Here is a 125885-nt window from a genome sequence, read left to right as displayed (position 1 = left end):
GATCTTTAACGTGCGTATTTGATCTTCTGCTTGTGTATACACAAGAAGGGGGTTCAGGCACTAGCAGGTCTGCACATATGTTGACCTGGGAGATCGGAAAAATCTCTGCCCTTTACCCACCAGCCGCCGTCACCGAGATTCGAACCCGGGACCCTCAGATTGACAGTCCAACGCTTTAACCACTTGGCTTTTGCACCCGTCAAGACAGTCTGTTACAACTTCCAGGCTTTATAAGTCATTTCTCAGCTTATATCACAGATTGACACGTGCTTACAGCTGGGCCAACAGCAGAGTGAGAGCTGTAGGCTGTATGGTTTCCCCGTTACAATGGGAAGTCATTTACAGTTTGGTCTTTTGTGAAGGACTCTGAAATTTCGAGGCAAGTTTGCACTGGCTCTTAGTGCTGCAGTCTTGGGGGCTAGTTGGCCTTTGGGAACCATCCCAACGCCGACTGTCCTAAAAACCCTCTTGGTCCAGAGAGAGGGGGTGTAACTTGGGGCAAGACATTCTCCACTACAATCGAATTCTAGCCCAGATACTTGGGACAGCAGTTGCCTCCTCTGCTGTTCTGATGGCCACAGTCAGACACGACTATCATACACAACACCACAGCAGGACGGACTGAGGTCAGGTAACTTTAATACAGCTGTGAACTTGGTTCACTCACAGCATGTCCGACTCAAGACTTCCCTGAATCAGTTTTGCTGTGGAAAGTGGTGAGAAACCACCGAAAGTTCAAACTTTCGATTCAAAGTAAGGAAACTTTTTTTTTCTTCTGCAAAGCAATAATCGTATCTATGGATTCTATAGTTATTTGCCAATGCCAAAAAAAACAAGTGGCGAAGGCAGATACTGACTATCAACACTGCATGCGCTGCAATGTCTAACACACTGAAATCGTCTTCTGACAGCAAAATGTCAGAACAGAAATTTTTCACTAATTGCATATATTTAGGTGTATACGTTAAACAACAACTAGAAAAGGCACTTCAACTGCATATATAGCACATATTGGATTTCTGATAACAAGTGATAATACTTGGAACGTGTTGGGGATCTATATTGTAAAAACGTAGTTTTCAGAAGAAAAAAAAATCTAAAAGAAATAGGTGAAATAGGTATTTTAAAAAGAAAAGAAAAAAAAAGGGGGTCAATTTAGTAATTTGAAGGGAACGTGATGGGAGCAATTGAGAACAGAGACAAAGATAAACAAAGACATAACAACAAAAACTATAATAATAATAATAATAAAATATAAATAAAAAAAAACAAGGAAAAGGAAGAAAAATGGCATCAAACTGGGGCCACTGTATAAAAGAAAAGGACACCCTCTCTCTCTCTCTCTCACACACACACACACACACACATTTTAACTTCATCAAACTTAACTTCTTGATAAATCTCGTAGTACACGTGTAGGATATCTAAAAGATAATCAATAAAATGACCAGTGCAAACTGTTTTACGGGGGATAATGTGTGTATAGTCCTTCAGCACACAGTTAGATTTCTTCGCTGTTAAAAAAAAATCAACAAAAGAAGAAAAAAATCACCTATCTTCATCATTAATGTAAAAAAAAAAAAAATAAAAAAAAATTTAAAGTTCTGTAACACAAGTTTTGTTGTGTTCTTTTGTTTTGTTTGTTTAACAATCCTCCATGCCCACCCCCACCCACTCCTCATAAAAAATGGGATGTGAAAGGGACTTAAAACCTGAATCTTGAGCCTATTTTTTGTTGGAGACAAAACAAAAAAAAAAAAAAAAGGAGACAGAAAAAAATGCTTTTAAAGTAACCCCTATACAGTAAAAAAAAAAAAAAAATAAAAAAATAAAAAATTTTAAAGAAGACAATTTTTTTTTGAAATTAACCACTATACATCAAATACACTATCAGAACCAAAAACAAAAAAAAAGAGACATAAAAAAATGCTTTGAAATGGACCACTACACTTCAAATGAACACACGGGGGGAAGAGAGACAGAAAAAAATGCTTTGAAAATTAATGAACCACTACACAGAAAACTACACATCATACAAACACATAGGAAAATAATACATATGCCTCCACCATCCACCTCTACTCCTCCTCCCACTCACACAGCACTACACTCCCAAGCTCTCTCCCCCGCCCCCCCGCAACCCCCCACCCCCACCCCACCCCACCCCCACCCCCTCCACACACCCCAAATCCCTCAATCCTCCACAAAAACGCTCCACATCCCCCAACAACCTCCCCTCCCACACCGCCCCCTCACCTCCCCCTCCCCATCCCCTCCCTCCGTTGTCAAGCACGCAACCCTGACACGCACTCACCGTGCAGATGGGACCAACAACTTTGTCTGTCACATACGTCATTATGAAAGATCGCAGTGAGCTTTGACTTGTCGCTTTCAGATACCGATAGTTTGTGACAGGTATATATAGAGCCTACGGAGAACAACAACAACGACGACGATGACAACGACAACGACGACGAGAGAGAGAGAAAGACAACAGCAACGGCCACTACTAATAATATCATATGAACAACAGAATTAATCAAATCTCGCTCGTTGCTTTCAGATACCGATAGTTTGTGACAGGTATATAGAGAACAACGACGACGATGACAACGACGACAGGAGAGTGAAACGATAGCAAGCACTACCAATATCATATAACAACAGCATCAATCAAAACTCGCTCGTTGTGCAGTGGAGACGAAAGAATATAGGTTTTCCCTGGTCGACTTTGTTCTGGAAGACACGGAACAAACAACAACGGGGGGGAAAAAAAAAAAAAAAAGAAAACAAGAACCAGACCAACAAACATGAAACAGACACACCTTCTTTCACAATACACGGCAAAGAAGGTAACAGGATAAGAACTGGTGGAATTTTGAGGGCTTAAATTTGAATATTAAAAATCAGACAAGACACATAAATAAACGCAAACAAAACAACAAAACGGACACAACGATCCTGAGCTGGTAAAAAAAAAAAAATCAATTAATTTTTTTTTAATCAAGAATCAAGAAAATTCGTCTGGGATACATAAGATGACAGACCGTTGCAAACATAGAACAGAAAACATCAAATGACAACCGAGAAAACTCAACGAAACAAAACAAGGACAAAAACACACATACACATGCAACACACAAGAACGACGACAACAACAAAAACACTGCGCAATAAACCACACAGCAAACAACAACAACAACAACAACAACAACAGCAACAAATCAGGACAGGACGGTAGACATCACGGCATAGAACAAACGCAAATTAGCCACCCGAGCCATGTTAAGATTCCCTCGTCAATCAAATGTCTTCCCTTTCCCACTCTCTCCCTCCACCCCACCCCTCTCTCCTCTCTCTCTCTCTATGTCTCTATCTCCACACACACACACACACACACACACGCACGCACGCACGCACACACACACACGCACGCACGCGCGCACGCACACACACACACACACACACCGTAACAAGACTTCAGTAACAGCTGCCTCCCACCCAACCCTTACCCTCTCTCTCTCTCTCTCTCTATATATATATATATATATGTGTGTGTGTGTGTGTGTGTGTGTGTGTGTAACTATCTAGTCTGTCTGAGTCTGTCTGTCTGTGTGATTTTGTTAGTTGCCAAGACAGTCGTCTTCAAAGCTTCATTTAATTATGTGAAGTGTGTGACGATTGTGTACGTAAGTGTGGTATGTGTGTGTGTGTGGGGGGGGGTCGGGGGGCGGGGGGTAGTGGGCGTGTGAGTGCAATGCAAGCGTGTGTGGAGTGTTGGTGAGCACACTTTGGTTAACTGTCGACTGTTTTGCTCTTTGAACAGCTTGTTTCAGCTTCAGCCGATCAAATTTGGCCGAGGTTTTATCGGCACTGTGTCAGTATGTACTATGAAACCCCTTGCCAAATGGGGTATATTTGCCAGTGGCAAAAAAAAAAAAAAAAAAAAAAATTGTGTGTGTGTGTATATGTGTGTGTGTGTGTGTGTGTGTGTGTCTCTCTCTCTCTCTCTCTTCCCCCATAAACAACTATAAACAACTTGACCTTAAGGGTGTGGAGCCGTGGCGTAGTGGTAATACACCCGACTAGAAAGCAAATCGCCCGTCTACAGAACCTTGAGTGGTGGCCTGGGTGGTAGTCTTTCGGATGAGGTCCCGCCCGTGTGCAAGCATACACGTAGCGCATGGGTGGGGCGTGGGTGTGTGTGGGGGGGGGGGGATGTTCCTGGCAACATTCTGTCGAGCAGTCGACTCTGATTGTTGTAAAACAAATACACTTACAGACTGAGGATATATATATATATATATATATATATATATATATATATATCGGTGGAGCTGCAATGCATTGTGGCGATTAGCGCTCTCTCTGTGTGGTGAGAAACCTGCTGTGTCCAAAAAAACAAACACAACAACAACAAAACAAAACAAAACAAACAACAAAAAACGATACAATAGAATACAACAAAGTACAACACAACACAACACAACACAACACAATGTAATACAATGCAGTACAACACTATTATAACCAACACGTCGTCAAATTCAAATCTGCACACCTCGTTCTCAAACGTAACACAACACAACATAACACAACACAATGCTAGCAAATTGGTCGTTAAATACGCACGCCTCGCTCTCAAAAGTAATACAATACAGCACAATATAACGTAACACAACACAACACAATACAACACAAGAACAACAACAACACAACACAACACAATCCTAGCCTATAATAAAACAGGTCGCGCTCAAGCCCAAAACTACTACATGTCTCGCTTTCTCGCTCCCGCTCTTTCTCTCTCCACTTCTCCTCACCCGACACAACACAACACAACACAACACAACACAATACAATACAATACAACACAACAACAACACAGCACAATCCCAGCCTATAATAGACAGGTCGCGCTAAACCCCAAGACTTCAACATGCCTCGCTCTCACTCTTTCTCAGCTCCACTTCTCCTCCTCCGCCATTACATCTTCCATTTTACAAGGTGTCGGGGTTGTACGGTTTCTCCCCATCGCCGAACTCCCCCCGGCGTCTCTGGCCCTTCATGAACTCGCTGTAGTCCACGTAGCCGTCGTGGTTGAGGTCGTCATCCCGGAGGACGTCGTCGATCATCTCCTCCAGCTCCTCTTCGTAGATCTGCGGAGTCTTGTAATGCTTCCTCTGTTGCTGAGTCTCCGCCGCATCTGTGGCCGCGTCTCCATGGTCGTCTACATGGGGGGGGAGAAAAAGTCAAAGTCAAAAAATGATTTAATTATCAGGCCTCTGGCCCATAACAACAGCAAAATGTAGCATGCAACATGCGTTCATTTACATATCATTCAGGCATTTCCCCCTCTCAAATTTAGTACTTTATAAATGTACATCGACAAATTTCAATATTGTTTCAGTATTTTCATGTGGCTAAGATAAAAGAAAGTCTGGACAATGATGGGCTTCTTAAGTGTTTCACCGGCAGTAATTCGTGTCTCAATTCCATATACTTCGGAGTGAGAGTGCGAGAGATTGGCATGGGCTTCAAGACTTGTTGTGTTGTGTTACTCTTTTTGTCATAACATATTTCGTCTGAGGAAAAGAGAGAGAGAGAGAGATTGGCGAGGGCTTCAAGACTTGCTGTGTTGTGTTGTGCTGTGTTGTCACAACAGATTTCGTCTTGAGAAAAAAGACAGAAAGATAGGCAAGGGCTTCAAGACATTGTGTTGTGTTGTATTACTCTTTTTGTCACAACATATTTCGTCTGGGGAGAGAGAGAGAGAGAGAGAACAAAACACTGCAAAGCAGATCACCCAACACACACACACACACACACACACACACACACACACACACACACACACACACACACACACGTTGAACTGACCTTCATGTTTGACCTCTAAATCTACAAAGTATTTATGTCCTGGATATAAAAAAAAAAAAAAAAAAAAACAACCAAACCACTACGTCATGCTTAATGAAAATTGGATGGAACAATCCAAGTTCTGTAATACTTCTGCACACACACACCCCCACCCCTGAACGTGGAGATTGTGAGGGCTGGGTGCTGGTGTCGTTATTGTTGTTGCGGTGTTTTTGTGGTGGTGTGTGAAGGGGTGTTGATGCTGTTGTTGTTCTTGTTGTTGCTACTTGACGTTGGTGGTGGTGGTGGTTGATATGTTTTGTCTGGGAGTAGCTGCTAACGTGGCGATAGCCTTGAGATAGCTGGCCTTAGTTGTCGGCGAGGCTCAAAGCACCATAGTTTGATTTGATTTGTGATGTTTTGTGCTGGTGTGTGGAGGAGGGCTGCTGTTGTTTTTGTTGTTGTTGCAGGTGGTGGTGGTGGTGTTTTGGTGCTGGTGTGTGAAGGAGGGTGTTGGCATTGGTGGTGGTGGTGGTGTTTTGGTGCTGGTGTGTGAAGGAGGGTGTTGGCATTGGTGGTGGTGGTGGTGGTGTTTTGGTGCTGGTGTGTGAAGGAGGGTGTTGGCATTGGTGGTGGAGGTGGTGTTTTGGTGCTGGTGTGTGAAGGAGGATGTTGGCATTGGTGGTGGTGGTGGTGTTGTGGTGCTGGTGTGTGAAGGAGGGTGTTGGCATTGGTGGTGGTGGTGGTGGTGGTGTTTTGGTGCTGGTGTGTGAAGGAGGGTGTTGGCATTGGTGGTGGTGGTGGTGGTGGTGTTTTGGTACTGGTGTGTGAAGGAGGGTGTTGGCACTGGTGGTGGTGGTGGTGTTCTGCCATTGTGTGTGAGCAAGGGTGTTGTTTTTGGTGGTGGTGGTGGTGGATGTGGAGCGTGTCCGTACATTAATTTCTCTAACAATTACTTCTTTCCTTCCACTGACGTTGCTCCTTCGAAACTTCAAGGTTTTTTGTTGTTGTTTTTTTTTTCCTTCGGGCAGCTCTTCATGACATCACTGTGACGTCATTTTTGACCTCTACATTGGGTTATCACCAACAAGTCTAGCTATTTCATTTTCTGCCCTATTTATTACGTAACTGATTCTGTGGGATCTATAAATCTATACCTATCAACCTTTCGCCAAATTGTCCTGAAATGGAAAGTATTGAGTATTTGGCTGTCGTGCCCCGAGTGAGCCAGAGCGGAATTTGTGTGTGTGTGTGTGTGTGTGTGTGTCTTTTTTTTTTTCTTTCTTTTCTTTTTTTTTTTAAATGAATAAACCGGAAGTAATTCCGCAGCAGTCTGTCGCGCATGTACATTTATGTACGGTAACTTTCCCAGTTCGATGTTTCGCTTCATTCTCGTCCAAAGATTTGCGGCTTTACAAGAACACACAAACACAGTCCAGAGCTGATCGAGCTTCTAAAATTCTGAAATCTACTAAAACCGGGAGCATTGAGCGATGCCTCTGGCAGAGATAAGCGGGCAAAGCCTTCTTAATCTGAAGACCTACTGAAAGAATAGCGTGTCTAAATGACGGGGTACAGTTTGCAGTGAATATAAAAATAAATAATTAATTAATTAAAAGGCATTTGGAAGGCTCGCCTGCTATCAAAAATAGAAAACGTCATCTAAAAAAATATCAAAACGGTGCATGGTGCAGTGGAATTGGTTATATTCATATGTGTGTGTGTGTGCGTAAGCATACAGATAAATATAAACTCAAAACCACAAACGTATATTTTCAAAGATCTGAAATGGTATAAAATAACTCATCTAAACTAAGAGGAGAGAGAAGAGTGCGAGTGTTGTTTTGAATGCAACTCTGTGTGTGTGTCAAATTTATCTCCGTGTGTGTGTGCGTGCATATTTGTGTACGTGTCCACGTGTGAGAGGCAGAGAGAGACAGACTGTACAAGCGTTTAAACAAAACATAATGCATGCACGTAATATGGATGAATCTTAGGTGCACCGGCAACACATCCCAGACCTAAACAAAACAAAACATATACCATCTGCAGTCATGAAGTGTACTGCTCCGTCATCGGCTGACATATTTTCATCCCATACACACACACACACACACACACACACACACACACGTTGATGACAAATGCTTTGAAACTTTTTGTTGCGTGCGTGTGTGTGTGTGTATGTATGAGTGTGCACATACAAAAACACTACATATATATTTCTCTGTGTGTGTGGCGCATGTACATGTGCATATGTGCATGGCGATTTTGCCAATTTGATATTTCGCTCATTCTCGTCCAAGCATTTGCAGCTTACACACACACACATACACACACATCCATCCATGCATGCACACACACATGCACACAAATATGTACATATAGGTACAGAGACAGAAATACAATTAGACACACAGGCAGTCAGGCAGAAGAAAAGGAAGAAAGAAAAAATATGATAATACTGTCAAACGAGCAAACTAAACGAAACAAAACATACAATACCATATTCCGAATCTTTTTCAACTCACACATGCACTCATTTAAACACAAAGCAGGGACACACACATACAACTACACACACACAGATAAACACACACACGCACACACACGCGCGCGCACACACGCAAACACACACACACACACCACAGAAAGAGAAAGAACTAACAACTTCCACCTCCACAAAATGTACAACAGACTACAGAACAGCTAACTCAAACATTTGGAATGTTTATTCAACGAAAACTTTTTTTTTTAAATGATACCACTGTGTTTACATAACCCTCAACCAAAATGTCAAAGTGACAAATAACATATATATTTTCTTTCCTTTCCAACAACATATGACTTTTTTTTTTTTTTTTTTTTTTTTTTTTTTTTTTTTAATAACACAAGTTCATTCAAAGTTTTGCTTGTTTGGCGTAGTTGAAGGTAGGACATCCACAACTTGGAAATTAACTTTTGATTAATTTTGATGGGGTAAAAAAAAAAAAGATAAAAGAAATTCCCCTTTCTCATAAACATGTAAACGATGTGTAAGCGTGCACACACACACATGTGCACACAGGGTAACAAGACTGATCACATACGGTGGGCACTGCCTGCTCATTAGTGTTAGTGCCAAAGTCAATGGTCAAGTTAAAGTCTTTTTTTTTTATCAGATGGTTGGTAAATTGAATTGGTAACATTACCGTGCAGATAAGTCAGTCAAAATGTCATTTTCCGAATATAACCAATGACAACTGCTTATTTTTGCAATCCTGTCATCAACGATGAAATTATAATGTAGATCTGAAGATATATATATATATATATATATATATATCTGGGTGCAGCTTTTTTATGAGCTTTGTTAACCTATTTGTTTTTGTTTTGCTGGTGTGGGTGTTGCATTTTGACATACCAGTAAACGCCCTTGACGAAGACCAGTGGTCGAAACCGGTGGGGCATCAAAGAAACTGTTTTGTCGTTTTCCTTTTTTTCTATGTTGTGTGTGAGTGTGTGTGTGAGTGTGTATATATACACACACACACACACACACACACACACACATATATATATATATATATATGTATATATACAGAAAAAGATTGTGAAAAAATTGTATGCTGTACAATTGTGTGTAAGGGTTATGGAACATGGATACATATTTACCGCATTTGATTGTAACTTTATCAGATCTGTGTAACTTTATGAACAAATCTCTGAAAAAACAATCACTCTGTCAATGAATCTATGACAAAAATGATTTCCACTGCTGAAGGTACATCATCATAGGCTGAAAAAAAACAACTGTTGAAATCTTTGGAAATTGTCTCTTTGAATGATAAATTTACTAAAGAATAAGAAAATCTATCAAACACAAATTCATAAATAAAAACTGAGCTAAGAGTTGTTGAGAGATCCAGGAATTGTAGGGAAATAACTGGTGAGGAAAAAAAAATTTTTTTTTGAGAAATGTCCAAAAAGAAACAAACAAATAAATCCACAATACTTGCCTATACGTGTGTGTGTGCCTAAGTGTATGTGCATGTGTGTGTGGGGTGGGGGATGTGGGGGGGTCGATGGGGGGGGGATCTTCAGTTTCAGTTTCAGTAGCTCAAGGAGGTGTCACTGCGTTCGGACAAATCCATATACGCTACACCACATCCGCCAAGCAGATGCCTGACCAGCAGCGTAACCCAACGCGCTTAGTCAGGCCTTGAGAAAAAAAAAAAAAAATCTTCAATGGGGATCTTCAATGCAACCACATTTACAAAACAATGTGAACCCAAACAAATCGTTCATGTTATCACAACGCTAACAGTCACCAACACCACAACACTTCACGACAGAACAATATCTAGGACCCCTCCCCCCCAAAAAATAAAACGATAACTTTGGGTAAATTTTGATACTTTGGCCTCTTAATCACAAGGCCAACGCAATCAAAGTCATCATTTAAGCAGTGATCAAAGATGAAAGCATCTGTTTGATAAATCATGATCGCAAAAAGCTTTAATCAATCCAGTGACAGATTGTGCTTGTACAAATATTTCCTCTCTTCTAGCAACCACCGAGTCATCTTCACTGTATAAAATCTCAACCACCATCGAATAACGCCATTGCTAATGACATATAAAGTACACAACCCCCTAATAAACTTCCTTGAAAACTACGAACTTCACCTTTAATGCCATAGACAATTAACAAAGTGTACAATCACTTCATTCGAAAGTTTGAAATGCTGCCAGGTGAAAAATGATATGAGATTTGGGAAAATCCTGTTTGTTTTTCAACTAATGTGTGGTCTTTCATATCAGCAGATAATTTTCTCAATAAAACTTTTGTATATATATATATATAATCATAGGGTCTTGAGAAAACTAGCTGAAAAAAGAAAATTAGCATGAAAAAAAAAAATTAGAAGAAAAATTGTCAGGTATTTTATAGTCTTTTTTTGGCACTGTTGAAGCTTGCTTTCTATCTGATCTTCAAAGGAAAGAGGAAGGGGAGGGGTGGGGTGAGGGGATGGGGGGGGGGTAAGAGAGGCAGGAAAGGAGAGAAAAGAGTGATGATGGAAATGGTGGTTGAGGAGGGAAAGGGGGGGGAGATGCATGGGGAGGGGTTGGGGGGGAAGAGAGAGAGAGAGAGAGAAAGGAGTGATGATGGAAGTGGTGGTTGAGGAGAGAAAGGGGGGGGGGGGGGGGTGAGATGCATGGGGAGGGGTTGGGGGAGAGAGAGAGGAGAGAAAGGAGTGATGATGGAAGTGGTGGTTGAGGAGGGGGAAGGGGGGGGAGATGCATGGGGAGGGGTTGGGGGGAGAGAGAGAGAGAGAGAAAGGGGTCTGCTGCATGAGGGGAAAGATGCAGCATGCGAAGACTGCTGTTCATATGAGTTTTCTCTCAATACACTTGAAATCCCCAATCCTGAATTTGCACAAGATTATAGGTGTTGGGCTGTGATCGTTCTTTCTGTGCTGTGATACCATGACAACTGACAATCATTTACCGTTGTTGTTGTTTTTTTCCACTCAGGTCAGCGTACATGCCACATGTCACATACACATGTATGCAGTCATAGTATCATGGTTAGATATGTACACGAGGACAGACATCTGTCATAAAAACAATACACTTTATTTTGTTTTATCTACGCTGCAAATGACCAGAATTACTAATCAGTCCATAATGCTAATCACTTTGATTTTCTAATGAACAACAATGACAAAAATCACAGGCACTAAATGAATAAAGTTAAAAAAATTTAAAAAAAAAAAAAAAAACCACAAAAAAACACACAGAGAAGTAAATTTAACAAACTATAATTTTACTCTCTTTTTCTAAATTTCAATTTGATCTTATCTTATTTTTTGATTCGTGCCATTAATTAAAAACACTCCAAAATCTACTGCAAAGAACAGTATCTCTTCCAACAGAGCCACAAATATATTCCTGGATTTAACTGCCCACAAAAAAGGAACACTTCTTATCCAATAAAAACATTTCAACAACACACATATATATAAATCAATGTTAACTGATTCAATGTAAATAAAATACACTGAAACCATCGTAAGTTACTCTACCTGATGATACTCCCTTTGTTATGATTTCATCCTCAGTGTTACAAAATGGATTTCAGACCAGACAAGACAAAGATGCATTAAGTTGTATTTGATTTATTTAATAATGGCAACTTATTTTTTTGTTTGTTTGTTTTTGATGAAGCATATCACATATTAAGGATTTTTTTTTTCATGGCAAATGGACATTCATGATGGGGGGGGGGTGTAGGGGGGGGGGGAGAGTACAACACACAAAAAAGGACATCATTTTCAAGGACAAATATACTGACAACTGTTTTCTACAGACTCATCACTGTGATATTCTGACTAGGGCAACGACGACCATTTAACATATGCGAAATACATGCACCAGGACAACGATGAACACACAACATGTGCACACATGAAGAAGGCTAGGATAGTGTAAGAGAGAGAGAGAGAGGGAGGGAGGGTGGGAGGGAGGGGTATAGGGAGGAAGGTAGGGGACAGGAAAGTAACAGATGCAAGATTACAGACATGAGACACAGCAGTACACACGCTGCACAACACGACATAAACCATGTCAACAATTCACACATTTCTTTTTTTTTTTTTGGTTTTTTGTATTATATAAATAAATAAAACAAACAAATAAAAAGCCAAAAACCTCGGCTATGATTTTAAAATGTGAACAAACAACACTATTTATATATATATATATATAACTAAATAAATACACAAATAAAAACAAAGCCAAAAGCCTTGGCTACAAGCTGTGAATCTTTTGGGCCACAGTTCATCATTTCTGTGCCGTGTGTGGTGGAAGAGTGGGGATGGAGGGTGAGGAAGGTGGGAGGTCGACACACAGATTATGATTCTGTTTCTGATTTTTTTTTTTTTTTTTTTTTTTTCCCTAAATGCTTGGTAAGCCAGTGATCATTAAATCAACTTATCTACAAGGACATGGACCTGTCACTTGGAAACAGAAAGTAATTTAGCTGTCTTTTGTCTGGGGGAGGGGTACGTGTAGGGGTGCAGAGCGGAAATCTGACTGCAGAGAACTGATGACTGAATCAACTACCAAAAAAGATTAACAAAACAAAAACTTGCAACAACAATAACGAGAGAGAAAAACAAATACAAAGCAATAACAATAACAATAATCACCACATTAAACAATGGATCTGTAAGTATGACACATACTGTTTCAGTTTATCTTTTAAATTTCTTTTTCTTTTTTTTTTTATAAACCATTGTCATTTGTAAAAAGACCAGTGAGATTTCGTAATTAAACATATGAAGATCATCCTCAATGCTGAGACAGTGAGTGACTATGTGCTTTCCTGGATTAGTCGAAGACTCTATCAAGACTGTTCCCACAGCATGGTGACAAAAAGCAGATGATAAAAATCAATCACAAATCATAGAGGATCTTTAAACATCCAATCGTGAAAAATCAAGAGGGAAAAACAAAACCAAAAAAAACACAAAAACCAAAACCCAGTTATGTTTGGTATGTCACACAACAAAACAGAACTGAACTTGATCAAGCAAGCGGAAAACGGAAAACGCAACGCAAAGAAACTGTGCTGGAAATTTACCACACAAGTAGGGACAGTGCTACTGTATTTCTAAGCTTCAGCCACATAACCGAGTTCAACAGCATCCCCCTCTAAAAAGGATGCTGCCTGCTGAGGACTCTTCAACAGCACCTAAACAACCTGGACTGTCACGATGTAAGGTAAGGAGGAATAATGTTGTCAAAAGCAAGGTTTGGGGGGAAAAAATTCACAATTTTTTTTTTTTTTAATTTCTTTTTGTATTTCACACACAGGTTTAGATACAGACAAGGACACAGCTTCATCCTCTTAAACTGAAAACCACCAGTGAAATTCACCCCATCATATAAACCCACAGTAGTAATGAACTGGTTATAGTGATAGAAAAGGTACCAGTTTTGGGGGGGGGGGGGGGGGGGGGGGAATCCATCCAAACACAATTTTAAACCCGAAATCACAATCACACAGAGGGAGACAAGAGACAAAGACAAAGAAACAGATAAGACAGACAGACTGACAGTCTTGTTTGTTCTTGATTTTATCTTCATTTTTAATCTTAGAATGTTCAGGGCTTTCAGTTCCTTCCCCCCCCCCCCACCCCCCCAGTGTTCTTTTGCCGACTTTCATTTTTGTACATCCATTAGACGCATATTACTTCTGCACAGATATAACATGTACACACACACACACACACACACACCTCCCTCTTAAATCACAAAGTTCTTGTTCTCTCTCCACCCCCCTTACACTCTTATGGATTTCTGCATTTCTAACATTAAGACGAATGAAAAATATTCACATTCTGTTTCTCTGAGTAACAGTAAATAAAACAGTAATGGTAAATAAATGAATGAATCACCAAATGTGAATGTTAATGGGGTTGAAAAGATCCACTCGGACTAAGATGCCACATTTGTTAACCAGTAATTTTCTTCCATACTTTGCAAATACAGATTCAATAAACATCTGGCCTCCTTCAGTTAAACCCATCTCACACCATATCATTGTGTTAAAACCACACAATGGCAACAACAACAAAAACAGGCCCATCCAAAGACCCTGCTCAAATCACTTCACTTCATTAACAACAACAACAACAACAATCTCTCCTACTGCTAGATGACTGGTGTGATGATTCAGCAGCTTCTGCACAAGTTTTTTGTTTTTGTTTTCGTTTTTGGTGTTTGTTTTGTTTTGTTTTGTTTTGTTGTGTGTGTGTGTGTGTGTGCGTGTGCATGTGTGTGTGCGTGTGTGTGTGTGTGATTTTCATTACTATCATATACCATCACACTAGTGACCCAACATGTTCACTGTGCTCCTCAGCTACGTTGTCCCAGCAGATTCACATCCTGCTATTCCGTTATACTGTCCCAACATATTCACATTCTGTTACCATCAGCTATGCTGTCACCCACCGCACTAGTGACCCAACATATTCACAATCCTGCAATTCTGGTTATACAGTCTCCCACCACCCACATACATTCATTCACATCCTGCCCTGCCCCCCTGCCCTCCCCACCTCCCACACCCATCCCACTCAGATCCCAGTTTCTCCCCCCCCCCCCCCCCCCCCATTCCCCCCCACCCCCAAACCCCTGAAGACTGAGCAGTGTGTGTGAGTGAGAGAGCACATTCAGTTCTGCCCAGGCTGGTTCTGCTGCTGCTGCTGCTGCTGCTGCTGCTGCTGATTCTGCTGCTGATTCTGGTACTGCTGCCGCTGCTTCTCCTGGTTGCGCTTGAACTCAAAATACTCCACATAGCCATCGCCGTTCTCGTCGTTGTCCCCAATGACACTATCGACAATGCTGGAGATCTCATCGTCAGTGAAGATCTTGGGAGGGGCCCTGTTGGCCTGCTGCTGCTCCTGATCCTGACCCTGCTCACCTGCTGCGTTCTCGTGCTCTGCAAAGCCGGAGAGAGAGAGGAGCAAGCATGAGGGAATGCAGGTGTGCTAAAAAATTTTGTAATTACAAAAACAAAAACAAAAAAAAAACCACACACCACCACTAGGTGACTTGAGGAGGAAGAGCAGAGGAATTGGAGAGTGTAGGGGGAAAGGTGGAGATCTCAATGTGTGGTGGGGTGGGGGTAGGGTGGAGGGAGTGTCAGGGAGAAGGGTAATGCAGGGGTACTAAAACAAAATTTTTTAATTAAAAAAAAAAACAAAAAAAAAACAAACCCACACATCACTACTAGGTGACTTGAGGAAGAACAGAGGAATTGGAGAGTGTATGGGGAAAGGTGGAGATCTCAAGGTGTGGCGGAGGTGGTGGTGGGATGGGGGGTGGGGGGGAGTGTCAGGGAGAGGGGGTCTCAGGAGTGGGGGTGTGGGGGTGTGAGGGTGGGGGCTGGGGGGGGGGGTTGGGTACAGTGGGAAAGGAAGTGTGTTCAGGGTTATTGCGCTGACAAGCAAGAAGCAAGATTTCCTTTCTGTCACCCTCCTCCTTTCCCCTGTCAGTCCCAACCCTTCCCACTGAAGGCAATGAAAGAGACATGAGCAGAGGAGTACAAAAGGCAACATTTCCTTCTGCACCCTCAACCCCACCCCCCCCCCCAACACCTCCCCCACCCCTTTTTTTTTCTTTTTTTTCCCCCCCTCTCACTCTCTCACTTTGGTTACGCAAGGGAAATGATTATAAATTCACACCCTCAGTCTTCAGAAATGGGCAGTAGTAATCCATGACCAAGGAGGTTTTGGGGGAGCGGGGGTGTGGAGGGGAGAGGGGTGGGGGGTGTTGTGGACGGGGGGGGGGCTGGGGGGGAGGGAGAGGGGGGTAAGAAGGTGGTGAATTTGTGTGCTGTAAGCAGCAGAAGGAAGGAAGCAAAGTGCTTCAGAGAATGACCCCAGTGAGTGAGTGGGGGGGTGGGGGGGGGGGGGCTGTGGCAAGAGTCAGATCAAACAAGTCACTGTGCTGCACACAGAGTTACCTCACTTTATCATCTCACGCTAAAAAAAACTAGCACCCCTAATCCCCACTCAGAATCAAGTGAAGGTGGTGGGTGTTGGGTGTAGGATGGGGAGTGGAGAAAAAAAAAAAAAAAAAAAGCCAGTGCATGTATACCATTATACCCTCACTGATTTGAACTCAATTTCTGTTGACAGCTCTGAACAGGAAACCAAAATATATATGAAATGGTAACAACTTTCCAGAACCATCAAAACCCTTTATCCTCCATTACTTTAACATTTATTTCCTATTTCTTTCTTTCTTTCCTTTTTTTTTTTTTTTCTTTTTTTGATGAGTCCCTCTCCCTCCCGCCATTTCTACCCCCCACCTCCACCCCCACCCCCTCCCCAAAAAAACAAACATACTCCTCCCACTTCACTCTCCCCCCACCCACGCCCAATCAAAAAAGTACATCATGATAACACTAACGTACAGGAATATGTGCCTGGCTTACAATCTTGAATGATGCAATGCAACCCTGTTATCAGGGCGTCAGTGGCAGGCAAGCGAGCAAGTTAGAAATAGCAGAATTTGAGTGCCAGAATATAAGAAATAGCACAGCAGTGCATTGTGAGAATACATATAACCCACCACCATGGAAACGTCAAAAGTAACAGACCAAAACAGGGCAGAAGACTGACAGCAAACAGACAGACAGACAGACACAGTGAGATATTATTATTCTCTCTCTCTCTCTCTCTCTCTCTCTCTCTCTCTCTCTCAGTCTAACCACTGCAGCCATCTTCTTTCTCTTGCAATAGAGATATTGTTCCAGAGATTGCAACAGATCAGTATACACTGATAAGCAATACATAGCCGTGGTAGTTCTGATTCTATGTTAGTATGGTACACAGCTTTGGTCGTTCTTATTGCATGTTAGTATCATACACAGCCTTGGTAGTTCTCACTGCATGCTAGTAAGGAACACTGCGTTAGTATAGTACACAGCATTGTTAGTTCTGATTCTATGTTAGTATGGTACACAGCTTTGGTCGTTCTTATTGCATGTTAGTATCATACACAGCCTTGGTAGTTTTGATTGTATCATAGTATGGTACACAGCCTTGGTAGTTTTCATTCTATGTTTGTATGGTACACAGCTTTGGTAGTTCTGATTGTATGTCAGTATAGTACACAGCACTGGTAGTTCCATTCTATGTTTGTATGGTACAAAACCTTGATAGTTCTGATTGTATGTTAGTATGGTACTCAGCGTTAGTATGGTACACAGCCTTGGTAGTTCCATTCTATGTTTGTATGGTACACAGCCTTGGTAGTTCTCATTCTAAGTTAGTATGGTACACAGCGTTAGTATGATACACAGCCTTGGTAGTTCAGATTGTATGTTAGTATGGTACACAGCCTTGGTAGTTCCATTCTATGTTTGTATGGTACACAACCTTGGTAGTTCTGATTGTATGTTAGTATGGTACACAGCCTTGGTAGTTCTCATTGTATGTTAGTATGGTACACAGCTTTGGTAGTTCAGATTGTATGTTAGTATGGTACACAGCCTTGGTAATTCTGATTGTATGTTAGTATGGTACACAGCCTTGGTAATTCTGATTGTATGTTAGTATGGTACACAGCCTTGGTAATTCTGATTGTATGTTAGTATGGTACACAGCCTTGGTAGTTCTTATTGTAAGTTTACTGTTAGTATGGTTCAAAGCCTTGGTAGTTCTCATTGCATGTTAGTATGGGTCACAGCCTTGGTAATTCTGACTGTATGTTAGTATGGTACACAGCCTTGGTAGTTCAGTACACAGCCTTGGTAGTTCTTATTGTATGTTAGTATGGTTCACAGCCTTGGAAATTCTGACTATGTTAGTATGGTACACAGCCTTGGTAGTACAGTACACAGCCTTGGTAGTTCTTATTGTATGTTAGTATGGTTCACAGCCTTGGTAATTCTGACTGTATGTTAGTATGGTACACAGCTTTGGTAGTATAGTACACAGCCTTGGTAGTTCTCCTTGTATGTTAGTATGGTTCACAGCCTTGGTAGTTCTCCTTGTATGTTAGTATGGTTCACAGCCTTGGTAGTTCTTATTGCATGTTAGTATGGGTCACAGCTTTGGTAGTCCTCATTGTATGTTAGTAATGGTTCACACAGCTTTGGTAGTTCTGTGTGTATCATGGGCAAGTGGATTAATTGCGAGGGTTGTTAAACTTTCCTATGATTGTATGTCAGTTGTAGCATGGCCAAGTGGATTCACTGCAAAGTGTTGTTGAACTCTCCCACATTTTCTCAGAACCCCCTTCTGTCAGTGAAATCTAGACAGACATGTTTCTCAATGCAAAATGATGCAGAAAGAAGTACAGTAAAGCAACTTTGCTGTGACAACATCAATATCCTGTACAAATGATCTGCTCAAATCCCTTCTGCTGTCAAGACAACAAAAACAAAAAAATCTGAGGACTTCCTTCAAACCGAGTGATAAATGATATTAGGCATTTCTGGAAATAACACCAGTATGATCTTAATCATATGTCACAACAACCACAACAATATGCATATCCACACACACACACCACCAGCGATACACATGCATACATTAATCATAAATCAGTTACTAAATGAAATTGAACACTGATTGGGGAAAAAATTCCGGTAAATAGAAGTTGTGAAGAGATTTTATATTCATAAATGTTTCCCTTTATATTGATATGCAAAATGTCCTAATCATAGTTATTATTTCCAATATAATTTACAACACAATAATTTTACTGTGATATGTGACCATTATTACCTTATTTCAAACAATCCTTCATAATTCATTGTTAGCTAACAGAGTGAAGAAGTGAAAACTACAATATTTAAACCACTTCTGAACAATGATGACAGCAACAGACATAACAACAAAGCCTTTGAATGAACTGTTTGACTTATGTGGAAATCTGACCTGGAAATTAGGTCACTGAAAAGGGTATCCCCTCAAAAAGACATCACAACAGTATTTGCTATGTCTCAATTTTGTTGCCAGCAGTATGGTGGTTTCCAAGAAAATGCTAGTGTTGAGTTTACCATGAATGCAGGCATATGTGCACCAGTGTGTGCATGTGCGTGCCCATATGCACACACAAATACATGCACACTCACTCACTCACCTCTACACACACACACACACACACACACACACACACACACACACACACACAAACTAATGGTTATTCCATAAACTCATTTTCTTTACACAAATGAGGCAAAAAGAAGAAGAAGAAAAAAGGCACATTATAAAATGCTTTACCCCGATTTTCCTCATTCCAATTTCCACTCAGGTGTGAAAGGGAACCTGACTTAGGTCAGGGACGGTTAAAACTACAGAAAGGAAAGGATTGGGCCCCGCCTTCCTAAGCCGAAAGCTAGACAGAGTGGTTATGAATCCACTGCCCTGATGGCCATAAATGGCTGCTGGACTTTTAAAACCTTTAACTCAATGGCCAGGACCATTCCTGGATTTATGATCTGAAAGCTCTGAAGCTTGCTGGTTTCATGTCAGGCTGTTGTAATGAAGTTTGTACTTTTGTGTGTGTACATGTTTGATGTATTGTTGTTCTTTCTCTCTGCATTCATGGGTTACAACTCTTATGTTTTCTTTTATTTCATGTTCACTGTTATGATATTCAACTCTGGTTGAACCTGCAATATTGGCAGCCATACTCTGTTTTTGGGAAGGGATGGGGGTGGATGGGGAGGGGGGTGGGTGGGGTTATGTCAGCGTTGTTGCGTTCATGTTTCCATAACCCACCGAACTCTGACATGGATTATGTGATCTTTAACAAGCATTATAGATTGTCTGCATGTGTATGCACATGAATATGATTAAGGCATGAGCAGGTCTGCACAACTGTTGACCAGGAAGACAGGGGGGAAAAAAATCTGCCCTTAAGCCACCAAGCACCAGTGCCGGGATCAAACCCAGGACCCTCAGACTGCGAGTCCAATGCTGTGACTGACGGGTTACTCTGCAAGCGCTTCCATGGAGGCCAAAAGAAGCGCTTCAAAGACACTCTGAAAGCTTCTCTGAAGGCCTTCAACATCAGCCACGACACGTGGGAGCTGAATGCAATGGACAGACCAAAGTGGCGTTCAGCTGTCCAAAAAGGCGCCAAATCCTGTGAGGCCAACAGAATCGCTGCAGCAGAGCAACGCAGAGAGGCCAGGAAAAACAGTGCCAGCAAGTTCCCGACAGCCGCCACCATCCCCTGTCCACACTGCGTCAGAACCTTCCGAGTGCGGATTGGCCTGACCAGTCATCTGCGCACCCACACAGCCCAACCCACCCACCCCCAGGATGACTAGATGGTCCTCGTCGATCCCGACGGACGAACCACACTCTGCCTGTCATATTACTGTTGTTTTGTTGGTGGTGTTTTTCAAAGCCATTTTATCTCTTTTTTTTTTCTCTTTTTTTTGAGGTTGTTGTTGTTGATGGTGGGCTGTTATTAGGACTGGGTATGTCATGATCACACATTCACCAATGCTGGTTTCTCTCTGATACTTGCAGTCTTACCCTTCAAACAATGTGAAGAAAGAGAAAAATCTACACGAAAGCTTGTGATAAGGATACATACATAGCTGTACACTGTCTGATACAAAACATGGTTACTGTTCTCAACCAGATCTCAACAGTTTCGTTTATGCAGAAACTGAAAACAAAAACTAACGCTAATCCTATCCCTCTGTTAGCGGGACACAGCTAGAAAAGGGGACACACACAGTTGACCTTGTAAGGCTGAGTGGGGGAAAGAAAGGGAATCTGGCACTTTGAAAGAGATAAACAGAACCATAAACTGCATCACACACATCTTTGTTTTGTAAAAGCTGGGAGAAGTTTTACTTGCTCATATCTCTGGGGTGGAAATGGGAGACAATATATTTTCCTTCAGTGGGACAAATTTCACATTACTCTCATCTCAAATGTGGAAATGGAAGATAATCTTCTATTTGTTGAACTCATATCCCTAATGTATAATGAAAAAAAAATTAATCTAAAAAAGGGAGACTGGATAAATTTCGCTAACTCAAGCCTCTAATGTGGAAATGGGAGACAATCTATTTTCTAACTCTAGGAGATATTTTACATACTGTATGTTATGAAAACTTACCAAGCTCACAAAATTTTACAAGGCGTTGTCTTAGTTTCACACCTACTGAGACAATGATGAACATGACAACAAACTGCACTCCCATAAAAGTTAATAGCGTTCAGTGTGTTTCCATATTTTCCGGAGCCAATCTCTAGAAATAGAACCCTCTGAAATGTAAATGCCTTGTTCCCATGCAAGCCAAGATTTGCAGGCCATCTTGTCTCCCTCATTCTAACTTCTTGAGATCTTCTATACCATTTCACTACTTTCTTTCATTTCATTTGTCTTCCTTTTGATTTTTTAGATAAAAATTTTAAAAATAAATTAAAAAACAAAAACAAACAAACCACTTGCAAATGAATGAAGAAGCTTGAAATCATGTTGTGATGGTTAAACACACTTTGGAACTTAAAAATGTTCCCAAAAATGTTTTACCGATAGTCACTATTCTACAGTCATGCAAAAGAAGCAGACACAGGCAACATACATCTCTCCATGCACTACAACATCCAAATGGTGCAGGTGCTCACACAATCAGTGCTCAAACATTAAACACAGCTACAACCGTATGATGAACTGAAGCATGCACAAAGCACATGCCTTGAACAGTATCATCATCTTTCAATCTCTGGCATTACATTATCTAGAAACAGCTTTTTTTTTTGCTTTTTTTTTTAGTCTGTCTCTTTTCCATCAACATCATCACAACAGTACAATTTCAGAACTAGTAAAACTGCTAAAAATATCCACCTGGTTCTCAATAACACCATGTCGCTACAGCCAACAATGGTCGCTCTGGCTCCTATGAAACTGATAACCAAAAGGAAGCAAACGGAAGACATGCATGCAATTCCAGGAAAGTCTCTGGGTCTGACTATGACGGAGTTGACAGCCCGCCTGCTCCAGCGCAGTTCTGAAGCAATGCTGCAATGACTGACCAGGTCTGCCTTGTGCGATCAGTCTCAGTTGTGCTATAGTTTGCTGAGCAAGTGACAAACTCTAATGCTCTATGGAACTGATGCAGACTTAGGAAAGTTCTTACTAACAAGCAAGCTGAATGCTGCTAAGACAGCTTGTGCATCTCAGCACAGGAGCTCCCTACCCGCACCCCACCCCACCACACTCAGCCTCACAGGAGCAGTTGTGTGTAACCCAAAGGAATAGGATTAGCATTTCTTTCTCTCTCTCTTTTTTTTTTTTTTTTTTTTTAAATAAATTTTTTACTGCATCAAAGAAACTGTTGAGAACTGGTTGAGATATTTAAACATGTTCTGTACCTGACTGTTTACAGTTATGCATCTATCTAGTATCCATATCACAAACGTTCCTGGTAATTTTTCTCCCTTGGACACATAAGACACTGGGACATCATGGGATGTGCCCTACCACTTCTTCTTCTTCGACTGTGGGCTGCAACTCCCACGTTCACTTGTATGCACATGAGTGGGCTTTAACATGCATGACCATATTCACTCCGCCATGTAGGCAGCCATACTCCGTTTTCAGGAGTGCCCCACCACAATATATGAATACTGGATGGTCTGCTGGGTTGTGAACAGAAAATTGTGAACATGAATGTTATGCCTTAAGAGACCAAAAAAAACCAACAACAACAAAACATGCAACACTTCATGCTTATATTATAGCCACACATACAACACTCATTTTTAGAAACAACATACACAACACTCAGCCTAACAGCCACATGTAAAAACTTTCTTCTGTTTTTTTGTTGTTTGTTTGTTTTGTTTTGTTTGTTTTTTTTCAAAGCTGTGCATGCACAAAAACAACGTTATCAAGAAAACATGTTTGAAAATCTTCACAAACATGACACATGGATTACACAGCAAATACACATGTGCAACAGCATCAAACAAAATAAAAGAAAACTCGCACACAAAGCTGGTTCTAAATATATTTTTTTGTATTTCATGCAATTAAAACAAGCTGTTAAATAAATACAGTCTACATTTTTAAATCTTTTTTTTTTTTTTGTAATGGAGAAGCGATCACAAGTAGTGAAATAGAACAGAACAATTTTCAGTACGGAAAGAAAGCCAGCATCATGTTATTACATTTTTGGTTCTGATACACATAAGCTGATGAGCAAACTAAATAGATGAATGAATAAATGGCCACAGAAAAAAAGCAAAGAAAAGTCATATAACTGCTATGTTAACAAAAAAAAAAAAAAAGCTGCTACACTGAAAGGCAGATGTGCACGCGCATGCACACACACACACACACACACACACACACACACACACACACACACCAATAAAAAAAATTTTAAAAAGCTCATTATAATTTCATACATGCTGAGGGCTAGGATACATAAACAATCTAAGCAATGCTAAGTTTCCTCAGCCTTAAAAATTTCCCTAAGAAAATCAATTCAAGAATAGCTTCTTCCCTTTAGCAGTCAATGCCCGGTCTCTTGAACCGGCCCAAAGTGTATTCAAGAGAACTGTGCAATCAGAAACCGTTTAACCACCACAGATCTAGTCATCAGCCACATCCACAGGTGATGTGCAATGTGGGGTGTAAATTCATGTGAGCACATGTGTTGATAGACAAGACAAGACAAGACAAGACAAATTCTTTATTTCGAGGATAATAGATACGCACTGCTGTGTTTTTTTACATCCAGTCCCCGCCCTGAATAGGGTCTACACTCCACAATATTTAATAAAATGAAAGCATGGTGTTAGTAGAGATACACAACAGAGGAAAAAAAAATATGCATAAATCAAAACAAAACAACAACCACACACACACACGCACGCACGCACGCACGCACTCACTCAAACACACACACGACATACAGGCACTAGCATGGTGTTAGTAAAATGCACAGGTAAAAAAAAATTTTAAAAAAAGGAACAAAATCAAAGAAACATATGCTGACTGTGTGTGTGGTGTGTGGGAGGGGGGTGGAATGTGTGTATGGGTGTAGGTGGGCGTGTGTATAGGCGTATATGTGAGCATGCATGTAAGAGTGAGCGAACGTGCACATGAACAAGTATTTATATATATGCATGTATGTCTATGTCTAAAATCCAACTGCACTGGTGTTTGTATTTGATTCCAAATTCATGTTTGTATCTTTTATGTACCATTCCCCCCACCCCCACCCACCCCAATATTCCTTGTGACCCTGACACACTTGATAGTATTAATAGACATATTCTGTACTGTTTGATTCCATTCCATTCTGCTCTACGTCTACAGAATAAAAGAAGACATAAAAGAAAATTCTTAACACGAAGCAAAGTTGGCACTGCTATTGAGTGCTGAGATCGCTTGTGCCACAACTGATGCTGTTGCTATGTTACAACTGGTCCAGGCTATTTATTATTAATGTCATCTTAAATCATCATGGTTACTACAATCATTAAGATGTAAACACTGATTGATTGAACGACTGGACAAATCTTCCTTTTTTTTTTCTTTTTTTTTTTTGTTGTTGTTGTTGATGTTGTTACAGATTTGTTTTGCCTTGTTTAGTCTGTCTTGTTTTGCTTTGTTTTATCTCGCTCTCTGTAGTGGAAGATGCTACTGTTCATTTTATATTGTTTGTTTCATACTATTCTCTGTATTGTATACATGTTTTTGGAAAAAAAATTTTTAAAAGGTTAAAAAAAATATTAAAAAAAAAGAGATCGCTTGTGCAGTTCAGCTCAGATGTTATTAGTCCATCATCTTAAGAAAAGTGATTTGTGCGCACAAAAAGTCACATGATTAATGCTACAAGAGTCATGTTAGTCCCATCAAAGCCCAAGCCACATGGATGGTTAGTAATTTCTAGGACAGAGATGTTTCAGCACACACCAAGACAGGTTTTGATATTCTCCCACACAGCAGGTCTTCCATTTTCTTTTCTTTTTTTTTTTCAAGCCACAACTTAGCCATTATCAGTTAAAGGCCAGTGTACATCATTATTGGCATCAATAAAAAAAATTTTTTTTTAAAACACAACTAATCATTCAACCCATGATCAGCGACACAGATGCACACACACACACACATATGTACACACATGTGCGCACGCACACACACACACACACACACACACGGATGACACAATTCAAAATGGCGGAGACTACCAGCAGCTGAACCTGACTGTGGCAAAAGTTGGCAAATGTCAACAAAAGAAATGAAAACAAGAAGCTTCAGGGCCCGTGTGGTGACTACATCAACACATGCTGTCGGCGGGCAACTGGAATCGAGTGGCAGCGGGTTGAAAACCCAAACTCCAGTGAGTAAAATGCCCGATACGAGGTTACCCTCAACGGCTGACCTCCCCACGGCAAAAGAAGTCGAAGAGACGCCTTTGATCCAGGCAGTGCCTGACCTAAACATAGAGTCTACTTTATTAGATCTCAGGCAGACGGTGAGAGCTCTCTGCAATCGAATTTCTTCCCTAGAGAAGACTGTGGAAGCCCAAAACAATTTGTTAAAACAATCAACGATGTTTTTTACGAAGACAACTGTTACTATGGTTTCCAGTGAAACACAAACGGAATCCAGCCCCAAACCAAAAATTACATACGCTGAAGCAGCAAAACGTTCAGGATTGAGTCCAGTAAAACAGAAGAAACCAGAAAAAACAACAATGAAATGTGACAAGCCCATCAACACCACTGGGAAAAAAGAAACACCAAAGCAGCAAAAGCTCCAGAACGCTGACGTCAAACCAGTCCCTGACAAGACCTCGTCGAATTACGTCAAAGAAAAGCAGACTTACACGAAACGTTCCAATAAGAACACAGAGGAACATGAGGACCTTCCAAAAGTGCTGATCCTACATGATTCAGTAATGAATGGAGTACACGAAAAAAGACTTGGAAGATCATACTGCTTTCAGGCTTCGAAACAAAGGAACCACACCTTACATGAGACACAGAAATCCCTACAAGAGTTTTCTTCACCCCCAGAAAAAACGGACCTTGTTGTAATTCACTGCGGTATCAACGACCTGAAAGTGAACGAACCTACAGAACTATGCAAAACATTCGCTTCCACAATAAAAGAAACAGCGCAGAAAAACACCCATATAAAATTCGTCATAAGCAAAGTCACACCAGTAAAAGATAAAAAAACAGAAATCAGAAGACAGCTGTTTAACGCTATCGTCAGTTCCGACCTGTACGATGTGGCCAACATTTCATTTGTAGAAAATGATAACATCAAACCGCATCATCTTCGGGACGGCATCCATCTGAATCAGAGGGGGTCCAGTCTACTGGCAGCCAACGTAGGGCGACACGTCCGAGATCTGCTGTGGGAGAGACCAAGACGACCTGCACGCCCCACCAGATACCATCCACACCAGTTCTACCCCGCACGTCCTCGTCATGACTGGTACAACAATTACGCCGTCCTGACAGACTGGTCCATGTATTGACATTTGCATCACCTTAAACGCCACAGCCAGCCTTGACTGTTTTCACCACAGAGACAGAACTGCTGAGTTTTCTACACTTCGCCGTTTCTAACACAATATAATTTCATCTTATTAGACGTTAAGCATTTTATTTTATTTTATGTATTTATTTATTTTTTTCATAACTAGTCCATACAGCTACTGTTAAGTGACTATAATTACTGTTTAATTTTCGATTTACAACTGTGGTAAGTCGAATAAGTAGCTGACTCAATCACAAATTGTATAATTATTATTATTATTATTATTGTTGTTGTTGTTGTTTTATTTTCTAATTTAGAGTTTCTTATTTTCTTTTTCCTTATACCCTCCACACACTATACCCAACATACACATACTCTCCTCCATAATGCCCCCCATTCGCAAACAGGCAATCCAGGTTATGCAGTGGAATGCTAGATCCATCTCCACAAATTTACCATATCTTATCCAACATTTGGCAAATAATAACTACCAAGCACTTATATTACAATCACTTAATGTTAAGAAGAATAAATTACCCAAGCTTCCAGGTTATTATTACCCACCTGTGCACCAGAATGTAGATGCTGCCACAAAAATCAGTGCCGCACTATATATTCAAGAAGGAATAGAGTACACCGTATGCTCTCCACCAGCACCTAACACTACTCCAGATTTTCATTCATGCGCCGCACGTATTAGGTTCAGTGATCATCTTACTCTACGTGTCGTATCTGTGTATTTACCGAGAGGCCCAAACGAAGTAAACACGGAATGGTTACATAATATTCAGGATAATGAAAAATGGTTGATTGGGGGAGATTTTAACGCCCATTCTCCTTTTTGGGACAAAGATTGTGTATCAGTTACTTGTAACCGCTTTGTAGAAAATATTGTTGATTCCTCCTTGAGCCTTTTAAATGATGGCAGCGTTACCAGAATCCCTGATATTGTCACTCACAGGGCATCTGCTATAGATCTGTCTTTCATATCCCCTACGTTGTATCCAGAATGTAAATGGACGACATATAAAGATACATTGGGAAGTGATCACTTACCGATCATCATGACTTTTAATGTAACTCAAAGACCTACAGAATTTCAAAAAGACAAAGTTCCAAGATATAAATATAAAGATGCTAACTGGGAGAAATTCGAAAGTATGCTTGCTAGCTATAACACAGAGTTCATAAACACCGCGGATATAGATACATTGTATTCATTCTTTACTGACACCATTTTACAAGCTGCCGACATATCAATTCCAAAATACAATTCACTTAAATCAAGCAAGCATTCGGGAAATATTTGGTGGACACCAGCCTGCGAAGCAGCAGTAGATAATAAAAAATCTAAATTTATTACTTATCTGAGCAACAAATCACCAGAGAATCTTATTGAAAAGAAAAAGGCAAATCATCATAGCAACATGGTCATTGCACAGGCAAAAAGACAATATTGGTCTTCCTTCTGTAATAGGGAGATTTCTGATCATAAAGATACTAAAAAGGTATGGAAAAAATTTAATGAAATGAAAGAAGGTATAAATTTGCCATCTTGTCCTATTAAGATAAAAGACAAAGATTTCCCGTCCAATGTAGAGAAGGCAGAAACATTTGTAGAAATGTTCTCGGAGTCTATGCGATTGGAAGGTCTCTCACTTAAAAACAGAATACACAGAACCGAAGAAGAGAGCAAAAGTGATTATACAGATCCATGTCCTGATAATAGTCAGTACATCAATGCTCCACTCACGCTCAACGAGGTTAAAGAAGCATTAGTATCCCTCCCTAAAAAGAAAACATCTGTAGGACTTGATGCAGTCTCAAATGAGATGCTGAGACATTTACCAGAAAATTTTGTTGTTTTATTGTTTGATATTTTTCAGAAGTGTTGGATTGATGGTTTAATGCCAGCACAATGGAAACAGTCTATTGTGATACCAGTTCATAAACAAGGAAAATGCAAAACAGATAAGAGCAGCTACAGGCCAATTGCACTAACATCACATACTGGTAAACTAATGGAAAGAATAATTTTGAGAAGGCTGATGTACTATTGTCATAAAAATAAGATTATCCCAATTAACCAAGCGGGCTTTCAGAGAGGTAGATCTGCAATTGATAATTTGGTAAAACTTACAACACATGTAAAACAACAATTCGCTAGAAGGAAAAACGTTCTTGCAACTTTTTTTGATGTGAAGAAAGCCTATGATCAAGTTTGGCATGCAAAGTTACTCTTTAAACTGAAATCTGTTGGCTTTTCAGGACATCTCTATGATTATATCAAAGATTTCCTGAGTGAAAGAAGTATACAGGTACGGGTCGGGAATACATACTCAAATCCTAAAACTCTTCACATGGGATTACCCCAAGGTTCTGTTATTGCCCCTGTTTTATTTAATATCTTGTTGAACGACTTACCCAAACACTTATCAAATGATGTGATCCTAGTGCAATACGCAGATGATATATGTATGTGGATGAATGTAACTATGAAACGGAATACATCCAAAAGGGCTTTAAACTATATCAAGAAAATATACCAACGAGAAATAGATAGATTAAATAGATATATTGCTGATAATGGTCTTACATTATCATCAGAAAAAACACATATTATGCTTTTTAACAATGGTACAAACCCAGAAGAGTTACCAACATTTAAGATTGAAAATGAGACAATTCAGTATAAAGATACTGTTAAGTTTTTAGGATTGATACTTACTTCAAAACTAACTTGGAACAGCCATATTGAATATATATTAACAAAAACAAGAAAATCTCTAAACTTACTCAAAATTGTGAGTAAACAATACTGGGGACAAGATACAACGATTTTGAAACATTTATCATCATCACTTATTCGATCCAAACTATCCTATGGACAAGAAGTCTTTTTCAATGCTCCAAAATATTTGCTAAAGAAACTTCAAAGCATAGACTGCAAAGCATATAGACTTGCCCTTGGTGTACCTTTCCATGCATCGACCCTCGGAACATACAAAGAAATAGGAGTACTACCTTTAGATGAATACCGAAACCTCGCATGTGCTAAATACGTACTGAGAAGCTCAACAACTGAAAATTATACATCAGAGGAAGTAAAAATTACATCCGAAAACAGCTTCCCCAAAAGAGCTAAAAACATATCTTATTTAACACCCATTGGCACGTTTGTGTCAAACCTGTTCGAAAAATCTAAAATTAATTCAGATGACGTAGACACACAGAAGACCGTAAGTCCATACCCCATCTGGGAGATGAATAAAGCACATTTTGATGTTAATCATACTGACATTAAAAAGAATGAAAATCCGAATATCATGGCAACGGAAGTCCGAGTACACCTTCAAAATAGATACCGTGATCATTTACAGATCTACACAGATGGCTCACTATTAGACAATGGCCAAGCAGGTTCAGCTTTTGTTATACCAGAACTGAAAACGGAAAGATCATACTATATTGGTAAAAATCGTTCAATATTCACTGCTGAACTTATTGCTGTTCTTATGGCTCTAAATCATATTCTTGATCTTCCAATTTGCCTTCTACAAGTCTTGTTTTGCGTTGATTCCAAATCTGTATTATGTGCTTTAAACTCACCAAATTGTAAGAACAAATCTAAAATCATACTAGAAATCAGCCACATTTTACATCTTTTAAGCTTGAAAGGAACACATATTACGTTTTTCTGGGTTCCTTCACATCTTGGTATTCTCTACAATGAATGGGCTGACAGGGCTGCAAGAAAAGGTGCAAAGAACGAACAGGGAACCATAGAACTTTATGTGCCTCTATCTGTACAAGAGGGTTATCGAATACTAGAAAAAACATCGTGGAACAAAGTCAGAGAATTATACCAAGAAAACGGCAAAGCTTTAAACCATAGTGTAATTAATGGTCAACAACCGGGAACTATCGATCAGTCAAATACATACAGTAATTCAATAAGATTAAGGCAGATTCATACATTATCAAACAGGATAAAACTGAACGCTTTTGTAACAAAGTTCAGCAAAGATGTCAGATGCATATGTGGAGAACATATTTCTAGCAACCATGTAATATTCGAATGTCAGAATCTAAAATGTTTTTTGCCAGACTTCACCAAAAGTTCTTTTGAATGTGTTATTAACAATTCCAATATGTTATTTGTTATTGCAGACGGTTTGCTGCATAGTCCTATAGGACATTTGTTATAGATGTTATATTTGTTTGATGTTGGCGTTTATAACGTTTCCATTTTTCCTAGCGTTGTCTCTCCCTATTCACCCTCCACACATACACACACTTTTACCCCTCCCCCTCTCACAGCCCCTACCCCCACGGTTTTTTTTTTTTTTTTTTTTTTTTTTTTTTTTTTTTTCCCGTCTAATATCACTTCAAGTGGAAAGACGTTAAACTGAAGACAACACACACACACACACACACACACACACACACACACACTTCTGTCAAACAAGATGCATGCTTACATGTCTCTTTACAATCAGTTACAGAACTTTGTTTTTTTTTTAAGAACTGAAAACCCTTCCCTTTATGATTAATTTCTCACTCACTATCAGGACGCATGAGAAAGATAAATAACTTCAACCTCAACACTAAAGCATCAGATTTTTTTTTTTTTTTTTTTTATGGTTTTCGTAACATTACAAAATAACAAAATTGCAAAAATTACGTTTCCTGTGCCACTATGTTTTCAGTGTAAAAAGGAGAAGAAGAAAAATCTCATAAGTTCATTACTTTATTGTGACAGTCCCTTTTTCTTCACTTCCTGTGACATCTTCATTTGATATCAGAATGTTTTGATTGAATCTGCTTCATGATAATGAAGTATGGTACTTCTGATACATGAGTGAATGGATATACATGTGTGCACCTGAATTTTGTGTATGTCAAAACACAACATCTCTCTCTCTCTCTCTCTCTCTCTCTCTCTCTCTATATATATATATATATATATATATATATATATATATATATATATATATTATATATCAATGGAAAAGAGCAAGGAAATAAAAAAGGAAATCTGGTGAGTAAGGGAAAATGATTCTGTTATTCAATAATAGAGTGATATATCATAACACAGCAAACATTAACAATAATGGTGGTAGTAATACCGGAAAACCAAGATGAAAAAGCTTAACTCATGAATGGTGATTTACACACTGACACACACAACAAAAAGACGTTCAGACTGATTTTTCTTCAGGAAACTCAAGTACATAAAATAATGCATGTATGTGCACTCACTTTGTACACACACACACACCGTTTTACTTAAGTATATGCATGTGTAATGTGTATGTGGTGCATGTATGCATGTGCATGGTCATGTGTGTGTGTGTGTGTGTGTGTGTGTGTGTGTGTGTATGTGTGTGTGTGTGTCTGTGTCTGTGTCTGTGAGTGTGTACAAGTGTGTGTTCACGCATGCACAACTGTTCATCTCTGCACTCACAATCATGTAAGTGCTTGAGTAAATTTTGGTGTGTAGTCGCACACCTCTACCATTTGTTAAAAAAATATATTATTTCTAAATTCTTATCACTCTCTCTATCTCACTGTGCATCACCATTCATAAACTTTTCAGTTTCATCTTGGTTCTCCAATATTTCATCCTCTCACCGGAAGATGCCTGGTCTAATTCTGAAAAAATAATGGCATGCATGTCAGGTACAATAAAAAAAACAAAAAAAAAACAACTAAAACATTCTATATAATATTAATATATATGTATCCACTAGCGGCACTACAGAGGGAACAACCCATGCTCTTCAAAGGTCCACTGCCCAGTAAGAATCCCCATCCTCTCTCTCCCTCTTCTAGTCCTCTGCACAGGTACACCAAAGAGAGAAAGAAAATCCCTTCTTCTTCTATGGTATGTGAAAAGCTTTTCTTTTAAACCTTCAAATCTTCCATCTTTTCTCTCCTTTTTTTTTTTTTTTTACAAAAAAATCTGTCATGGTACATGTTTGCAATCGGCTACCGTTCTCTTTGTATTCAGTGTGCCAGTGTATGAAGTTTTCCTGTCTCCATAATCAGATTGTACCTTTTTTTTTTTTTTAATCTACCAGAGTACCATTTCTTCCACTCACATGTTCATTCTGTTGTTGTTTTTCTAATTCAGTACAACACAGCAGCTTACATGGCATATCTCCCCTGTTCCCACGACCCCACCTTTAAAAAAAAAAAAAATTTCAAAAAAGTGTAACCACACAGTGTTTTGTGTCCATCACATTTCTTTTAAATGTCTCTGTCAAGAAAAAAGAGAAGGTGAAAAAAGGTAATGGAGCATTTTCATTCTTTTTTTTTTAAATATTTAAACAGACTTATGTTACCAAACTTCAATCCTTTCTTTTTTAAGTTCAGCTGTCATTTTTTTGCTGAAAAATAGAACTAAAAGTGACCAAACTGAAATTACAGAACTGGGACAATGGAAAGGAAGAAAATGAAATCCTACAACAGACAGATCTTTTCATTATATAACAGATGATAATGTAATGTGAACAATGAAAATAACACAGATCTTTTCATTATATAACAGAAGATAATGAAGATAATGACACGGAAACAATAACAATAATCACACCACTGATAAAAATCTACCGTTCACTGACATTATAAACAAAAGACTGACTGAGGAGGATGAAAAATGGGACAGACGGTAAAGGAAAGCGTATCACATGATTTTTCTAAATGATACAGATCAAAAACAGCCAACAGCTCAATGCTGGCCACCAGACAGCATAATTAAGTGAAGTATCTGGTAACTATTTCCTCAACGTCTCAGTCAAACAGCCAGCCACTCAGTTGCACAACTGCCCCAAGCGTAATTGAAATATCAGTTTAACGGTTCCTTAGTTACTTTCTCAATTGCTCAGATGCCTCCTTTTCGCTGAACGTCACGTCACCTCTTTTCACTGTCAGTTACTGGCTGGTCCCCCCAAGAGAGTTCCCACCTCCTCTGCCTGCCCTGAACTCCGCGTAATCCACATAGCCATCATCATTTTTATCCATCGACTGCAGAAAGTCATCAACCAGGAATCCAATGGCTTCATCTGTGTAAGCTCTCTCATGTTCGCCCAGTTTTGAGGATCTGAGTGAGTCTTCAGGGTCAGCGTCTTCTGCGTCAGAATCCCTGCTTCCATCATCATGAACTTTCACCTCGCTTCCCTCCTCTGTATGCTGGTCTGTGTTTTTGGAATCTGCGCTTGGCTCTTCTTCATAAATTCCACACACACACACACACACACAGTCATGGACCAAGGACCACATTCTGTGTTGTCTCGCTTTCAATGCACGCACCCAAACTAAAACAGCGGTCCATGCAAACTGTGTTCAGCTTCAGCACAGCGTGTGTTCATGAAGGAAGAAAGAAAGGAGGAGGAGGTGCTAGGTGGCATGGAGGGGGTGGGTGGGGGTGGAAGAGGATCAGCACTCACTTCATTAAAAGGGGTGACTTGCAGGGAAAGCAAAATGAACAAATCAAATAAATAAAACAAAAGTAAAAATAATAAAACATCATCCCAAGTCATTTGTAAAAAAAAAAAAAAAAAATAAAAAAAAGAAAAGAAATAAAACACTGTAGCCTGTGCAGAGATACTGACAGGGTGAGACAGTTGCTGTATAATTTGGCAATGCAAATGTTGCTGCTGATGCTTCTGCAGTAGTCTGGTCATGCAAGTCTTTGACTACAAATACCGGGAAGTCTCTTGTACTGAGTTCGGAGTCTGCAGTATGTGCATGTGTCTGTTCATGAGAATGGACACAAAACCTTATCGAGAGAACATGAACTCAAAACTGAGGTCAAAACAATTCAACTCATAATACAAAGATTGACAAAGTATGTGACTGGCAAATCACAAATGATTCAATGCTTCTAAATCAAATGTCCTAAACGCATACATCGATGACTGAAAAACCAAGACCTGATTACAAAACAAGTGTGTGCAGACATGTGTGTATGTTTTGTTTTGTTTTTGTTTTTTTTTTGTTTGTTTGTTTGTGTGTGTGTGTGTGTGTGTGAGAGAGAGAGAGAGAGAGAGAGAGTGTGTGTATGTGTGTGTGTGTGTGTGTGGGGGAGGGGGGGGGTTTGTGTGTGTGTGTGTGTGTGTGTGTGTGTGTGTGTGTGTGTGCGTGTGTGTGTGAGTGCATGTTGGGGTGGGGTTTTTTTGTGTTCTTTTCCTTTTTTATTTTTGATTTGTTTTTCGGTTGCGCGCGCGCAAGCACAAATGTAAATAATTATGTGTGTGATCACTATACACACCATAATGAATAAATTGACAAAAATTAAAATCCTAGCAAGCTGAACTGCTGTGAAACTTTTCAGATCCAACATCGGTCTCCTGGGTGCGAACCCCAGCGTTATCATACTGGAAGAAAACTGAACGTACATTTTTCTCCTTCTGCTTAATTTTTTTCATCTCCAAGTTCTCCTCTGTCAAAAACACACCACCCTGCACCAAATATTTTAAAAACTCGTGGCTTTCAGTCACACGATTTGGTTCGTGTCAAAAAAGATGAGAAAGATCAGTTTAAAGCAAATTAAGTCCCCTAGCATTAATTACAGAGTAATTTCCCTTTTTTAGTATCTGCACCAAAACGTTTGCAAAATAAATAAAACTTCCATGCTTAGCAAAAGAAGTTCCTGTTTGAACAAAAAATGATAATAATGACTGCTCTTGTTGCTGGGTCAGAATATCAGATCAAAGTGCCAAGTTTTGATAATACAAAAAATATAAATATAACAGTAAATGCAGTTTGCATATAATTAGGCTTCTTCTTTTTTTCTTTTTTTTTTTTGTGCCCATCCCAGATGTGCAATATTGTTTTAGACAAGATGACTGGAAAGAACTGAATTTTTCCTATTTTTATGCCTAATTTGGTGTCAACTGACAAAGTATTTGCAAAGAAAATGGCAATGTTAAAGTTTATCACGGACAGCCAGACACACACACACACAGACAACCGAACACCGGGTTAAAACATAGACTCACTTTGTTTACACAAGTGAGTCAAAAATGGTCCGCTTAACACAACCCCTCAATCTGAACTAAAGTCACCACTGGTAGTGAACTGTACAGTCGACTCAAGTCACCAATGGTGATGAAAGAGTTCAAAGAAGAAACAAAACGTAGCCCTTTATCCCCAACCCGCCAACGTACACACATTCTGACACACAACCACCCGCACAACTCGTCAATGGATTTCCTTCAGCTTCAACAAACATGAACACCTATCGGTGCATATGTCTTTCTGGTCTACAGATTCTCTACATGTATTCGCTATAAGAAAAGTTTTATACTCCGAACTGAGTGTTATATGCATGCGCATGAAAGACCTGAGAGTAAGCACTTTCATTTGTCTCTGCACAAGATTCGATGCAATACAAATATTATTATTATCATAGTGCTGGGTCGGGGGGTCCAGGAGCTGAAGGGGTGCACAATGGGTGGATCTGAAGGGATGAGACATCTACCTCCAAACTACCTCCCCCTATCCAACCTCTCCAACAACAAAAACAAAAAAATACACCCACAAAAAAAAAGGAAAAAAAAAGAATTATAGTCTTATATTGGCTTACAATTACCTCTGATCATCTGCATTTACTCCTTGCCAACAGAACAATGAAGAACTATAGTCTTCTTTTCGCTTATGTTTATCCCTGATTATCTGCATTTACCTCTTGGTTAACATAGAAGTTTCGCATTCTCAACATACCTTAAAAAAATTACAGATTATGGTAATTTCCACTACTCAGTTATCTCCACTTTAAACACAGTTGCTTTGATGTTGTTTCACCGGTTTTATCACTATGCCAAGGATGCCACTCACATGATTCATGTTGATTTTATCAAGAGTATAAAGAAAAAGAAAAAAAAAGGGGGGTGGGGGGGGGGATAAAAAAAACAACAAACCAATACCCATTTCACTCATTGAGGTCATCATTTTTGATTACGCAGCAGTAGCACAACAAATGATAATAAATAAATAAAACAAAATTTACGCTTTGAAAGCATTACATTTCATTTCACTACTGTGCATTTTGATTAACAGAAGTTGTTTAAGAACCAGTTTCAATTTATTATATGTTCAAGTAAGTAAAATGAATGGATGAATAAATAAATAAATAAATAAATAAACAAGAAAAAAGAGAAGGCAACAACAAAAAACAAACAAAAAACAAAAAAAACTCACTCAAAAATACAAGACTGTGAAGGCTAAATCAGTCTGAAGTCGCTCGCTCGCAAAAACAGACTGACCTGACAATGACAGGCAGAACAAGACTACCGCTGAGGGGCATTATCAACCTTGTACTTTTTATACTCAAAATACTCCACATAGCCATCGTCATTCTTGTCATAGGACCTCAAAACTACATCCACAAGGTTTGCAATGACCTCGTCAGAATACCCCTCATGCTTGGCACCACTACCATGGTCCTCACTGCTCTCGTTAGGCGAACCCTCGGAACCCGAACCCGAACCTGGGTTGGCAGCCTGGGGAGGGGAAGGGGTGGGAGTGGGAACCGAGTCCCCGCTTTCTGGTTTCGGTTCATGATCGTCTGAAAGCACCAACACCGGCTCACCATACAATTATATATATATATATGGGTTGTTGTTGTTTAAACCTCTAGCTTTCATTTTTTTTCCAGATGATCAATCGTCAGTGACAAAATGTTTATGATTTGAAATCTCCAGTACAAAACTCAATACAAAATGTTATACGTCTTTCTTCACTGAATGAGCATTGTCAATGATAAATCAATCATGATTTGAATTCTGTATTCACACAAAAATATTGGAAAGAAGCGTTATTTATTTTCATATCCAGATGAGAGTTTAACAAAATGTTAATACCATCTACATTGCACTTCTGCATTTAAACAAAATGCTGCAAAATAATGAAACTGCTTGTGCAAGGAAACATCTGCTTTTCTATAGCTATTTTAGCTTGACAGCACAATTTAGACCTTTTTGCCAATTTGTCTTCAGAAGTTGCTAAAAAAAAAACATAGTACACAAGAATTGTCTTCTTTTTATCAATTTACAATTGAAAACAAACAAACAAACAAACAAAAAAACCAACTGTTTTCAAACTCACACCTGTCTCTCACCTGTTCTACCCTTCCTCCATCTGCTCCCCACCCCCTTCTTTTCCCTGTTAACTCAATGAACCCTGGGTTAAGACGTTAAAACAATTTCCACTCTCTTACATATGCACAAACTGCAAGCAAAAGGAACTAACTTCTACAGTATTTCCCGCTGTGTCTAAACATGTTGCTTTGCAACAAAGCACTTTAGTTTCAGTATAAACTATATTTCTGGCGTTTTTCTGTATCAACATGGCAGGAAAACCTGCAAAGACTGTATACTCCCCAGGGTTGAATGTGCGAATTGTTAAGATTATTATATAACAATTGAAAATCCTTTCACACTGATTTAGTTGGTCTGATATTCTAACTTGTAGGACACCGAAACCATCACTTACAGGTCAGGTGGAAAGATCTTATTGAAACAAGCAGTGATATTTGTTCTGTAAAAACTTTAAAATACCCTGACGTTTGGCTCAAAGAAATGGATTACCGGTTTATTTTCATCTTCCCCCTAAATCCATGCGTAACATTATATAAACTTTAGCTGATATACAGTTATTCTACAAGTCCTGGAGATAATAAACGGAATATTACAATGTTACAATGACATTGAAACTGCAACAAGAGAAGTGAAACTGATATGACAGTGTTTTTCACAAGAACTGGACTGGTGATGATTTTCACCTTCACATTAACATTCGTCTTGCACTGAACTATGCATCGCATATTGCAAAAGTTAAACATATTTCTGTCACAGAAATGAGGCTATAAATTTTGATAATGCTTTCTTCTGACTGATTCTCTCTCTCTCTGCAAATGGTTTTCAAGTTTCCTTGTTTTGGCCTTTCTATGATTCATTGTGCTCACCCCCATGCCCTCCCCCACACCCATCCCCTTCACTTCTCTCTCTCTCTTTGTGCTGTCCATATTTTCCCCGTATTTCCATTTCCCATTTTGATCATGCTATTCTTTAGCTACAATTCAGTTCAAATTTCAATTCTCAGTTAAAATTTCTAACGGTAGTTTTGTTTTGTTTATTTGTTATGTATCTTTAAACAACCGTCACTATTCCTCACAACAGTGCTGGTAAAGACAGCCGGAATGTCAAAATTAAAATCAATATAAATCATTCACCTTAACATCACTGACCCAAACTTGAACAATCTTTACGACTGACTGAAGATACTTGTGTCAGCGATCACCGGTTCACCCGATACTGACCAGGCGACCACAAAGGGAAGGGGAGCAGAGCACGGTCAGAAGAAGCGAATGACCAACATGCAAGGGCAAGAAGTTCTTGGGAACCCACAAGCACACACACAAGCAGTACATCTGGTATTCAGTGGGAACACCAAAACAGGCACCCCAGTCAGCAGGACTTCATTGTAACGCAATGCTGATTATCTAAGTACTACGGTAACAACACTGTCATATAACACACGAAACTTGGTTATCATTATGATACTAAATATCATGGTAACAACACGGATATCTTTTTACGCACGAAACTTGGACATCATTACAATACTGAACATCATGGTAACATACTGATGTACTATCATAGTATGAACACTGGTATTTTACGCACGAAACTTGGATGTTATCATAATACTGAACATCATGGTAACATACTGATGTACTATCGTGGTATTAACACTGGTATCTTACGCACAAAACTTAGAAGTCATTATAATATTGAACATCATGGTAACATACTGATGTACTACTATTCACATGAAACTTGAACATCATTATGACACTGAACATAACGGTAACTACACTGATATATTACACATTTCATATGGGCAAATGTGTGTGTGTGTGTGTGTGTGTGTGTGTGTAAGTTTTAAATAGTGGAAAGGTGTTTTTATCAAGCTTGCTTTGCTTTGACTCTGTTGTGTATGATTTTGTCAAATGTGTTATATGCCAGATTTTACTAATCTGTATGTATCACAGAATTCATCACACTTAATTTCTTTCACTGAAATAATAAAATTATTCTGCTTCTGGTGTAACTTGGACAGCATTACAATACTGAATATTATGGTAACAACCCTGACATTTCACATATGAAACTTATCTTGAAAAATCTTACATGTGAGTACATGCATACGCGACGAATTAGACAATCCATCAGTGCATAAGATATACACAAAACAGACAACACATTATTTACAGTGACCTTTACAGCTTAACTGCTCGACTATTTGTGACTAGTACACTCATCAGTGAAGGGCTGTCACCTCCCTGAGGTAGGGCAAAGCCAACCCGTCAGGTTTTCAGTCACCATTCTGATTTGGACTCCTTCCTCTTTGGACCACATCACTTGGTTCAGAAAAATCACATTAACCCCTTACAGAGCGCACCAAAAGCAGTGACTGCCCTTGACACACCACACTGATCTCATCTCACCAAAGTTCAACAGTCAAGGGGTTAAACAACACGTTTTCCAAGCAAACACTCTCCCACTACTTTGTCTGTCATCACATTCTGATTGCCAGCCCCTGCATAAATACCTGCATTTAACAAATCTTAAACTTGATCAAGCAACCATTAAAACATGATTCACAAGCATGTAACAATGTGTTCTATATGATACCATGTGTTTTTTAAAGCACCCTGAGCAGTTGTCCGGATATTGTGCAATAATAAGTATCCATTTTTTTCATAATTCATTTAAGACCAACAGTTTCACAGAAACTGAGAAAGGCAGAATTTTTTTGTCCCCAGCGAAACATTTTTGCTTCTAACTCTGAGGTAGATTTCTAAAGAGAGATCACTCATTTTTTTCTATGGACAAATTTCAATTTAAAGAGGAACTGTCTTGTTCTCAGTGAAGCCTTAATCCCATGTCCTACTTAAAAGTCCTTATCCAAATTTTAATGTTTTTCAACAAACTGAGCACAACACCTTTTAAGTCTAAAACTAAAACAGTAATTTCGGGTGGGGGTGGGGGTTGTCTTTGTAAAATTTTGGGTCAGGCATGAATCTGTTTCTAATTTTCTTCCAAACACCATGAACCACAGCTAAATGTGATATGATGCCATTGCAGATTTATTTTGATTTTTTTTTTTTTTTTTTTTTTTTATTTAGGCTGGTATCTGTTACCATTTTCTACATAATACCTCTGCCATTATGATTATGATACCATCACAGATTTGTATAATTAATGAATAATCATAAAGGATGAAAGAGAGACTAAGAGACCAGACAGGACTGAGAGAGAGAGAGAGACAGAAAGAGGAAGGGTAAAATGATGCAGGATAATAAAGACAGGAAAGACAGACGGGGAAAAACAATGCAAAGGATAATGACACTGTCGATACCTGTACAAGGACCATGCAAGGTGGTGGGAAAGAGGACGGGAGGGAGGGGAGGGAGGGAGGGAGGAAGGGGTGGAAAAGACCATCAGCAGATCAGTTTTACTTTTAATATACCATGAGTCATCGGCAACAGTCTTCTGTCACACACTGACCCTGTTTCCATCTTAATATGAAAAGACAGTTTATGCATCTTGTTCAGACGCAAAGTCACAAGTCTTGTAAGACTGATAATAATCTTGAAGTTTTCCTGACAAAACTCAAGAGCGTCACCATAACCATTCATTGTTTACCTTACAGCCATCTAATTTTTTTTTTTTTTTTTTATTAAATCCTTTTTTCTTAGTCCCAGTCTCTCTCTCTCTCTCTCACTCACTCTCTCTCTCCTCTCGGCATTTTTCGTCTCAGATTCTTTCCTCAAACAGGATGCATCCTTGTTCTCAATTCCCAAACAAACACAAAGCAAACACCCCTCTCTTTGTTCTTTCTTCCGCAGTTTTCTAAAAGAAACTCCACACATCTCTTTTTTCTGATTCTCTCTCTCACTCACTCACACTCTTTTTCTTATTTCCAAACGAACATGGACTCTTTTTTCTTCTTATTTTTCTTATCTTTTTTCATGAAAGCATCTCTTTTTTCTTTTCTCTTTTTTTTTTCTTTTCTTTTTCGGGAAAAGGATCTTTCTCTACACCCTTACCCCTCTCTTTCTCTGACATATTGATTTTTCTCATCAAAAGATAGGGGGGGGGGGATTCTCCCAAGCTTGTTTTTTCTCTAATATTTTTCAAAAGAAACATTCTCTCTCTCTCTCTCTCTCTCTCTCTCTCTCTCTCCCTCTCTCTCTCTCTGCATCCACCCTTTCCACCAACAAACTCTTGTCCTCCCATCTCTACAGCTTTTATCTATTCCTGTACAGAACAAAACACAACAAGCCACAGAGACAACCCAACATGAAAAAGGAATCCTCTTCACGCATGACCGATCGCCTATGGCCCTCATCCTCCCGAAACACACAGTTTGACCACAGGGCAAGGAACAGCTTAATCAGGGACCTCAAAAAGATGGGGGGGGGGGCATGGGAGGAGGGGGGGGGGAGGAAGGATAGGAAGGGGTGGGCGGCGTCTTCAACCCGAAGCGATGATCGCAATCTCATCAGCATAACAGTGTCAAACAAACTGTGTTAGCATCATCAGCTTTCAAAGTTAACATCAAAGTTAACCCTGCAGTTACCCACAGGTTCTTCTTTTTTTTTTTCTTCTTCTTTCTTTCTTTTTTTCTTCCTCTCCTCCTCCTCCTCCAGAGGGGCAGTTCACACTTCCGGATGTCTACACACACTCCCTCCAGCCGCCGCACCCCCCCCCCCCCCAACCCCCACCCCACTCTTGTTCTCACCCACCTTGGCTCCTGCCCAGCTCTGGCAGTTGTTAGCAAACTCTCACCCCCTCCCCACAACTCCCCCCCCCCCTCACCCCCTCCTCCTTCCCCACCCCTGCCCCACCAGCACACCTCTCTCCCCCCCAGCCCTTAACAACATTTTCCAACGGGTTTAGTTCGTTCAGCCTGACATCACATTCCCATTACGCGATCCGCGACATCCAGCCGGTCGGAGCAGCAGCCCGACCCACTTTGTAATTCAATCTTTAATGAGTCCCCAACACCCCCCCCCCACCCCCGCTCACCCCCACCAGCAAGGGTTGTAACTCTATTGATCTGGGTTTTTATTGTCTGCCCATTAGCAACTTGACAAGGATAAGAAAGTGGTCCTGGCACTGACAATGATTAAAGCAAACATACTCTTGGACCAGTTGAAAAAAAAAAAAGTATTGAACTTGGAAAGGAAGAGAAGAAGAAGAAGAAGAAGAAGAAGAAGAAGAAGAAGAAGAAATTAAAAAGAAGAAAAACAAGATGATTTTTTTTTTTTTAATGAAGAGTTCTTAAAAAAAATAAACCCGTCCTGTTCAAGGGGAAAAAAAACTGACCCAAAGCTTTAATTCCCCCCCTCCCCCAACACACTCACTCCACCAAAAAACTGTAACATCAAACCACTGTCAGACTGATTGAAGTAATAAACATAGCATCGGAGAAGATCTTAAGGTTTTATTTTATTACCACAAAATAGCTGCATGTTTTGCCTGTGCTACTTTTGTACACAGTGTTTGTATAAAATTTAAAAAAAACACAACTACTGTATAATGATGCCTGAATATTGATTTAATGACAGCAATTTTTCCATCCTCCACATTCAAGCAGTCTCTCTGATCTCTTATTTGTTCGCTTATTCCATTTATTCTAAAGGTTCATGCCATACGAACAAACACACAAAACAGCATAAGATAAACGATACATGCCTGTAATTTCAGGAGAGACAGACAGAGGAGGGGAACAGGGAGTGACGCCCGCAGTCTAAACATCAAATGTATATATTATATACCAGCTTTTTATGAGAGATAGAAGTAGAGTGAGCGTGAAACAGAGACAGAAGCAAAGGAAGGGGTTTGGGGGAGGAGGGGTGGGGGGGGATAGAGGGAGACAGACTGAGAGAGTTAGACAGTGGGAGAGAGTTACAACCAATACAAGACAGAGGCTTATTATGAGGGGGGGGGGGGGGCACAGGAAGAGCTAGAAACAGATAGAAGCATAGGGAGAGACAGAGGCAAACTGAGAGAGCTACACAGACAGAGGGAGGCCAATTATGAGAGTCAAACAAAAAGAGCATGAAACAGAGATAGAAAAGGAAAGAGAGGGGGGTTGTGGTGGGGTTGGGGGGGAGGGGAGAGATAGAGACAGACTGAGAGAGTTTCACAGACAGAGGGTTATCATGTGAGCGGGAAACAGATAGAATTAAAGGGAAGGGGGAGAGAGGCAGACAGACAGACAGACAGACAGACAGACAGAGACAGACAGAGAGTTTCACAGACAGAGGCTTATCATGTGAGAGGGAAACAGACAGAATTAAAGGGAAGGGGGAGAGAGGCAGACAGACAGACAGACAGACAGACAGACAGACAGAGACAGAGACAGACTGAGAGATACACAGACAGACAGGTGAACGAACGGAGGGACAGGTTATGACTGACAGTGATCAAAACAAACACAGCACTGTCTGTTCATGCAGCGAAATCACAGACCCCATCAACGGACACCGGACAACAAAGCCTGTACAGTGTAACGCCTGCACAATATTCATGTGTGTGCCTCTGTGCACTGTTCACACAAACTTAATTTACACAGGCAGGTATGGTTAATTCAAAGGAGTCAACTGTTAGGATCAGTTCGATTACGGTTACCGCTTACTGACACGTGATGTGCTGTGGGTGTCAATGCATGTTACTGTGAACGGAAGCACATACACATATACACATATCTGTCACATAAATGCAATCATGTTTGTGTGTTTATGGATGAATACATTGTGCTTGTTAGTGTACACATGTGTGTGTATGTCTGGGTATTTGTGTTTGTATGTATGTACAGTCTGTCTCTGTGTGTGTTTGAGTGTGTGTGTGTGTGTGTGTGTGTGGTTTGCATTAAGTATGAGTGCACGTCTATATGTGTGTGTGTGTGTGTGTGCATATGCATTCGTGTGTATGCACTTGCATGCATATGAGCATGTGGAAAAGCATAATCGTGCTTGCAAATGTGACTGTGACAGTGTCTGCAAAAATCTACCAATAGTCACACAAGCAAAACAAATGCTAAGTGCACATTATATTCCGGTACAAGTATTCATTTCCATAGTGTGTGTGCACATGCACACAGTCAAGTGTGTATGCAGAGTGTGCACAATTCACGGCAACAAAAAACCTTTCAATCTTCTTTCACCCACTCCAATGAAAATCAAGACAGTATAATTATAGAACAGGACTGAAAAATAAACTGATCCAGGATGCCATCTCAATTCAAGGGGGACAACACATGTTTAAAATCCCCTGAAACAGGTTGTGTCCCCTCACCATAATTGATCTCATTGTCAAGTCAAGCCTGGGGCCAGGAGTTGTCAACAGACAAATTGCATTTCCACCCTCCCACACCCGACCCATTTTTGCACACATACAAACTCTCACATATACAAATGGGTAGTCCATACCAAAAAATATTTGTTCCTCAAGTCAAAACAACTGGTAAAATAATGCCACATGAAATCAACCTGGCAGGAAAACCAACTTCAGTATCACAAATCTCTCAACTGTAGCATATGGAACAAAGGAATTCAAATAGCTATCCTCTGTTTTCAGATGTCTTATATGATGGTGGCATTGACAACATGTTACTATCAGTGATCCATAAAACTTCTTTTTTTTTTTAATGAAGAAAATTTTTAAAAGTTGCCAACTGTGGCATAGCTTGGTGCATTTCATGCTTAACATGGGGAGGAAATAAAAAGGAGGCAGCTAATTTACATATTTCTGTTTTCATCCATCTGGTCCAGACCAACATTCTGAAAAGGACAGGAAACAAACTCTTGTCGGTGTCTGAACTAGTAAGCCACAGTAAAGTAAGTGTAATATAAAATATGAAAAAAATCATTAAAAAAAACTGTTACCGACAGTCACTGCTATTTCTGTATGTTGTTGCAATGAGTGTTTGTGTGAACAACATACTGTGATAAATGACTTACCAAATCTATTCAAGAACATGTGATAAATGATTTACCAGATCTATTCAAGAATATCAAAAAAAAGAGCCTCTCAGAAGCATTCACACACTCCCGTGGGTCATCCTGACCCAGAGTTTCACCCAATTTTATCACAAGTACAGAGACAAGTTAAAGGAACAAACATACACATCATTATGATTCATACCTGGATGAGACCTACCCAAAACTGGAAAACAAATATGTTCAACTTTTTTTTTTCTGAAGAGGATGTTCACTGTACATCCCGAGTCCATTTTTACCTTAAAAATGAGCCCTCCCACTCAAATTTAAGAACACACTGTCTTTTCAATGAGGAAGATCAACCAATGTTTCTTTCGGAAAAAGACTTTGAAAAAAAAAAGATTCATGCATCCACACTTTGCTGATGCAAAAATCACTGACAGAAATAAAAATTGTTAAAACAAATTTTTGTGAGTTTAAAACAGCACTTAATCATTCTTAAATTTGGAGAGAAAAAAACAAAACAAAGAACAGAAAGATTCATTTTAAACTGACAAAGAAAAAAATTTCACTTTTCCAATCAGGCAGATCATTTCAAAAGATGTATAATTCAATCTCACTGAATGGAAACCTAAAATTATAATGTAATTAAACAGGGTTTTTTTTCATAATATACCCCCCCCCCCCACTAAAAACGATGCAATTAAAACCAACCTCACACCATCACACTAGTGTGACATGTTCAGATGCTTTGATAAGTGTATCAAAGCTATTTTAACAAAATATCACTAATTATTCTAAAAAAAAAAAAAATCCACATTTCTGTTTCCATGTATCCAACCACAGGGAATTAACATTAAATATATATAGGTCAAATAAAATCAGTTGGCTCGCTCAAGACTGAAGTGATAAGAAATAATTTGCTGGCACCTACATGCTCCTGCTGGAGTCAAGAGAATGAACTAAACAAACTATTGATTAATTTTGTAGCTGATGGGTACAAGGGGGTGTGGGGGTGGGGTAAAGAAATACCGAAACAGTCCAGTCCACATGTTCATGCAATGACAGGCCCACCACCCTCCTCCACCAATACATCCATCCCCCTCCCCTCCCCGCCCCCCAGCGAAGCAAAAGCCATGGACAGCAGCAGGCAGAGACTAGGGTTAGGAAAACTCACCATCGTGGAAGTGGGTGAGGGCCTTGCCAATCTCCACACCGTCCAGCTTGTTGTTGTTGTCATAGTCGTGCATCTTGAAGTAGTGGAACTCCAGCTCCTCCTCAGACATCTGCTCCTTGGGCTTGGTCTTGATCACGTTCTGCAGGTGCTCCAGGATGTGGCTGCAACCCAACAGGCAGCAAGTTCCATCATGACGGACTGTGTGACAAGGGCTAAGGAGGTAGGTGACAGGATGGTTAAGACGCTTATCTGGCCAATAGAGAGTCCGTGAGGGTCGGGGTTCAAATCCCCGTCTCGCCCTTTCTCCCAAGCTTGACTGGAATATCAAACAGAGCATCTAACATTTGAATGAGATGTTAAACCGAGGTCCCCTGTGCAGCACACACACGGTGCACTGAAAAAGAACCCATGGCAACATAAGTGTTGTCCTCTTGCAACATTTTGTTGAAGAAATTCACTCTGACAGGTATACAAACATATATGTATGCATTCAAGGCCAGACTAATCGCGTTGGGTTGCGCTGTTGGAAAGGGGTCTGCCAAGCAAGATGTGGTATTGTATATATGGCTTTGTTTGAACGCAGTGACGCCTCCTTGAGAAACTGAAACTGAGGGTAACAGATGTGTTTCTTACCCATTCGCTTCTTGCCATTCAACTACTGTCATAGCTGTTGATGTGGCTGCAACCCAACAGGCAACAGTAAACCTTGTCCATCCCCCCCATCATACCTCTATTGCCCCCCCCCCCCCCACCCCCCTTAAACTGACAGATTACTAAGCATACTGAATATCTTTATAATTCCTTGCTATTTCAACTAAACAAAGAAGACTTTAATTAGGAAATCTTATCTGACTATTTGTATAATTTCTATTACTGGGTATTCTAATTTTCTCCCCCCCTTTTTTTTTTTTTTTTTTTTTTTTGTCTTAGTTTATTTAAGCCGAGGAAAAGTAAACACTTCTGCAAAACCATACAAACTCTCACTTTCCCCTAAGTCTCTCACAGGTTTTAATATGTGAAACAAGGACACTCACAAACACTATCAAAACTCATACTTTCTCTGAAGACTCTCTCTAAAGTAAAAACATATGAAACAATGACATGTACACACACAATCTGGATTTTAAATAAATACACCCTCCAGCTGCAAGTGTCATAAACAGATCACTCTGGCGATAGTGTCCGGCCCCTTATCTATACACATAAATCTTCATTCTCTGATACTGTCAAAGCTGTTTGCCCGGCAGGTGACTTTTCTGATCAGCTTACAGCCCTGTGAGAAAAACCACCATCTGTCACAGGCTGAGAAAGGTGGCTAGGTGAAAAAATCAATACACCTTTTCTCGCAACATTTGGGATAGATCTAAGAGGGTATCCTCTCCATTATCGACTGTGGGCAGCTGAACCCACATGTTTGTGTTAGCATACATCTTCCTTAGAGTCAGACCATGGTTTACATGTTTCCAAACATTTAGGATTTTTTTTTTTTTTTTTTTTCCAGCTATGGGCAAGGCTGCAAAATCGAATTCACTCTTTCTTGTATAAATGATCTGCTGTTTCAAACCAGCTTGTTTTTTTTTTGTTGTTGTTTTTTTTTTCTTTAAAAAAAAAAAAACGAACAAAACAACCTCTGGGGAGATAGCAACACTGGAAGAAGTATGCAATTTTTCATCTCCTGTGTGAGTATTCAGAATAGAGAAATGGGTTCAAGCACTAACACTGTGGGAACCTGCAAACCCCCTTCCCCTCCCAAACTCCCTACACACACACACACACACACACACACACACACACACACACACACAAACAGAATCACACACATCATTTTCATCCACCAGACACTGCCATGCTCACACCTGGACTTTCCACACGGCAGCAGAATATGCCAGTAATACCAAACCTAACTTCTGTAGTCTGTGATTTATATCATCCATCAAACCAGCTGCCCCCACACCCCCTCCCTCACATCTTTACCCTTTAAAAAAAAGGGGAGGGAAAAAAAGGAATATGGATGTGCAAGGGTGTTTTTATAGATGAGTGGCTGTTTGTTCTGCACTTTTCTCAAACTATTGTATTATTATCACTACATTCTTAAACAACAGTTACTTAATATCAGCATTATTTTGGTCTTACGTCTACAACTGCTTGCAAAAGTGTGGCTGAATATTAACCAGTTCATCACCATCAGCTCAGCTCACCTACCACAATGGTGACTTCAGACACAACACTCTACAACATTATGAATTTCTGTATGGAATTCCAGACACAACACTCACTCAGCATTATGAATACATCTACGTCTGGAACTCCAGACACAACGCTCACTCAGCTTTATGAATTTTTGTACGGAAATCCAGACACAACACTCCGCATCATGAATAAACCCATGTCTGGAATTCCAGGCAAAACACCCACTCAGCATTAAGAATTTCTGTGCAGAAGCATCACTCGATCAGCATTATGACTAGATTTACACAACACTAACTCAGCATTACAATCAAATTCATATCTGGAATTCCAGATGCAACACCAACTCAGCATTATGAATCAGAATAAATTCATGTCTAAATTCCAGACAGAACACTCACTCAGCATTATAACTAAATTCATATCTGGAATTCCAGACACAACACCAACTCAGCATTATCAATAAGAACAAATTCATGTCAAAATTCCAGACACAACACTCACTCAGCATTACCATGATTATGAATAAATTCATGTTTGGAATTCCAGACACAATAATCAGCATTATGAATTTGTGTGTACACGGAATTGCAGACACAACACTTTACTCAGCATTATCAATATATTTATGTCTGGAATTCCAGAGTTCAGTTTGTTTCAGTAGCTCAAGGAGGCGTCACTGCGTTCGGACAAATCCATATACGCTACACCACATCTGCCAAGCAGATGCCTGACCAGCAGCGTAACCCAACGCGCTTAGTCAGGCCTTGAGAAAAAAAAAAGGTGAATGAATAATACATAAGCTTACATAAATAAATAATAATTATGATATAAAAAAGGTAGTAGTAATGATAATAATAATAAAATAATAATAAATAAATAAATAAGACAACAATGATGATAAATAAGCAAATAAATGTAAAACATGAAGACACACATTCACACATACACCCACACATGCATAACAGACATGCACCAAACATGCAGTTTCACAGATATGAAAACACAGTCAAATACATATAAACGTACATGAGCTCCAACACACACACACACACACACACCACACACATTACCCTGCACCTCCTCTACCCCCCTCCTCCACACACTCATTTCTAGTCTATGTATCGCAGCTTCCACGGCACACACACACACACACACACACACACACAGACCAGTGGATTCCAGACCCAACACTTACTCAGCATTATGGATTTCTGTCTGGAACTTGAGCTTGTTCCCTCCGTGATGTCCACCATGGCCCTGACCTTGACCTTCCTGGACGTTCATCTGTTGCTGCTGAAACTGCTGCTGCTGATCATGACGAGGAGGTACACCAGGTGGATTGTGGGCGTTGACTGAAGCAACCACCAGCAGCGTCAGCACAGCACTTGACAGCAGCATCATTGTGTGTCTGGAGGAGTGTGGGTTTGAGCACTGAAGTAAGGCACCTGTCACAAAATCCTGAGAGTAAGAGTAAGATTTGAAAAACCACCCAAACACACCACACACACACACACACACACACACACACACACACACACAAAATATCTTTTGCAAAAATTGATCTTCATTCCATTGCAAATTCATGAAAATAATAAGAAATGTCTTGTTTTCTTGTCATTATTGGAACTTTCAATACTTATTTTTTTTAAAGATCGTCTTGCAGTGAATATGGACAGTCAGTAACACCAATGTACTCTTTTTGATGAAATTAAAAGTAGGACCCTTGTGTAGCATCGAGTGCATGATAAACTTTAAAGAACACTAAACTATAGTAAACAACAAAAATGTTGTCCTTGAAATCATTCTGAAAAAAAAAACAACAGAAATCCAGTTTGGTAGATAAATGCCAATACACATACAGACAGACTGAATAAACAAATGAACAAAAAAAAACTGAAAACTGATGGTGCCAGATTATGGTAATATGTATATATCATATATACACTCTCCTCAGGTAAAGAGCAGCCAAAATTTCACACGGAGAAAATTTGCTTTGTGACAGAAGTGCAATTCATTCATAATAAATTTAACTTTTAAACCTTTACGATAAGACAGAAATGTCTTTTTCTGGCTTTACAACAGTCTGTCCATATTGCTGGCTTTAAAAATATACTGATGCAACGACAAGGGCCTGGTGATTACTACACCAGTGAGAGTTTGACTCACTAGTAAGCCAATATAACAGTCACACTTTTATGTGGCTGAACGCTGTCAGTCTGTTAGTACTTTGTACAGCGGTGATGTTGCTCTTGCTTATTAGCAATTCAAAGCCATGATAATAATGGACTTGTATCAGGACAGTCACCATCAACCTGCCAACACTCACACCTTGGACTTTCTTCAGGTATGAAATGGTGGCAGGAGTCAAAATTAGAGACCACTGATTCAGTTCCATGGATCCCCAAACCAAGTGTCTGCAACTTAAAATTTCAAGCCCTTTGGGTCCACAATAGAATCAGTCATTAGTAATATCAATCTTATCGTTAATACATTACTCATGACCATTGATAAAGGTAACTGCTGTTACATATATACTTATTCTGATTATACACACCACAAAGTAGCATGTACATGTGGATAATCCAATAAGGCATTCAAATGTTTACAGTATACGCACTGACATTGCTGAGAAACATCATGTAAACAACTGACTGTGGTTGTAGCACATGAGTGTGGCTGTTGAACCGAAGCTTTTTTTTTTTTCCAAGCCCAAAATAGAATGATGTCAGACAACTATAAAAAATGGTGTCAAGCTCAAAAGCAAAAGTCTGTTTGCTCATTTCAAAATCTTTGATATGCACACATAAAAAAAATTCAGGAATTGGGACAACAAATAAAGGCAATATGTCGTTTTACCATCTAGATGTAGAAAATTGGCATTTTTTTATCATCAACATAATTTTTCTTTGGTCTTACATTGGGCTAGGTTTATGTGAAGATCTGGCACCTGTTTTGTTTTGTTTTGTTTTGTTTTTTTCCTTTTTTTTTCTTTTTTTTTCTCCCTTTTCTTTTACATGTGGTGTAGTAGTCCACAGGCTTTGACACCTTGAAAATGAAACAAGTACATGTATGCGATACAGCAATAGTGCAATACCTAAAGCATAAAATATCTTAGTAGTAAACAATCAGGCTGAAATTGTGAAAATAAATTCATCTCATAAAGTCATATTCTTCTTCTTCTTCTCCTTCCGTGGTAACGTTTCCTATGGGTGTTATTTCAAGACGTTGGTCGCCACTAAAGAAGAAAAAGAACAGAAGAACAAGAACTGAAAGTGTTTTGTCACTTAAAACTTCATTGAAATAAACAGGTCGGTTTTGTTTCACATGGGAAAATATTACGATAGAGCCTCATAAAAGGTAGTGTAACTTGCGGTTCAGTTTATGCCAGACCATACGATGGAAACTGGGGCAATAGTTAATTCAGTCAGATCATACTGCACTGCATGTGCGTGTCTGCAGTTTGCCAAGTGCCATATGGTGTATGTTGGCAACGAAAGAATCTTTCAACTAGTTCATTTCAAGATTCAGTTTTAAACACCCTCAGAAACGCTGCAAATACAAATATCTTAATACCTTTTGGAATAACAGTTCAACATAAAGACATACACAAATCAACAAACCCAGCAGACAAGAAGAGGAAAGCACGTCGAACAGTAGAGCCGCACTTCACGATTTGATGAGGTGTCCTTAGCAGACTGCACGCCGCTCCAGCCGGAAGTCACTTTTCTGCGTGAGGGGAAAAAATAACCGGTTTTCAGGGGGCGTAACTTCCAGTTTTGAATCACTTCGTTGTGGCCATGTGCCATGCGTTTTGTGGTGGAACCAGGAACACTAACCGACTGAAAACTGGTTCTCAGTGAAAGAGAAATATAGATCTCCCTGACTTGGCAAAATTCACAGTGTCTGATTTATTTATTTTCATGTTGTGATTGACATTGGACTGCCACCAACTGACCGAGAGACTGGCAAGAGTGAAAGGTGTCACATGTCATCATGATGTTTCAAAACAACTAAGTAGTAAGTGACAGTGTTTCAACTTTCAGCTTAATTCAGCACTGCACAATGGAGAAAAATGAACGCATCGAACTGTTGGTGAGTTCTCTCTCTCTCTCTCTCTTGCCCAATGTGTGGCGAAAGCTTTCTTTCCTTCCTTCCGTAAACGGTAAAGTGATCACAGTCAATACCTGACTATTAATATTCTATCACTGACGAAAAGGAGGTCTGCGGAAGATGTATCTAGGTTTACATAGAGTGGATAGGTTTCATAGCTGGAAAAAAAAGAAAAGACAAAAAAGTGGGTTTTGACCGGCAGGCTGCTACTTTTCGCTTTTCGCCCAGCTGCAAGCACCGAGTGTGGAAGGAGGGGCAGGGAAATAAAAGGTATCTTCTGGTATTTATAGCCTGGAGACCATCGACACAAAGATGTGCCCAGAAGATGAAAATCATTTCATATTTAACTGCAAAAGGTACAATGAATTGTGAAAAAACTACCCTTTTCAATACAGCTCCAGCACAGAGAAAGGATTTGTTTAGCATACTGATGACAGAAAATGAAGATATTATGATACTTTCACTCACAAAATGTGTATCTGAGGCAATAAGTATAAGGAAAATGTCCATCATCGTTCCAAATATTCATTAATCAATTAAAAATCAGCATGGGGTTTATGAGGAAAAAAGCTTAGATAAAAAGGAAGGGATACATTTGGATGGTCAATCTCGACATCATGATTTTTTATGTGTTCGTTTTGATATGATGGGTTTTGATATTCAGGCATAAATGATTATTTCATTATCTATAAGTTCTTTAGTATGTGTGTGTATTGATAATTGTGTGGCGATGTTACATGCGTAAATATTTATTATATGATTTATATCGACTTTGTTTTCTGTGTACTGTCCAAACCTTGGAGACGAACGACTGAAAAAAAGGCACATTACCCCCCTGTCACATGTACTTTAAGTTAAAGACAAAGTGCCAAAGTGTTGTGAATCTCTTATTAGTTTATAAACTTTATGTTGTTTCAGTTTTTCTGTTGTTTTGTTTTTTTTTCTTTCTGTTCCATTTAATCTGTTTTGCATCATTTTGTCCTGATTAGTAACTACAAAATCACTAGAGTTTGACAGCTAATGACATTAAACATTACAGTGTTCAGTGTTGAGTGTTCTTGATTTTCTTGATAGTTGATAAAGCTATTTCATTTACTGATAAGTGATATCTTTTGAATAATCTTCTCATTATTGATATTCAATACAATGACAAAGAAGGTTGATACAGAATCTACTGAAGTTCCAAGAACCAACATTGTTCTGATTATTTGCATCCCCACACCCTGTTTCCTGTTCTTGCACAAATTTATGAAATGTGTCATCTGACTAATCTTAAGACTTGTGATTATCATTTTTTTTTTCAATAAATCCTATTAAATAATATATATTATATGATATATATATAAATCAATTCAGTTTTCTCTTTTTATTTCTCTTGAACAGTACTATAACATGTATCAGCCTAAAGCAGTAAAGGGACTATATGATATTGTCAGGTTTCGCATTATATTGATATAATAATATAAAATTCATTTGTTATTTGTAAACTCTAAGTGACTTGGTCACTCATCCTGTAAATATGTGTTTTCATTGTCATAGAATATTTATAACTGTAATGATGATAGTTTAATTACCAATATGTTGTAAACACATAATCATTGATTGTGACCCTTGTTTGCAATTTCAGAGGGATGTTTTTGCACTGGTTCACCCTGAACTTATGGTCCAGAGAGACAAGGAAGGGCAGAGGGAACATGAAGAAAGGAAGCACAGAGTGCAGACCTGGCTGAATGACATTGTGCAGGAAACATCACATGAAGGTTGGTTAGTTCAGCATTACCTTTTTTTCTTTTTTTTTCTTTTTTTAAAAATTATATTAAATATTATTATTATTTATTATTTAGTTAGTTATTTAGTTATTTATTTATATACTTTTTTTTCTTTTTTTTTTTCTTTTTTTTTTCTTTTTTGTACGCTTATAGTTGACTTCATCAAGTTTTTGCGCCTTATACATATTAGTGGTAGTAGTAGTAGTAGTAGTTCTTTTCTTTATGGGTTTTTTAATCTCTCTTTCTCAAAGCCTGACTAATCGCGTTGGGTTACGCTGCTGGTCAGGCATCTGCGTGGCAGATGTGGTGTAGCGTATATGGATTTGTCCGAACGCAGTGACGCCTCCTTGAGCTACTGAAACTGAAACTGAAACTGATACCATTTAGAGCTGTCTGACTCAGTGGTTTCTGCCTTTTCTGAGAGTATTGGTGTAGGGGACAGTATTCAGCAGTTTTGAAAAATATATTTTTAGGCAACTAGTGTTGTTGGATAATTTCCAGAGTGAGAGTGGTAGGAGGCGAGAGCAAACAGTTCTACAGAGACTGGGACAATACTGCTCTGTTACTGTGTTAGCACTAAGCAGGATCCCCAAATCAGAAATTTATTTGCTGTGTGGGTTCCTTCCTACTCCAGACAGCGTGTGATGAGTAAAATCAGGGTGGAGGTGGTCACACAAAGGACTGTCTCCTTAGACATCTTCTTCCCAGGGATTTTTGCTTTGGGTTTGTTGCCTTTCAGGCTAGACTGTGTTGCCTTAATCTTTGCCGGTTCCAGTCTTAACCCTGAGCAGTTTCCCATGCAGTGATAGGTTGCCTGTTAATCAGGTTCAAACTAAAGACCTTCTACTTTCTCATCGTTGCATATGCTACAGGTGCATTTTATTTTGTGTGTTTCATGGGTTGAAAAAGTCACATTTTGCACAGCAGTAACACAGTCAGTGTTCCTTCTCATGCTTTGTGGGTCAAAAGACCCAGAAAGAACTTAGAAGAGATACCCTTCCAGTGGTGCAGGGGGTAAAAAAAGAAAACCATTCATTTGTTGTTAAGAACTTTAGGATGTTCTGTAATTTCAAGTATGTGAGCACTAGGGCAAAAGGGTTTCAGAAGACACGTCATTTGATATGCATGAAGCAGTCTGTGTATTGTGCCTTATTTCAAAAGCTAATTCACTTTGAGCCATAGTGACTTGTTCTCAGCTGTTCTCAGTTTATACAGTATTTTGTGAGAGCAAGTGTTTGTCATGTTGAAATGTGTGTTTTCATGTATGTAACATGATTCATATAAAAATACATAACGCATGAATTATGCATCTCAGTTTACTTATTCTTTAAATAATTCAATGCAAATTGATAAAATATTTTTTTTATTGGAAGTTAATCATTGAAAAGTTGGAAACCAATATATAAACTATAAAGATACAGAATGACATTACTGTTGACAGTGGCTCAACGCTCAGCTTTTTTCAGAGACTGACATGAGCTTATGATTGGTCCAACAGCAAAGTCAAAGCTGTATGATCAGTGGTGTCTCCACTGCAATGGGAAGTCATTTACAGCTTAGTCTTTTGTGAAGGACTATGACTCTCAAACTCGGAGGCAAGATTGCACTGGCTCTTAGAGCTGCAGCCTTGGGTACAGTTGGCCTCTGGGGACCATCCTAATGCTGACTGTCCCAACACCCTCTTGGCCAAGACAGTGGGGGTATAAATTGGGCAAGGCACTCTCCGTGCCATGATCAAAATCCAGCCCAGATAGTGGGGACAGCAGCTGCCTCCTCTGCTGCTGTTCTGATGGTCATAGTTGGACACGACTGACTGTCTTTCATGACGTACATCATCATGCTGTCAACAGAAAATCCATGGAGTGAGTCGGACAAGGGCAGGGGGGACAATTTCAGCTTGCTGCCACGATTCATGCATCTGCTGCGGGAGTGCATGGTGACACACCACTGGACCCAGGTGCTCTCCATGCTGAAGTGTATGTCGCACATCCCGTACGGGGCCGACTGGGCCACCTGGAAGGTACAGTACAGGGAAGGAGGGGGAGATGGGAATGGTGTGGGGTGGGGTGGGTGGGTAACTAAGACTGTTTATGTTGACATACTGGTTGTCAAGGTAGATCTTTTTGGGGGGCTGTGGGGGGTTGGGGTTCGAGGGGGTGGGGGGAGAGGGGGCTCAGGGGAGTATGGGTGGGGGGGGTAACTAAAACTGTTTATATTGACATATTGGTTGTTGTCATTATCTTCTGTATTGTGGGTGGGAGTAGGACTTGGATGTGACCAAGGTTGTGTGTGTGTGCATGTGTGTGTGTATGCAAGTGTGTGTGTGTGTGTGTGTGTTAGACTTAAAGAGAGAGAGAGAATGTGTGTGTGTGTGTGCAAAATGGTTTTTGAAATTATCTTATCATACATATAGCCACCAGAATATAGTAAACATGCACTATAAATTAATACAACCAATTACTTGTAATTCAAGCAGTGCACAGAAAGAATGACTAATTATTTTGTGTTTGCTTTCTAAATTTCTTATATTGCAAGTAGAATGAATGCCAAGGAGAGAAAGACTGAAAATTGGTGCTTTTGTTGTGCAGCAAGTGGATTTTAAAGCAATGTGTATTATATATATGTGTGTGTGTGTGTGTGTGCATGTGTGTGTGTGTGTGTGTGTGTGTGAGTGTGTGTGTGTGTGACAGAGAGAGTTTCTATGCAATTTTGTGATTATCTTCGTTCTGTTGTGTGTGTCCAGAGGCCTTTGTCTCTTACTTCACTTACACAGCAGCAACATGTTTAGTCCACATGCATCGTGTAATTTGTGGGAGAAAAAGAAAAGCGTTTTCACCGTTGGTGTTTACTGTTTCAGGCCACTCTGGCTGCCATGTATACGGAGCCTGAGAGCAATGTCAGTTTTGTCCAAGACTTTTTGAAGTAAGTCATGCCACACAACTGTTTCTGTTTTGTTTTTTTTTCAATACAGTTTGTTCATGATTTGGTAACTGATTAGATGATTTGATGTTCCCGCCTTAGATATTAGGAGCTTAAGACGGGGGAAGAGGATTTGTGTTTATATTTCTCTGATTTTGGTTAACACAGGTTTTCTTAAACTAAGTGATTCTTGTCAGTTTGCTGATTCTGTATGTAAACAGGGATGAATCAAGCTCCAGAGTTATGATTTATGTGTTGATTTGAATATTAACCCAACATTAATTATTGTAATTGATTATAATGATAAAGAAAATAAATGATAATAATTATGATAATGATAATGATAAATGATCCCTCACAGTGTTGTTGGTTTTGTTTTGTGTGTGTGTGTGGATTTTTTTTTTTTTTTTTTCAATTTTACCTCCCAAGTTTTGTGAAGTATCTTATTCCTTGACTTACAGCATTTGACTTTGTACATTTTTTTAAGTTGATCGGTGAAATCATTGCTAGGGAATGATTTTTGTATATCACAATTGCACCCAGCAAACACACACACACACACACACACACACACACACACACACACACACACACACACACACACACAAGCACATGCAAAATAAAACAAAGAATAAAAAAGCAAGAAAAAGAAGATGCATTCAAACGCGGAGAAGAATCACCTGGGAAGAACTGTAGAATTATTGTTAAAACCCAAACAGATCCTGTGATTGTGAGACTGCACTCCCTATGGAAAGAAAGACATTTGTAGATTGGTGATCCATTCCCTGTCTGTCTCAGTGTCTCCACCCATCTCTCTTCTGTTAGATGTATGTGTTATGTCATCGCATGCTATTCCACAACTGTTCATGCACAAGCCTTGATAATCCTAATGATCAAGAGAAATAACTCTCTTCCTCATTACTTATTGTAACAGCTCACCCAGCAACAGTAAATACAAGACTGCAATGAGGGCTCATTTGCAGCTTAGTCTTTTGTGAAGGACTGTGACTCTTAAACTAGGAGGCAAGATTGCATCGGCTCTTTGTGCTGCAGCCTTGGGGGTTGGTTGGCCTTTGGGGACCATCCCATCACCAACTGACCTAAAGCCCTCAAGGCTGACAAACTGAGGATGTAACTTGGGTGAAGCACTCTCGACTATATTCAAATTCTAGTCCAGATAGTCGGGACAGCAGTTGCTTCCTCTGCTGTTCTGATAGTCTCAGTCGAACACAGCTGGCTGTCGCACACCAGTCAGTGAGTGAGTGCTTCATCATCCAACCACAGTGTGTGTTGGTGTTCTACTTCTTCTTCGTTTTTGGGCTGCAGCTCCCACATTCACTTGTATGTACACGAGTGGGCTTTTGTGTGTTTGACCGTTTTTACCCTGCCGTGTAGGCAGCCATACTCCATTTTCAGGGGTGTGCACGCTGGGTACATTCTTGTTTCCATAACCCACGGAACGCTCACATGGATCACAGGATCTTTAACGTGTGTATATGATTTTCAGTGTGTGTTTTCACAAGAAGAGGGTTCAGGCATAGGCAGGTCTGCACATATGTTGACCTGGGAGAGCGGACAAATCTCCACCCTTTACCCATTAGATGCCGTTGGCGAGATTCAAATCCGGGACCCTCAGATTGAAAGTCCAGCGCTTTGACTACTCGGCTATTGCACCAGTCTGTTGATATTGATGGTTGGTCTATGACCCACAGCTGACAGGCAATTGCTGTTGTTGTTGTTGTTTTTTATTGTTGTTGGTTTTTTTCAGGCATTCATACCTGCTGAAGGAATGCCACTTAGAGGACGTTGCCCTGGAGTTTGTCCAGTACCTCATTAGCCAGGGCAGGACGCAGGAAGCTGCTGAAGCCATCAAGGTCAGTGGAGATACATGTGTGAAACCTTTCCCTTTGGTCCATGACTTTATCATGGCAACCTAAACACTGATGATGATAATGATAATAATGATAATGATAGTAACAGTGATAATAATGATGATAATAGTAATGTGTAATAACAGTAATGATAATGATAATAAGAATGATAATGATAAGAATAAGAATAATAATGATGATGATGATGATAAGAAGAAGAATGATGATAGTGATAACAACAACAACAATAATAATAATAACGATAATAACAATAATAACAATGATAATAATAATAATAACAACAATATCGATGCTAAGCCCACAGATGGTCAGACGTTTCATCGTTAAAGTCAACAGGGTTGCCCTCCCCACCCCACCCCACGCCACCCCACCCCAAACTTCCTCTTCCGAGCATTACCCTCCTTCACTGATCCCCAGTTCAGGTTTTTACCTCCCTCAAACAACCCAAGTCCATTCCTTTACCACACACGCCACGCCCCCCACGCCCGGCCCTCCCCTCCACCACCCTTCTGTGCAGCAGAAGCTGTACATGCTCAAGTGATTACGTCAAGAAACACGCTGACAGTGGCACGATGCTGTTAGAGCATGTTGAGTCTTTTTCAGACGGGCGCAATAGCCGAGTGGTTAACCCTCTTGCATTCGGATTCTCTGAGGCCAAACTCCCCTAGATTTCGGATTCTTTTGGTGAGTTTAGCCGCAAAATGGGTGTGTATAGTTCACGCTTCACCACAACCAAGAATAAACCTCTAGAGTCATGAAATTCGGCAGGTATGGTCATGAGGCTTTGTTCTGTCATGTGAGCGAGATTCTGTGTGTCTAGATGTGACAGGTCGTGTCTCTGTCACCAAAATGTCACCAAATATGTCACATGCGATGGTGACAATTCTAATACAGCACACCAACATGCAGTTATTCCATGCACATGCACGTTAGTGTTGTGAAATGAAGCTGCGGCCTACCTGAGATGATCTGTCTCCTGTCTGCCAGTACAGTCCCCACAGGTAATCCAAAGAATGTCACACAACTAGTGTCAGTTGTCACAACTGAAGAGTTACTGGAGATAATTTCAAGCACAGTTCCATGTTGCTCTTATGTCACTGTTCTAAGCACTTTGTACAGATCTGTTCATATATGCACACAATGTGTTACTGTACAGTAAGGATAGTGAGTAGAGTGTCACTGCTAAGTGTCACAGAGTCATCAAAACTACAGGTAAGCACACACACACACACACACATAAACAAAAACAAGCTAGCTTGTCCTAATGTTGAGGCACATTCTGTCCATGATAGTCACGGAAACAGTCATTCCTGTGGAAGCAGAGAGGTACCTGGCAGAATGAACACATATATGATGTTTCCACCCCTCGTCCCTTCGCCGTCCTGCGACCGTCTTTGATGCACTGCCGACAGACCCTACGTCTCCCTTTGATCTTTTCTAACTTGTGATGGTCGATGCTGGCCAAGGCAATGGGGGCATCTGGCACTGCTTTGCTGCGCCCTGCTTTGCGCTTCCTGGAGGTGAATCCTGCGCGAAGTTGTTCTGCAATGTCAGCGCGAAACATCAAGTGGTCATAGGTCTTGTTCACTGGGGCATGAGGTGACACTTCCCAGGTGAGGTAGGCCTGGACAATGCACAAGTTGACCAGAGAATGGAAAATGTAGCGCCACCATTTCTTGTTCTGATGACCAACAGGGTAGTAGGCGCGATACTGGTCTGACTTGTCAACGCCACCCATGTACTTGTTGTAGCTGGCGATGACTGTCGGCGTCACTTTGTCCTCCACTGTCGTCATACCTGGTGGCTGGTTGGTGCTGAGAAGGTAGATCTGACGGTTGTCTTTGTAGACTGTGGCCATCAGTGAGCCCTTCTGCATCTGCAGCAATTTTCCCTTCTCTTTCAGTTTGGCAGTCTTGACCTCCTCTGGTAACCCTTTGCGGTTGACGTTGACAGTGGCACAGGCATATGTCCCATTTCGGGCCAGGTGTGTCATCAAGGGGACACTGGTGAAAAAACGATCAAAATACAGGTGCCTGTTTTGATGGTAGAAAGGTGATGCCAACATGTGAACGACTTCATGCCCAAGACTGATGGTGGTGTCTCTGCGACTTGCACGGCCGGTGTAAATATCAAATGCAACGCAGTACCCTGTCCTGGCGTCACACATCTCCCACACCTTGATGCCCCATTTGGTTGGCTTGGCTGGCATGTACTGCTTGAAAAATATCCGACCCTTGTACCCGATCATTGCCTCATCAATACTTAGTTCACGACCTGGATGGTAGTTGGTCCGGAACAAAGGAAGAATCATGTTGATGAAATTTCTCACCTTGTACAAGGGGTCATAGTCGGGGTGATCACGTGCAGGTGTGTTCGATGTGTCGCGCAGATGAAAGTACTGGTTGATTTTGAAAAACCGTGTTTTGGGCATGACACTGCTGATCCAGTTATTCCTGAAGCGAGGGTCGGTTGACCAGTAGCACCACAAACGTGGCAGACGATTGATCCCCAACATGATCAGCACAGAGAGATAGGCCCGCATTTCATCAGGTGTTGTTTCGAACCAAAGAGGGTCAGGTGTGCCTCGGGCTGCTTGTTTTTGCCGGGCATACCTGTTAGTCTCTTCTGCTGCAACCTGAAAAAAAGTGATGGGTATAAACAAAAAAAAATAATCCAGAGGGGTGGCAGTGCTTGGCAGTGAATGTGCAGGGCCTGTCGGCTGCTGGAATGTGGCCACGTTGGTAGGCTGAGTAGCCGGTCGCCACGTGGTTTGCAGAGCGGCGAGTGGCACATTGTCCTCCGGATCACTTTCACCACTTTCTTCTTGATCGGAACCTAAATGCACGTCAGAATCTTCTTCTAATTCTTCACACTCTTCAATCTGATCATATTTTGACACTTCTTCTAATATGAGACCTAATTCCTCCGCTGAATAATCCTCGAACTCACTGGTGCATGCAGACGACGCCATTGTGAAAACCGGTCAGTTTCATTCACAACTCTCCACACGCAGTTTCCCTCCTTTCTTTGTGAATGGAAGTGGTGCTAGCATCCAAAAATAGTGATGCCAGATTATTGGACTATAGTAGGAAACTTTCCACCAACTTTTAGTGCCTGTTGAGCATAGTCACGGCGTCAGCACATGATGGAAAAGTACCACACACACGCAGCCGGCGCCGGCCGCATTGAGGCGCTGCGCGCGCGCGGGCATGCCGGCTCCTACCGTTATCAGAAGGAAAGGGTTAAAGTGTTGGACTGTCAATCTGAGGGTCCCGGGTTCGAATCGCAGTGACAGCGCCTGGTGGGTAAAGGGTGGGGATTTTTCCGATCTCCCAGGTCAACATATGTGCAGACCTGCTAGTGCCTGAACCCCCTTCGTGTGTATATGCAAGCAGAAGATCAAATACGCACGTTAAAGATCCTGTAATCCATGTCAGCGTTCGGTGGGTTATGGAAACAAGAACATACCCAGCATGCACACCCCCGAAAACGGAGTATGGCTGCCTACATGGCGGGGTAAAAACGGTCATACACGTAAAAGCCCACTCATGTGCATACGAGTGAACACAGAAGAAGAAGAAGAGTCCTTTTCACCAGGCTGCACGCAGACCGAGGAGGGGAACAAAGAGCGAGTATCAAAGGGACCTGACCCGGCATACCTTGGACCTGCTGGATGCTTATCAAGGCCTGGTGTTCTACATTGACTGGAAGGCAGCCCTTCACAGGCAGGCAGAGTCGTCTCAGAACAACACCCTGTCTCAGTCCTATTACAGTAAGGGTTCTTTTTGGGGTTTTTTGGTAATAAATGAATTAATTAATACATAACTGATTAACACGGCCATTCACAAGCAGGCAGAATCGTCCTAGAACAGCACCCTTTCTCCGTCCTTTTACAGTAATTTTTTTTTTTTTTTTTTTTGTTGTTGTTGTTGTTGTAACAAATGAAATAACACAGCTCTTCACAGGCAGGCAGACTGGTCTCAGAACACCACCCTGTCTCAGTCCTTTTACAGTAATGGCCCCCAGACATAAGGAACCAGCCATCAAATGAATGAATAGAATAGCAATGTTTGGTCATAGACAGCCTTTTTGTGAAACTGTGACTACTGGCATATGTATACATGTATGTATATATCTATATGCACAAAACAAAACAAAAATCAATCGCAATGTGCTACTCAAGTTCTAGTTTTAGTTCTTTTTTTTTTTCTTTTTTTTTTCTTCCCCATCATCAGCACCATTTCTGTAGCATTACTCCCACACTGCTCATTTAGATTCCCCCATACATGGCCAGACCCGGGTTCGTCCGTCACAGTTCCAGTGTTGGCAGTCCACAGGGAACCATCGATGTTAGGTTGCCAGGAGGCCACACACCAGAGGAGACCCTGCACTACTGCTGAGTCACTTCAGTGGTGTTCAGTGGTGCCTGCTGTGATTCAACGTACTTAGGACACCACCGACTAAGACCCCTACTAACGACAGTAAGTCGCAGAGCCAGACTGAGTGTGCATCCCTCCCAGAGTGGAGACCGCCACCACGTCCCTCAAACACAACAGCCCCCCATGAATCTGCTGACACTGAAGGCATTGATAGGACTCACCCCAAGCACAGAAGTGGAGGCGTATCGAAACTGAGGTCACCATGAGAGCAGGGCATCTAGTTCTAGTTGCTTATAGTCCTGCCAACTGCATAGGGCCATATCAGGACTGCCAAACCATACAAATGCTCAACCGCATCAACACAAAACTGTCCCATCTACCAAAAACCACTAAGACAAACCCACGAAACACAGTTCATGATACAGTATCCCAACCATTTACCCCCCTCAGGTCAAATAAGACTAGGCTATGCTGGGGACGGGACGCCAGTCATTCCGCTTAATTTATCATCCCCAGATTACAAAAAGTCGCTAAAAAGGAAAAAATTATAATGATAATAATAATGGTATTTATATAGCACTGAATCTTGTGCAAAGACAAATCAAAGCACTTTCGCACCAGTCATTCACACGCATGCATAACTCTAAAAGTGGAAAAACTGAAGACAAGGAATAGGCAGGGAAGGGAGACTATTTTGGGAAGAGGTGGGTTTTAAGGCCAGACTTGAAAGAGCTGAGTGTGGAGACTTGACGAAGTGAAAGAGGAAGTTCATTCCAATTGCAAGGTCCAGAGACAGAGAAAGAACGGCGGCCAACCGTCGAGAGCTTGAATCTGGGTATGCATAAACAGAGTGGATCCGAAGCTGATCGTAGTGAGCGAGATGGAGTGTAGAGGTAAAGGCAGCCACAGAGATAGGAAGGGGCTGATTTGTGAATACATTTATAAAATAGAGTGCTGATCTTGTACTTTATTCTGTGTGAGACAGGGAGCCAGTGGAGATGTTGCAAAAGAGGAGTGATGTGTTCAGATCTTTTCTTTCTGAGGATGAGTCAGGCAGCAGAGTTTTGTATGCACTGAAGGGACTGAATGGATGAAGCAGGCAAACCAGACAATAGAGAGTTTCAGAAGTCAAGGCGAGAGAGAATGAGAGAAACGACAAGTCTAGATGTTGCGTCAATGGACAGATATTTCCTGATGGAACTGATGCGCCGCAATTGACAGTAGCAGGAATGACATGTCTGACTGATAAATTTTTGCATGGACAGTGTGTTGTCAAGGGCAACGCCAAGGTTCCTGGCTGAACTGGAAAGAGGGATGGATGTACTGCCTAGTTTGATTGTATCAGTTGTGATGGAAGAGAATTTTTGTTTAGTTCCTATGATCATTGCTTCAGTTTTGTCCGCGTTCAATTGTAACTTATTTAGACCTGATTGGAGACATAATTTGACAAAAAACAAGAACGCCAGAGAATCGACAGACAGGCAGAAAATACGAAAAAAAACTTAGCCGTATGAAGAGCACAGGAACAGGAGTCATGATGGCTGCCGGAAAAAGAGGGCGCTAGCCAGCGGGACAGAGGGGAGGTTACCTACTTCCAGGTGGTTATCAGCTGTAGTTGCTTTCGTTTTCTCCGCATAGGCGGATAGTAGTTTGCACAGGACAGGAATGTCAGACCCCTGCCGGAGTCTGCACTAGTTGGGTCACGGTAAGTATGTTATTTAAACGTAATTTTAGACAGAAAATTTTCTTTTTGAATGTCCAGGAAGAAAAAACAATACTTCAAAGCCAAACGAAAAATACATTAAACAGAGGCCATATAGACAAATAACACTGCAGAATGGGCAGTTATTGTACATCCAAGTGTTTACAAATCTCACTACCTAATTGCCAGAGCAAAACAGCACAAAATTCATAGACTGTGGAAAAGAAAAAAAAAAGTGTCAAGGCTTGCTTGAAAAAAGAAAGGGGAATGGACTGGGAAAGCAGAAAAAGGAGACAACAGTGAAGAAAGAAAAAAGGCAGAAACAAAGAGAGTGATAGAAAAGAGGAAATTTCTAGCACAGAATTTCCAGAAGGCGGGGATGCTATTTATACTGAAAGACCCCCGGCATCCCCATGGGGAAAATGTGCTACTCAACAGAACTACCACAGTCATCATCTCAACCAAGAACTGTGGTACAAAAGTATATTTGTTTCTTGAAAAGATAATTCGTAGTATTCTCTCTCCTTTCAGTGTGTGTGTGTGTGCATTGTATTTGTATTTGTATTTCTTTTTATCACAACAGATTTCTCTTTGTGAAATCCGGGCTGCTGTCCCCAGGGAGAGCGCGTCACTATAATACAGCGCCACCCACTTTTTTGTATTTTTTCCTGCGTGCAGTTTCATTTGTTTTCCCTATCGAAGTGGATTTTTCTATAGAATTTTGCCAGGAACAACCCTCTTGTTGCCGTGGGTTCTTTACGGGACCTCAGTTTATCGTCTCATCCGAATGACTAGCGTCCAGACCACCACTCAAGGTCTAGTGGAGGGGGAGAAAATATCGGCGGCCTAGCCGTGATTCGAACCAGCGCGCTCAGATTTTCTCGCTTCCTAGACGGACGCGTTACCTCTAGGCCATCACTCCATAGGCCATTGTGTGTGAGTGTGTGCATGCACATACGGTTATTCTTTGTCACCAGCTGAGCCCTGTGTTTCTTCATTCCTTCCCCCCCAGGTCTAACATCTTCACAAGGGCCCAGCGACGAAGCCGTCAGGAACATCGCCAGACGGGCAACTGTAGGTCTGGATGCACTGGTGAAGAAGCCTGGTGTTTGGGACATATTCCTGACCAAAGCAGTGGAGGTGAGTGAGACTCCTGTCTGCACACCTCTTGTCTCTGGATGGGTGCAGTAGCCGAGTGGGTAAAGTGTTGGACTTTCAATCTGAGGGTCCCGGGTTCGAATCTCAGTAATGGTGCCTGGTTGGTAAATGGTGGAGATTTTTCCAATCTCCCAGATCAACAGATGTGCAGACCTGCCAGTGCCTGAACCCCCTTCTTGTGAAAACGCACACAGAAGATAAAATATGCATGTTAAACATCCTGTAATCCATGTCAGCGCTCAGTGGGTTATGGAAATATGAACATACCCAGCATGCACACCCCTGAAAATGGAATATGGCTGCCTACATGGTGGGGTAGATAAACAAAATGGTCACACATGTAAAATGTTACATGTCTGTCTGTGTGTGTATATGTACATGACTGAAACCTGATTAGATGACACAGGAAACGAATGATGAGCGCCTAATGGCAGCCATCAGTAGGCTCTACCCAGATAGGCAGCCGGTTGTGCAAATGACCCCATGTTTGTAAAGTGCTTAGAGCTTGGTCTCCGACCAAGGATAGGCACTATATATGTATTCATATCATCATCATCATCTTTAGTTGACTGAAATTTGTTATGTGTGCTCATCTTAATGGCTATGTTCACAGTATCTGTTGATGATTCAAAAGACTTGGATTTGAAGTGCAGGTTACCCCTGTCTTCTGTGAGCAATGGTGGTGGTGTCTATTGGAATGGGGGGGGAATTTAAACCATGCTGATGGTAAAGTACTTATTTACACAATGGCGAGAATTTTTTTTTCTTAAATTAACCAAAGTTGTGCATTACACTGATTAAATTTAGATACTTAGATTTTAACAGTAGGTACTAATAAGATTCCTTATAGGCAAGACTGAAACGTTTGGGTGTTGCTGTTTTTTTCTTTTTCCACTTTCAGATTCATGAGTTCTATGGGGAATTTGACCAGGCCAGGGACCTTTTATGGAAATACCGTGACAAAAATCCTGACAATCCAAACACCTACAGATTCATGTATGATTACCTCACAAGAAATGCTGCACAACTTGATGATGAGGTGTATGTCAGTGTGGAGTCTCTTGACTGTTTGACGGTGAGTTTTTTTATATTATAATTATTATTTATTTATTTATTTATTTATGTACGCTTATAGCTAACTTCATCAAGTTTTTGCGCCTTATACATATTATTAGTAGTGGTAGTTTTTTTTTGTTTTTTTTTTTGTTTTTGTTTTTCTCAAGGCCTGACTAAGCACGTTGGGTCAGGCATCTGCTTGGCAGATGTGGTGTAGCGTATATGGATTTGTCCAAACACAGTGATGCCTCCTTGAGCCACTGAAACTGAAACTTAACCGTTCGTTACTCTCTCACACACACATTGAGTTTTACAGTTCTTGTTATCGGTATCGTTTTAGCTTTAGTTTTAGAGATCAACATGATTTTACAGCTGGGCCAACAGCAGAGTGAGAGCTGAATGATGGATGGTTTCTCCACTGCAATGGGAATTCATTTACAGCTTGGACGGGCGCAATAGCCGAGTGGTTAAAGCGTTGGACTGTCAATCTGAGGGTCCCGGGTTCGAATCTAGGTGACAGCATTTGGTGGGTGAAGGGTGGAGATTTTTACGATCTCCCAGGTCAACATATGTGTAGGCCTGCTAGTGCCTGAACCCCCTTCGTGTGTATATGCAATCAGAAGATCAAATATGCACGTTAAAGATCCTGTAATCCATGTCAGCATTCGGTGGGTTATGGAAACAAGAACATACCCAGCATGCACACCCCTGAAAACGGAGTATGGCTGCCTACATGGCGGGGTAAAAACGGTCATACATGTAAAAGCCCACTCGTGTGCATACGAGTGAACGTGGGAGTTGCAGCCCACGAACGCAGAAGAAGAAGAAGATATACAGCTTGGACTTTTGTGAAGGACTGTGACTTTCAAACTAGGAGGCAAGATATTGCACTGGCTCTTAGTGCTGCAGTCTTGGGGGCTAGTAGGCCTTTGATGACCATCCCCAATGCTGTCTTAAAGCCCTCTTGGTCTAGAGAATGGGGATGTATCCTGGGCAAGACACACTCCGCTATAAGTATAATCAAATTCTAACGCAGATAGTTGGGACAGCAGTTGCCTCCTCTGATGCTCTTAGTCAGACACAACTGACTGTCATGACATACATACTCTTGGAAGTGCATCTGTTGGCATTCTAAAGACATGTGTTGTCCAGCATGATCTTTGTTACTTGTTCTCAGTAGTGATGGTGACCGGCATGTTATTGTTACATGGATTTAAAACAGTGAAGACTTCGAAAGGATGAGAAAAGGATTGGAACAGGTAATTAAGATGAATATCACGTAAGTGGCAGTGTGTGCTTATGCGTGTATGATGTGTGTGTCTAGACTGGAAGAAATGATTTAGATGAATATCATGTCAGTGGCAATGTGTGCTCCTATGTGTATGATGTGTGTGTGTGTGTCTTCTTCTGTTTCTCTCATGAAACAAAACTAAGCTGTTGCTTTGTCAGAATTGAAATCAGGACAACAACAAAATTTTGTTCCATGAATCTGATTTACAGTTTGGTTGGTTGTGTTGTTTTTGTTTTTTCTTTCCGTTTTTTTCCTTGTCAAAAGTAAGTTGCTAGCATGCTTTTGAGTTTCTGGTTTCTTAGTTCTCTCTTTAAAAAGAAATTTAGAAAGACACTTTGACTAACTACTTTCTTAAGTGTGTGATCAGCAATAGCATTAATGCATTGCTTGTTTGGTTATGAAAACAGAACTATTTTTATAACCTTCAACATATGATTAACAAGAATGTGTATTGATTTAATGTGTGTGCATATTTCATCATGAAACACTACATTTTTTTATCACTTTTGCTGCAAATGCAGTAATCCCTCTCACTGTTTGCACAAGTGATCACAGATAGTTCATTGTGATTTATAAAAAATGTTTGATTGTCTATCTGATTACATTCCATTATCGTATAGGAATGTCAGAATAGTCTGTTTCAAATTCCCATTGTTTAATTTTCAATGTTTTCACTTACTTTTCAGAGCCTGGCAAAGCTGGATCCTGCAAATCCTCTGGTGTTGACTTTGTGGCAGAAACTAACAGGTCTGTAGATGTATCACTTTTGTGGTTCATTCTGAAATCTCAATGACAGTTCTAGTTTTAATCTGCTGAACCTTCCATTTACCTGTGCACAAGCTGATGGGAAACACTTGGCAGCGTTGGAAGTTGTGTCCCTTCGTAGAGTTAGACAGCCGTGTTTTTTTTTGTTTTTTGTTTTTTTTTCTGCTGTCCCATCATCTGCACCATTTCAGTGGCATTACTCCCACGCCGCTCATTTAGATTCCCCCATACACGGCTACATGACAGCCAGTTGAGTAAATGAACTTTTGGCTTGCAGCCATAGGGTCAAGTTTTTCAAAGGTTTCAGTCAGATTGCAGTTCATAGCAGTGGCCAGTTTCTTGTTTATAGTGGTGGTCAGGAGTCTTGTGAGACAGCCTGTCGTTCAAGGCAGTAGTTCAGTTGTTGTTCCATGCAGTGGTCAGGACTATCTGCATGTCCTACGAGCGCCAGACTGGCCACCAATAAAGGGAGTAACTGCAGTCACAAGCCACAACCTGTCCTTCTCTTTTGGCATAAGTTGCTCACTCTTGGTGCAGACTCTAGCAGAGTGAGGGCTCTGATGTGTCCACCCCCAGTGGCAGTGGCTGCCATAAACAGGGCGAGAAGTTTAAGACTGCTTATGCTGCCAAGGAACTACTTCTTCTTTAATGTTCGTGGGCTGCAACTCCCACATTCACTCATATGTGAACGAGTGGGTTTTTACATGTATGATCGTTTTTACCCTGCCATGTAGGCAACCATACTCTATTTCCGGGGGGGTGCATGCTGGGTATATTCTTGTTTCCATAACCCACTGAACACTGACATGGATTACAGGATCTTTAAAGTGCGTATTTGTTCTTCAGCTTGCGTATACACATAAAGGGGGTTCAGGCACAAGCAGGTCTGCACATTTGTTGACCTGGGAGATTGAAAAAATCTTCACCCTTTACCTACTGGGTGCTGTGACCGAAAGTCGAATGCTTTAACCACTTGGCTGTTGCGCCTGTTTGCCAAGGAACAAAATCAGCACTGCCTCCAAGCCGGAGTTTTAAAGCCACAGGCAGAAGTTGTTGGCAGCCTTGGCCATCACTTATGTTGGCACCCCAAACCACCAAAGCCAGGTGTCTCCACTAGCTTCATCGGTCATGAGCTGCTACCCTAGGCTTTGTGCCTCAGTGGAGTCAAGAGGGTCTGTCAATGTCCATGTTTGGTCTGTTACGATAATCTGAAAACTTATCACTGGAAAAGGAGAAAGTTTGTAGACTCGGCAGTCATCTTTTATTTTATTACCACTGCTGTGGAGAGTTGGCGAAGTCAATAATACGCTGACTTTTTTTTTCTTTTTTCTTTTTTTTTTTTTTTTTTTGGCTGCCCCATCGTCTGCACATTTCAGTGGCATTACTCCCATGCTGCTTATTCCGAGTCCCCCACACACGACCACATCCAGGTTTGTCTGCCACAGCCACAGCACCAGCAGTATGTAGGGAACCACTGACGTCAGGTTGCCAGGAGGCCACACACCAAAGGAGACCCTGCGCTGCTTGATGAATCACTTCAGTGGTATTCAGTAGTGCCTGTTCTGATTTAACGTACCTTGGACACCATCTACTAATCCCCCTACAGACGATGATAATGGCTTCATCACGGAGCCAGACTGAGTGAGCATCTCCCCCAGAGTGGATACCACCACCATGTCCCTCCAATAACAGTCATCCATGAATCTGTCGTTGCTGAAGACCTTGACAAGACTCACCCCAAGCACGGAAATGGAGGGGAGATACAGACACCTGGTTCCAGCAGTCAACACTTGGGGACTGCGTTTCTTTCTGCCTGGGACGTTTAGTGACTCTCTGGCTTTACCAGTTGTTGTTTTTTTTCTTTTTATTTAGCTTTGCATGTGTTGCTTTTTGACTCACTTGTGTAAACAAAGTGAGTCTATGTTTTAACCCGGTGTTCGGTTGTCTGTGTGTGTGTGTCCGTGTGTCTGTGTGTCCATGGTAAACTTTAACATTGACATTTTCTCTGCAAATACTTTGTCAGTTGACACCAAATTTGGCATAAAAATAGGAAAAATTCAGTTTTTTCCAGTCATCTTGTTTAAAACAATATTGCACCTCTGGGATGGGCACAAAAAAATAAAAAAAGAAGCCTAATTATATGCAAACTGCATTTACTGTTATATTTATATTTTTTGTATTCTCTAAACTTGGCACTTTGATCTGATATTCGACCCAACAACAAGAGCAGTCATAATTATCATTTTTTGTTCAAACAGGAACTTCTTTTGCTAGCATGGAATTTTTATTTATTTTGCAAATGTTTTGGTGCAGATAGTAAAAAAGGGAAATTACTCTGTAATTAATGCTAGGGGACGTAATTTATCACAAGTGAGTCTTGAAGGCCTTGCCTCTCTTGTTTATCTTTTGGCCCAACCTTTGTCATGTTTTACGTGCGTTGGAGTTGGCAGTGGGCTGAGAGATGGTGTGGGATGAGCGATGATGAGTCTGTGGAGGCACAATGAATTTCCAGTTGGATGAATACAGATGTATTTTATTTGTTTGCTTTGACAGACGAAGGCAGCGGTGAAGAGGCTGTGCGATACATGTTTGACTTACTGGACTTCGACGTCTGGCAGGAGAAAGCTGAAGGCTGGCAGTGTCTGGCCAAATCACTCAGCGCAGGTTTGTCCAAGTAAGTGCGTAATAATGTATAATGCTGTTTGTGTGTGTGTGTGTGTGTGTCTGTCTGTGTATCTGACTGTCTGTCTGTCTGTGCGTGTTTCAGTTCATTGTGTGTCAACATTGTTTGACAACATTAAAAAAAAAAAACAAAAAAAACTGTGCTGAATGATGAGGGGAAAGGGATGATTAGATAAGAACCGACTATGTGTGTTTGTATGTGTACAGGGTATATGTATGCTGTATATTTGAGATGTGTGTTTGTTACGTTTTGTTTTCTTGTGAGAGTGCCATGAAAGAGAAAAGAGAGGGAGAGAGAGAAAGAGAGAGTTTGTGATGTTTGTCAGAAAAAGAATATGTGCATCCAAATGCATTTTTATGTTTGTGTGTTTGAGAGAGTATGTACGTGTGCTTTGGTGGGTAGGGGGAGGAGGGGAGATGGACGGATGCGGTTAGGGGGGTGTTCCTTTGCACGGCACTGCATTCTTTATTTTCTCCAATGAGATGAATTAATCAGTGGAGTAACACACATGGGATTTACAGTTATTCAGTTTGTTTACATGAAAAGACACAAAATGCTGAAAATGTTTAACTTTTAAAGTAAAAAACATACATGAACAATCACAGCGATACTCACACAAACAATATATCCACAGAGGATAGGCATGAAAATACATAGCGTAATTAAACATAAACATTAAGATCACAACAGGCCGTTCGAACAGTTTATCAAATAAAGGTGTCACATTTTACACATACGATATGTACACTTGCATACATTTTGTGAGTCACGTCATTCGTTATTTACCAACATACCACATTCACTCAGGCTCAGGTTTGGTTATTGTTGTTGGTTTTTTTGTTTTTTGTTTTTTTTAGTTTTGGTTGTTTTCTTGTCAGAAGTAAGACCTATGGACACAGATCGTTTTCTTTTCAATCGCCAAAGACGTGGAACAAGCTCCCTGATAACTTCCGTCATTCTGATTCACTCGCATCTTTTAAATCTCGTCTCAAAACTCACCTTTTCCCTCAGCAGTAAGCTCAATTGTGGCAGGTCCACTTCCTTTGCGTTAGCTGTGCTTGACTATGTGTGTATACATATGTATGTGTACATAACTACATGCATGTATATGAATGTGTATTGTGTGTGCGTGTGTTTATGTAAGTTTGTGCCTGCCTATATGTGCGTATGTGTTAGGGTAGCTGTTAGATACACATGTATGTTAAAATGTATGTATGCAGCGTGTGTGTGTGTGTGTGTGTGTGTAGTCACATTTTGGTGTGTGTATGTAACATAGATATAATGTTTTATGTTAACAAAAGCGTTTTTGTAAAGCACCTAGAGCAGATTTCTGGATAGTGTGCTATATAAGTATACTTTTTTTTTTTCTTTTTTTTTTTGCAGGAAGAGGAGTGTGGAAGAGAGAACTCCTTTTCTGACGGCCCTTACAAGTTGTTGGTCCACACGTAGAGACTGGTGGCCAGAGTATCATTTCACGGCAAGCGTGGTGGTAAACAGGGACCAGTCATCATCTTCCAGCCAGCTGCTGACATCAAAGGTCATTGCTGCTGCAGTTCTGATCGGTGAAGGTTTGTGTCTCTTTCTCTCCCTTCAGTGTATTTTGAAATAAAACGTTCCTGAAAATTCTTGTAAATAGGGAGGGTGGGCCTGCACAGGCCCACTTTCGTTGGATTTTTGTTGGGTTTCCCTTGCTATTTTTAGCGTGAACTGTGTGCGTATGCGTGTCTACATTTCCTTCTTTTCCAGGTCACCGAAGTCTGAAATTTCATAGGGGAAATCGCTGTTCTATTAAAAGGATTTTAAACGTTTTCGGTGACTTTTTTTGCAAATTTACAAAATATATTTGGTTTTATAATTACACCCATTATTTGCTTTAGTCTTCTGTGTTTGCTTTGACCGTGTTTCTTATCATATATCTGCCATTATGTATTCCAACTGGTCCATTTATAAACTCTGCCAAAAAGTTGTCAGAACAAAAGCAGGTGTACACCCAGAGAAGCTGGTTACGGTGGTGGGCTGAGTGTGTCATCATACAACCTACTTCTCGATTTGTGAGTGAGTAAAAGACCATGACGAAAGCTGGCTGCCCACCCTCCTAAATTTCAGTTCATGAGGCGCTAGTCAGGGTGGTAAAGGGAAGGTTACCTACTTCCGGGAGGTTATCGGCCGTAGCTACTTTCGTTTTCTCCGCATAGGCGGGTAGTAGTTTGCACAGGACAGGAATCAGACCCCTGCCGGAGTCTGCACTAGTGGGTCATGGTAAGTACGTTACTTAAACGTAATTTTAGGAAGAAAATTTCCTTTCATTTCTGGTTTTTACATGAACTGTTCCTGACGGTAAGATTTTTTGGGGTTGGCATGTATGCGGTTACACAGACCATTTTTCAGGCCCTCTTGCAGCATAAAAGAAGGAACACAACCAGTTTCTTGCAGTAGGAGGAGTTCTAATTTTTGCTTGGCTGTGTTTGTCTGTCTGAAAATATGTCATTGCGGAGAGTGGTTGGAATTTAGTGGTTGTGATCCATTCAGAGTGAGAGCGAAGAGGTCCGTTCAGATTCACAAGGAATAGCTCTCTCGGTGACAACTGAACTCTTGATCAACGCATTCATGCACTTACACATGCACACACACGTGCACCACACGCATGCACCACATGCATGCACACACACGCATTCACACAGACACACACACACACACACACACACACACACACACACACACACCACACACACACGCACGCACACACACACACACACAAAGAGGTGTTACATTTTAAATAAATCAGACTGTTCTGTTGCTCCTGAATTGTGTTGAATATCTTGTCTTCCATGCTTTTGCTACAGCTGAATGTGTGTGTCTGTGTATGTCTCTGTGTGTATCTGTGTGTGTGTGTGACTCTGTGTGTTTGTCAGTTTCTGTGTGTGTCTGTGTGTGTGTCTGTGTGTGTGTGTCTGTGTGTAAGTCTACCTGCCTGTCTGGCAGTGTGTTATGCCTCTTAAAAGCTTCTTGAAAAAAGAATATCAACACTACATAAATCAGATCCTGGAAAGTTTAAAAAGGTAGTCGGTTTTTGTTTTCAGATTGCCATTTCAACACAGAAGCCAGGAAAGTCTTAGACACCTCTTCACATCGACGGCTGGATAAAGTGCTGTCTAACCTTGACTGGGACTCTGTGTCTGAACTCAGAGAGTGTCACCAGTCTCCTGCCACACTGTCTCCAGAGACTGCCTCAGGGCGAAGCAAAAGACCATCTTCAGCGTCACCTGTGAGTGACGACAATGCAGCAACACCCAGACACTTGTCGTCTTCCCGCAGGTCGAGACAGAAGCGAGGCGACAAGGACAGTGACACATCCACAGACGCTGACACACCACAGCATCCAGATACTTCTGAAATGTGTAACAATCCACCATCTTCATGTTCAGCGTCACCTCTCAGTTATGACGACGCAGCAACACCCAGACCCGCGTCATCATCTTCCCGCAGGTCAAGGCAGAATCGAGGCAACAAGGACAGTGATGTATTCACAGATGCTGACACACGGCATCAAAGAGATGCAGCGACACCCAGACCCGTGTCATCATCTTCCCGCAGGTCAAGGCTGAAGCGAGGCAACAAGGACAGTGACACATCTACAGACACTGACACACCACGGCGTGCAGATACTTCTGAAATGCGTAACAATCCACTGTCAAGCTCTGGAAACTCTGTTCAGGAGTCTGACACACCACCTTCAGATGATTCTGTGCCAACAGACAACGAGCATTCTTTGGACAGTGTTCACTCCTGTGATGATGCAGCAATCTCAACAAACAGCACAGCCGTGGTAGATTGTGAGTCTCGTGATCTGAACAACCCTGCAGCAGGAGATAAACATGATACTGCTGGTGTGGTTCAGAAGGGAGAAGTTGTGAAAGGGAACACACAGAATACAGATACAGTTGACTTTGCATTTAAGATTAAAAACTCTGATGTTTCCAACTTTCCAGTGCTAGAGTCACAGAGTGTTGCCAGCTCTCCTTCCTCGCGAAGAAAAAAAAAGCGAATACGTGGAACAGAAGATGCTGATGAAGAGGACTTTGTGTCACAGAGAGCCACCAGTTTGCCTTCCTCTAAAAGAAATAAAAAGCGAAAGTGTAGAACAGAAGATGCCAGTGATGAGGACTTTGTGCCAGCGAAGCAGCGGAGGACAGAACTGAGTTTAAAATCCTAGGCCAGTGGAGTGACGGCCTAGAGGTAACGCGTCCGCCTAGGAAGCGAGAGAATCTGAGCGCGCTGGTTCGAATCACGGCTCAGCCGCCGATATTTTCTCCCCCTCCACTAGACCTTGAGTGGTGGTCTGGACGCTAGTCATTCGGATGAGTATAAACCGAGGTCCCGTGTGCAGCACGCACTTAGCGCACGTAAAAGAACCCACGGCAACAAAAGGGTTGTTCCTGGCAAAATTCTGTAGAAAAATCCACGTCAATAGGAAAAACAAATGAAACTGCACGCAGGAAAAATACAAAAAAAATGGGTGGCGCTGTAGTATAGCAACGCGCTCTCCCTGGGGAGAGCAGCCCGAATTTCACACAGAGAAATCTGTTGTGATAAAAAGAAATACAAAAATACAAAATACAAATACCCAGTGTTGACTCCATCAAGGAAGCCTCAGCTGTCCTGACTTCCCCCCCACAGAGGGACCCGGTGTTCGTTTGCATGAAACTGCATGTTTGGTGCATATCTGTTATGCATGTGTGGGTGTATGTGTGTCTTCATGTTTTACATTTATTTGCTTATTTATCATCATTGTTGTCTTATTTATTTATTTATTTATTTATTATTATTATTATTTTATTATTATTATCATTACTACTACCTTTTTTTTCTTTTTTTTTATATCATAATTATTATTTATTTATGTAAGCTTATCTATTATTTATTCACCTTTTTTTTTTCTTTTTTTTTTCTCAAGGCCTGACTAAGCGTGTTGGGTTACGCTGCTGGTCAGGCATCTGCTTGGCAGATGTGGTGTAGCGTATATGGATTTGTCCGAACGCAGTGACGCCTCCTTGAGCTACTGAAACTGAAACTGAAACTTGCTGACTCAATTCACTGGTCAGGTTTCCCCCCTTTATTCCCCATGTGATTACACGGACTGATTTCCATGTTGATTGATACAGTATTTTTGATTTGATTTGATCTCTTCCCTGTGTCATTCTGGCTCTGGTCAAGTGACAAAGAGCTGTAGTGGGGAGCAAAAAGATGGGTCAGTTTGACAGAAGTGGGAGAAAATAGGTTTTTGCAGAGACTGATTTTGATAAATCAGAAAATCAACAGAGTGAGGAACACAGCAAGGAAAGGAGAACAGATTGAGGTCATGAAAAATTCACTGTGGGTTTGACGGGCGCAATAGCCGAATGGTTAAAGCGTTGGACTTTCAATCTGAAGGTCCCGGGTTTGAATCACGGTGACGGCGCCTGGTGGGTAAAGGGTGGAGATTTTTACGATCTCCCAGGTCAACATATGTGCAGACCTGCCAGTGCCTGAACCCCCTTCGTGTGTATACGCAAGCAGAAGATCAAGTACGCACGTTAAAGATCCTGTAATCCATGTCAGCATTCGGTGGGTTATGGAAACAAGAATATACCCAGCATGCACACCCCCGAAAACGGAGTATGGCTGCCTACATGGCGGGTTAAAAACGGTCATACACGTAAAAGCCCACTCGCATATATACGAGTGAACGTGGGAGTTGCAGCCCACGAACACAGAAGAAGAAGAAATGTGGGCAAATTCTGGTAGACCAATGCAAATTTGATATTTCATTACCTAAAAAAGGACACTTTATAAAGGAAAAGAAAAAAAAATATGCATCCAAAACATATTACAGGTTTCTTAACTGCCAGTCAATGAACTTTGAAAGATAAGCGCCAAAAATAGGTTGTATAGCTAAAAGACGAGGGTGAGAAAGGAAAATAACTTGAAAAGATTGAGTTCTAAAAAGACTTGACAGAAAAAAATGGGGAAAAAAATCAGGTAGATCAGTGCAGATAAATATAACATTTCTTGACATTAAACAACAGTCTGGGACAGGTGTGACCAGACTACAAAGACATTGCTTAAATTTCACCGTTTCAGTCAGGTGTACAGTATTAGACAAAAGAAAAGCCGTGTAAATGAAACACAGCTGTCTGACAACTGGGAACGATGATCTCTCTTGGCAGTGGTTGAAACTCTTTTATTCTTGTTCAGTTAACTCTCTCCATACGAACGGCGAAAGAGACGACGCTAACAGCGTTTCACCCCAATTACCATCATCAAATTATTGCAAGCGGAAGGCTCTTATACTGAAGAGGTGAATGTTGACAAAGAATACCACAATTGTGACGACGGAAGCTAAAGGTTGGGTCATTCAGACACCCACTGGACATCCGAGGGGTCTGTGTAGAGGAGAAGAGAGGACTGACCGTACTGAGTGAGTTAACCACTGCTCTGGTAAGATTTCGTCAAACTGTGTGTGTGTGTGTGTGTTTGCTTAGATGTGTGCTGTCCGTTTGTCCATCCGTCTGATGAATGCATGTGTGTATGTAAGTACATATGTATATATGTATATTCATTGTCAGATGGTACTGTAAGTTTGTTAGTATGATTGTAATGCACATGCTTGAAAGAAAAGAACCTTTTTCACACTGTGAAAAAAAATTATATGCTTACAATAAAATTGGTGTTCACAAGTCCCAAAAAGAGACTGTCTGACTCACTTTGTTCTCATCCTTTTGAAATACTATCAAATGATGAAAGATGATGGTTTACAAAACAGTGGGCAGGAGGAGAAAAATGATGTGTGTGTGTGTGTGTGTGTGTGATTTTTAGGGATGTGTGGTTTGTGGGCGGAATGTAGAGTTTCAGCTAAAGGGAGCAAACCCTGGTAGTGACAATAGCAGAGGGAGTTTTTTTCAATAGCCTCCCCTACATCTCAGATGGACGACCTTCCACACATTGATTCCCCCTTCCTGCCCCACCCTACCACACACTCACACATATATAACAAAAGAAAAAGGGGAAAGGAAAGAAAGGCCAACAATGAGAGAGAGCGAGAAATTGTGTGGACATGTGCTTTTCTTTTTTGTGTAGGGATGCAAGTCATCCGGCATATGCCGGAAATCCGGCACAGAACATCTTGACTTTGGGTAGTTTCTGGCATGGAGATATTCTGTTTTGGTTGTTTCTGACATGGAGAAATTTTGTTTTGGTAGTTTCCAGCATGCATAAATTTGTGCAGCCTGGTCGCCCTTTTTGATTTTTCTGTCGGGTTTATCTTCAGTGATGTCATTTTGCATGTGTCGAAACTCGAACTGAAAAGAAATGTCACAGAAGAACTCAAATTCAGATCTGTCAAATCCATTATGTTCTTTACTTGCGCTTGGATTTGTGCAGCCTGGTCGCCCTTTTTGATTTTTCTGTCGGGTTTATCTTCAGTGATGTCATTTTGCATGTGTCGAAACTCGAACTGAAAAGAAATGTCACAGAAGAACTCAAATTCAGATCTGTCAAATCCAGTATGTTCTTTACTTGCGCTTGCATCTGGATAATGTTACGACAGCTGTGTAACCGAAAATTAACTCATCAGAATAATTTTAACATTGGTGTAACGTCAGAACAAACTGCAATCAAGTGTAACAAAATACAGCAAAATCGTAACAGTTGGAATCTCTGCATGAATGAAACTCACACCAGGCCACAGGTCTTGACGAGTTTTGTGCATGTACATGTAAAGCGCTTTGGGCTCATTTTGATTTTAAAAAAACAAAAAAAAAAAACCCACTGATGTTATTATTACTATCATCACCATCATTAACATTTATGTTTTTCTGTTCCCCTCCACCTCCCCACCCCCCCCACAAGCTCCATAGCCACTACCCCGCCACTTTTTTGGTGTGGGTGTGTGTGTTTAATTAAAGCATCTTGGCAGTGTCATTTACAAAATAATGGACAGTTTGTTGGACCTGCCGTATTGAATTAAATCATCTGGTTAATTAGTGAAAGGGCGATTTCTTTGTTGGTCCATGCTGAGAATGTACACACACACACACACACACACACACACACACATGGACAGTGACATGACACAGTATCTCTTTATCACGAATCCGTAACAACATACATGATTTTGTAATTTCAAGTTTATTGATCAATGCGCTGAAATAGGCAAAGCATCAAAGAAACTGCAAAAGGATATTGAACTCAATGGCAAACTTTCTACTGTTTCTTTTAAAGTATTTTCGTTTAATTTTGAAATTTACACAATTCTTACAAATGTGACTTCAGAGATTATAATCCAATGTGTAGGCTAGCTGCATCATATCATGTTAAGCAAACTGTTGAGGCTACTTCTTCTTCTTCTTCTGCATTCGTGGGCTGCAACTCCCACGTTCACTCGTATGCACACAAGTGGGCTTTTACGTGTATGACCGTTTTTACCCCGCCATGTAGGCAGCCATACTCCGTTTTCGGGGGTGTGCATGCTGGGTATGTTCTTGTTTCCATAACCCACCGAACGCTGACATGGATTACAGGATCTTTAACATGCGTATTTGATCTTCTGCTTGCATATACACACGAAGGGGGTTCAGGCACTAGCAGGTCTGCACATATGTTGATCTGGGAGATCGTAAAAATCTCCACCCTTTACCCACCAGGTGCCGTCACTGTGATTAGAACCCGGGACCCTCAGATTGACAGTCCAACGCTTTAACCACTTGTTGAGGCTATGAAACCTAAAAGATCTTACTGAACAGCATGGGAGTCAATCCAAACCTTTCGGCAAGTACTTACAGAAAATAACAAAAATTTTCACAAAGAAGATGAAACTGTCTGAAATGATGTAACAACTAACTTTTTTTTTTTTTAACAATTATGAGCAAACAGCTCAAAGGTTCCAACCCAAAAATACAGGTATTCACACACACACACACTCGCATCCACACTCATGCATACATACACATGCATGCACTCATGTACACTATCAAGCATACAAATGTGTGCTAACACCCCACCCCACCCCCCACACACACATACTTATACAGAAGCGCGCACACACACACACACACACACACACACATTATACACATCACAACTAGTTCAAAATAAATACAAGACATGCATGCAGGAGTTCCACGACTGTAACCTGTTCAAGGAATGTCCACCTTCTAAAAAGTCACACAAAGAAAAAAAGAAAATTCAAATAAACAGAACCACTCCCAACAAGCATTTCATTTTTTTTTTTTTCTTCTTCTTCTTATTTTTCTGGTACATTGTTTGATCCTGGTGGAAACTGCACAGTGATTTCAGTTACTTTCTCCCACTCTCTCTCTCTCTCTCTCTCATTACACAAATGACATGCAAAAATTATGAATGCATATGTTTAAACATTATATGAATTAATTTCAAATCTTTGAAATGATGTGAGCAAGGGAATAATAAAGGGCAGTAAAGATCGCTTACTGTCACAAAGCACCAGACTGTGACACAGCAATAGCTCATGATAATGATATAAAATTAAATTATCTATTAAACAAAAACAACCATGTGTGTACACATGTTTTGCATGCTCATGATAATTCACCACACAAATGTGTTGCATACATCACAGATGCACACGGTGAGACACACACACACACACACACACACACACACACAGAGCCTTTCTGGAGTGAATACAAAACTTCTCTCCTAAAATTACAGCAATAACATTATTTTCAGCATAAGCAACATTATGAGCAGGTGAAGTGCGTGTCAAACTGAACGCACAAAAAAACAAAAACTTGACAAAAAAAAAAAAAAAAAAAATTAAAAACAGAACACAATCTAAAAAGGAAAACCACTGGTCCTGGCAAAACACAGATTAAAGACTAACCAGAATTAAAACTACACCTGCCTAACAGATTTGTTCTTTCATGTTGGTCTCCCAAACCACTAAAATTACTCTGATGATTGGTTCCCTCAAATTAGAAACAACATAAACTTATATCTAAAAACCGAACAAAGCTGTAACAGGCTACTCACAAATTCTGCATGACCATTCTGAACAACTCTCCTAAAAGCCTAGAATTGGCACTACCAAAATAGCAAAACATCTCATCAATCTTTGTGGCTTAGAATCTGATTCATGTCACATGCCAGACGAAGTGACACTCAACGTCTCACAGGGAATCACGCATTGCATTTTTTTTTTGCCTCAGTTCATTCTGATCCTGCCATCGCTAAGCACCTCCAGATAAGCAAGCAGAGAAACACAGCAGCATCAACTATCTGATAAATTATCATGAGGAGATGGAGGGTCGATCATCACTGCTTGTCGTCTTCATCGTCCTCCCCCTCAGCATCAACTATCTGATAAACTATCATGAGGAGATGGAGGGTCGATCATCACTGCTTGCCGTCTTCATCGTCCCCCTCCCCTTCGCTGTCAGAACCTTCATCATACATGGTCTTCAGTGGCTCTTCCGTCATCAGCAGTCCCTTGTCATACAGCGTGGACGCTATGCTCAACTGCAAAACAGCATATATCATCACAGGGTGCACATGGGAAACAGAAATTTGATGAACAATGCGGATTCAAAAACCCATATGAATTCTTTTTCTTTCTTTTTTTTTTAATCTGACACAAAGTAAAAACGACATGAGGAATATTTTTTACTGATGACCTTGACTCCAATAAAGATCACCAGAAAAGATCATCCGTAGGAAATGTTAGTGTCAGATATACCCGTGTTAAGTTTCGTCACGAGTTCTTACAGGATTTCTTGAAAAAAAAATAAGATTCAAAAAAGACAACAACAAAAATCCTAAAAACAAGGTCAGCTGATAAACTCAGTCTTTAATAAGCTTCTTTCATTCATATCGAAAGGTCTGCATTTGCAAGTTACCAGCAGTATTTTGACTTAAAGCAACAATACCTATTCAGGAATTTTTTTAACTATTTCAAGCACACAGAAAAAACAGCTTTTCAACTCAGCCTTTTAAAAGTTTTTTTCATTCATATTATCAAAAGGTCTGCATTTGAATGTTACCAGCAGTATCTTGACTAAAAGCAACTGAATATATCTATTCAGGCAATTTCAGCTATCAAAAGTAACAATAACAAAAAAACAACAACAACAAAACAAAGTTCCAAGCGACACTCAAAGACACTGAAGCAACCTCACCAACACATTCCCACAGCAGTACCCACCTTTTCCTCCAGCGTTTCCAGGGGCAGACATTCAATGGGTACATATTCCGGGTACACGTCAATCAGATACTCCACTGCAGGGGCCATCTGTTCACAATGACATCTGCATTACACATCATGATCCAAGACTCTGCATGGAGAGTGAAGTATTTGAACTGGAAATTAACCAGGCAACCATGTGTTTGTTCTGTTTTGTGCATGTGTTCTGTGTCGCTTGCTCAGGATTAAAGAGGCTATGCCAGTCTTGAATAAAAGCTAATTTGTGTCTGCACATTTCTTCTGTCTTTGCTGCTGTGTGCACATGTCAAATGATCAGTATAAGGACAGGCCCAGCGCTTCCTTTATTGAGGAAGTGTCTGGGTTTGTTCCAATGTACCTTTTATTTACCTGTGTGCAAGCTGAATCGGTAGCATAAGCAGCACTGACTTGAAGTTGTGTGCCTTGTGAATGAAGAGAGTTACCACTCTTTACTATTTGAAGTATTTAAACAGTTTCGTTTCCTTTCTTGTTCCTTTTCTATGTAGTTAAGTATCATTTATTTATATCACGCCCACAGAACGATAAATTTAAGGTTCAACATTTCTTTTATAAATCAATAATAAAACAACACAATAATAACAATTTGTATTTCATTTTATCACAGATTTCTCTGTGTGAAATTCGGGCTGCTCTCCCCAGGGAGAGCACGTCGCTACACTACAGCGCCACCCATTTTTTTTTGTATTTTTTCCTGCGTGCAGTTTTATTTTATTTTTACAATCGAACAATAATAATAATGACAAGACAAAGTAAACTGAGTGAAAAATCTCACAATCTGCTACATTTCTTTTCTTTTTTTTTTCCCTGGACAAAATGGAAACGAAAAACACTTTTTTTTTCGCTAACAAGTCTGCATAACTGTCTCTGCAAATTATATCCCAAAAATTCTTGGCACTTTTGGAAACCTTTTGTGTCAATCTTACTACATTCAGGTAACAGTGTGGTAAACAATAAGTAAAATTCTATGCTTATGACTGTAATTACTCCTTAAAAAAGCAACAACAAAAAACAACCAAACCTAAAATGTCACCATATTTCCCCAAGCTTTTGTGGCGTGTACTGTGGGGAGATTTTAATGTTAAAACTGTTAATGTTAAGTGCTGAAAACTAAATCTCATGTGTGCTCATTCTTACTTTTGTTCTTTTTGACAGTTTTGTCTGAGTTTCATGTTTTTCTTTATCTGCTGTTTTGCATGTGTGTGTGTCTTTTATCTGCTTGTGTGTGTGTGTGTGTGTGTGTGTGTGTGTGTATGTGTGTGATCTGCTTCTGTGTGTGTGTGCGTGTCCTTTATCTGCTTGTGTGTGTTTGTGTGTGTGTGTCTGTGTCTTCGTATGTCTCTATGCGTGTCTCTGTGTGTCTGTATGTATGTGTATGTTGTGTGCGGTGCGAGTAAGTGTGCGCGCGCTTGTGTGTGTGCATATGCGCCTGTGCATATTTGCGTGCATTCCTGACAAAAACCAAAGAGACTCACATTCAAGAAAAAAAAAAAAAAACCAAAGCCCGTACCTCTGAGGAGATTTCAATGTACTGTGGTGTGTTGCCGTGATACACTCGGGCATTCTCCAGTGAGTGGTAGATGCGAACCTCATCCTCCTCAGTCAGCATTCTGTCCGCAAGGCCAAAGACATTTTCTTCAGGTTCGAACACCAGTACGCAAAAGCACGAGCATCCAAGAAATAAAGACTGTACTGTCTTTTTCTTCCTTTTTGGTATCACAGACCCGTTATCGCTTAGAGCTATGTGCAGTGTACATTAGTGACTACAGTGCTGTGTGTGTGTGTGAATATGTGTACATGCATACAAAACGTTTGAATACAAACACATGTCTGTGTGTCTGCACGCATGTGTGAAAGACACCTATGTTCAAAACAGTTAACACTTTCTCTCATCAATGTCCATATTGTTTCTGGCTTCAATTCATCATTTCTCATTTTGTATGAATGCCATCCATATCTGTAGAAATAAAAAAATAAAAAAATATATATAAAAAAAGAACAGAACTAAATAAACTGTCTGTAACCAAATTCACTATATCCAGTGCACAATATTTAGCTTCATACTCTTGTCAACAAAGCTTTCAAAAAGCTTTAAAACCAAGGATATGTAAAAAAAAAAAAGCTCATACATGAATCAATCTCAATAAAGCTTTAAGAAAAACAAATATACGGGGGCAAAAAATTATAAATACATGAATCAATCTCAAAAAAGCTTTAAAACAAAGGATATATGGGCGGGGGGGGAGCACAGTACCGTAAAGTTCGGTCTATAAGCCACGACTTTTTACTCCAGCTTCAACCTCTGCGGCTTATACAATGATGCGGCTTATTTGAGGATTTTAACGATCCCGGGAGTGTCACATTCTTGTCTATTCTTGACTGCCCTTCAACTCACCAAAATTATGATTTCTGTCCATGAATTTTTGGATGAGCTTCAGGATAGTGTGCTAACTGTTCACGTTTTATAAATCAAATCTGCACACATTAAAGCCTTCAAATCAGCATTCAGCTCTACTCTGCTCAAGCGTACACCCTCAAAAAGCAATGTTATGCCTATGATGCAGCCTTCAAATTGAAGGCGATCGACCTAGCAGACGACAGTGCAAGCGACGAACCAGCAGTGACCTCCACCTTCATGTTCATGAAGTGAAAGCGAGGCTGAAGTCAGTGACAAGACGGCGGAGGAAGCTGTGCTGGTTCTCTTCAACTCGGACACTGAAGATGAAGATTTCAGTGGATTCAGTGAACAGGAAGGCATTGAATAAATGTGACTATCCCTAAATTATGGATCTAATTTTCGTTGTGTTTATTTATTATTTTTTTGTGGCGCTAGCAGTATTTTCGCTTGCTTTTCTTTGTGTTGCTCCCGCTTGTGTTTATTTCATAACCTACAGTATCGACAGCTTTTCTTAATATCAGTATGTGTTCCGGTACTGGAAATAAGTGCGGCTTATAAGCCAGTGTGGCTTATGTATGTATAAAGTTCAATTTTTTCCAAAATTTAGTGGGTGCGGCTTATATGCCAGTGCGCTCAATAGACCGAACTTTACAGTTTACAATCATGAATGAATCTCAAAAAAAAAGGTTTAAAAACCAGGGATATATTTTCATATACTTTCATATAACTCAGGTAATTTGCAAGAGAGGAAATGCACATAATCACTCCACGGCGAAGGATGAAAACAGTCATAAAACCAGGGATGTACACATTTTCATATACTTTCAAACAACTCGGGTAAATGGCAGGAGAGGAACTGCACATGAGCACTCCACGGCGAATGATGCAGTCGTAAAACCAGGGATGTATACATTTTCATATGCTTTCAACAAACAACTCGGGTATTTGCGAGAGAGAGGGACAGTACCTGAGCACTCCGTGGCGAATGATGCGAACAGTGGTGTCTGGCTCCAGCTCCACTACGCCTCGCACTACCTCCTCCTTGGGGCTCCAGAACTCCCCTGCCCCATGAATGGAGCATGACTTTTCTCCTGCCGCCAACAACACACACTGTCTCCACTTAGATTCTACACCATCAGCAGACACATCTATTTCTTGCATGTTTGCGTATGCATGCATGTGTGAGTGTGCACGTGCATGGGTCAGCACGCGCGAGTGAGCGTGCGTGAGTGCACGCGAGTGTGCGTGCATGTGTGCGTGTATGTTGTGTGCTTAGTGTCTGACTGATGTGTTATTGTAAAGCATTTTGAGAGATTTGAAATTTCTATGACAGGCACAATACTAATAGCTGAGTGATTAAAGTGTGAACTTTCAATCTAAGGGTCCCCGAGTTCGAATCTCGGTAACGACTGGTGGGTACAGGGTGGAGATTTTTCTGATCTCCCAGGTCAACATATGAGCAATCCTGCTTGTGCCTGAAACCCCCTTCATGTGCATACGCAAGCAGGTCAAATACGCACGTTAAGATCCTGTAATCCATGTCAGCACTTAGTTGGTTATGGAAACAAGAACACACCCAGCATGCACACCCCTGAAAACGGAGTATGGTTGCCTACATGGTGGGGTAAAAACGGTCATACATGTATGGAATTCACTGCCTTTTTCAATCCTCCACTCCCTCACTCTCACCCTTAACAACAAATCTAAAAATGTTCCCTTTTAAGCAAGTCTCTACTTAATCAAAAGCATTCCGTACCATATCTGTATTTTTTGGATATCCACATCTGTTTCTTGCATGTTTGCGTATGCCTTATTCCTTGTGACAGAGGTACACTTGGTAAGAGACATATTCTATTCTATTCTATTCTATTCTATTCTACTTATACTGTATTTGTGTTTGTATAAGATTTCCGATTCATGTTTGTTCCTTTTCTGCACTGAAGTCTTCACCCCCCTCCTCCAAAAACATTCCTTGTGACCCTGGTACACTTGGTAATAGACATATTCTATTCTATTCTACTCTTTTCTATTCTGATTATGCTATATTTGAGTTTGCATATGATTTCCTATTCATGCATGTACCGGTTATGCACTATCCCCCCACCCCTCCCTTTCCCAATATTCCTTATGACCTTGGTACACTTGGCTATAAAGACATTCTGTTGCGTTCTAGTCTAGTCTAGTCTAGTCTAGTCTAATCTACTTATGCTGTACTTTTGTATATGATTTCCGACTCATGTTTATGCCTTTTATGTACTCTTCCACACACACCCCCTTCCCTGGTACACTTGGTAATAAAGATGTATTGTATTTATTGTAGTCTAGTCTAGTCTAGTCTGGTCTAGTCTAGTCTACTTACCCTGGGTCAGCACAGGGGGCAGAGCGTCGTGGATAGCCGTCTTCCCCATCTGGTCGCAGGCAGCGTCCAGGGGGAGGTAATTCACCAACGACTTCACCAGTCCCTCTATCTTTTTCTGAAACTGCTCGCGCTCTGAGCTCTCCTGCAGCAGCACCCAGACACACAGAGAACATCCTTTATACTGTAGAAAAATGGTTTCTGCTGTTTTCTACCCATTTACAAACATAAAGATGGGAATGTATTACTCCTCACACAGATGCAGAGAAAACAGTCCTTTATAGAAAAAGGGTGTCTGCTGTTTTGTACCCGTTTACAAATAGAAATGTATTACTCCTCACACAGACATAGAGGGAACAGTCATTTATAGAAAAATGGTTTCTGCTCTTTTGTACCCATTTACAAACATAAAGATGGGAATGTATTGCTCCCCACACAGACATAGAGAAAACAGTCCTTTATAGAAAAAGGGTTTCTGCTGTTCTGCACCCGTTTACAAACATAAACTGATAAAGATGGAAATGTATCGCTCCTCACACAGACACAGAGAGTACAGTCCTTTATAGAAAAAGGGTGCCTGCTGTTTTGTACCCATTTACAAATGGGAATTTATTAATCCTCACACAGACACAGAGAGTACAGTCCTTTATAGAAAAAGGGTGCCTGCTGTTTTGTACCCATTTACAAACATAAAGATGGGAACTTATCACTCCTCACACAGACAGACACAGAGAGAACAGTCCTTTATAGAAAAATGGTATCTGCTGTTTTCTACCCATTTACAAACATAAAGATGGGAATGTATTACCCCTCACACAGATGCAGAGAAAACAGTCCTTTATAGAAAAAGGGTGCCTGCTGTTTTGTACCCGTTTACAAATGGGAATGTATTAATCCTCACACAGACATAGAGAGAACAGTCCCTTATAGAAAAAGGGTTTCTGCTGTTTTGTACCCATTTACAAACATAAAGATGGAAATGTATCACTCCTCACACAGACACAAAGAGAACAGTCCTTTATAGAAAAAGGGTTTCTGCTGTTTTGTACCCGTTTAAAACATAAAGATGGGAATGTATTACTCCTCACACAGACATAGAGAGAACAGTCCTTTATAGAAAAACGATGCCTGCTGTTCTGAGTGTAATTCATCAACATCCATTTTTCATACACAAAAAATGGGGAATGTATCGCTCCTCTTAGCTGTAAGCCCTTCTCCAGTCCATCAATGATCGGTGCCCCCCCACCACCCCACCCCACCCCACCCCTCCACCACCTCCTGATGTTCACACACCGACACTCACACACGCAAACATGCCGACACACACACACAAACACACACACAAACACGCACACACAAACAAACACGCGCACACACACACACACACGCACACACACACACACGCACACACACACACACACACACACAAACACACATCTAATGTACTCAGCATAAGCAGTTCCACTGACAACGTAACCACACTGTTCCTACTGGTTTATGGAAAACAGCACACTTAACGTTCGATTTGTCTGACCTGAGAATTCCCAATTCACCATTTCTTCAATAACTCGTACACACACACACGTACACACACACACACTGGCACACACACACACACACACACACGCGCGCGCGCACACGCACACACACACACAGGTAAATCAAAGCGGTCAATGCTGTGTACTCACTTTGTCCTGGTGAACAATGCCCATGTAGTTGAGGTAGTCGCGGGGCAGACCACTGCGGAACTCCACGTTCTCCTCTATAGCTGTCGCAAGGGCTTGAGGAACCAACTGCTCAACATAGGTTCAGTTCAGTTAACTCTCTCCATACGAACGGCGAAAGAGACGACGTTAACAGCGTTTCACCCCAATTACCACCATCAAAATATTGCAAGAGGAAGGCTCTTATACTGAAGAGGTGAATGTTGACAAAGAATACCATAATTCTGACGACGGAAGCTAAAGGTTGGGTCATTCAGACACCCACTGGCCATCCGAGGGGTCTGTGTAGAGGAGAAGAGAGGACTGGCCGTACTGAGTGAGTTAACTACTCAAGGAGGCATCACTGCATTCGGACAAATCCATACATATATACGCTACGGCACATCTGCCAAGCAGATGCCTGACCAGCAGCATAACTCAACGCGCCTAGTCAGGCCTTGAGACTTAAACAAAATAGAACTGAGGTAGAACAGAATAGAATAGACTGGAATAGAATAAAATGAAACAATAAAATAGAAAGGAACAGAATTAGCTTTTATAACCAAGGCAGCACCAAGGTCATAAGGAACGCTGGGGTGGACAGTACATGAAAGATTCAAACATGAATCAGATATTATATGCAAACGCAAGTACATTAGGATTTTATACATATACTCATACATTCATCAGCGCTTCTGCATGCGCACCCTCACTCACATGCATGCCATAAGAGCGCGCACACATACACACACAAACACACACACACTAAGAGCATATCAACGTGTGTGAAATATGATGCATGCGACAGGCTGATCAATACGCATAATAAAAAATAATTATGATGCATGAGACAGACAGACAGAAAGACACAGGCACACAAACACACACACGCACACACACACACACACATGCACATGCACACACACACGCACACAAAGACACACACACACACACACACACACACACACACACACACACACACACACACACCTTCTCCAACAGATCTCCCCATGTGTTTTTCTGGTAACAGGAAAATGTCACATGCAGCGAATGTTTGTCCTCAGTGGCAGAGGCCTGCAGGAAAAAAGAAGGAAAAAAATTATAAACAAAACGATGAAGAAACCTGTGCAATAAATGACAAAATAATTAGCTTCTGCCATCTCAAGTCTCTTTGTTTGGTATTTTATCATTCATCATTCTTTCGAACAGAAAATCACTCTGCTCATACAAATATAAAGAAAACATTTGTAACTGATTTAGTAGTGCTGTTAACAATGGTAGGCCTACTTCCAATGACTGAGGGTGGGGCATACGGGGGGTGGGGGTGGGGGGGATAAGAAAAAGAACAGCCAAACAAACAGTAGAAACAGTGTGTAATTATCTGATAAAGATAAGTTGAAAAACCCACTCTGCTATCTCAATGCATCTTCCTCACCATATCAACTAAGTCATCATCAGCGTAAATTCATTACTGGCTGTTTTTTTTATACTGTCTACTTCTACGTTTGCTTGTTGTTCTGTGTATGCATGTATTTTTGTTTCATGGAAATATAACCATCTGTAAGAAGAAGAAAAAAATGTTAAGAGGAAGTGAAGGAGGCGGTGGGTTGGAGTTGTTGAGAGGGCCAGAAGTAGAGGGCCCAGAGTGTCCGCGAATCAATTGCGATCACGCCTTAATTTTAGCCTGATCGCCCAATCGAGCCATATAATTATGTGACCTGGTTGAAGACATAATTTGACAAAAGACCAGAACGCCAGAGAATCAACAGACAGACAGAAAATACGAAAAAAAATTAGCTGTATGAAGAGCACAGGAACAGGATTCAAGATGGCTGCCAGAAAAAGAGGAAGCTAGTCAGGGATACAGAGGGGAGGTAACCTACTTCCAGGAGGTTATCAACCGTAGCTACTTTCGCTTTCCCCGCACAGGCAGATAGTAGTTTGCACAGGACAGGAATCAGACTCCCTGCCAGAGTCTGCACCAGTGGGTCACGGTAAAGTATGTGTATTGAAAATAGGAAATTTTCTATCTAAAATTACCTTTAAATAACATACTTACCGTGACCCAACTAGTGCAGACTCCGGCAGGGGTCTGACATTCCTGTCCTGTGCAAACTACTATCCGCCTATGCGGAGAAAATGAGAGAACTACGGCCAATAACCTCCCGGAAGTAGGTGACGTCCCCTTTGTCCCCCTGGCTAGCACCCTCTTTTGCCGGCAGCCATCTCGACACCTGTTCCTGTGCACTTCATACGGCTAAGTTTTTCGCATTTTCTATCTGTCTATCGATTCTTTGGCGTTTCTGTTTTGTGTCCAATTATGTCTTCAAACAGGTCGCACAATTATGTAGCTCGATTGGGAGATCGGGCTAAAATTAAGGCACGATCGCAATATAAATAAAAACATCACGAGGCAGGCTGCTGTCCAGTACCTGGTGTATTGTCCCACGGGGGAAGTATAACAGGTCTCCTGCCTCCAGCACCACATCCAGAATGGGAGAACCAACGTCATGCATTGAAAAGTTCTCTGCAAAAAAAAAAAAAAGCAAAAAAAAAAGTCACGAATACACTGTCAACACATGCTCATTTCCTCTCACAATGCAAAGTAAATCTTGTACCCACAGCCTTTTCAGTTATAATAATAATAATGGATACTTATATAACACACAATCCAGAAATCTGCTCTAGGTGCTTTACAAAAACGCTTTTGTTAACATAAAACATCTATGTTACATACACACACCAAAATGTGACTACACACACACGCACACACACGTACACACACACACACACACACACACGCTGCATACATACATTTTAACATACATGTGTATCTAACAGCTACCCTAACACATACGCAAACATAGGCAGGCACAAACAGCAATGCATAACAATGTCCAAGGGAATATTAGTTCTTGAATCTTCAACCCATTTCCAGAGTAAATAAGATTGTGCAGCTGTTCATCATCTCATTACCAACATCATCATTATGAAATTGGATCAACCATTACTGTCAAAGTGTCATTATCATTAATAACAAAAAGAAAAAAGAAAATTAATTCACTGATTAATCAATAAGACTACAACCATGCGGCCATGCAAATATGTCTGAAATGCATAAACACTCTTGTGCACTTGCTTTGCTTTGTTTGGTTTGGTGTTGTTAGGTTGGGTTAGGCGCCTTTTTTACTTTTCTTTTTTTGCGCCAACAGGTTTTTTCAAGCAATTAAAACAGCAGCCTGAAGAGCAACAAAGTGGACCACTTTCTACCAGTGATGAGAAGTCTGCATTTACTGAAACTGTGAACAACATGATCAAACACCACTTGTCATGAATTCCAGAATGTGAACAAAATCCAATGTCAATTCTAGTATAAAAAAAAACAAAAAAAAACAAATACACACATACATTTTCTAAAAAAAATCACACATACACACTCATAATGACATATACTTGCATAGGTTAAGTGAAAACAACAGCAATTTCAAAGATAAAAGGGGAAATTAGACTCACTGCTTGAATATCTTGGCAATGTCTCTTCATCAGACCTGTTGAATAAATACAGAAAACAAAAACATTCCATATGGTGTGGGGCTTTTTTTTTTTTTTTTTTTTTTTTTTTGTAAACATCCTTTCATATGCTGATATGCCAGTCCAAATATACATGCAAGAAATTCCAGCTTAAAGGAAATTTTCTTCTTAAAATTACGTTTAAGTAACATACTTTACCGTGACCCACTAGTGCAGACTCCAGCAGGGGTCTGATTCCTGTCCTGTGCAAACTACTACCTGCCTATGGGGAGAAAACCAAAGTAGCTACGGCCAATAACCTCCTGTAGTAGGTTACCTCTCCTTTGCACCCCTCTTTTGGCTTAATTCAGTGATCACAGATGTCACTGATAGCATCAGGCCTCTGTATATCAAGTGTAAGAAGAAGAAAAAAAAAGCAGACTTGTACAACTGCAATGAAATACCTTAGATTTGGTTCTCTGAGTGTGTATGTGTGCGTGCCTGAAATCTGATTGAATGACACAGGAAATGAATGAGCGCCTAATGGCAGCCATCAGTCGGTTCTGCCCAGGTAAGCAGCCCAATGTGCAAATTACCCCGAGTTTGTAAAGCGCTCAGAGCTTGGTCTCTGACTGAGGATAGGCGCTGTATCAATATCCATATCATTCTTCTTCTCTCTTCTTCTTCTTCGTTTGTGGGCTGCGACGGGCGCAATAGCCGAGTGGTTAAAGCGTTGGACTGTCAATCTGAGGGTCCCGGGTTCGAATCACGGTGACGGCGCCTGGTGGGTAAAGGGTGGAGATTTTTACGATCTCCCAGGTCAACATATGTGCAGACCTGCTAGTGCCCCCTTCGTGTGTATATGCAAGCAGAAGATCAAATACGCACGTTAAAGATCCTGTGATCCATGTCAGCGTTCAGTGGGTTATGGAAACAAGAAAATACCCAGCATGCACACCCCCGAAAACGGAGTATGGCTGCCTACATGACAGGGTAAAAACGGTCGTACATGTAAAAGCCCACTTGTGTGCATACGAGTGAACGCAGAAGAAGAAGAAGTTTGTGGGCTGCAACCCCCACGTTCACTCGTATATTACATGAGTGGGCTTTTGTGTGTATGACCCTGTTTACCCTGCTATGTACGCAGCCATACTCCGTTTTCGGGGGTATCCATATCATCAAATCATCAAGCCCTGTCCAGGTCAAAACACCAAAGTCCTGTCCAAGACTTCAATGCTATACACAGAAACTGGAAGAGGAAGGTTAAAGAAGCCATCAAGACAAGACAGCCTAACCTCAACTGTAACACTGGCCTGGAACTCCCTCCAATTCATGACAGTCTACTGTAAATGCAATACTATGGTTGGGCGCCTGTGGATTGGCGACACTGATGCCACAGCTGTGAATTCATTTCACTCACAGCCTGACCAAACCGCCAAGCTTTCCTGTGCTACTTGTGCTGAGTTAGAATGTGCAATCAAGTTCAACTTTTGATTCTAAGTTGTGACTCTTCTACTATATGTAATGAAATGTTACTTCACATGAACACACACACACACACACACACACACACACACACACACACACACACACACACACACACATGCACATGCACACAAACACACACACACACACACACACACACACACACACACACACACACACACACACACACACTTGTGCTGAGACAAAATGTGCAATCAAGTTCAACTTTTGATTCTAAGCTGTGAAACTTCTACTATATGTAATGAAATTTTACTTCACATGAACACACACACACACACACACACACACACACACACACATGCACATGCACATTCACACAAACACACACACACACTTGTGCTGAGTCAAAATGTGCAATCAGGTTCAACTTTTGATTCTAAGTTGTGAAACTTCTACTATATGTAATGAAGTTCTACTTCACATGAAACCACACAAACACACACACACACACACACACACACACACACACACACACAAACACACGTTCATTATCAGGACCTGGGATTGTAGAGTTTCCAGTGCTTCTTGCCCTCGAGCTGAATGATGAAGGCTTCAATGTCATCATAGTGTGGAGCAAAACCCTGTGTGCCAGGTGGGGTCAGATACCTGGAAAGGTAATATATAAATAAATATATAAAAAGGCTTCTCCGTTCAATCATCCATTTGAATAAAATCAAAGGCATCTTCATTCAAACATCCATTATTCAAATGATCAATCTGTTCATAATATCAGGTATTTCACAATGAGCGAGACAGCAGTTTCCACAATGTATAGACATGTCATACACATTAATTTCAAACTTACATATTAGCTCCCACACTGCAGTTGAAATGTTCTTGTAGGACAGATAGTATTTTCCACACGTTGCGGCTGTACGTTTGTGGATTCAAAAATCGCACTGAACAGCCTTTCTGTAACACAGAAGATCCGATAAAATAAAATAAGCTGTAGCAGCATGAATATTATTTCTGTTATTTTGTCATAAATCTACCCCCCCCCTCCCCCCCCCCCCCCCCCCCAAAAAAAAAACGTTTTCCTGAAAAATCTTTTCTTAGTTGTGAAAACTTTTCTTTGGATTTTTGGTCAGCCTCTTTGAAGGAGAAGAATCTGCCTAAAGATTTTGACTTCAAAGGAAGAACATCCAAAAACTAATGAAAAAGACAAAAATTCAAACTGAAAGCATTCCAGCACAGTTATGTCAGTAATAAACGAAGTTTAGGAAGCTCTGCTTGAACATTTCTTTAGGAACTGAAATAAAATGATAACCTGTTTTCATTCTGCAGCAATGATCAGTCAGCCTACTTAAGAGGCAAGGCCTTCAACACTCACTTGTGATACACTTTAAAAAAAAAAAAATCCAAGCTTTTTATGTATTGAGTATAATTTCAAAATGTAATGTTTAAGATGAGAAAGATCAGTTTAAAGCAAATTAAGTCCCCTAGCATTAATTACAGAGTAATTTCCCTTTTTTTTTTTACTATCTGCACCAAAACGTTTGCAAAAATAATTAGAAATTCCATGCTTAGCAAAAGAAGTTCCTGTTTGAACAAAAAATGATAATAATGACTGCTCTTGTTGTTGTGTCAGAATATCAGATCAAAGTGCCAAGTTTAGAGAATACAAAAAATATAAATATAACAGTAAATGTAGATGTTTTTTTTGTGCCCATCCCAGAAGTGCAATATTGTTTTAAACAAGATGACTGGAAAGAACTGAATTTATCCTATTTTTATGCCTAATTTGGTGTCAACTGACCAAGTATTTGCAGAGAAAATGTTAATGTTAAAGTTTACCACGGACACACACACACACACAGACAACCGAACACCGGGTTAAAACATAGACTCACTTTGTTTACACAAGTGAGTCAAAAAGACACGCCATCACCTACCTGATAAAAATCCCAAACCAGGGGTGCATGGGCTCGACCGACTGGATTGTGGGTCTCCCGTTTATCATTGATGTAGCTGGTGATGTCGATGTTCACACCAAACTGCAGAGTCTCCTGAAGCCAATTTACTGAGAAATGAACTTCACCACCAAAAAACACCAGCAAGATCACAAGGACAAGCACATCTGTGTGTGTGTGTGCGCGCGCGCGCGCGTATCTGTGTTTGTGTGCGTGCGTGTGTGTGTGTGTGTGTTTGTATGTGTGTGTAAGTGTGCATGCTTGCAAGTGTGCATGTGTGTGAGTGATTGCTATGCTCAAACACGATTTTTGTTTTAAGGAAAAACCTACTTCCAGTCATAAAATTCAGAGGGTAGAATCAGCTGCCTAAAAATCCACACATGTATACATGCATGTGGGTGAATACACACACACATGCATACATGTACACATAAATGCACACAAGTACCTATAGACCAAGCCAGAAGATAAAAGATCAGGCGGAGAACCCTGTAACAACAAATGTAATAACTTCCCTTTCCTATATAAATATCTAAAGCAAGAGATAAACATGTATATAACAAAATGAATGGTTATTCTACCTAGAAAAAAAAAGAAATAAATAAAGCAAGAGATAGACGTGTAAATAATCAAATGAATGGTGAGTCCACCTTCAGAATTAAAGCAACAGATACAGTATATAATCTAATCAGTGGTGAGCATACATAAAAAATGAAGGCAAGAGATACACACACATGCAATCAAATGAATATTCATGATCCAGATAACAAACAATCGGCATCCAAACATAATCACATTCACTGTCACCTGGAAACATATCACAGATTCAACCGACTGATTAATGTGATACATACACTGAACACAAATGACTACAAAAGAATTGTCCATTCATTGAAAAACAGATGAAACAGTGTGTGTGTGTGTGACCAATATAAATTGATCCTCTCACTAACATTTATTTTTACTTCAGGCAATGAAGAAAGTCTCACATGCGGCACTGTAAAAAATGATAATACAAAAAAACAATAAAACAAAATACATTACAAAAAGGTGCTCTGTGGAGTTGACTTGCATGCACCAAATCATACCTGTCTCAGAATCTTGTCAAACTCTGCAGTGCTGAACCAACCACTGTTGTAGTCTTCCATGTGGCGCCTGACTAGCAGTGGCTTCTGTTCCCACAACTCTCTGTAAACAAAAAGAAAATGTAGACGGTATAAAGAACACAGATTTGTCGTCAAAGTGTCAGTACAGCAAAAAATATTGGTGGATTTATCAATTATATCATCTAGATTTTAGATTTCCTCATTCTGTAGAATCTATAAGGAAACAGATTTGTGGTTTAATTGTCAACACAGCAGTTGATGAATTTTAAACAAAAACAAAAACAAAAAAATCTTTCATTAAAACAATAGAATCAATAGTATCAGTCCTGCACTCACTAAGTGGAGTGTGAAAAAAATGAAATCTTACTTGAAGAACCTGTCGGCAGTGACAGGATGGATCAGAACATCAAACATCCTGGCTGCCTCCGCAGTGCTGTCGTGCATGTACGGTACCTTCCTGCTCACCTGCTCAAACCAAAACAAGGTTCAGTCAGTGAACAGACACTGAACATGTGCATGTGGAGAGGAGATTTGAGGGGAGGGTGGCGGTCGCAGGGGTGGGGGTGGGGGGTGGGTTAAGAGAAAAAAGTTTGTGCGTGTACTTGTTTGTGCATATCATTACCACGCAAGTGTGTCAGAGTGAGAGAAAGATAGAAAGAAAGTTGTGCATGCCATTCATATTTTATCAATACCAGCACAAAAGCTGTTTGTTCATATTATTATCATTCAAGTATGTCAGAGTGAAAGAAAGATAGAAAGAGATTGTGCGTGCCACCCGTATTCATCAATATCAGCACATAAGCATCTACTGCATCCTTTGTCAAGTCAGAGGCTTACTTTAAATGCAAAGCAAAAGTAGATCTTCAAGATGATATTCCATGAATATGCTTTGGTCACAATTTCTGAATGAGGTGGTTCTATCCTCAGAAGCATCAGTTATCACAGTGCCTCTATCTTTCTGGTATTATTCACTTTGATATGACAGAAAATGAAGAATAACGTCTCTGTATTGTATTATTCAAAGAGTATTCATGCATATCATGTCTCATTCACTTTACAAAATTATTCTGTGATCAGAGTATAGTTGTGGGATCAGAACTTACGTTACAGGAAGATTCTGGGCTTGCAAAGTAATCATGGGCTTGTCGCTTAAATCATAAAATTCAATGTTCTCAGGGTTGTGAAGGGGTAATAGAAAGGCCTTCTAATCCCTGTGTTTACCTTTCCGTCCATCACTGTTTCCTCACTGTCAGAAACGGTGCTCTTTTTCTTGCCCTCCCACCGGTTATCATTCTCTTCTCCACTGTGAGAGCTGGACTCTGATGTCGTTTTCTTTTTCTTTGCCTTGGATGGAGCACTGTCCCCTTGAAAATCTGTTTGTCTTTTTGTCGTTTTTCCATTGGTCACGGCTTCAGAGCTTTGGGCATTAGCATCTGTAGTGAGCTTCTTTCCGGCTGGTCCTGACTTTGTTGCTGCTGCCTGCTTGATTGGTGCCTGTGATCGCAGGTTTGTCTGAGACGCTGGTTTGGATGATCGGTCCACTGGTGGTTTCTGTGGTGCATGGATGCCTAAACAGCACAAATAAAAAATAAAAAATCTGTGATCTATGACTGTACAAATACACAGGATAAGGATATGGTTGGGCTCAAAAAATCAGTCTCAGCTCTGCAAGATTTCTACTACTTTAATATATATGAGTCTCAATTTAACTTCATGAGCTGTCAAATCTTTAATTTCTGCAAGATTTATACCACTTCCAATGATTGACAGAATCTGTGAATATTCTTCATGCAAACAACTGCTATATCACAAATAAAACATACATGGTTATTGTATTGAACAAGGATTAATTCCAGTCACATCTCCATAAAAAAATAATAAAGTACAAAAACATGTTTCAACGACACATGCCAGGGTTACTGAAATGCTAATCTGAAGTTCATGGAACAATCCTTTAATGTCTGACAAAAGGCTACATAACGCATAACAGATGCCAGAACAGAGAATACAACAGAACAAAATAAGTCTTTATTACCAAGTGTACCAGGGTCATGGGGAACATAAGGGGGACAGTTTATCAGTGGTACAAACATGAATAAAAAATCTCATACAAACATAAATACAGAAGGATTTTGTGACACATATGCATATAAATGCAAGTGCAAGCACACACACACACATGCAAACCTCCCCCAACACACACACACACACACACACTCAGAGCATATCAGCAACTGTAGTGATGAACCATTCCAACCTTGCTTTGCGCCGTCTCCACTCTTGGCGTTATTTCCCACCGACTTCAGAGATGTCAGGGACACCTGACGATTGCTGTCACCGGCCACATGAGGGCTGTCCTCTTTGCTCTTCAGAGTTGTTGGGCGATTCTTCTGCCCGGAACCCCGCATGCTTGATCGAATTGAATTCTAAAAGATGACACAGTTTGCTTTAGTTAGATATCTATCAAAACTATCTACTAACCATGAGATCAGAATAATTATAATGACATTAGACATCAGGCAGTTCTTCTGCCCTGAATCCTGCTGTCGATTGTATCAAATTCTTAACGAAGGCAAAGTTTACCTGTCAAAAATTATTGAGCAATAAGATCAGAATAATGATAATGACATGTTGAGAACAGAAATAAAACATGAAATACAAAAACAGATTTGACAAAACATAAAAGAGTACACTAAGTAATTGTTGTAATACTCATCAGTTCCAAAATATGGAACAAAAAGTCATGACCCAAAACACATTAACTTTTCTTTAGACCAAAGAAATCGGTCACATTTTCTGATACATGCTTCCTTTTTCTGTTTAAAACGGGTTAAAATCAGTCGATAAAGACTTTCCCAAAAAAGAAAACTACAAAATAAGTGTAAAACTAAAAGATACATGTATACAAATAAAACGTGACATGGCATGCACAAGGCTGGACCTAACAGATACAACAACAATTACACAAAAATACTAACAGAAAAAAGTGTAGGTTTTGTCTCTCTTTAACAACATCCACAACTGCTAATACATAAAACGCATCAAAAACAAGACAAACAATAAACACAGTCAGTCACACATGCACGCACACACACATCAACTGAAGACAAAACAAACAAAAAACATACCAGGAGTTTTTTCCCTTTGCCCACATTCGGTGTAGCATGTTTGGAACTTTGTGCAGGTTCTGTAGGTGCTGTAGGTGTGTCCATCTTTTTAGCCTAAAAACAAGAACCCTGAGAGTAAGATAATGACATATGAACATGTATAAGTTCAATTGTGGCAGGTCCACTTCCTTTGCATTAGCTGTGCTTGACTATGTGTGTATACATATGTATCTGTACATAACTACATGCATGTATATGAATGTGTATTGTGTGTGCGTGTTTATGCAAGTTTGTGCCTGCCTATGTGTGCGTATGTGTTAGGGTAGCTGTGAGATACACATGTATGTTAAAATGTATGTATGCAGTGTGTGTGTGTGTGTGTGTGTGTGTGTGTGTGTGTGTGTAACATTGATGTAATGTTTTATGTTAACAAAAGCGTTTTTGTAAAGCACCTAGAGCAGATTTCTGGATAGTGTGCTATATAAGTATCCATTATTAGTATTACTATTATTATTATGATAGTTAATCCTATCTGACTATAACCATAAATACACCAGCGGAGGCAACTGCTGCCCCAATTATCATGGGTAAAATCATAGTGGTAAAATTTAGTTTAAAAAAAAAAAATTCATAAATGAAAAAACTATCTTTTGTTGTTTATTGCCCTGTCAGCCAGACAGGACTACATATCAAGGCTATGATTTTTAAGTACCAGTCCCACTGAAACAGAAAAAACAACATTTTAAAAAATACTCTTGGAAAAGAAAATTCACCACAAACTTATGCAGTCAGATTCATCCACATAAACCTAGGACAAACTTCAGATACTGACCATAAACAAACCAAAAATTGCCAACAGGCACCTCAGAAAAAGACCCAAAAAAATATCCAAGGCTTTGTAAAAAAAAAAAAAAAAAAAAAAAAAAAAGGTTTGATGTCCGGACAAGCAAGGAAAAGATGACAGAAAGAAAATAGAATACATAGGTTTAGAAACTAAGAGAGTGACAGAAAAGAGGAATCACAGTGGCTATTCCATCGGTGCTTGGGTGAACCTCTTTCACTGTTTCAGAAAACACCATTCCCTCAATGGCTCTCTCAGCCAGTCACAGAGCACATTTCTCTTTGACCAATCACAGAGTGGGTTTTCCATTCAAAGCAAAGCATCGTGAACATGGAGCTCATTCAAGAAGCCAGCATTACCAGCTACAATAAATTTTATAGTGTTTTCAAAGCAATTCAAAATGTCAGTCTAAGACTGTTTCTGAACCCAAACCCTAACCCCCCAGAGCAACTGTCAAAGGACAAGTGGAGATTAATTAAAAAATTATGACCATCCATCACTTTGATAGATGCCATCTTAGATGGCTATATTCTTTTATTAAGGAAAAAAAAGTGTTGAAGGATTCTGAAATTCGCTCTCATTGGGATCTATGCAAAAAAAGCAAGCTTTGGGTTGATCCAGGATCAACGCCAAGCTACTCCAAAAAGGAAGTGAGGAAGTTTAAACTGCCCACTGGAAAACGACCAAATATGAGGAATGCTGTGGCACTGTTTACTTCTAGCATATTGCTTGATAATGAATTATCAGCTGATGACTGAAAAATGTAGGAGAATTATCCAGACCGGGGGAATAGGATATCATAATGCACTTCTTCCAACCACCAGTAAAATTTTCTAGTACAGAATTTCCAAAATATTAAACAGAAGGAGCCTCGGCATCCCTGCATGAGTGGACTGTTGACAGTCAGAAAATTTAGACAAGTTAGAGGTAACTTTCAGTTTGGAAACTTTCACTTTGTCAGTTTGTGGTTCATGATCTATTTTGTGCAACACACACACACACACACACACACAAACACACAACAAAATGATTAGACTGACTCAAATCACGTGTCACCAACTAATAGACACTGCTGGCGTCCACACAGAGCCCCATTCCAATGCACAGTTTCAGTTTCAGTTTCACTTTCTCAAGGAGGCGTCACTGCGTTCGGACAAATCCATACACGCTACACCACATCTGTTGAGCAGATGCCTGACCAGCAGCATAACCCAACGCGCTTAGTCAGGCCTTGAGTGCATGCTTACATATTTGTGTACCTATGAAAGTGGATTTCATTTTACGTAATTTCGCCAGAGGACAACACTCTCGTTGCCATGGGTTCTTTTTCAGTGCGCCAAGTGCGTGCTGCACACGGGACCTCGGTTTATCGTCTCATCCGAAAGACTGGACGCTCAGTTTGATTTTCCAGTCAAACTTAGGAGAAAGGGCGAGAGCGGGATTCGAACCCACACCCTCACGGACTCTCTGTATTGGCAGCTGAGCGTCTTAACCATTCTGCACAGACAGAACCAGACTCTGAGAACGTGAACGTTAGCACGTGCAGTTGTTTGTTGATTATTCTCAGTGGGATTACCGTCATTTATATCTAGACCGTAAGTGAGGCCTTTATCTAAATCAGACACATACATATATGCACAGTACCTTCTTGTCACTGTTTCCTTTGCTGACAAAAACTGAAAAGGCCGAAGACTTCTTCATGTTTAAATGTTTGAGACATGTGTTGAGAGCAAAACGCAGACGGAAGTGAGTCAAGGGAAATCACTTTGAACTTTAACACTTCCCACCGAAAACTCAAGAAAGCATCAATCAACATGTAAAAAATTCTGGGACGTAAACTTCAAACATATTTGCACGTTAAAGCACACACACACACACACACACACACACACACACACACGTTCTGCCGGAGTGACGTGACACACTCAGTGACCGTGAGACACACACCGTGGCACCGACGGCCGGGTGACAGCACTGCAGTGACACGCATGCACGCACCTGGCACACACACACACACACACACACACACACACACACACACACACACAGAGAGAGAGAGAGAGAGAGAGAGAGAGAGAGAGAGAGACCGAGAGAGAGAGCACGAAAACTGACAGACAGAAAGAATGAATGAAAATACACACACACACACACACACACACACACACACACACACACACACACACACACACACACACTGTGACATAAATACGCGCGCGCACGGTGTGTGTCTGGGTGTATATGTGTGTGTACATATCATTCATTCTTTCTTTCTGTCTGTCAGTGTTCGTCCGTCAGTGGGCTGCGATTCCCACGCACTGACTTGTATTTGAATACGAGTGCACTTTTTATTTTTACGTGTAGGCTATGTCCGCTATTTTACCCCGCCGTTATACGGCACCATTTTACAATGGCATGCCTAGCTTAGTATAGTGAGTATGGCCGGTAACCGGGCTGTCTTGCCTATCAGTCTGACACCGATGTACTCAGATTCGTAGGCCCCCTGGAACCCGGCTCACGCTCCCGCGGCCAGAGTTCTGGATGCTGAGCATCAGATGCCCATAAACTGACTTGAATTCAGTCGTCCACAAATTCATCCAGTGCATCTCCTCCCTCCACAGACTATCAATATCAAACTGGTCGCATCCGTTTTCAGTTGAGGAGGCGGCCAGATTCAACCGCTGACGTTTTTCCCTATGCTCGTTTCAGTGGGCATACCCTATCTTCATCTTTTTTGTTGGGTTTCTCTTCCCGGCGTGCCACGGTATGTCTTTTTGTCCTGTGCTTTTTCCATGTCTGTCTTTTCTGCTAGGTTTGTCTGACATTTTAACTTGACGTTTGAGTGTCGGTTGTTTCGCCGCGGGGGTCCACCTTATGTCTGTCTACTCTCTCTCAGTTTTGTCTGTGTGTCAGTACCACTGTCTCTCTTGTTGTGTAGTACCCCTTGTCTCCGCCTACCCTTGTGTGTGTCAGTGTCCCCCATGTCTGGGCTATCAGTGGCTGTCACTGTACGCTTAGTCTCTATCCTTCTCATGTCCTGTATCCTCTGTACAGCCTGGGTCCCCTCTGCTTCTGTTACCTGTCTGTCTCCTTTCGTCCCTCCTGCCTCCATCTCGCCCCAATGTCTCTGTCCACCGTGTTTGTGTGCTTTATACCTGTCCCCTCATCTGCCTCTCTTGCCTGTATGTATTTGTTACCCTTTCTCTACGGTCTCTCTCTGGTCCAGTCTGACTAATCTCGTCCTGTGTCTCCCCGTTCTAATCTCCACTGTATCTGTCTCCATTCTCTTTCTCGGTATCCCCTTGTTAGTCCGTTTTGTCTCTGCCGGCCTATCTCAGTCTGTTTGCAGACCCCGGTGTCTTCGTCTCAGTCTGCTTTCCCCGGCCGTCAGTATCAGTTCTCAGTCTGTCTGCCCAGTCCCCGCCCCGGCCGTCTCTGTCTTTCGTGTCAATGTCTCCCTTGTTTCTGTCACTGGCTCAGTGCAGTATCCCTGTCTCAGTTTCTCAGTGACTCCCCTGTTCCGCCCAGAAGCGATAATTGAGTCTGTTGTAATCTGTCTGCCAGTCCCTTTCTCTCCTTTCTTCTTTAGACACCGGCGGCCTATTCTTTGTCCAAGTGTGCATGTAGATCGGCATGAGCATTTTTACTCTTTTTTTTTCCGACGAAAGAACAATGATCAGTGAGGAGACAGGAAAGAGTGATTGGGAGACAGACCTCCAGAGTGAGAGCCGGAGACTGAGGTGGATCAAGTGAAGAAGAGAGGTTGAAAATAAAGTAGAAAAGAATTGATACCCCCAGTCTACAACTCAGTTAGCGAAAGGGAGCAAACCAAGACGGCGACAATACACACACACACACACACACACACACACACACACGAAAGCTGGCAGATTCTCATCATTGCACCTTTTTGTGACAATGATCAGCGAAAAATCACTGAAGAGCACTGAGTAGGGTACTAGGCCTACAAGTATAATGGAGCTGTCAGTATGTTCGTAAATTTTGGACTGAAAAATATACAACCGCACTGCAGTGTCTGACGGCCGAGAGAGTTGTACTCAGTGCTGATTCTCCTCATTGCACCTGGACCTCTCCGGTTAGCGAAACGCTCCCCGGGGATAAACCTCCGACCGGCACGACAGCTCCAGCCCGTCATTTACCGCTACTTTGATCCCTCACACTAAAAACAGGAATCAATACATGAAAAATGATAAATGTAACTCCGCCCCCGTCATTTACCGCTACTTTGATCTCTCACACTAAGAACTTGATTCAATACATGAAAAATGATAAATGTAACTCCGCCCCCCCCCCTCCCCCGCCCACTATTTTTCTTCTTTTCTTATCTTCATTTCAGTTCCCTCTTACTTTTCCTCTCTCTTTGGTGCTTCACTGGAAGGGGGTAGGGGGAGGGCGGGGGAAGGGGGGAGGGGGCAGTCTGTCTCACTGGCATTGGCATCCGCTGCCAGTGATACCCTCAGTCGACACGTGCCAGTCCCGGTCGTCAGTATTGACCTCCACAGCTCCGTCATGCAGTGTCACGGCAGGGGCAGGGCATCATTATGATGACTTCAGTCCCGGATTGTTCTTGGGAGGAATCCTGCTTGTCTGCCGGTATTACTGAGTTGTCACGGCTGTGTCCGCCGGCTGCACTAAATAGATCCCAGTGAGGCATCTGTTCTGGGTGGGCTCCGTCGCCGTCACTCAGTTGTCACACTGCAGCGGTGGGCCGCCGGGCCTGGCGGGTATGAGTTTCTGCCTCAGCCGGGAGGAGGGGCCGCATTTTGACTTCAATTGAGTTGTTGTCAGTGCGGCTGCGGTTCAGTTAGTACACTGACCTGAGCGGCATGGCAGTCTCAGCTGCCCGGTTGACGTCGCTGTTGGAGAGTGGACCATCAGTTTCAGTGAGCTGGTCGATCATGTCGGAGACCGCGCTTGACACGACCGGGAGACGCCGGACTGGACTCAATCAGTCGGAGACGCGACTCAGTTGACTCCCTGCGGGCAGCTGTGGCAATGACTGTTGAATAATAAACTTCAATGACTGCCTGATGATGACTGAGTAGGGTATGCAATTATAATCACGGTGGAGCTGTAAGTATAGCTATGTCAGTTCAGAAATTTTGGACAGAAATGTATAAGCACACGTCTAAGAGAGACTGTTTACGCATTGTTATTATGATAACCTGACCCGTCCAACTTGATTTGCCCCGGCCCAACTGAAGTCAACCGCGGCAGAGACCGTGAACCGCCGCTTTGAATAGTGTGACTGACTCACTGGTGACAACTGACTCAAGGCGTGGGCGTTCACTGACTCTGTAATCACATAGCAGTAGGAGTGGAGGAAAAGTCATGTGAATCAGTGTAGCCGTTCTCTTCCAGGTGGGCTTGAGCAGACTCAGTATAATAATCATGTTCCAGCACCTTGCCGCAGGGCGGCACACTGGTGAGATATTGTTGGCGCCGGCTGCCGCGGGGGCCGCGAGGTCACGGCTGTTGTTTCTTCCGCCGGCGGCGGGGGGATTTTCTTGTACTTGTACCGAGATGGGCGTGATGCTCGCCTCTCCCCAGTTTACCGATACCTGTCCCGGCTTAGTGAAGGGAGAGCTGGTCGATCCGTGTCAGGATGGGGGACACTCCTTGGCCCCATTAATTTGATAACGAAATTTTTATCGTGTTCTCCGGGCTTTAAGTTGGGAAACTTAATCAAGATTTTCAAGTGCAAGCGCATGTATATAATGCACAGTAAAGTTTAGTTTTTAAATATTCTCCCAAGTTGTATAGTTTCTGTGTAATTGCTTATGAATTTACAAGATCCTTTTGTCACCGTTATTTTGGGAATTAATTTCACAGTGAACGGTTCGTCGTTTCGTTTTCTTTGTTTGGCGGAGGAACACAATCTGCCGGAAGCAGTATGTTCCCACAAGCACTCTTTTCCGCTCATTGGCGTGCAATGGCGAACATGTGCAAGCTGAATAAATAATCTGACGCATTTTCTGAGATTGGTTCCGATCATCCATTGGCTTGCGTACACCAGGTAAGTTGAAATATGGTCCAAACTAACGCTGTGTCGAATTTCATTTGCTTCTGGCATTCTGATTCCTGCTTCTAAAAAAATGTTTTTGCCGGTCTTCTTTGCAGTCGAAGAGAATGGCATCGTCGCCTTTGTGTGATGTTCTTCGGATCCCCTTTTTTAATTTTATTGTTTCAACAATTCGGCGATTGGTTTGATAAATGTAATCAAATAGCTCGATGTTCTTTTCAGTATAAATCGGATGATGGAAGTGCCTAATGTATCTTTTCATTTTGATAATTTGAGCCTCAGTGACAGGTTATTTTTTGGTGGAAAGCCTTGAATGTTGGAGACTGTGACCCAGATATAGAGTTATTTCCCTTGTCATTGGCCGCTTGGAAAACGGCATCATGTTTCTCTCTCTCTCTCTCTCTCTCTCTCTCTCTCTCACATCATGATATTAGTAATGATAGTATTAATTGAAGATGATGCTGTTTAGTAAACTAGAATTGTAGAAGCAGAATATATGTTCATCTTATTTGTACTGTGCAGGTATGTCTTTCAGTTTCAATGTTTCATCACTGTTGCTATAACCCTCAAGGCCTGACTAAGCGCGTTGGGTTACGCTGCTGGTCAGGCATCTGCTTGGCAGATGTGGTGTAGCGTATATGGATTTGTCCGAACGCAGTGACGCCTCCTTGAGCTACTGAAACTGAAACTGTTGCTATAATTATATATACACACCAGATGTGTTGATTTTTGTCGGATTTTGTGTTACATACAGTTAAGTACCTGTGTACTGCTGAGTCTATTGTAGATGAAGTATTTTATTAAATGTTCTATCCTTATGATCAAGTATAATTGATTAATTCACTTTTTTTCTCTTTTTTTAAGTAAATGACTTAATGAGCTTTGGGCTATAACAAGAGTTGCAGATTTTAAAAGAAATGCTCTAGTTTTACATCTAGTGTTACAGTATCCTTCTTGGAATCTGATCTGTGTGATTTTAATATTTTCTGTAGTATAAGAAAAAGGGAGAAGAGATAGTTTCAGTTCATGAGACTGAGAGAGAGATGGTATGATGGGGACATGAGAGAATTATCCAGAGAAGGACAGATCATAGGTAAAGTGGAGAAGGATCAGTACCTTGAGTGATAATCAATGGATATGAAAGAAAAAAAAGTATCTTTGGCATTTTGCAGAACTGATTATCATCATGTAGTTATTAAAAAAGAACTTTATATATGTATATATATTGGCTTTAGATATAATAATGATAAAACCTATAGAGGGATGACCAAGTGAAGTGGTAATGCATCCACCTAGGAAGCCAGAGAATCAGAGCTCATCGGATTGCATCGTACACTCTGCATTATTTTCTACCTTTCCATTAGACCTTGAGTTGTGTTCTGGATGCTAGTCATTTGGATGATACAATAAACTGAGGTCCTTTGGGTAGCATACACTTACTGGACCTTTATGAACCCATGTTGAAAAAGGGTTGTCTCTGGCAAAAATCTGTATAAAATTACTCTTTGATAGGAAAGCAAGTACACTTGCAGCCAGAAAAAAAAGAAAGAAAAATAAGGGGGTGGAGCTATACTGTAGCGATCCACTGTCCCCAGGGAGAGTAGCCCAAATTTCACTCAAGCGTAATACAGTTGAGTACAAACTATAATATTATAATGCAGTACAATACTTTTCTTCCAGAAATGTAAAATGTTAGTTTGAAGGAAATTTTTTTTTTTTTTTTTTCGTTTTCTTCTTTGTTTCAGATACAGGATTTGAGCAGCTGCCAGCATCTGGAATTTAATTTTGAGGGCAACTCTGACCTATTGAAAAAGAAAATGTTGAGACCACGCATTCCTGTATGGCAGCGGAGGCTAGGAACTCCACAGTATGACAACTCCGGCAATAGACCTTATGACAGAGCACCAAGCGCTGGACCAAGAATGGCAGGACCCGAAGGAAACATTATGAACATTATTTCAAGTGCTCAAGAGGAACTCCAGAGAGAACGGGAGCAGATCCTGAAAGACCTGAAGGAGAAGAACCCCAACGCGGACCCTCGTGACATGCCTGGTCTTCTTGGTGAGCGACCTGATGTTCCTTTGGGTGGGGGTCCTTTTCAGAATGAGGGTCCAGGGGCAGGTGGCTTTCGAGGAGGCCCTGGTAACATGCCCAGGGGTCGTGGTGATGACATGTTTGCAGGAGAAGCTATGGGCAAGCCAGGTTTGCTTGGAGAGAGACCGGGCAGTGATCGTCCAAACATGGAAGGCCCAAGAGGACCCAGGTCTCAACCACCGATGAATGGAGTTCGCCCGCCTTTTGGTGAACCAAGACAAGGTATGCAAAATGCTGGGATGGGCAACCAGAGAGGTCCAGGCCCAGATGGCCCCAGGGGCCCATTCCATGGAGGACCAGGTGACATGGGACCTGGGCTGAGAGGACCAAGAGGAGGACCTGATGATCTGCCCATGGGTGGTGATGGACTAATGGGACTTGGGCCAAGAGGACCAGGGGGTCCAGGACCTAGGGGGCCGATGGGTAGGGGAGGGCCTGACAATCGTCCCATGGGTGGTGATGGGCTGATGGGACCCGGACCTGGGCCAAGAGGACTTATGGGAAGAGGAGGGCCTGATGATTGTCCAATGGGTGATAATGGGTTTATGGGCCAAGGACCTCGGGAGCCAATGGGAAGAAGAGGCCCTGATGACCGTTCAGGGGGTAATGATGGACTAATGGGACCTGGACCTCGTGGTCCTTTGGGAAGAGGAGGGCCTGATGATCGTCCCATGGGTGGAGATGGGTTGATGGGACCTGGGCCAAGAGGGCCTATGGGGAGAGGAAGACCTGGAGATGGTCCAGTGGGTAGAGAGAAAATGATGAGAGGACCAGGTGGACCTGATGGTCCTATGGGGGGTGATGGAATGATGGGGCCTGGCCCAAGAGGTCCTATGGATAGAGGGCCCAGAGATGGTCCAATGGGAGGTGATGGACTCATGGGACCTGGGCCAAGAGGTCCCATGGATAGAGGAGGAATCAGAGATCGTCCGGTTGGTGGCGATGGACTCATGGGACCTGGGCCAAGGGATCCCATGGATAGAGGACCCAGAGATCGTTTAATGGGAGGTGATGGACTCATGGGTCCTGGTCCAAGAGACCCTATGGATAGAGGGTCCAGAGACCGTCCAATGGGAGGTGATGGACTTATGGGGCCGGGGCCAAGAGATGGCATGGATAGAGGGCCTGGGGATCGTCCGATGGGAGGTGACAGATTTATGGGACCTGGGCCGAGGGGTCCCATGGATCGAGGGCCTGGGGATCTGTCCATGGGAAGTGACAGAAACATGGGACCTGGTCCCAGAGGCCCTATGGATCGAGGGCCAGGCGATCGCCCAGTGGGAGGTGATGGAATCATGGGACCTGGGCCAAGAGGTCCCTTGGGAAGAGGTGGAGATAAAGGTGACCCTGGCATGATGGGCAATGGACCTCGGGGACTCATGGATGGCTATGGAGAAGGCATAAGAGGCCCAGGGATGATGGGTGACAGACCGAGAGGGTCACTGGATGGGCCAGAACCTGTTTCCAGGGGGATGGGAGGTGGTGCTGGTCTGATGGGCAGTGGACCTAGGGGAAGGCCTGGAGTGCTTGGTTCTTCCCCTGTGGAAGAAGGAGGCAGGATGGACTACATTGGAGATGGACCCAGAGGTATGGGTGGGGGACCAAGAGGGGGTGGGCTGGCTGTACGAGGAGGGTACAGTGACTTGGAGAGGGAGCCAATGGGCCCAAGAAGGATGGGGGGGAACCCAAGGGAGGCTTCCTCTGGCCCTGGTTTGATGGGCAATGGTGTGAGAGAAGGCATGGGTGGGTCAATGGATAGGGGGACAGGGGTGCTAGGGCCTGCTCCACAAGAACCGTCACGATACATGGATCCAGTAAGAGACCCCCTGCCACGTGATCCCTACAACTATGACTCTCTTGACAGGCCAGAAGGACATGGTGCCCCAGGTTATGGTGAGCCAGTGGGTCGTTACTCAGATCCTGCTGATTCTTGGGAAAGAAGACCGGCAGACTGGCGTAGGGATGATGAGTTTTCTCGCCGGGAGCTTCTGAGTGACCGGGACCCTCTCTATTCTAGCAGATATGACTTGGAAAGACCAAGCAGTCTGATTGAAGATCGGCGCTATCAGCCTGTGAGCTACGCATCAGACCCATATGACAGGGACACAATGCCTCGCGATTATGACTACTACAGCAGGCCTGGTCCCTATTATTAAGATAATGCAGTGTTTGACTTTTTGGATGTTTATGAAATCATGGGCATGTTGTCATCTTACAAAACTTAGTTGATGCTAGGGATAAGGAACTTTGAGAAAAGCTACTTAGTTAGGCCCTGGATTATCTGTCCTCTTAAAGCATTCTCTTGTACTCATTCATATTGAAGTAAAGGGCAGTTAGCATGGTTTTTGTGAGAACACTTTTATTTATTGTATTTCTTAAAAATTGAGATGAGTGTGCTGCAGTTGCTAGTTTCAGGGATATTGTGATACTTAAAGCGTTATAGACATACATATTTTTTTCTCCATATGACACAGCTTGAATATTACCTGGACAAGTATCAGCTGGTCATGGAAGTAAATCTTTTTGTGAATCATAGTTTCAAACATAGTCTTTTTATGTTGATAAAAAAAAACAAACCCCACACCAAACAACTGTTTTAATCAGTATGTACAGTGGCAGCATAAATTTCATTTGTAGGATACCCTAACTGACTTTTAGAAATAATTTAATATGAAATATATTGTGAAGAACATATTTGCTGAAGGACATTGCAGCGAGTGAGCATGGTCATTACAACTTACTAGGCAACCAGGCAACCAAAAAGATTTTAACAAACATTTGTTGCTGAGGAAAGAAACTGAGACAAGCAATGTGCTCTTGAGAAGCAGACTTTTGTTTTCAGTTTTCTTTTTGATTTTAATGTTAACTTAAGACAGTGATGGAAATGATCACATGTTTTCTGATCTATTCCAAGTAATCTTAGTTTCTCATACTTTCTGTGATTCAGACTGATTACAGATTAGTGCAACTGTGCAGTCATATTCATTTTGTGGGATGCCATCATTTACCTAATATAAGTATAACACAGTTCTGTTATACTTTTTTTCTGTTCTTTTCTGTTCTTTTCTTTTTTTCTTTTTTTTTTTGGGATAAATTTGGGCATTGCTAATAGCAATACATCTTGGTCTTACAAAGAAAGGGGGATGAAATAAAAGTATGTAGTCTTCTGACAATACATTCACGTAGTGTGTTGTTTTGGGTTTTTAATTTTTAGTTCATTTGGTTGACATCTTTTCTTCTTTCAACCAATTGTTTGTTTTTGTAATCTTCTGTGAATCATAACTTTACATTTTTTCATCTTTGTGTTCCATCCAGTCACATTTGCTGTCACATTCTTTCTTGAGGTTTTGTACTGATATACTCATTTTGATTTAGGCATTGATGTAGTGTTGGTGGATAATTCAGTGTTGTGCGAATGATAATAATGGAGTTGCACTGTTTTAAGTGTGTGTGTGTGTGTGCATGTGCATGCCTCTGTGAGGGTCAGGTGTGTATTAGCACCTGGGCACATATACATAATTTGTGACAGTTGTTCACATCTACATGAACATCTATATTAACATCAGTTGATTTTTTTTATATCATGAATCTCACACTTCAAATCAACTTTTATGACAACTAGTTAACTAACTACAGGTGGTATAATTAAAAATGGTTTTGTATTCATTCTCACCCTTTCTGGATCCACAAGTTATTTTCAATATGTGGATTTGTGTGTGTGTGGTGTTGTTTTTGCACATCATAATTCATATATAACTGTCTTTTGCTACATTATATATTGTAACCACTCTCCACCTCCACCCCTCCCCTGTCTCTTGTCTCCTCCACCCCCACCCCTACCCGCAGCCTCTTTTGGTGAAGAAATTTCAGAACAGCTGAGCTGTATTGAAAGTGCACAGATTGACAGAAACAATTTTTACTGACCTGTATACTGACTTACAGGTTGTGTCAAATTGTTTTGCTGATGTTAACAAAGGTGACAAGTGACTGATTTATTTTTAATGTGATACTCATACAATGATTCAAGTACTGAGTATTTCTTTTAGTATTCTATTTGCCAGTAGTTGGAGAAGTGGATAAAAGCCATGGCCTGTCCATAATCTTTTTAAACATGCCATAATACTGTCAATTTTGTTATTGGTTTTATATTAAGTGTAGTTATAAGGCGGTTGTGAGGTATTCAGTTCATTAATACTGCTCTTTTTTTTTTCTTTTTTCTTTTTTTTTGCCTGTTTTTATCAGTCAGATTCCAAGGTGGGTAGAGTGTTATGGGGGGTGGGTTCTGAGACTGAGAATAAAGGAAGGGTGCAAGGTAATGCTTAAAATGGTGGTGTTTCATAGTGTGTCACTAAGTGACTGAATGACAAGTCATGTGTTGAGATTGAGATATTAAGTAATTAGAGGCAGAATCAGTTAGGCATTGGACTTCTGATCCAGTGTTAACTGGTGATAGAGTTCAAGGCCCATTTCAGCATAGTCTTAGGTCCTTGGGAAAGGCAAATAACTTCAGTTGTTAGTGCACAGAAGTCTTCTTCATTGCCCCATCCCCATTCCCCTCTCCCCTTCTTCCTTTATACCCCATCCTTGAATGTAGGATTGGAACATTTCTCAATTCTGCATCTCTTCTTTACTTTTTTGTGCTACTGCATTGCATGTGTCAGCAATTGTTGGTACTTCCAACTTACAGCTCAGTTGCCATTCAGGAGATGTCTTGTTTGAAATGAAAATGAGCTGGGTAAAGGCAGCCTTATGTGTTGAAGTCCAAATATAATTCTGAATGTTTTTTGATGACAACAAGAATCTTAACTTCTATAGTTTGTTAAACAAAACCATTTTGGGGGTAAACTTGCATACTTGTGCAGATCATCCAGATTGATCACATGTAATTGTAATTCTTAAATTTGTAGCTAAAACTTAAAGTAAAATATGGAAAACCTGTCAGCTCTTCAGCTGAGATATTTTGAATGTATATATATATACATGTACAAAATACTTGCAGTAAGTGTGAATGTCCTTGTATTACACCACAAATGTATTCATTGAACCACCTCATTGTTTGGTTTTCAGTTTGGTTGATGTTCAGCATCATTCGTTGCTGATCTTGTATTGACAGTGTGAACTCCGTTTAGGTTTTTTGATTAACCTCATGTGAGGCTCGCAAAAGTTTTATAGCCAGTGGTGATAAGTTTATAACACAGTGATCAAGGAAGTCTTTAAATTAAGACTGCAAGAAATCAAAGTGGCCCTCATACAGCAAACAGGAAAGTTAACAACAGTGTGTAGTTTGTAAATAGACAAATGTATAGAAAAAATTGTGAACCCTTTTCTCCTGGCTAGTATTTATACTATTGAGAGAACCTTTGTCAGTCGTATATCTGTATGGAGATGTAGATTTGTGTGCTTTGTTTCTGCCAGATGGATGTTCAGGAGACATCTGTATTTGTCTTGTTTCATGTGTTGAAATAAGTGTGTTGGTTTGCTTACTTAGTGTGTCATAAGTTATTCATATTTAATTATATTAATGTTGACATCCTTGGAAAATAAAGTAACATCATAATATCAATTAAGCCATCAATTCACACAATCCCTATGATATCAATCATGCCATCATAGAATCCCTAAGCTGTTTACATATAACTCATCATATTTGTTTTGTGTGTTGATATCATTGTCACTGTTTAAATATTATGTCCACTTTCATCAGCGATTACTGATTAGCTTAACCTTCGCTGGCTGTCGCTTTTGACTACACACGGAAGCTCATGTGGGTCGTCCATGACCCATACCGCTGTCGCTTTTGACTACACACAGAAGCTCATGTGGGTCGTCCGTGACCCATACCTTGAAAGAGACAAAAACCTGTATATTCCTTCAAAGTTTGTGTGGGTCGTGCACGACCCATACTTTGTAAAGAGACAAAAACCTGTATATTCCTCCAAAGCTTATAACAAAATATAGAAAAGGAAAACATATCGTAACAACTGATTACACACACATGCGCTCGCACACGCACACACAGACTCACACAAACACATACACTCGGAAGAAACACATGCTCACGCATTCACACACAAGCACATACACACACACTCGCACACACACACACAACTGATCACACACACAAACGCATAACACCACATGCACATACATACAAACCCTACTTATGCACACAGAGACAGAGAGAGTGGGAGAGTAGTGGGGTAGTGAGGCTGTTGAAAGTAAAACTTCTTTATTTTCCTTCACTAATTGCACATTAAACCTTCTGAAATCACTATGAAAAAGGTATGGGTCGTGCATGACCCACACGAGCTTTCGAGGGGTGACCACGTTTTTTCCTCTTTAAAAAGCATAGGTCATACACGACCCACACAAGCGTCCGTGTGTAGTTAAAACGCCACCTTTAATTACTCATTAACTAATTAATGAATTTTTTTCTTTTTTTTTGCAAAAGTTGGCCTTTTAGGTGTCGGAAGCATTTCTGAAATTTCGTAGAAAAATATTAAGAATTGGCTGAGATATTTGCGTTTTTGTACCCCTCTGGGTCGTGTACGACCCACAACAGCCAGCGAAGGTTAACATTATCATTGTACATAAATCACTTTCTTTTTCGTGGACAGGGCATTGACCTGCAAGGAAAAGAAACCTCTCACACAAATATGCAGGCATTATTTATTTTTGCTTTTAATTTTTTTTTTAATAGGTATTTGGATAATCGTCCATCTAGATAGCAAGGGAACTGGGAATCTAGCTGTGAATGTGAGTTTGCATGTAGGAGTGCTGGCGCCTGCCAATGAGATACGACTTGTACATAAAATGAATCATTTCATTCAAGAGAGGGCAAACAGTGGTGGCTCTAAATATAGTCATAACCGTGCCTGGTTTGTGCATAATCCCACGCATAGAATGTATTCCAATCAATCAAGAAATAAATTTAATGAATACTGATTTCTCAATGGGGTGGGTGGGGGAGGGGGGATATATATATATATATATATATATATATATATATATATATATATATATATATAAAGTTATTGTGTTGATAAAAAGGCCACAACATTACCAGTGGCAATACTTTAGTAGTTATTTGCAAGAGGAGTAAACATTGATTTTTTGTTTTATCAGGCTCTTCATACACAAGACATATGCTCAATATTAAGTCTACAACTTTTGTCTTGGATTTTCATTGTTCATTCTGCTTTGTAGTTAATGGTTGATATTTAATATTCTAGTCCTTTTTTCCCCCATAAGGTTATGTGAAATAGCTGTTGTATTGTTGGAATTGAAAGAGCTTTTTTGTTGCTTGCTTAAGACACAAATTCTGTTATTCTGCATAACTTCTAAGAATTTTTACTTTGATCACACCTGGATGTTGTTGGATTTTTTTAACATTTGTTTGTTTTGCTATGCTTAATTGCACTTCTTTTGGTCATATTTACTTAATAAAATAAAATAAAATCTTATGACTGATTTTGGAGGTCAGTAGTATAATACCAAAGAAAACAGTATGTCAGCTTGTCATTGAAGGATAAAATTCAGGGTTATGCTGATTATTTTTTACTTCCATTTTAGTTTGCTTTTATGAAATGGATGTGTATATAAAAATCATTAAATGTATGCATATGACTGGAGACTATGAACAAAATCAGTGGTTGCAAATCAGTAATGGCAAATTTACCAGAAAAAAACGTCCATTAGAATTTTACAAATATTTTAAATGTTGTGATCAGAAGGAATCATCTGTTAGAATTCTACAAATCTTTATACATTTGTCTAGGCCCTTTTGCTGACCACTCACACCAAGAAGGGAAGAGATAGGATTTGGAAAGGAAAGTTTATGTGTGAATAAAATGGATAGTTGCTATTGAAAATGGTAGTGCCAAACTTAGCAACTAAGCATAGAACAGAAATTGAAATTTCTGATTTGGGTAAGTTAAGTTTTTGAACATCTGTCATGGCAATTTCATCTTCAGATTCACTCATACTTGCAAATGCTTTTATGAAATTGCTAGTGTGTTCATTCATATTTGGCTTTTGGTTTTGGACAGCTTTAAAATAGATTTCACTCTATGAAGTGTATTTTTGATTTTGTTACTACTGTTGTAATAAGCTGCTTACCTACTTAATTTGTAATTGTTGTAATTATTCTTGTGTCACTTTTGGAAAAAAACGAAAAACAAACCTTTTTCACTTACAATTTGCTGATGAAGGTAAAAGCATTTCTGACTATAAGCAGTTATTGAAATTTTCAAAACCCAACCACTATCTATTTTGAAGCATAAGACTATTCCATCACTCCACACACTTATGTTCAAATATTATTTGAGAGTTCATATTTGTTTATTTCCAGCCTCATTAAATGATACTGACTGCTCCTATAACCGCATTGCCAGAGTGATAGATGCGTTGACACTGCATATCATGAATTACATCTCCTTTCCTTTCTGATCTGAACTCTTCTGGTTTCTTTTATCTTTGCCCTGTGGTTCAGAACATTGAACACTCTTCTGAATGATGATTGTAAAAAGAACCGCGGGATGAATTGTGCATGAATTTATTATATGACAGTACATAAAAAGACTGGTTCTTTGAGTGGTCAGGTGTGCTTGTCTACATTTCTGCAAGTGTTAGAACAATATTTTTTGCCCAATATATCAAAATTATCATGTGGCCCTCATTGTAGCAGTAGTAAACATCATTTGCAAACAGTTAAGCATAAACAGACTCACTAAATGACTCTCTTAGAATTAGAAGTGTGTCTGACCTGTCTGTTTTTGAGTGTATGTTAATTTATTTGATAACACAGTCAACTGTTCAGTATTTGACATTTACTCTCAAGTCTCAGGAGAAACAGAAATTCAGAATGATGTTGTGTCAGCAGTTTTAAGAGGTTATTTGTGATTTGCTTAAAAAATTGTGGCATAGAGCAAAGTGGACGGCAAGAATGAGTTCATATATGATTATTATAATACCATGGATTTTGATCCATCTGTCTTTCTCAGATCCACTTGCAGAATTGAAGACAAACAAAAATGACCATTGATCAGTGAACATTCTTTTCTCTTCTACCTAAACTTGTTACCCAGTGTAACCCTTCTTTAAAGCACCCTCATTGTTCTTCCCATGCAGAAATGCGTCAGAAAAGCTCAACTTATGCATCAGAAACACTCTTCTTGAGTTTCAGTACATCGGTTGCGACTATATCACTGGTGGTTGTGCTTTGTGCGGAAAAATGTAGTTTCTCTGAATCTGTTAGGTCTTCTCTGTAAATCAAAAATTTATCACTGAATGTCAAGAATTGAATAATCAAATGATTTTCTCATGCGAACATAATCTTTCTGCTGTCTGGAAGAAAAGTCTGTTTAATTCTTGTACATATGTGATCTGTGACATAATGTTCTTGTTTTACTCTTCCTTTCCAAGATTTAGCCTCAGTCTCCAATTTTCTAGTGCATGGTTTTTAGTTTGATATTGTCTTCCGTGTGAAGAATATTGTCGTGTTTTATTGTAGCGATGTACGGCATTTTATTTCGTGTTTGTAGAAAGTAAAGGTGTTGAAAAGACCGGTCTCTTTTGCGCCGTATTTCTTTCTGTTGTTTTCTGCTGTCCTTTGTAAATCTTTTGCTTTTTCGTTCTGACATTTCTTTCAAATGTCATCTTTGGTCTTTTCTTCACACTTTGTGCTCTTACTGACAAATTCCGTCCCAGTCTGTCTTTTCAGCTATCCCTGTCTTCTCTCATTTGCCTTTGTTGTGACATTTCTTTCAGATGTCATCTTTACTCTTTCTTACCCACTTTTTGCTTGAAAGAATTTCATCTGGTCTATTGTGTATTTCCTTTTTTCTCTCTCTATTGATTCAGACTGACTGACAGTGTGTGTTATCCACACTTAGCAGGAGGAAGAGAGTCATGCAAGTAACAAGGTGTCATATAAACTAGACTGATTGGGGTTGTAATTTTTGAAGATAGGGTTGTAATTTTTGAAGATTAAAAATCTCTGGCTGTAATTTTTGTTAAAGATTTGTATGGAAAAAAAAAAACCCACAAAAAAAACAGCCTGAAACAAAACTTGTACAAGTGGATTAATTTGGCCAGATTTTTTTTTCTGTTTTTGTGGAATTGAAAAATTAAGTTTGAATAATGGTGATTCAGCTTTATGAAGTCAAGCCACTCAAGGTCAGAAAAAAAGGCTTAGGCCTTTATTGTACTCTCTACCACCTTGACTTACCTGATTAGAAGGCCATCTGGACATGAATTGGATGGTATATTTTTATTTGAAAAGAAAAAAAACACACCAAAAAACCCCACCACCAAAGACACTTGACTGTACAGTTTGAAATTGTACATTTTGGGGGCGGTTGAAAACAAAGAAAAATGTGAAATTTGGAGATTTTATTCAGGGCTTGACTTTCTTGTGAACCTCCACTTCTTTTCTCTCCCTTTTTCTCCCTCCCTCCTTCCTCCCCCCTCCCCACACTCCCCCCCCTCCTCTCTCTCTCTCTCTCTCTCTCTCTCTCCTCTGTCTCTATTCTGTCAGTCAGTCTACTCTTTCTATCTGGATCTTTTCTCTGTCCGATTCTGATCTCTGTTAGTAGGTCATTTAGTCTCTACTCTTTGTCTCTCCATTTCTCTTTGTCTCTGTCTCTCCATCTCTGTCTGTCTCTCCATCTCTGTCTGTCTCTTCATCTCTCTCTCATTTTCTCTTTATCATGTTCTGCCTCCACAGTCTTTACGTCTTCATTGTTTCACTATCTCTGAATCTGATATTTCTTTATCTTAACTTTACAGTTTCTCCCCTGTTTTACTTTTCTTTAGTATTGTATGCATAGGTCTTCTCTTTTCCACATTGTTAGAAACAATTTTTAATGATTTTTTTTTTTCCCCAGTTTTTAGTGCGTGTTCTTTCTTTGTCTTCCTTTTTAAAACTTTTTTTTCCCCCCACATCAGTCTTCCTCAATTCTTTTCAAAGTTTTAATGTTTAAATCATTTCTGTTGTCTGTCTCTAATGTCTCTCTCCTCATTTCTGTCTTTTGCCTTTGCAAGTCTAATGACTATCGATCTTGTTGGCTGAAAAAAAAATCTCACCGTCCTTCTCTCTCTCTATATATATATTTAAGTCCATATTCAATACTGACTGCATTTTTAACATATAAACATATATAGCAAGGATGACCAACTATTCATTAGTTTTAAAAATCGCCTGCTTCTATTGGAATATATGAATGAATTTTATTTGAGCGAAGCTCCCAAAGGTCCACCTGTGAAGTGAATAACCCATGACTGTGTGGTCCCTGTCTTCCCATTTGAGTCCAACACATACTGACCTTTAGGAAAGAGCCAGCTGGCCATTGGGAGAAAAAAGACCCTTTTCTTTTTTTACTTGTATTTTTTTCTCTCTCTGTACTAATTCTAGGGATAGGAGAGAGATCTAGATTGGGAATAAAAGTTTCAAAATAGATAGGCATCATTACTATTCAGTAATTTTCTTCCTTGTTGATATATAATTATTATGTGTATGTGTGTGTGTGTTTATTTTCAATCAAAGAATTATTAGTTGTCTGAACATGAAAGGTACATTGTTTTGAGAGAACTAAGGTATATTACTATTTGTACTAAAATAGCAGACTTACCTGTGTTTCACAATATGAGGATCCCACTCCAGCTTGCATAGCTGGTAGATAGATGTGTCATCCTTGCTTTATATATGTTATATGGATACAGTCATATTCATCTCTCTCCTCTCTCTGTCTCTCTGTGGTCTCTGTCAGTCTGTATTCTCTCTGCGGGTCTCCCTTCGAGTCTCTCTCTCTTTCTCTCTTTCCCAGGTCTTTGTCAGTAAGTCACTTTATCTATACTCTCTGTGTCCCTGTCTCTCTCTCTCTCTCTCTCTCTCTCTGGTCTCTGACAATCTGTACTCTTTTGCTCTCTGTCTCTCTCTCTCTTGGTCTCTTTCAAACTCTTTCTGGTTTCTGTCAATATGTCTCAGTCTTTCTATTATGTGCGAGTTTAAGAGTGGGTGAAAGTGTGCATAAATGTGAATTTATCATTTCTCTCTCTCTCTCTCTCCCTCTCTCTCTCTACCAATCTCACTTTCCCTCTCTCTCCAAGTCTTTCTTTGTCGACTTCTCTCTCTCATGTGCGAGTGCAAGAATGGGTGAATGTGTGAATGATCATGAATTTATCATCTGAAAAAAACAAAACAACACAGATTCCAGTCAGTTCGTCTGAATCAGCATTATTTACCACCTGCATTCCCATGATTAAACCAACACAACGTCACTCAGTTTTAACAGAAGATAATGTGAGAAATCATATTAATAACGACAGTTCAGTTTGTTCAGATGTCATGAAGATCGTTTGAAGCTTCTGAATGCACCATTGTGCATTGTCTTTTTTTTTTCTTTTCTTTTTTTTTTAATGGAAGTTGTTGTTTTTTGATGACTTTGCAACCGATTTAATTGTTCAGTGATGATGATAGACTGATTGTCTTGATTTTTTTGATAATTATGCACTATCCTTTTTTCTTTTAAGTTTTATTTATCTTGATTTTATTTAATTTTTATTTCATAACTTTTGTGGCAGTGCATTTTACTTCCTTTTTCATGTCACTGTTTGTTCAGTGATATGATGGTCTTCTTAAAGTGAACAAGTATGGTTTGGAAGTTAGTGCTTAAGCCTTGATTGATTTTAAACATTATCTTCTTTTAAAACTGCAGTGACAAAACTAAACAGAACAAAACACCCCTCCCCCAAAGTAACCCCAACACACACACACATGGAAAAAGAACAAGAGAAAACAACAAAATTGTTTTAACCCCCCCCCCCCCCCCCACCAAAAAATAAAAAAGAAATAGCACAATGCACTACAGATCAACAACATCATTAAAACTTCACACTTTTAGTTTCAAATATTGTGGTATTTCTGGCAATATCAGTGTGTTAACTACAGATAAACAAAGACCCAATATACATGTATGTAAGAACTAGGGTCTTTTGTAACAAGATGAGGCAGGACTGCTGATGACATTGGTTGCTGGTAAAATGATTACCAATGAAGTTACAAATACTCAGTTGCAGAACTGGTATTATCTCAGAAGCCATAATGTACATCTGCAAAATGTGCATAAAGTATTTTAAGTTTTTTTTACTTTGATTATGCACACTCAGCTTGTGGTTATTGTTTAGGGAGAAGATATAAATCTGACATGGAAGAAAGAAATGATTTTGTTCGTATTATCTGTTCAGTGTTTGTTTTATAAGTGAAGGGATTTGGAGTCTGAATGACAGTTCCTGGATTTGTATGACTTCTGTGTCTCTACTTTTTCTTTTGAAATTCAATTTCTGTTGAGATCAAAATATATTATTTATTATCTGATCCTGAGACCAGATGGTACAGTGTGCTTCAACAAATGGACAACATCACAGTAAATGTCAGTCACTGATATTGCCATTGATACTGTTGAGGGAGGAAATCATTCAATGCACTCAATCAAACCTCATGTCTGCAGTTTGTGTGAATGTTTGGACAAGCATTTGTATGACAAAGACTGTGTGGTCAAGTTGAAAATGCATTGTAGAGTGAATGAAACTATTCCTCTCAAGTGTGAATGGCTTGGTTAGAGAAAAAGTATCTTCTTAACCCCTTGACTGTTGCCAGTCAGTATGCCTGTCAGTGAAGGGCTGCCACCTCACTGGGATAAGACAGATCTTAAGTTCAGGAAGTCAGAAATTAGTGACATTACTCTGTATTTGGGCTTGTTCCTCTTGGGACTGATTTACTTTTGATCAGCTAAATCAATGACACTATTGCTATGCACACAAGATGAAGTAACTGCACTTTGAACTCGGGGCACACTGATTTCATTTCACAAGGTTCAGCAGTCAGGGGGTTAAAGTGTGGATGATTTATAGGTGCTTTCATGTTATTTTTTTAAAAGGGTGTGTATGTTGCATGTTCTTGAGTGGAAGGTCTGTGTGAAAGTTCTGAGCATGATCACCATAATCAGTGTGATTGTTTGTTCAGCAAGTGTGTGCATTAAATTATGTGTGAGATTGTTGTGATTCTGAGAGAGAGAGAGGGAGAGCAGTCATTGTCTTCTCTGTGACGCAAAAAGAAGAGAGAGAGCACAACCACTTTTAACTTCAGGATGTGGAGAGAGAGAGAGGGAGCAATTGTTTTCTTTTTCCAGAGAGAGAGGGGGGACAGTTCCCTTTTCTAGGATGCAGTGAATTTTCTTGAAAACAGTCTTGAGCGGAAGGAGTGAGAACGTCCACAGAGAGAGAGAGAGCAGTGATTTTTCTCAATAAAATGATCTTGTGTGGAGAAGGAGTGAATGCTACCCGTGGCCATTGAGTGTGATCTTTTCTGAGAGGCTGGAGGAGTGAGTGAGAGTGCGGTGGTTGTCTTCTTCTCTAAAATGTCTCGGTGTGGAGGCTATGACATTTATGATGTGTGGTTGTCACCTTACGGTTGGAAATGGAGTGTGGAAGATAATGAGTGACTGCTGAGAGAAAAAGTGTATTTGCGAGAAAGTTGATTATGAACAATGGAGTGTACTTGTGAATGAGGAGTGAATGGATATCTTCACAATTCTCAAACTTGGTGAGATTCTCTAACTTGATGAGAAAGTTGCTGGGAGAAAGGAGAATTGAAAATGAGCTAGAGAGTGCAAAGTGAGATGAAAGAATGAGAGAGAGAGAGAGAGAACAAGTGAAAATGGAACTTGAGAGAATGCTGTGCTGAAAGGAAACTGCAGACGTCGCAAACACACAACAATTAAAAAAACACACAAAAAAACAACAAAAAAACAAAACAAAGCAAAAAACCAAAGTAAACCACCACAAAACAGCAATAAAAGCACAAAATAGATATATAAAACCAAAAAAATACCTTCACCAAGTGTGTACAGTGGACTTAAAACATAATGATTCAAACACTTCATCCTACTTCCAAGTGATTTACTTTGCTCATGAGCAGAACAAGGCGCAAGTACTTCACCCTCTCACTCTCTTTCCACTTTGTTTCTGCAATGACGTGCCGAAGTTGCTGACAAC

The 125885-nt window shown here is 40.6% G+C and overlaps 4 protein-coding genes across 10 annotated transcripts; 2 read left to right on the top strand and 2 right to left on the bottom strand.

The window, feature by feature from the left end:
- Positions 1–4532: 4532 nt before the first annotated feature.
- On the bottom strand, positions 4533–53012 carry LOC143296695 (multiple coagulation factor deficiency protein 2 homolog). 5 transcript variants are annotated; one of them, XM_076608733.1, is made up of 5 exons: positions 52906–53012; positions 50481–50730; positions 47096–47256; positions 32532–32552; positions 12760–15348 (listed from the first exon to the last, which is right to left on the bottom strand). In XM_076608733.1, exons 2-5 carry the CDS (start codon positions 50684–50686, stop codon positions 15080–15082), a joined length of 657 nt encoding a protein of 218 aa, XP_076464848.1. In that variant the 5' UTR covers positions 50687–50730; positions 52906–53012; the 3' UTR covers positions 12760–15079. The 5 variants fall into 5 exon arrangements, with proteins under 5 accessions (XP_076464852.1, XP_076464848.1, XP_076464850.1 ...); XM_076608737.1 differs by lacking the exons at positions 12760–15348; positions 32532–32552 and adding an exon at positions 4533–5230; XM_076608735.1 differs by lacking the exon at positions 32532–32552.
- Positions 53013–53079: 67 nt separating this feature from the next.
- LOC143295923 (uncharacterized) lies at positions 53080–77363 on the top strand. The gene is made up of 12 exons (XM_076607609.1): positions 53080–53377; positions 55023–55155; positions 57015–57184; positions 58022–58086; positions 59852–59957; positions 63573–63747; positions 67069–67196; positions 68116–68289; positions 70248–70308; positions 72880–73000; positions 74393–74577; positions 76090–77363. Exons 1-12 carry the CDS (start codon positions 53348–53350, stop codon positions 77220–77222), a joined length of 2481 nt encoding a protein of 826 aa, XP_076463724.1. The 5' UTR covers positions 53080–53347; the 3' UTR covers positions 77223–77363.
- A 3800-nt stretch (positions 77364–81163) lies between these two features.
- Positions 81164–104472, bottom strand: LOC143296306 (ribosomal oxygenase 1-like). 2 transcript variants are annotated; one of them, XM_076608159.1, is made up of 19 exons: positions 104342–104472; positions 101878–101970; positions 101007–101175; positions 99971–100317; positions 99117–99214; positions 98732–98831; positions 97626–97739; positions 96539–96645; positions 96232–96339; positions 94231–94265; positions 93150–93244; positions 91708–91791; positions 90703–90807; positions 89018–89159; positions 87626–87749; positions 85771–85870; positions 84225–84311; positions 83430–83542; positions 81164–83348 (listed from the first exon to the last, which is right to left on the bottom strand). In XM_076608159.1, the coding sequence occupies exons 1-19, from the start codon at positions 104396–104398 to the stop codon at positions 83339–83341; spliced, it is 2088 nt and encodes a 695-aa protein (XP_076464274.1). In that variant the 5' UTR covers positions 104399–104472; the 3' UTR covers positions 81164–83338. The 2 variants fall into 2 exon arrangements, with proteins under 2 accessions (XP_076464274.1, XP_076464273.1); XM_076608158.1 differs by having other exon boundaries at positions 81164–83542.
- Positions 104473–107582: 3110 nt separating this feature from the next.
- LOC143296170 (uncharacterized) lies at positions 107583–117784 on the top strand. Of its 2 annotated transcripts, none has more exons than XM_076607979.1 (2): positions 107583–108140; positions 110483–117784. In XM_076607979.1, the coding sequence occupies exon 2, from the start codon at positions 110555–110557 to the stop codon at positions 112985–112987; it is 2433 nt and encodes an 810-aa protein (XP_076464094.1). In that variant the 5' UTR covers positions 107583–108140; positions 110483–110554; the 3' UTR covers positions 112988–117784. The 2 variants fall into 2 exon arrangements, with proteins under 2 accessions (XP_076464094.1, XP_076464093.1); XM_076607978.1 differs by lacking the exon at positions 107583–108140 and adding an exon at positions 108619–108731.
- Positions 117785–125885: the final 8101 nt, after the last annotated feature.

The sequence above is a fragment of the Babylonia areolata genome, chromosome 21, assembly GCF_041734735.1.
Source record: "Babylonia areolata isolate BAREFJ2019XMU chromosome 21, ASM4173473v1, whole genome shotgun sequence".
Taxonomy (NCBI): domain Eukaryota; kingdom Metazoa; phylum Mollusca; class Gastropoda; order Neogastropoda; family Buccinidae; genus Babylonia; species Babylonia areolata.
This window is presented reverse-complemented; position numbering and strand designations above follow the sequence as displayed.

Bases quoted from the DNA above. Each gene is read 5' to 3' on its own strand.
- LOC143296306 (XM_076608158.1), bottom strand. From the start codon at position 104,398: ATGAAGAAGTCTTCGGCCTTTTCAGTTTTTGTCAGCAAAGGAAACAGT. The intron at 101,971-104,341 runs GTACTGTGCATA...TCTTGTTTTTAG, and splicing joins AAGGAAACAGTGACAAGAAG to GCTAAAAAGATGGACACACC. The intron at 96,646-97,625 runs GTAGGTGATGGC...TCTGTGTTACAG, and splicing joins TGGTTTGGGATTTTTATCAG to AAAGGCTGTTCAGTGCGATT.
- LOC143296695 (XM_076608732.1), bottom strand. From the start codon at position 50,686: ATGATGCTGCTGTCAAGTGCTGTGCTGACGCTGCTGGTGGTTGCTTCA. The intron at 47,257-50,480 runs GTAAGTGTTGGG...GTTGGGTTGCAG, and splicing joins ACAGAAATCCATAATGCTGA to CCACATCCTGGAGCACCTGC. The intron at 34,127-47,095 runs GTGAGTTTTCCT...GAATTTATGAAG, and splicing joins CCTCACCCACTTCCACGATG to AAGAGCCAAGCGCAGATTCC.
- LOC143295923 (XM_076607609.1), top strand. From the start codon at position 53,348: ATGGAGAAAAATGAACGCATCGAACTGTTG. The intron at 55,156-57,014 runs GTTGGTTAGTTC...TGCTGTCAACAG, and splicing joins GCAGGAAACATCACATGAAG to AAAATCCATGGAGTGAGTCG. The intron at 58,087-59,851 runs GTAAGTCATGCC...GGTTTTTTTCAG, and splicing joins TTTGTCCAAGACTTTTTGAA to GCATTCATACCTGCTGAAGG.
- LOC143296170 (XM_076607979.1), top strand. From the start codon at position 110,555: ATGTTGAGACCACGCATTCCTGTATGGCAGCGGAGGCTAGGAACTCCA.